The sequence below is a fragment of the Empidonax traillii genome, unplaced genomic scaffold (assembly GCF_003031625.1).
Source record: "Empidonax traillii isolate 1590-97213 ecotype Southwest subspecies unplaced genomic scaffold, ASM303162v1 scaffold266:size720578, whole genome shotgun sequence".
NCBI lineage: Eukaryota > Metazoa > Chordata > Aves > Passeriformes > Tyrannidae > Empidonax > Empidonax traillii.
Genome location: NW_020955459.1, coordinates 576927 through 720774, shown reverse-complemented (window position 1 = coordinate 720774; position 143848 = coordinate 576927). Strand labels below are relative to the sequence as shown.

At 39.3% G+C, this 143848-nt stretch overlaps 4 protein-coding genes and 1 long non-coding RNA gene across 10 annotated transcripts in view; 2 read left to right on the top strand and 3 right to left on the bottom strand.

Moving 5' to 3' along the window:
* Positions 1 to 73626: 73626 nt before the first annotated feature.
* On the bottom strand, positions 73627 to 85843 carry CRELD2 (cysteine rich with EGF like domains 2). Its single transcript, XM_027889570.1, has 10 exons — positions 85646 to 85843; positions 84611 to 84693; positions 83663 to 83773; positions 81071 to 81162; positions 79884 to 80060; positions 78596 to 78694; positions 76999 to 77076; positions 76098 to 76193; positions 75109 to 75249; positions 73627 to 74204 (listed from the first exon to the last, which is right to left on the bottom strand). Exons 1-10 carry the CDS (start codon positions 85826 to 85828, stop codon positions 74146 to 74148), a joined length of 1119 nt encoding a protein of 372 aa, XP_027745371.1. The 5' UTR covers positions 85829 to 85843; the 3' UTR covers positions 73627 to 74145.
* Positions 85844 to 86108: 265 nt separating this feature from the next.
* Positions 86109 to 101183, top strand: ALG12 (ALG12 alpha-1,6-mannosyltransferase). 3 transcript variants are annotated; one of them, XM_027889569.1, is made up of 10 exons: positions 86109 to 86127; positions 89789 to 89978; positions 90124 to 90256; positions 90783 to 90956; positions 92292 to 92486; positions 93952 to 94055; positions 94530 to 94753; positions 95500 to 95669; positions 95869 to 95944; positions 99844 to 101183. In XM_027889569.1, exons 2-10 carry the CDS (start codon positions 89814 to 89816, stop codon positions 100073 to 100075), a joined length of 1473 nt encoding a protein of 490 aa, XP_027745370.1. In that variant the 5' UTR covers positions 86109 to 86127; positions 89789 to 89813; the 3' UTR covers positions 100076 to 101183. The 3 variants fall into 3 exon arrangements, with proteins under 3 accessions (XP_027745370.1, XP_027745368.1, XP_027745369.1); XM_027889567.1 differs by lacking the exon at positions 86109 to 86127 and adding an exon at positions 86269 to 86329; XM_027889568.1 differs by lacking the exon at positions 86109 to 86127 and adding an exon at positions 86780 to 86975.
* LOC114060233 lies at positions 96951 to 104566 on the bottom strand. The gene is made up of 3 exons (XR_003571850.1): positions 104556 to 104566; positions 101430 to 101437; positions 96951 to 97215 (listed from the first exon to the last, which is right to left on the bottom strand). It is a non-coding gene; the product is annotated as an uncharacterized LOC114060233 (long non-coding RNA).
* Positions 104567 to 107200: 2634 nt separating this feature from the next.
* On the bottom strand, positions 107201 to 130357 carry ZBED4 (zinc finger BED-type containing 4). Of its 3 annotated transcripts, none has more exons than XM_027889564.1 (3): positions 130212 to 130357; positions 123466 to 123545; positions 107201 to 112503 (listed from the first exon to the last, which is right to left on the bottom strand). In XM_027889564.1, the coding sequence occupies exon 3, from the start codon at positions 112099 to 112101 to the stop codon at positions 108583 to 108585; it is 3519 nt and encodes a 1172-aa protein (XP_027745365.1). In that variant the 5' UTR covers positions 112102 to 112503; positions 123466 to 123545; positions 130212 to 130357; the 3' UTR covers positions 107201 to 108582. The 3 variants fall into 3 exon arrangements, with proteins under 3 accessions (XP_027745365.1, XP_027745366.1, XP_027745367.1); XM_027889565.1 differs by lacking the exon at positions 130212 to 130357 and adding an exon at positions 124777 to 124795; XM_027889566.1 differs by lacking the exon at positions 123466 to 123545.
* A 10194-nt stretch (positions 130358 to 140551) lies between these two features.
* Positions 140552 to 143848, top strand: part of BRD1 (bromodomain containing 1) — a 57696-nt gene continuing 54399 nt past the window's right edge. Inside the window, exon 1 of one of the 2 annotated variants that reach the window (XM_027889559.1) lies at positions 140552 to 140889. The gene's annotated coding sequence lies outside the window, so the exon portion shown is untranslated. Of the gene's footprint in view, positions 140890 to 141736; positions 141755 to 143848 lie in introns of those variants that run through there. The other variant, XM_027889560.1, reaches the window with a different exon arrangement.

Sequence of the window (143848 nt, the reverse complement as noted above, 5' to 3'; positions counted from 1 at the left end):
ATTCCTCAGTTATGTTATTAATATTTCATATTTTCACTATGCAAACCTTCTACACAAATAGTACTTGCTATATTGGAACCAACCACTCCAGTCTACTGGAGAAGAATATCAGTAGCTGTAACATTTTATAAGCTCCAAATCCATTATATAGTGGGAGATTATGAATTTATTATATATGTATAATGTCACTAATTCACAAAAACAAGCTAATGTGCATTACTGTGTGTTTACTGCCATGGGCCCCAGCGCATACGGATAGCTGCATCAATGTGCAAAAATAAACATTATGTCTTGAATTTTTTATGAAAATACAAAATTTTTCTTCAATGTGTTTTATGTCATAATATAGTCTTCAGTAATCTGTCTTTCTTACAGATTTTAGTCATTCAGTTGAAGCTTAGAAAGCCTCATTAAAGGTTGTAAACTAATGAATACACTCTTGAATAAGGCAAAACCAAACAAACACTGGCTTTCATAGCAGGTGTGAATATATTCAGAAGATAATTATGCTTGACACTGTCAGAATTTGACCTACTGGAGCCCCCAAAGCAATCATGTACATGGCTGCACAAAGGAATTCTGACATAATCTCATGAATATAACAGTTTAATAAATTATAACTTGTACAGTGAGCCACAGCACATGGGATTTAGCTGCCCTTGGTTATATATTTAGAGCAACTCAGGTTAAAAAATACAGCTCAGCTATGAAAAGACTCTTTATGTCTTACTCCTGTGAATCAAAAAAAAAAAAAAAAAATCTGATTTTCTCCGAACTAAAGGAAGAGCACACTATCAGGTAGGTTTATCTACCCTGAGCAAAGTACCTCCTAATCCATTTCAGCTGATACTACTGTAACCATATTAACTGCCGCAGTCACATTCTGAGAACAGGACTTCAAGCATGGATCTTCATTTAAGACATCTTCTCCATTAGCCTAGCAAGAAAAAAAAGAGATACCAAAACAACTTTTGCAAAGTCTTTGCTTTGTGCCCTGCAGTTATGATGTTAAGGCAGACTATAATTAGAGCACACAGGGACCAATGACTAATGCACATGATGGTATGGTGAATTAGCTGAATTGTTTTGATTATTTTTACTAGTAGACGGGAATACTAGACATTCTGATGTTATTCCTCAGACGGCAAATATTGGCACACCCTGCTCAAATACAACCACAGAAAGAAAATACAAAAGAAAAGAAAAACAAAACAAAACAAAAAACCACTGTAGAAGCCATATCTTCTACTAAAGTCTTTACAATTAATATGTTCACATGCAGTATGACCACACTTGCAACATACACAAATATTCATGCCTGCTCTGCAGTGACGCATTTATGTGTATAACCACTAAAAAAAAAAAAAAGACACCAGTGTTACACTTGCTATTACATTGGCTTTACTGCTCTCTCCCTTGCCTTTTGCATTTTTCCTGTCTGCAAGATCTTTTTGGTACCCTGGAATGATGGCTGAAGATAGTAGGAAACACCAAATATTTCTTATCATTATTCACTAAGACCTGAAAGAATAGCTTTGTCAGTGCCTTCACTCTTGCTTTCCTCTTCAAACCAAGCAGTATTTGCAGTACTAAAGACTCCATCATCAAACTGTCAGCTTCTTCCTGGTAAATACAAAGCTTCAGCAAATATTGTATAGTTGCAAAGAATATGGATATTTTGACTGATTAAGTGGGAGGAGAGGACAGGTGGTTTAGCAAATATTGTCCAAAATATGTGAACATGAGATAAAAAAACCTTATATTGTCCCAGCAAGATCAAGATGGATGCTGTGGATTTTCGAAGTGTGTCTGTATCTGAACACATTCTATTATTTTTTTACACAGCTGTATAAAATCTATCCTTTCCTGTAAGTTTTGGAGTTTGGTGAAATCCAGCTCAGTGCCAGGAGCCAGTTATAGGATCAATGCACCTTTGAAGTAGTGCCTAGGTTTGTGTTGACCTTTGATAAGAGGATAAATTTCACCCTGTGTCATTATTGCTACCCACAAACATAAAAGGGATGTGTTTGCTTTGCCTTAACATCTTTGATATTTACCCACTGCTTTGCTTGAGATATCAGGTATAAAGATGACCCTATCTTTCCTGACTATGCTGAAAAGGTAGACATATTTGTATTTAAAACAAGGTTCAAACCTAGGCTGGAGAGATAGTGGCAGCTCCTGCTGAACTTTTCCCTAGCATACTGCAAGAAGCCAGTAGAGGTGAGGTGATGCAATTTTACTGTAATAAGAGTACAAAACCCAGTCATGATCGTCAACCCAGAGGCCAAAATTTGGCCCAGGAGGGAAGGTCATGATACCACAGACAACAGATATTACCCAGTAACCGTGATACCCCACTAGAAGAGAGGAAAAGCTCAAAACAGCAGTTTTTCACCCTTACAAGAGCATGGGGTACAGTCGGTGAAGGTTAGCCCTGTCCAAGGTCAGCTCACTGAAGCAGGTGGCTGAATTTGTCCATGACTACTTTGGAATAGCACTACTTCTGACACTCACAGCGCATCCCTGGAGTTCTTGCCCTGCTGTGGCGAGCTTAGTTTCTAAGCTTGGGGAGTGGGCTACAGAACCAAACACACTTTAGGTACAAGCACTGCTGCTATCGAAAGGACAGCTGGTAGTACTTGTAGGCAGCTCCACTGCTCTCCAAAACAGGAAGGTGCCTTCTCTTAATCTTCTCAGCCCTGCCTCTTCTCATGTCTATAGCTGATCATAAGTCAAAGGACTTCTGAGGGATGCCCAGCTGGCTGACATGCTGCAGACAATGCAGGCTGCCAGCAGAAGCGGAGTGACCGAGGCCAGCTCTGCTTGTCAATAAAACAGGCCTTGACCCATCCTTTCAGGCTGGTATGTGTGAGGTTTTTACATGTGACTAAGAAACACACACACAGGGAGAGTGAAAAATTAAACTGATTTGGGGAAATTGGTTCAAATGGTGTTTATGTTTGGAATCCTTAAGAAGGTGGGTAGCCGGTGAGCAAGGTTCGAATTCCCAGTGTCACACACATACACAGAAATCATGACATTCTTCTTAAACCTGGAGTCTTTTTTAACAGAAAATAAAATACAGGAACATAAAGGTACAACTATACATCTTTCATAATAGGGTTCCTTAAATATAGTTGCTGCTAAATATACTTTGCTTAAAAAGAGTTGCTGGGAAAACAAGACTTTTGTTATGAACAAAGAATCATATCTGTTAATTTATCAGTCCTCGATTTCCAAAAATAGAGGCTGTGTCCCCAGGAGCTCCTCTGTCAAAGGGGTCCCTCAGAATCTGGAAGACTGCCCAGTTACAGTTTAAAGAAACTTACAAGGATGACTGACTACAGACAGAAGTCTCTGACAGCATCAGGAAAAGAGAAAGAAAGACTGCAAGAGGGTGATTGTGTGTGGGATAGCACTTTGCTTTCTCATATTAGTGAAGTGAGGACAATTTTCTTGTTCTTAATTTTTGCAGTGAGGTCCTTTTTGCTTTCCTTTCTTTCTTCTTTTCTTCTACTTCTGTCTCTCTTTTGCTATGTGCAGACCCTGTATTAACATGAAGAACTTACATTTATTCTTATGGATGCTTTTTAGATTTACATATGGTAATAAAAAGAGCCCCTTAACTTAAAATTCTGGTTTTGGAAGAATGGAGAGAAAATACTTTGCAATATTGCTGTTAGCCCTGGGCTGAAGCAGGGAAGTGGTAAATGTCTTCTTCCCCTGGGAACTAAAAGGAGCTTTCAGAGAGTTGTTGCCTTGGAAATTCCACCCAGAGCAGAATTATCATAGAATGGTTTAGATTGGAAAAGACTTCTAGTATCACCACATCCTAGCCATTAACCCAGTTCTCTCAAGTCCACCACTAAACCATGTCCCTAAGTGTTTCAAAGATCTATACATCTTTTAAACACCTCCAGGAATGGTGTTACCAACACTTCTCTGGGTAGCCTCTTCCAATGCTTGACCATCCTTTCAGTGAAGAAATTTTTCCTAATATCCATCTAAAAGTACACTGGTGCAACTTGAGGCCATTTTCTCTCATCCTTTCACTTACTATCTGCTAGAAAAATTCAAGACCCAACTCTCCACAAGCTCCTTTCAGGTAGTTGGAGAGAGTGATAAGGTCCCACCCAAACCTCCTTTTCTCCAGGCTGAAAAACCCTGGCTCCCTTAGCTGCTCCTTATCAGACTATACAGAGGGGTCTGTGCTCCAGACCCCTCACCAGATCCACTGCCATTCTCTGGACACAATCCAGCACCTCAATGCCTTTCTTACAGTGAGGGGCCCAAAGCTGAACACAGGGTTTGAGGTGTGACCTCAGCAGTGCTGAGTACAGGGGCACAATCGCTGCCCTGGTCGTGCTGGCCACACTATTTTTTACCAAAGAGTACACCCCTCCAAGTCATTAGCAGCCTTTTCTCTAGGAGAATTTTTTTGAAAACAGTGTCAAACGCTTCACTACAATGCAGGTAGACCCTCATCCACTTCAGCAGCTCACCTTGTCATGGGAGTACCTCCTTCCAGTACCTAAACAGGGCTTACAAGAAGGCTGGAGAAGGACTTTTTCACAAGGGCGTGTAGTGACAGGACAAGGGGAATGGCCTTAAACTGAAGGAGGATAGCTTTAGACTAGATATTAGAAAGAAATTCTTTACTATAAGGTGCTGAGGCACTGGACCAGGTTGCCCAGAGAGGCTGTGGACTCCCCATCCCTGGCAGTGTTCAAGACCAGGCAAAACGGGGCTCTGGGTACCTGGTCTAGTGGAGGGTGTTCTTGCACAAGGAAGGGAGTTGGAACTGGATGATTTTTAAGGTCTCTTTCAACCCTAACCATTCTGCAATTTTATGAGATAGGAGATCAGGATCAGAAGATCAGATCAAGAGCTACCAACACTTCCAGACGTTAAGGACTTTTCCTAGCTCTCTTTCTAGATTCTGGGAGTTGTCCATAGAAGGAGACTGAACTGTCATGCCTGGAACAAGTATCATTTGCTCATGCAATCTCTTCCCATGCCCATCATAAGTATTGCAGTCCTTGAGCTGGCCCAGGAGAGTGCCCAAGTGATTCAGAAGCATCTGAGATTGATTGTGATCAAGCCCATTTGCTCTTTTTTATTGGTGACATCTCCTGCCTGACTCACACTCAGGTGTGGCTGAGCAAACCTTACTGTTTAATCCTTGTGGCTTCCAATCTGACCTTCTGCTTCAGCAGTATGGTTGTGAGTCAGAGACTGCCCAGGCATGCACTGGGAGCTATTTGTTCCAGGATGAGAGAAAACAGAGCAATCCAACTTGTGGCTTATAGCCAGGATCCCTTACCCTCCTAAGTTGTGTGGCATCACCCCTACAGGGAATGGTCTTTGGCCTGTGCTATCCTACAAATGGATCCTGGATATTATTCTAGGTTGTGTAATTATAACAAAACTCTTCCATGGGGCTGATTTCCTCCTAGTATCAACAGTTAAATTGTATGGATAATTGTAGTCTGGATCAAATCTGTGTTTTAGGTGGCATACTGATTTACTGGTAAATCATAGCCTAAATGTCCCTGTCCTTGCAGAAAAAGTTCATTTTCACCTAGATAGATCCCATAAATCCTGACAAAAGCATGTGAAAGATTGATCAGTTAAAGGGTTTATTTGATTTAGGACTGTTCCCAAGACTTTTCAAACAGTAAGGGGAAAATTAAGTAGAGCAATTAACAGACCAACCAGTAGATAAATGAATAAATACATATGTTCACACATTTCTCAAATAATAATAATGTCATAAAGCACAACACTCATTAGAAACATCTGAACTGTCTGCATGCAAAGAAAAACTGGTCTCTTCAGGTTTAGTAATAACATTATTAGTACTTATCTACATCTACAATGTTGATCTGTCATAGACATATGACACTAAAATTATTTCTAGAAAGGTATATTATATTATATGTAAAGAATTCTTTAGTATTTTCTCTTTCCTCTTAAATTTTGAATTGTTTACTCTCTAATTCTACTCTCCATCAAGTTCAAGAAACTGACAGGATTGTATATGTCCTTAAAGCAATGATGGTTTGAATTGTACCTCTGCAAATCTTCATTAGCAGCAGATCCAAATAACCTCAGATCAGTGTCAAGTTCCAAGCAATGTCATGGTGATGAGGAACCTCGCTGCCTCATAGGACAATCGGGAAGTGGTTGCACCCAGGTCCAGCCCCTGGTGGAATCGCACCATTTGCCTCCCCTGTCCACCTCTCAGCCTATTCTACCCAGACTACTTCATCTTTTGTAGGGCAATGAGCCCTCTGAGTAATATGTGAAGGAAATAGGCCATGTTATCCTTATGTGAGACAAAATACTTCTGACACACTTTGGATACACACTAGCTAAGGCACCTAACATGCTGTTTTTATGATATTGGCAAAACACATAATTAGAATGGTGCATGTCCATGTTTGACTGATTGATACTAATTTCCTTTACAAACAAAGCATTAAGAAAATCATTTAGTGGAGGAACTGGATTAAGTGTGTCATAATATTTAATGATATTACTTGTTTCAGTGTCTGAATTAATGACATCTCACCTTGCTGAAAAATGGATTTATGAATGATTTAGCTTCAGCTCAGTTCCTCTGTTTATCATCTTTCTCAACAGTGGGAAATATACTGTTCAAACAATTCCACAATAAGAAAAAAAAAATAAGATTGATGATGAGGGTTCCCAACATAATTGTCCTGAATGTTTTAATATTTTGACATCTTTGTTATTAAACCAAATTGCTTCATTTTCATTCAGTGACTGCCAGCAGAGTTGCAAATCCTGCAAATGTCAGTGAACAGCATGGACATGAAACTTCCACTTCTTTTTGATGTACAGTCACCTGCTTGGACAGATTAGCTGTACAGTGGGCATTGGTTGATTCAGCACCATGAAAACACAGCTGTGCTGCTTCTTTGACTGTCTTGAGTCTGGTGTTAGTATTGTGGTTTTCATACCACAACCTGACTGAATTAATAATTTGTCCAGAACTTTACCTGGCTTCATGAAGGAAAGGCAGACTTGAAATACTTTCCCAGAACTGGGAGTCCATAAGAAAACAATGTGCAGAGAACCAGTGACCTCCAGAATGAGTAAATACAGGTGTAGTTTTGTTCATTAATTTATTAACAGGAGTTGGTCTGGTGAGCTTTGTGGGTTCCTTCCAACTCAGGATATTCTATGATTCTATGATTGTGCTTTGTATGAGATTTAGTGGATTTGTGGCAAAGTGAGAGATGCTGGAAGCAAAACAAAGTGACAGTGTCGGTACCATGTTGCTCAGGGTGCATTAACTCAGGTGCAGAGTATAACAAGTGCACAGCCTTACCTGGAAACTGGTTCTGTAGTTAGTTCTAGAATAGAAAGCACTGGGAAATGTGGTCATGTAGAAAGGCACAGACATGACTCTTTATAGTCACAGCTTTACAGCGAGCAGGAACACGGGATCACCGACCAATTCAGTTTAGAAGGAACATCTGGAAGCCATTTGCTCCAAACACCTTCTCAAAGCAGGGCCTATTTTGAAGACATTTCAGGTTGCTTAGAGTCAGATATTGCACAGCACTAGTCAACAGTGGTGGTGTCTGGAATTTTCCATTTTCTACATGTCCAAAATTCTTTATATTGAATAAATTAGGAACACCACAGGATAATTTCTAGAAGTCCTAAACTCTGTCCTTCAGCTTTATCAGTGACAGACTACTTCATACTAAAATATAATGAACCCAAGTCTAACTTTTCTTATTCCCGAGGAAGTCAGTAACAGATTCAGTAAGTCAGCAGTACTTTCATAATATGTAATGGGTATATGTAAAAGGAAAATCAAAGCCAGATATTCTTTACAACAGCATTTTTATGGGAAGAAGACTTCTGCACCATGTTTTTTTCTCTCAGCCTTCTTCCCCAGGGCTCCACACAAAGTTCCCACTCTGTGTGGTTCTCCAAGCCAAGAGGGGTGGAAAGGAATCCACAGCAGTGTGTACTGATCTCCTTCCTAAATCAAGAAACTTTCCAATAACTTCATTGCTCTTGCTTCATTTTATCCATCTCTAACCTTGCAAAGCCTGGGGAACACTTTATGACCATATTGGCTCTCAGTGTATCTAGGGATAAGGTGTGCTGGTTCTCTCAGGATGCAGGTTTCTGTATTATAAAGGTGCCAATATTCAGGTTTTCTAATATGTGTGTTCTGTTTATGTAAACTACCTTTGCATAAACACTGTACAAAGTTATAACTGAATTCTGCTGGGTTTATGCAAAGTAGATATTAGGGAAAGATTACATCTCTAGTTTAAAGAAACTCATCTTGATACAATTAATCACAAAACAAATAAAACAGTTACTAAATTATATTTATGTGTAAGTATAGCTCACTTTGCAAAACAGCCTGGAGCTGGAAGAAGTCGTACAAGAGGAGCATGGAATGCTGCACAATGGAGCTTACCAGACATTAACTCCTTACAGTAACACAGCAAACTTGGTTGTTCTGTCCTTTTTGCAAAACAGAATGTAGAGAAATAGTCAGTTGCCTTTTTCTTAAGTCTTTAAATAGAGACAGATTTATGAGGTATGTAGATTCAATGCAGAGCAAAAGGCATCATGACAATGTGATCCAGCTCTCATACAATGAAAGCTCAATATAAAAGTAGATGATATGAAACTCAGGATTAATTAACAAGGAGAGAGCTTCAGAAAAAAAAATGTGGTAAAATACTAATAACTTTAATAGTGCAAACAATAAGGTAACTTAAGTTCAGTTTGAAGAGCTTCTGGTAAATCTATCCCAGGCAAAATTAAGATAAGGAAATCTGTTAAATATCAGTCTCTATGCATTTATGATGTTTTTTAGACATCCTTCAGAGTCTGTTTTCTCCTCTCTTTTTGTTGCCTCACAAGCTACAGAAGCCAGTAAAAACTCTAGCTTTCTTCTGGACAAGGGGTTTTCCAGATATTTGTTGAGGTTAAGAATCATTTTTTGCATGGATTTGGCCTAGAGAAAAGTGTTCAGAAGAGCAGAATTTAAATAAGTTAGAAGCCCCGAAGTAAAGATAATTAGAGGCTAAAGAAGTCTTGGGGTTTAAATACAGAGTTTGAAAAATCCAGGGAGAGACCTCAGTCACATCACAGCGTCTTTCTGTCTCCATTCTCCAGCTGTAAAATAGAGATAATTTTTCTCCTCTAACTCTCGAGGAGGTTATAGCATAAATTCATTAACATTTGCAAGGCATTCAGATGTTGTGTGAATATCTGAGAGCAAAATAGGAAACTGCTACTGGTGAATGAAGGCCTTATAAATTGTTATATAGATAAGTCTTGATCCCTTTTATATTTCCCATTGAAATTTGAACTTAATTCTGGAACAGAATGCAAGGATAGAAAATGGATTCTTTGGGAACTAAAGCTGAGGATCATTAATATCTCTAAGGGTGGGAAGGTCTAATAAGCTCTTAATATTTTCAGTCAGCTCCTATCCCTGTTCACATTCATATAACTTTTGCCTTTTCAGTTGCCCTTCTATTCCCATTATTTATTGTGTGTGGTAAGAGAATACTTCTATGTAATGTAATATTGTGTTATTTTAATGAGACTCTCTGCAATTTACTCCTGTTAATAATAAGGAAAGGTAAGCAATGAAATCTTGGCCTCTCTGAGATCAATGAGATTTTTCTGTTGGTCTCAGTAGAAGCAGAACTTCATAGAGGAATCAATACTGATACCTTAGAACCCTTGGCAGCTTTGATGTATCTTTGAGTGAAAGTGCATTGACTGTGCTGCAGATCCTAACAGGACAAGATGCTTTCAAAATCACTCATAAAAGGGTTTATTTTCTATCCAATAGAAATAATCGGTACCTGGGACAACAGTTCATTCAGCAGGAGAGTGAGCTTACACACATTTGTAGTCTGATTCCCTTAGTACTCAAGTCATAAATGAAGATAATTTTGAGATGACTTTTGGTCTCTCTCCTTTTATGGTTGAATGACTGTTCATAGACAAATAGTAGAGCATATTAGGTACAAAGAATATTATCTAACTGGAAGAAAACATCTCAGTGTAAGTTCTGCCTGTGGCTTATTAAATAACTCTTAAAAAAAAGTCTCATAGATTTTTCTATCTTGTCCAAAGTGCTGGTCTATAAAAGCATGTGACATTCCACATGATATAAACAAACTCTACCACAACAAATAAGTATTTGCATCAGATATTTACAAGGTCAATTAGCAAAAGAGAAGAGGTAGAACATCAAGTTAGTGAAACTATTTGAAAAGCAGTCAATAAAAGGCAGTAACAGCTTCCCTTTCATATTCTGCTTCCTTTTTTTTTTTTTTGCATCTATATCCAATAATATACATCAAGCAGTGACTTATAAACAAGTAAATAATTGTTTGACATGGGAAACTTTTTCAGATACAAGGAGCTAAATGTGTTGTCCACATCACAAAGGGCAAGCAGATTATTTTTCTGTACTCGATGGAGGTTCATTTCCCAAAGACTATTTCTTAGAAAAATGATTCAAAGGCATACATTCTTTAAACTTGTCAGAAATTAAATGTCTTCAATTTTCAGACACCTGTTGGCTTAATTTAGAAATAAATAGAAATCTCAGAGTTGTGACTGACACAAATTAAGGGGCAAAGTATATATATTTACATAAAAGACTTCACAAAATAAGAATGATATCAGGAATTTTCACAATTGCAAAAATACTAATTACATTCTCAGGAAAGAGATAGTGTTATAGTATATTTGCTGTTACAAATATGGTGCTCAGTTTCAGTATTGTAGGTACCTAGGGTCTTGACTGTCATTCCTTAGAAATGCTCCAGTTGAAGAACACATTGATCACCTTATTGAACTGTTCTCAGTATTTGCAGGATTTTTCCTGATTTCAATGTAAAACTAATTTATCAATATACATAAACGACAGCCTGGGTCCCTTTTATTTGCATCTAAACTTGTAAGCATATTGAGAGAACATGACCAGTTCAGTACAAGTAACTTTGTCAAATTTATGGTTTTTTGTTGACCAAAACTCCAATGAAAATATTATTTTGTTTTTGTTTTTTTTTTTTAATGGGTAGCATACCCCTTTGATTTCCTATTATTTAGACAAATTTAAGAGAATATAATTTCTCAACTTCTTTTTTTTTTTTTTTTTTAACATAAGTTCATCTCTAAGTTTCTAGTAGTTCTGGGGGCCTGATTTGCCAACACTGATGCTTATGAAATGAACGACATCCCATCAATAAAAATATACGAAGAAAATTCAAGGAATACCAAAGAAGATTTTTAATTTATCATTAGAGAGGAGTAGGTGTAGGATTTGCCCCTGCTGATGAAGCCCTGAAATCCCAACTCCATTTTGACTGATTGCCAGTGATTAAGTTTTAAGACAATCATGGCAAAACCTAAACTCAAGTATGACATTCAAATCAGAGCACAGAGTTCTGGACCTATGAATGCCTAGATGTGTTTTGGTCTGGGCACCAAACAGTTGCTCATGTTCTCTAATAACACTGTAACACTGTTATACTGTAACACTGTGTAAAACACAGTCACTTTCGTTTTGTGTACCAAAAATCTGTTGGTACCTTACCCATCATTTTAGGAGTTGTGTTGTAAAGCATTCAGTGTTTATTAACCACTCTGCTCTGCTGAGTGTTGTCATTACCCCACCCTTATATCCTTCACCTTTGATTTATTTAATAGGCTTTGAAAAGAAGATAACTGAGATTGCTAGGATGAAAATATAACAACTCATAAAGAGGCATCAAGAACACATGCACTAGAAGGTTTTTTTAAAGTGTCCAATATTTTGTGAATTCATAAGCAATTCCAGAATGGTGGCCCATCCTAAGAAGGACTGGAAGAGGCACCAGGGCACCCCAAGATTCAATTCCACCTTGTAAAGTGAGATACCAATCAAAACCTTATGGTAGTATGCAGATCATATCTTAAACTGTGTTTAAAAATGCAAATCAGCATTTTAATTATCATCCTCAGCTGCTGAGAAGTCAACCTCTCTCCCAGCTCTTCGATCAGCCTAAGGATCTTGCTCCTGTCTCTGTCCTCCCCATAGCATACCCTGCCCTCTCTATTAAACTTGTGTGCCTTTCATGACTTGCTATCCATGACACCTTTCAGGATCACCCTCCCTGGATAGCAGAGGGGGCTTGTAGTGCCAGTAAGCACAGCTGAGACCTGAACTGCTCCGTGTCCTTCTTGCTAAAGCTAGGTTACCTATCAGCTGAGAGACACTAGAGGTGAAAATACCTTCTCTAAGTTTCCTGAGAACTTCTCTGTCATCATTTTACAGGTGAGAGTCATCAGGAAAAACATACTGGCAGTAGTTAAAGCAGGAAACAACTTCTGTCTCTCCCTCTCTCTCCTGTCCCTACAGAGAGTTGATTTTTCTTTGGTGAACACACAAGCCAACAAGGCGTTCTGATATGCTCCAGCTAAAGCTATAATCTTGGTGAGCCAAGGAATAGATCTGGAGAGTACAAGAAAGCTTGGTACAGCCATACACTCATGCAGATGAAGCCATCTGTAGAAACTGTTCATATCTACAGCATGTGCTGGGCAGGAGGGGAGAGCTGTGAGAAGTATAGAAAGATATTGACAGCAGCCTTATAATTTTTATTTTTAATGGAGAAGAGTTTGGGCCATCCCTAACTGCAGGAACAGCAGAAGGAAGGGATTAGCAAGGGTATAAAGTCTGTCAACACAAAATAGAGTTAATCCTGAAAAGGAAGGGTGAATTTCTGCTTCCATCCTCAAATTCACTGACATTCCAGCTCTCTGTGGCAGACCTTGTCTGGGAGACACTGGGACACCTTAGCATTCTTTACAGCACATAGTTTAAGGCCAGTGAAGGATTCATTTGTTTCAGCTAGCATTTGCAAAGGACTGTGAAGAGGCAACTGAGACACTTGTCAATGAAGGAGCACTTAGAGATATGGTGCAATGGGGAGGTGGTTACTTGTAATTCTTAAAAACCATTTAGACAGATAGGAGCAGAGTGTGTTCAGAGCTAGAAAACAAGCATTTTTGATTGCACTGCAATAAAATGAAATACACAAATGCCCAGTGCAGGTCCTGTTTTGCTTCCTCTTTGGTCAGCTGAAGCCATTCATCACTAGACAATTCAGCAATTTTGTCTTGCGACACTGAGGCACCTCGTTGACCTATTTAACATTACAAAATAAACGTAAACTGTATCTCTAGGAAATCATACCATTTGCTATTGACAAAGATCAAAGCATGACTTCTGGGTCACATGTGAGAACCTCTAAACGAAACCTTAAACCAATTAAGAAGAGCATGAGTAAGCTGCTACTGCACTGTTTGAAATGAGTAAATAAGAGCAACTTCTTGTTGCTATTTCATAATGGTTTTAATAAGCAATCATTTGAAAAATAAGATTTTACATTAAAAAGGCAAGAGAACCATGTTTCATTAAGAGTATTACTTTATGTACAAGAAACACCACCAAATAGATCAAAGATACGGCTCTTTATTGATTAGTCCTCAGTGTGTGTTTAATCAGCAAGTGGCCTATTCCAGGTGAACTGAGGATAGTAAATTAACACAGATATTCATCTATTCTTGGAAATATCATGTTGTAGGAGATTAGGAGGTTCTCTACCTCAAGTGCAGTGCTTTTAAGTGAATTCACGTGACTATTGTCTAAATTATCAACAAACATTCTGGTTAAAAACCAGTGAACAAGCAAATAAAAACTTTTTGCATTATATTATTATACTCTTAAGCTTGATAGTCACCTTAGTCTTTTCTTAGAGTCATTGTCTTTAGCTGATGAAACCAAAATTAATTTCAGTTGAACTTATTAGAGGGGATTGTAAAAGTTCAAAGAGAAAAAAGCAGTGGAAAATCAGTCTGAGTCCCTTTTAAAAAGCTTTACTCTTAACAAGGTGTTTTCCATGTTCATGTATTTTGAAGACAAGTCCAGCCTCTATTTTGAAAGGCAACAGAGTAATGTTCTCCCAGGTTTCATCAATCTGTGTTACAATCCTGATACCAGAAAGTGACTTTGACTTCTCTGGCCATCAGCAAGCCAGTGCACTGTGCAGTCTCTATGTCTGTAAGAGACCTATGGCTCAAAACAGAGATAGGTACTCTCACACAAAGAACAGAAAGCTCACTCTCTGCATGACAGAATACCTGGGACTTTTGTTCCAGGAATCAGCCTTCCCTTGCTACATGGCATCAGCCCAAGGGCAGGGGGCAATACGGTCAAGGCCAGACTGGCACAGCACCCTGACCCATGTACACTGCAGATCTGTAGATGCTTGGCTGTCCCTTTATGTTTGCTAAGCTTCTACTCACCATCCTGCATGTAATAAGTCTGGACTTGATGAGGTTCACACCTACTTTCATATCATTAGTCAAGCTGTAACAGGTGCTCTTGTGATGGTAAAGGAGATCATGGATGGGACAATCACCCTTTCTCCCATAGACGTAAAAAAATGCAATTTTCTATGAGTTCAAGGGCAGGGGCCCTACACCCCCAACCCATTTTGCCTGCTCTTAGCCATCCTGCATGCTCTCAGCTGGTGCAGTCTCACAATTAAACTGGATTTATACCATGTCTTTGCTGTCAGATGAATACTGCTTATATTGTGACTGCATGTAGTTGCAACTGGAGGTTTTTTTTCCAAACCTCAGAGAGGATTTTCCTTTTCTAATCTTTCTTCCTAGGCTAGAGGGGGGTGGGTGTTTCCATGTAAAGGAGGTCAAAATGTAATCTTTATTTCAGAATTTGTTTGGTACTTCTGAGACAAGAGTATTTTTAAGTTCCCTAGGAAGTTTCAATCTTTAGGACACACATTACTTCTACTGCTACAGCAATCTGCTCACCAGCTAGTCCCTGGAGGATATTGCAACAACTGCTTAAATAAGAAACACCACCCAAACTGTCCAACACCTCCTGGCTTTGTACACAACTTAATCAAGACAGTGTGGGCTAATTTTTCTACTGTGATAGGAATATCTATACAAGCTCCCAGCACAAGAACTGATATCACTCCTACCCTTGCCACAGTAACACTAGGGAAGGGTATCTGAATGTTTCATAGCCTGACAAATCTCTGCAAAGGTGGGTGGTATTATGCCTGTTCTGCCCTTCAGATGCTAAGATAGAGATTGCGTGGACTGACTGTAGGACAGAAAATCTGAAACAGAGCAGGGATTCAACATCCTAGGCTTGTGTTTGTGTTTTGGAGGGGATTTTTTTCTTGCATGGCCAGATACTAACATGGAATATCACACTTGAGACACAAAAAAACCCAAAAAGTGATGATAAAAACATCCTATAACAACATCCTCATACCTTTATTGGCAAAACCATTTCTCAGGGGAACAGCACTACTTGGCTGTTACTCAGAGAAGAAAATCAAAGGGATGGTCATACAGATCCTGCTGTATTGAAGGGTTTTCAGGAAGTACTAAATGTAATGTAATCAGTTCTAGAGCAGTGTTGTGGCTCAGGGCATAAGAAGATGAGAACCAGAAACCTTGAAAAGCCAACCCTTCAACTGACATTAAATAGCCAGTTGAATTTGCATCAGTCAAGGTGACAGGACTATTAATAATACAGGTAGCATTTCATTTGGAAATCAAAAGAACTGTGGATGTATGACAAGCAAAATACCTGTAAATCCTTTTTGAATAGAGGAGGGAGCTGTGTTTTGTCTCATATATCAAGATCTTAGTTGCTGTGGCAATGTTCCTTGTATAATTTGTCTACGTAAATGAAACTCAGTCCCTGCTGTCTCAAGTCACAGAGGATTATAGAATAATGAAAACCAAAAGTAAACCAAAGGAACTCAGTCAACTGAACCCTTACAATGAAAATTATAAGTAAAAGTTACACAAAAATTTACACAAACAGATTTACTATTTTTATTGTGTTAATTTCACTAAGGGAAATAAACTTTGGAAATACTTTACAACTGGAAAACAATGGCAATGATGTTAAAACAATCACAAGCAGCTCTGTCTGTCTTCTGCACCTGCCTCTGGTGCTTCGAGTAGATGTCTTAGAGAAGAAACACGGAGGTGCTGACTAACAGCTGATGGAGATGGTGGCTGGGGATGGTGATGAACAAAGGCTGGGGTGGAGTACTATAAGATTATTATGCAGATTTGAGGTCAGATCATGGACTAATCTAACAGTAATTAATTGCACCTAGTAATTTTATTTCTTATAAAACTACAAGGCAGTTGAAATCCATCTCTGCTTGGTACTCTGGAAAGAGCAAAACAGAGACTTTCAAAGTTTACTAAATAGCACTACACCACGGCCAATGTTTTAACTGGCTTTATCACCACATGCAAACTGTTGCACAAACAGATTGAGCTAGTGCATAATAAAGCAACAAGTCTGGACAGAGTGTAGCTGCCACCCTGCAGTAAACAGGTCTGGTCTAATAATCAAATATTATGAAGCCCTGGGAACAGTTTTTGGAAGACACAACATTGCACTTTTTCCAAGTGGCTGAAGCTCTTGGCTGTGGCATGGCACTAATTCAGGGCCCTCAGGGAAATCCATCTGCTTCCCAAAGCTTGTCTTTCTAGTGAAAGAGGAGCCAAAAAAAGCAGCAGCAAGTGGACAAATGTCAGGATTGTGTAATCAACCACCTTATTTTTTTTTTCCCTCTTGAGCAAAGAACTAGAGAAATTAATATAATGTATGGAAGCTATGAGAGAACATCTTATTTCTCTTGATAGAGGGCATGGATTTAACTGTGTCTTCCTAATGTAGAATTTCACAGGTTGTATCTAACCATAGAGCTATGTTGACAATGACTGAATCTTTAAAAGAAAAGTGCTCATAGGGCTTACCCAGAGTGTCTGTGGTACACTGATCTGAATTTGCTATTAATCATTATGTCTCCACCTAATTACCTACCTTTCTTACTAATTGTATCTAGGAGGCCAGTAAATACAAAGTAGAAAAGCTTGTATCTGTTTATCTTATATTTGCACCTGACAAGTAGTTTAAACATGGACTCCTCCCATGGTTGAGCTGACACAGCATAACATTCTTTGTTTGCCCCAGGAACTGGATCAAATTAGTTCCCTTCAGACTGTTATCTGTGCTTTTCCCATCTTGGAATGCAAAACTCCCCTGGTGTCCCTCGATGCTGGTGGCTCACACAGATTTCTCAAGAGGAGCTGTACACACAGGTAGTGCTTGAATCCATATCTGAGCAGTTGTCAGCTGTTTCCAGGTAGACTTCAGACTGTTGATTTTTGGTCTGCAACCAAAACTTAGAGGGAACTTCAGCTGCCCCACAGAGAATAGAGAAGAGGAAGCAGAAAAAGTTAGGCATTCCTTCTCTCCTCCCCAGTCATCTAAATTGGAGTATGTAGTATGGAAGAGACTCCTGGAGCCCTGTATAACCCAAATTCTGATCAATGGAGGAAATTAGTATGCTACAACATCTCACTGAGAACATCAGGGGTAGTGACAATGGATCCAACAAGGGCAAGAGACATCTATCTAGCAGAACTGCCTTCATATTTGATTATAAAACCGACCTCATACCCCCAGGTCCAACGAAGACTAGGTGGTTTGGCTGCTTATTGAGGAGGAAGGTGGGTGGCATTGCTGAACTTGCTGTACGGAGCCTTTTCTCATCTATTTTTTGAGGTAGTTGGAGGAAGTATGAGCTAAAGGCAAAAGACTGGGAGAAAATATTTGTTGAAAACATTTTGTATAAGCTTACAACATTTTTTAAAATTTATGTGACAAGCAAGCAGAAACTTACATAAGTGCTAAAGCTGCATTATCAAAATGTTAATAGGTAAATATTATAATAAAAATGCTATGAAAGGAAGAATCACCTCTGTATTTTTAACACAGAAGAAATGTTAATAATGATCCCTGCTTCAACCCACTGCCAACAGGCTTCAGGGCTCAAAGCTACTCATAACTCTGAACTCCACTACTCATCTCATTTGTCCTTGCTTCCAGACTGCCAGAGTGCAGGTCAGTTCATGGTCAACAGCACTGGAGGCAGCAACAAATCCAAAAGAATCATAAATGACACCTGATTGTCATCCATCACTGACAACAGATTATCAGCCAACACAAATATGTGCTGTGACTTCCGTATCAAGTGGTTTGTAAACAACTGTGTATTACAGACAGGATTTCAAGAGAGCTAAGTGTTGCCCTATCCAGAAAGAAAAGCTGACCAAAGCTGAAATGAATTTATGAAAATAGAGTGCTCATAACATACGAAGAGTAGGATTATTAGGCCATCTATGGAAGGACCTGGATCTCACAGAAGGATTTAGGACTAAGTTCCTACAGAGAAGAGATATTTAAGGAAACAGCTAAGATTAAATTGATACATGTCATTGTGTGGAAGAGTGTCTGGTTTAAAACTGGGATTTATTAGGCACATTTGTTGTGTCAAACAAATTCAGAAACACAAAGTTTCAGTCTCTTAAACTGGTTGTCCTGTAAAGAATTTTCATATGGCACAATAATACTGCAGAGCACTCAGAATTCATGTCATTCCTGACTTTAAGGTTAATCTCTCAGTTATTCAGTCCAAACAATGCTATTTTAATTTCTACAAACAGAGAATAAGGGAAGGGCTGTTCTTTGAATAAGGACAGGGAGGCAGCTGTCTCACTGTGTGCCTCTTCTCTACCATCAGGTCCTAAAAAATAATACCCCCCAAATTAGTAACCCTAACATCCCCCTCACACCATACTACTCTCAGCCCTTTCTGTCTCAGGTCTCAAATCTTCCAGTCCTTTCTGCCTAAAAACTCCTCCAAACACTTTCTGTGTTGAGGGTCCCCTCCCACGTTGTCCCTTTCCAAGGTGTATGCTTTTACAAAGCACCTTCCGCCCATACCAAATTGACTCATTTTCCTCTCTATCTCTCCTTGCTCAGATTTACTTCATCTCTGACAACTATTTTTCCCATATCTTTCACTAACCCAATCCCACTGTTCCTCCAGAACAGGTTCTTGAAATCCCCAAATGTACTAACTAGAGAAATGAGGCCTTCCTAATCCTTTTTGAACACCAACCCTCCTTTCTGTCTGCCTCCATTCTTTTCCAAACCCTTTATTAAACATTTCCCCAGACCTTAAGTTCCCCTTCTGTTCCCAGTTCCCATTTCCTCTCCTGCAGCCCATGTGCTCCACACCCTTAGCTCAGTATTCCCAGCCCAGTTCCCACCTCTTAAGTGGTGCTGTTCATTTATAATCCATTTATTACCCCCCAGTTGACCGCCAAGAGACAGTGCTATCTTCTCATTAACCTTTGTCTCTGGCAGAGCCCTTTCCTTCCTTGGGTCCTCTTTGGAAAAATTCTTTGGAGATCTTGGGCGCACACTTGGAGCTGACTGGTATTGGCTGCATCAGACATAAGGGAAAATTCTAGCAGCTTCTCACAGAAGCAACTTCTGTAGCCACACTGATACCAAAAACTTGCCAGGCAAACCCAACACAAAGGTATTTATCCAAGAAGTATGAGCTTTAAGTTTCCTTTTCCTCTTCAGCCAGTGGGAATTTCAACCCATTTCTCCTCCTGTTTTCATATTAAGTGGTCACTGGATAAAGTGAACATTCCTGAGAATGGTAATGAGAATCAAGAAATCTTTCTCCTCCTTGTGATGTTTATCATAGACCCTAATTTTCAGGATTGAGCCCTCTATTGTGGCCTCTCTTTTATCTTACTGGTTTTCTTTTTTCCTGCAATGTATTCCAAATTCAACTTGAGAAGATGTGACAAAATCAGAAAAACCTGCATCTGAAGAATTCTGATGCTCAATCAAAAAATAAAAGACTGAGCTTTCTCTGACCAACCAAAGAAGGCTTATAGACAAAATTTCACAATTTTTGCAAATATAAGAAAAGCTATTGCATCATATTATGAAGAATTTTGAAAATTTTGGTTCCTTTAAAAAATATTCATAACTATGTCTTTCAAGCAGCACACTGCTCTTCATGCTTGCTATGAATGTTCTGAGAATATATTTTAACTTATAGAGACACTTAAGGGAAAATTTCTGTTTTTGAAACCTGATCAAGTATTGAACCAGCTGCTGAATTTCTCATACCTGAGCAATTTGAGATAGGCTGCAGAGAACTGAATTCTCATAATAGTAATGTCAAACATCAAACAAAGAGGCCCCTGGTTAGTTTAGGTATATATATTGGGTTAGCTGCAGTTGAGCAAGGGACTTGGGGATCATAATTATACTCAGCTACACCCAGGTTTCTCCAGAACTTCCTCAGTCCTGAGTTCTTTTGCAGATCTGACCTTGTTTTGATTTTTAATCTCTTACAGATCATTCTCAGAAACACATGATCTTGAAGTGTTTTCTGCATTTGTCCTCCATACTTGGATAGAAGACAGTGGTTCAGTGACCTCAGAAGGCTTTATGGGAGGGACTGTGAGATGTTGTCCCCATAATTTACTAATTCCTGATGAATATTGATGCTGCCTCCACCAAAAACAAGAAACTAATGATGACACAAGAAAAAACTCTCCGGCTGAGGGAGAAAAGCAGACTCCCCCTACCACAACACTTTTCCAGAGTGCAGAGAGAATATTCATGGAATATTCTGCTTTGGAAGGGACCCACAAAGATCATCAAGTCCAGCTCCTAAGTGAATGGACATATACAGATTGAACCCACAACCCCCAGCGTTATTTGCACCATGCTCTAACCAACTGAGCCAACCCACTCCTCTCCAGTCATTGGGCTGACTCCATCCATTATCCTCTGTGAGGGGAGCACATGAGGACAGTACAAATTCTTCTCCATGTGCCCAGGGTGCTGGGATTCCCTCATCTCCTCAGGCTGAGACCTGTAGCCTCTCTATGCAAAACTATTCCAAGTGGGATGTGGTTTTGACAGCTGGACTGATAACTGTCCGTTGGGAAGTGACTGGTATGTCAAAGTTGTCATGCAAAGGGTTACAAAGACCCTTCAGATAACCATTGTCATTGATTTCTGTATTTACATTTCCTCCAGTTTACACGATATTTTAACTGTGAAATATCACGTAATTGCTTACTTCCTAGTGGAAAAAACTTTTATTTTTCTAATTTTTATTCCATGTGCTAGAATGTCTTTATTACACTCTTTTCTTACACCCTCAAACCTTGCAATAGTAATTTAAAAGTTGAGTTACTGAAAATAATGGACTAAATTCATTCCAACCATCACATTCACATTATGAAACTTACCTCTGGGGCAGATTTGGCTCTCCTATCTAAAGTTTTACACTGGTAGTTGCAAAACAGAGCTTTTAGAGAATCCCCCCACACTGTCTAGCAAACTTCTGAAATAAAACTGTAAATCTTTAAAAAATCTACTTTGCCTAAATTGTAATTTTCAATGAGGTAATTGTTTTTAAAACCAAAACCAACAATGTGAATAAAAAAAACATTACGCTGGGATATATCACTGGAGTTTCCATTTCTTAATCTGCTTAAAACCTAAAGAAAACTATTAAATAGAACCTCCTCAGTAATCATCTCAGCAACAATTATCACTCACTACTGCATTACTTTCCAAAATAAACAAATTAATAAGGAAATATCTGTCAGAGCCATGATGAGCTGCAAAGAACTTTTCCATTTGTTGTCTCCCCAGCCAGCATTCTGGTACTTTTCTAATGAAAGTTAAATTAAATGTTCTATAAATCTCTGCAAAGGGTTTGCTTTTATTTCAATATAAGAAAGATATCTATAGCAGTAGAATAGGCCCTCTTTGCAGTGACCACTTCAGACAACACTCAAGTACTCACCTTTTGCTTCTGATTCGGGCAACGCTGGCCCAGAGGTGCCCTGAGACCCCTGCTGCCTAGCTAATTCCATGTAAGTGATAGTCTGACTAAAGGGCTTGTTGCAAAGATGTTCCATGACTCATCAATAGCTTCTACTTAAATTGCAGTCCTATCCAGAAAGGTCTTTCCTCTCGCTGCCATTCATCTGGGTTGAGCTGAGCTCTGGGGTCAGAGGAACCAGTGGGTGATCAACACTTAGTGGGTGAGCAAATTTGGTCACTTCAAATCATGCCTGTGCTTTGCCAGACAGAAGATTCAAAGACTACTAACAGAACTGAAAAATTAAAGCTGTATTATCTAGCAGCCATCTATTCACTACGTGGCAATCAAAGACCTGCCCTGGTTTACCTATTGGTTATTTGCATTGACCAATGCACTGTGAGGCTTATGCGGTGCCAAGAGCTCTGCTGTTAATTAAAATTTTCCCTGTATCAATTCTGGAAAATGGACTCCAATTTTGTGTTAGTGGCAGCCAGAAACCAGGCTAGCAGCATGCCAAAATAGGAGGCAGCAGTAGGAAAGCTGTAGACAGGTATTATTGTGAACTGAGTATGTTGCTGCTACGTGCAAAGCATGACCACACACGCAAAATGCTGATTCCATCCAAACTCATAAAGCCTGACTTTAAGCTGATTTAGCTCCCTCTTTCTGCTCCTTGTTGAGTCATCACAAGGCTTTCTTGTCCAGGATTAGACCTAATCCTTCTGTGACATCACCCTTTACACTGACTAATGTATGAAGTGAGGCCTGGACATCAGTCACAATAGCTCCCACAGATTTGTAAGTCACAGTGTGTATAACACTACTCTTTCCTGCCTGTGTTATAAAGTATCAGAATTTTGTTTACCTTTTCTAATTTCTGCACAACATCTTGATGTAATTTGTTCTGCTTTGGTATTTTTTCAAGCAATATGTCGCACAGCCCAACATTTGTAAAAATCATGACAATTTGTATTTTCTACAAAATAATTGTATTATAACCGCTAAGCTTAAAAAAACACAGAAGTTCTTTTCACATAATATGGTGAGGTTCATCTACCCTAATTCTGATGTGTAGAAGTCTATCAGTTGATGAAGAGGCCCTACTTCATGTTACCTTTCTTCCTCTCTTCATGCTTCCATTGGTCATTTTCTCATTTTACACCTGTATGTTTTATGTGATTATTTCCATTTCTCCATAAATCCTCTTGCTTCAGGATTCTTTCATTCATCTGTTTTGACTTCAGCATACATTTCCTTCTTTCTCTCCCTTTGGTCACTTTCCTCCTCCATTTTCCTCTTCTCCTTTGATTTACCTGCTCCCTTACTATGCCTCTTTGTCAGACTCCCATCTGCTACTTCTTGTCTTTCATTTCTCTTTCTCTCCTAGAATCTCCTTCCCCTTTTCTTCTTTGCCCGTTCCCATCTGCTCTTCTGTTTTCCTCTCTAATGTGTTCTCACTCTCACTGCTCTCGTGCCCTCATTCCAACCTGAGTCCCTAGGTTCTTACTCCCTATGTCTCTTACCATTTCTAGCTGTTCTTGCTCTACCATTTGGATTTGTTTGGGGGTTTCGATGGCTTCTTTTCTTCTTCTTTCCTTCCCATTCTATAAATGATTGGCCAGTGTTACAGGTTTTACTAATTCTTTGTCAGCCCAAAGAATAAAAATACCTGTCCTCTAAACTGCAGCCACTCAAAACCCCTGAAGGACATCTTGAATGGTGTCATAGCTCTTTGGCTTCACTAGGCCATCCCCAAAATAAAATTTTGAGTTTAGGTAGAAGGATGGTCTTTCCTTGTTTCTGGTTTTCAGGTCAGAAGGTACCTTCCTGTGTAATCTCCCACCTGTACACCCAGGTTTTCTTTGGAAGGAGTGCTTATTGTGCTCCAAATGGTGCTTCAGTCTGGACAATAGGCTAGGACTACATCCATTCAGCAGATCACATGGACCCAGCACAGAGGAAGCTAGGCTGAGGGAAAGGAGACCTCAGACCTGTAGACCTCAGGTAAGTTATGCTTTGATTTTCTCTGAGACAGATAGTAAATTTTGCTTGTTTCCCAACGTACTCTCTATGTACTGGGCAGTGTATGGACACAGGAGACATCACAGTTCTTGTTTGAAGGTATTCAAGTGTTAAAAAGTCAGTTACCTGAAGAATAGGGAAGGGAGAAGCAAGAGCTTATATACTATAGGCTATATATTACTATAGGTTATATGTGTCTAGAACTGAGCAGTTTTCCCTTTTGAATGTGTCAAACAAGTTAAGAAGCAACTCTGTCAATCATGGAGAGACTGGAAGGTTGCAAAACCTAAAAGTCTAGAGAAAAATTTGCTTTGCATTCAGGCTACTGTAGAAAACAATGCAGTAATAGAGGGATTTTGGCTCTTAGGACCACTCTGCACTCTCTTCCTCCATTTGGAAGCTCTAACTGCTCTACCCATTCTACAGAGTCAGTCTTCTATCAGTGAGGAAAATATTCTTGATTTTCTTTGCTGCAACCTTCATGTGAAAAAGAGCAGAGTCTCACTCCCAGCAATCATTAGGAGCTGATGCTTGTCCTTGCTTTCAGTGTTCTCAGGCAGCAATAAGAACTGAACTTCTGTCTTAAGTTCTATCCAGAAACAATAAGACGTAGGTAGACATAGATCCTTAGATATATTTAGGTTCCTAAATCCCATCTATTTTGGCATGAATGTCACATGAATTGGAAAGGGCCCAGTCTGCCCAATTTTTAACAATCCCAGATCCACTAGAGTCAAAGAGTAAATAGACGTAGACAAGTAATTCCACTACAGTGATGTGAAAAGGAGGGTTAAAAGAATAAGGCTGAAGTCTGAGATGTAAAATGTTCCAGTCACTGGGGCAGGATCAATTAAACTTGCCCAGGGTAAAACCAATGAAAGAAGAATTGCTGTGCAAAGAAAGAATCAAAGAGGAATCTCAGGCTAGAAAAGATAGGTAAGTGACATTGCAAAACTTACTCCTTTCATATTACATAAAAAGACAAGATAGCATAAGAAGGGGACAAACAGAAGAAAGTGCCAAGCTATAGATCCTGCACTAGCAGACAGCAAGAAGACTTTCTTCTGAAGACAGACTTCTATCTTCTACCCTGTCAGTTCTTGGCACAGAGACAGTAAGCACAAGGGATCTACAACACCCAGGGTTGATGAGATTCCAGATGGAGACAGCAGCCTGAGGAGTGATCTGTGGATTGTTTAAATGACACAAGATTTCTTAACTGAAAGATCTCAGAACCCCGTCAACACAGTATGACCACTTTGAACAACAAAAATTCTCAAAACTTATCAGGCAACTGGCATCTATGAACATGTAGACAGGTCTAAAGAGGCAGAGCAGTTCCCAACAGCAACCAGCAAACTCGGGAGAAAAGTAGCCAAGAAAGCTTGGAACCAAAGAGTTGGTTCCTGTATTACTTCCAAGTATCTTGAGTGGATGCTTGTTCTGCAACCTTGAATCACAGCTTAGATGCTCTTCCAGGCAGACAGAATCACTTTTTCGAACAGGAGAATGAGCACGTTCCTTTTGCTACTGCCTCTTCACTCAAATTATCCCTCAGCCTGCTGGCACCACTCAGCCTACTGCAGCCCAGGTCCTGCTTTTCTCCGAGAACACACAGTTGGGTCATTATCAGCTATTACCTATAAAGATGCCCAAGTCTTTTCCTGCCAAGCTGCTTTCGAGTTAGTCATCTCCAAGTCTGTGCTATATTTGGGGTTGTTTCTTCACAGAATCAAAGAATATTCAGTTGGAAAATTTTGGATGATTTTCACGGGAGTCATGTCTTAATTCAGAGATCATACCAGAGGCTTTGTGACTGCTATTGTCTTAAACTGCCTTAACTTGAGAACAAGCTTAAACTTTTGCAAGGTACCTTAAACCAGTCTGAAAACAGAGTTGCAAGGAAAAATTGCGCCAAACTGTGTTGATTTTATTATTGAAATTTTACTGGATTTTGTCTGAATTTCTAATGTAAATGCATTTAGCAGTGCTCAGCAAATTCATTTTTGCAGTACTTCAAAACAAGCCCTGATCTATGCCTAGGCCTCCCAAGTATGGTGCTAATACAACTCATCAAAAATTAACAATACTGAAGCAAATTCATTTGGAGTTACATTCCTTTAAATCACTTTTAAGTCTACTGCTATTCCTCAGCATGTCTCCCCTAAAGAGTTATGTTGGACTTTCACTCAGTTAACTCAGCATCCCCCGAAGTGAGTAAGCCTCCAGATGGTCTCTTCTTTGAGGCAGCTAAGATATTTTTACTGGGAGGGGGATGCAATTTCTTCCAGACTGCATCTGTGAGACATTTAGGAAGTTATATTGGTGCTCACAAAATAACGATGCCTGTCCTGAAAAATCATCCTGCTCTTTTATGACAGTCTGTTTTAATTGGCTGCCTACCTAGTGTATCTGTCTTCTCAGCCTACACTTTTGCCTGAGCTGGGCTGAGATGTCAAAAATGGAAGAAGAAAATTAATTATTTAAACCTTCATTTAAAAACCCACCCAATTCTCTTGTCTTTACACTGATTTTACATTAGCTCATGAAGTTTACATTTTATATTAATACAATTTATGAAGTCACTTTTTTAATGATGGCACTGTGAGATGCCAAACAGGCATTAGGAGGTTTTTCAAACTTAAAGATGGGTCGTCATTGTGGTATTTGGATTTAGCACTAAGTCTGCTTGGACCTTGGTATATCCGAATTTACGGCAAAGCTAATCTTGCATCATGAAGTTTGGATCTGAGTCAGAATTCTTAGTGTCTACTGAAACTGCAAACTCAGTAACTATGTAAAAGTATTGCTCATGGTTTTCTGCAGAGTCTTCTGCATCAAGCTGTCAACAATTTTTCTTGTACTTGAAAACAGCATTCAATATGCTTCCATCCTTTATTTTATTTTGTTTTATTGAGATTGACAGAATTGTTAAAAAGTCCTAAAATCCACTCCAACAGCCTTTGGCATATTTTAAAACACTATATGAATACAATGTAATACAATTTCCTACAAAAGAGTTAAACTTCCACTGGTATTTATGAATGTCAGATAAACTCTTGAAAATGTATGTGTAAAACTCAAGTAATTCTTTTTGGGCTTCTGCCAAAAATTCAAAATCAATTTTTGTTACATTAACTCAAATCACAAAACTATTGTTTGAATAATTTAAAATAAGTTTTGGGTTGTATATTTCAAAATGTGAACTGTTTCAGTTGTGATTGACAACAGAGAACCAAGAAGCAGAAAAGCTTTTAACAAGTTGCCAGTTAAATAATATTCTTTTCAAAAATATCTAACTTTACCAGTCAATCCAACCTTCATTTCAGAGCAATATCACTTTAGTATCATCTTGGTACTAATGGAAAGAATCACAAATGGTGTCTTAAATATTCTGGTTCATAATTTTGAATGTTTGTCAACCTCCATTACAGTCACAGTGATTTACACTGAAACTTACACTAAATTTACACTAGGTAATATTTCTGCATCCCTATTTCTGTGTTCTTTCATTTTTCTTTTTTTTTCACCTTTATTCAGCTGTTCACTTTTCCATGTACTCAGGTTTCTTACCCTTGCTCACAGACACTTTAAAAGCATTTACTGTTCTGTAAATGTTATTGTAGCTGCCTTCTGGTATATGAAGGAGATATACACATTTGTTAACACAGAGTATTTGGTTTCAAAGCAGAAGTTTCATCATCAGTGTGAATAGTAGTACACTGATTTCTTTCGCCTTTATAGTTGTAATAATCCCATGATTGTTAATACGAGAATCATGGGGACTATGTTGAACATATACCTCCTTGTTGAAAATATACTTGCTTGCTGGCTCCCTTGGCTAATCCCAAGACAGAAAGACATGAAAAGGTTGAGTTTTCCTAGAGATGCTATTGAATCTCATTTTTCAGTTGCATAGCTTTTTCTCCCACACTGCAATTTTCCTAGGTAATAATATCATCCTTGCTTTGAAAAGGAGAGAAATTTTAATGTGTGAGAGCCTAGAAAAGACAATTCTTTTTGAAAGCTAAAATTTGCTCATGTAAGAACTTCACTTATCAGATTTTCTGTGCCCTTTGCCGCAGCATACTATTATTAAACTTTACCAATGAGTATGAAAAACATGACACATTAACCAAACAGTTATATAAACAGTACAGATGCTTCTGGTGAAAGAACTGGTCAGAGATATCCACTCTCAAGCCCTGTTAAAATATGCTGAAGTGAGGGTTTTAGTGTTCCTATCACTGATATAAAACTCTTCTTGCCATGTGGCTTGTGATTGTAGTTTTTGCCATAGTTTTCTGGGTGGATAATTGCTAAATGATGATCCTTACATGATGGCAGCAGGACCCAGTCCTCTCAGAGTCTGTGAGACAGGGAAGATCTACCAAACTCTGAGCCTCAGAGGCTATTCTGAGTACCTACCATATTACTTAAGATAGATGCAGGTGGAATTTAATTGTCTCTATCTCAGTAATATCCACGACTAAAGGAGGCAAATGTCACAAATCCCTATCCAACATAAAGCTTTCTCACACCAAACATATAATTGAAATGCAGCACTGGATTCAGTGAAAAGTAGCTTCTAATACTGCAGACAGTAAGTTAGAGAAACATCTTCCACTGGAGAAGTGGAAATACAAACCATCACAAACAACTCAGCTGCAGTTGTACAGTGTAGTTACTAAAGTCTTCGACTCCCTTGTCTTACATTATAATTAATGGAGTGCTACAAAAATTGTTACTGTGCTTTCTCTCCTACCCATGTGTAGAAAGGTATGCATCTCCAGAACAATTTTGTGTGTATTTCTAGAAAAGGTGAACAAAAATCTAGATTTAGACATAGCCCCCCTCCTCAGCATATGCTGTTGGTTAGTGCTGAGTAGCAGTGCACTCAGTATATTAGTAGGTTTGGAACTCTCTCCACAGCAGTTAAATACCTAACAGTGAGTTAAGGTATCTAGTCAGGAGGCCAAGCACTTAATTGTGAGTGAGACACTTTAGTTCCTTTTGCTTATCTGGACTAATGAATTTGTGGATGTTCTTTAGGGACATAAAGAATTAGGATGCTCACAGGGATCACTGGGAACTCAGCATTCCCACAAGCCAGACCAGTTACCAGAGCGAACATCTTTCCTCACTAATGTAGAATTACTGTTCATTTGTTTCAAATAATTACCCTCTCCTGCCCTTCCGCACAGTTTGCATTATTCCATCTAATTTTACACTGCTTCTCCAGGAGGCATGTGATCCACTCTTGCAGCCATGCAACTGAAAGGTAGAGTTGTGACTCCAGGCATGGATGATAAACCAAAGGGCAGGTAATTTGAGATCAGGTTTTTTTAATCAGGAGATCTGGAGCAGCAGTGCATCTGTCTTTAGTCAGAAATGGTTTGGCACTGCTCTCTGAAATCTGGCTAGATTCCCACAGGTCTATAGCCAGCAATTTGTCATGAGCAAGTCCCTTGAGATTTGTCTTTTCATGGAAATTTGCAAAACTACGTCCTAACTAGTCCCTCTCCCACAGCTGATCTTTGGATGTAATACCAAGCATCATTGCTGTGTCCTGGAGAGAGAGGACATGGCCCGTACACAAAATATCAATGACTATCCTCTCATGGACTGAAGTGACAGACTCTAAATTCTGGGTTTGTGTACTTATGGGCAGGAATTGGTGGAATTCTCTTCATGTCCCTCTTTCACCTTCACCCAACCAGTAAGGGATACTGATATGTTTGTCAGAATTTCATTTGGGAAATGAAATATCCATGTGTTCTTGCAACAGGGTTTTTGAAGAACCACATCATTCATATGGGTGCAGGCTACATGAAACACGTTTCTGAGACATGCATAGAAAGTGAGAACTCTGAGGTCAGTATGAGAGGGAAAATATGAAAGAGGGTGGATAACCTACTTTGCCTGGGATAAACCCTTTATGATGCAGGTCCCTTGGGATGGGATCAGTGGATACATCAGCTTACATGCTCTAAGGCACCCAGAGAGTACTCCAGAGGTTGCCTTCGGCAGACACTACGGTAAAGAATTTGTGCCTAGTGGACCACTGGAAACATTGGGACAGGACAGACCAAAGGAAGATTTCTTGGTCAACAAGCAAATAACCCCAGGATTACTGTGTGAAGAGAATCTATATTGCATATATGCCCCATCTTGTGAGTGGAAAGGAGGCCTCTTCTGCAAAATTTTCCTATGCTGACTTCACCAGTAAGACAAAGTGGCAAGTGGCAGTGCAATTACTTGGTGGAGAGGATATTATTTCTTCTATCCTATTCAGTTCTCATAAAAAGAAGATAGTGAGCCTATTGGTTCACATTTTCACTGTTTAACACCCCTAGATGGTGGGAAAACACATTCATTAGAGGAGATACCAAGAAACAACTTAAAACAAACCAATCTTAAAATATCTTGCATCACTACCACAAGGATATACTTCACAAAAACACGGATGATTTTAGTGTAAGTACCAAGCAAAATTTATGTCTATTACCTTATCTTATAAAAATAATAAAAGAAATTCTGACTAAAAATATGTCAATAGTTTCAGAATAAAAACATCTTCAATATATCTTTGTAAAGGTCCAGTCTTCCTGGAGGTTCACCTGAAAATTTCAAGGCTCTCAAAATTCCACTATAACAAACAAATGTATTAAAAAAAAAAAAAAAAAGACACCAGGGATCTTTTTTTCCCAAAGAAACCATTACTTCCAGTTAGATTTCTTATTTTACAAACTGAAAGATAAACTAAACCATGGTCATTCGAGGTTATTGGATTGAAAAATTACATTTTCTTGGAAGTACTTCCAAATGAAACAACACAAGATATGAGGCTCTTTCCTTGCTACTTCCAACAAGTACTCAAAACAGCGACACAGTAGCAAAGGAGAGGAAACTTCTTCCAACTTGCTTGTTCAAGGGGTTGTTCTGTATTGATTCCATCCCCAGCGTGATTTGGATGCATCTCAGGGCAGTTTAACCCATGCTGAATGGCCAGTGCACCCCACCATGTTTCCCACGGAAACTGCCCCAAATCAGGCAGACAAATCTTCGTCTGCCCACAAGACGATGTAGCCAAATGGCAACGTGCAGTCACAAAAAATCCCATTAGATGCTGATGGCAGCTTCTGGGATCCTCTGTGTTGCCAGAAGAGCAGAGAGGGCTCCAAACAGCGCTGTCTGCAGATTTTATAGCAGCAGTTGTGGAAAGCAAAACTCCAAAATTAACTTCATATAATTAAAGGTCTTTTTCTCTCTCTGTCATTTACTTCACAAATCTTCTGGAATGTGGCACCACCCAAGTACTAGTCCTACATCACTATCAAGCTGAGAGCTTGAGTAAACATGAAAAAAAATCAGAGATAAGCTCATTTTGACTTGTGAAAGCCAGAAGTGAACTGGGATCTAACAAGGGCTAAGTGTGGCATGTCCTGTGATAAGGAAGAGCTTGTTCTGGGAAGGGCCTTGGTTTCAGTTTGCTAATTTCCTTTCTCTAGACCATTGGCAATAACAAGGGTGTAAAAGGCCTTTTCCATTGGAAAATGTCTTATGTATCCACTGATTCAGGCGCTCACAGGGTGTGGATGGGACTTTGCTGTCAGTGCTAGCCAACACCATATCAGTGTTTCAATGCTTTCTGCCATTCTATATCCTGCATTGCCAGGTAAAGCAACTCATCATCTCAACCCATATTGCCACCAGGGGATATAGAAAAAATACTAAAAAGAAATGAAGTTGAAAGAGAGCTGGATGAATCTCCAAATACACTGAGATCACTAATGCCAGCCATTCTAAGCTGATGTCTACATCAGCTGCATTCTTAGTGGCCAAATTCTGGTTTGATTTACACTTATGTGGATCCAGATAAACTCTGTGAAAGTGAACAGAGGTCCTGTGGATCTGTATCTCAGGAATGCAGAAACAGAAGATAGCCCTTTGTTTAAATTCACCGTGGTTTCAAGAGTACAAATGAGTAGGGAAGACTCTTTTTTAGGCTTAGGAACTCAATGAAAAAAGTAATCCAGAAAAGCAAAGGTTTCTTAGGACTCTTACATAGCAACCAAAAACACAAATAGGGTACTACCAGATTATAACTCTTTGAGTAGCACTCCTGAGAGAAGGAATTAAAATAGAAAATAATCAAACTCTAATAGAGCAAAAGGAAAATCAGAATCATCTAGTTTCCATTCTGCATAATAGGTTTTCTTGATATTTATTTCCACTTGGAAACAAGTTGTGCTTTTGACTTTATAACACATAAAAAATACATAAAACTCATTTGTGCGAGAGCCAGGGTTTCTCCAGATTCTTCATGGTAACAAGCATGATGAACTGAGAGCTACCCACTGGAAGTGACACTTTACATCATAAAATTCATAAAGTATCACTTTTTTTCTATATACAACACAGTACCAGCTTTCACTGCTTGTTTCATCATATTTTTAGTGAGACAGAAGACCAAACAACAGAATGCCAAGCTTGGTACAGTTTTCAAGGACAGAAGAATGGGGGGAATGGAGGTCATTGCTACTGGAAAAGAACAACCTACTTCACAGAGGCAAGAGAGAAGAGGGAGAACTTGAAACCAGCAGCTTCATCCCTGGCTCCTACAGGGCACACAGTGATGCTGCCTGTGAATTGTCAGTGACTGGAAGTCCCCACTGGTGTCAGGATGTGAAGAGGGAGGTGTCACCATTTTTCCAGAACCACAAAATGAGCAAGTTAAATCCAGACTAGTGAAGAGGTTCTCTACAGCAGAAGAAGGAAAGCAACTACAGGGTTTCAGAAGGGTCTGCTTTGTTGGTGAATTCAAGCTGTGAGAGCACAATCCTCAGACATATTCCAATTCCATGGCTTACCTAGTCACAAAAAGGTCTCAAAACCCCTGACTGTTAGACAGAGCTGACAGATCTTAGCTGTCCTGCACAAACCAGCCAGATGCTGTATGTTTAGTTATGTCAGGCAGAACAGGGTATCCGTGGGCTAGGAAAAATTTTGCAGTGTTTTCCTCTAACCCACTTGCCTTGGTTTCTGAGGATTGAAGCAGCTTACCATGAACAGAACCAAGGATACAACCATAAGAATTTGATGTTCACAGCACAGTTTCATCTCCAATTCTCTTTCTGCTGCCAAAATTTAGACATAACCAGCTCTGGAGCAGTCATGTCCCCACAGCCTAGCTCTCTGCCCCTACATGGCAGAGTGGTCCCATCCCTGAGGCCGCAGAAGGAGAACAGTTCCAGGATCACTTTATTCCCAGAAACAAGTCCAGGCACTGTTTGAGAGAGTCCTAGATGGGCCAGTCAAACACACAGAATGCTACAGACCGGACTAATAGATACTTTGGACAGTCACAGGACAGCCCTCCCAGCCCTCGCTGCAGCCATGATCCTTTCATTGGTATTCTCATGGTCCTCCAGAAGGCCAAAAAAGCAGGAGAGACTGCAGGACTCAGCAGTAACTGCACTGACTTGGGCTTACCCTCTGCTATCTCCCATGGGCAGCTCCTCCTCCATCTTACTGCTGCAGTGCAGACCAGACTGCCCCACAAAAGTTCTGCATTACCATGCTCAAAGGACCTTTGTCTGCCAATGTAAATTACTTTCCATAAAACAGTCCTAGTTAAAATATTTAAGATGTATATGAAAGATAGACAAAAACAAATTCCTGTTCTGGAAGATCCAGTGAGGGAGTAAGTTTCCAGACAAAATGGGGCAAATTTACTAAAGATACCCTTCAAAACATGCTGTCCTAAAAACAACAATGCAGTCACAACACAAGCCTCTACCCAATCTTATGGGAGAATGGCCAAATGACCCTGTAAAGTCTGCTTCTGGAGACAGGAGATGTTCAAATTTGAAACACTGTACAGACTTTTGACAGATTGCTAAAGAGTTTTGAAAAAAATTAGTTTAAATTCCACTAAGAAAAAGACACACATCTATTTATTGAGCCCTCTTACCAATTTTCTTGTTTAATTCATTCAGGGCTCAGCAGGGATGCTACCCAATTCCCTTAGTATTGCCAGCAGTCTCAGGATTTCGTTATCACTAGGGAATGCCAAGACTTCCTGGGTATCTGTAATATTTGAAACAGAGCTTGGGTTATAGACATTTGTTTATATAGTGCTTTCACTCCAAACTCCCAAAACACTGACCACCGCAGAAATCCCTGCTCTGGTAGTAACACAAATCCCATCATCAGTCCCTGGATTATCAAAATTTCTAGTTAGGCAGCAGCAGTTCTTAATACAGCAGCTCCCTATTACAGTCTGAGACAAGACAAGAATAATAACATATCTAACTAAATTACATGCAAATGTCAGCTAGGCAAAACATAGTTACCCACAAGGAATTTGGACAGAGCCCTCGCGTTAACACCCTAGCACCTGGTCAAACTGCCAAAGTACTTCTGAAGGTTAAGAGTGGCCAAGAACTTGGTTTTACAGTTCTTCCAAAAGCTCATAATGTTTGCAATAACTAATGGATTATATAATAATTACTGCTTTAGCAACATGTTGTAGGTCTACATATTGTGATTTTTTTTTTAATGGTGCCTGCTTTAAAATGGTCTGTCATTCACTACTGTTGTTTTTTTTTTCCAAATTTGAGTGGGTCATGTCCATTTAAAGTCTTGCAGGCACCTTTTTTTCCATGTCTTGTGCAGATCAGAAACATTTCTTCAGGAGTTGGTCATTCTGACAATAAAATCAAGACAGAGAGATCAGGCAGTTTTTCAGAGAGGAGCTCCCAGATTTTAAGGAAATGTAGATTTTGCACTCTGGTCTGCAAAAGTTCACTGCAATTCAAAGACAGTTTGTGTGACCTGATCATAGCAGATTTTGGCAAGTCACTCATTTCTCTCTGTCTCTCTTTATCTGTGTGTGTGTATGTGTGTTTGTGTGTGTGGTGGTGTTGTTAGGCAAGTACAGGTGAAAAAAAAATGTGAGCAGCAGAATTTATTATATTGTGTTAAACATGAGGGGAGAGTAATTATAAAGCTTTAATACAAGACTGACACCATCTGGCTAGTACAGAGTTTGCAGGACTTACAACATTTGTGTGAAATACTGCCTTTCTACTCGGAAAACTATAATATTTTCACTTCCAAATGGCGATTCCCAGTGAACAGTCAGCACTGCCTGTGCACCCTATAGAAGCTGCAAAAGCTGACGACTCCTCAGGAGCAGACATCCTCCTTCTTTCATTGCTTTCAGGGCAGGTACATCTATTTTTTCACCACATCAAGCTGACATTTAGCATAAGCAGTTTCTAGTAAAGACTGTGATTTGTTTTTTTTTTTTTAATATCAGCAGGGTGAACCTCTAGCTTTTGTATCATCTTCTCAGGAACATGCAAGCAAATAAGGTCAGAGGCAAGAGTGTTCTTTGAGAAACTGTTAATATTTCTCCCAGTAAATCCCCCAAGGCTTAAGCCAATGCACTTTAACAATGTACTGAAGTTTATGAAATTACTCGCGTTCTTAAACTGAAATGACTCAATAAGCACCTCCAAACAACAGCTTGAACAACAAATTTAACTAAATGCAACCTATTATTTACCCAGCTTGTGTACTTGGATTCACAATCTATGAATTTCATTTCCTCGGTCAGGAAAGAAAAATAAGATAATGATCAAAATTACACTGTAGTGGAATCCTGGATGACAAGAAATAACTTCTCACTTCTCTAAATGCTTTTCCCCAGATACTTGCAGCTGACTTATTTGCATTTATTTGGAGAAGAATTGCTCCTTCTTTGCACTTTCCCAGAAAGGAGTAACGCTGACTGCTTTCTCAAGCTCACTGAGTCAGAATGAGTCAGACCACAAGGACGGGAGAGGGTCCCTGGCACAGAACTTCCGCAGAGGGTTTGAGGAAGAAGAGAGGTTCAAGCCACACATGGAGCTACCTTCATAGAGCTATTGCCAGAATGCCATAGCTGTAGCACCTTCCCCCACTCAGATCAGAGAGGGGGAAATTGAATTAAGTCCTTGCTGACTGAGGTAAACCTTTGAATTTTTGAGAAAGGAGTAGGATTATGTAATAAAAAAGAGTATGACACAAAGAAATCATCATTACAATTATACAGAGAACACTTCAAAGATATTACAAGCAGATGGAGAAATAGAATTTTTAAAAGTATGTTTCCTTAATAAGAACTCCATCTGGGATTTACTTGGCAGTTTTTTCTAGTTTCCATAGAAAACTGTTTGCATATCTTGAAATAATATAGATTATTACCATGTGTCCACAAAATTTACTAAAGGAGTGATCGAATTCTACCCAGAAAAGGAATTTTCATTCTTCACATACTGTGTTAAGTTCAAATTTGTGTGTTCAAATCAAAAAGAGATTAATTTTTTTTCCTTCCTTGCAATCCTGAAAACCACATATAAGGGTAAATAAATAAGAAAGAATTAGAAATCTCAAATATACTTCCCTTCCTAATAAATGGTCCAGTTTCCCAAATACGTTTTGGAAAGCTCCCATCCCCAGAACTACAAACCAGAGCTTTGTGGATATCCATTGGTTTGGTTGCCAAAAAAAAGATCAAATAATTGGTTGCCAAAAAAATGATCAAATAATAAAATAAAAACTACTTTGACCTGAAATGAACTTTTCTTTTTTCATTTCCTTGGAAGAAAAGAGACAAGACAGTGCAAATTGTTTCCAAAAAATAAATCACAATCAAAAGATGCTAGCATAGGGTCTTTGTTGCTGAAAAATAAGGTAATTAGTTTTAACCAGATTACCAGATTAAATACAAATGCTTCTCTCAGTGTTTGCTGTCCTGTGTCATGTCCTTAAAAAACTTCAGTGTTTATGGCCATGTCCCATTGTTAACATTCCATCAGCTCTGAGGTAGAGTGAAATGTTGCTGTAGGGAATTGTTATTCTGCACCTTGCTGGAGAGCGCTAGACTGGGCTAGGCTGGGCTGGACTCTTCTTGGGAAGCACCTCTTTTCTGTATGGCAGTTTCTTGTTGCATTTATGTACAGTTTTCTAGCTTATATATCAAAATGGACTAGTGACAATTTATTAAAAATTCATACAAGCATTTCTATGAGTTCACACTCTGTTCTTATCACAGATGGACCCAAATCGCAAAATCTGGATCCTGAATTAAATATTCTTTTGCTTTGGTATGTCAGATGCAAGGTCTTGCCTTCACTAAGGAAAAAAAAGGGAAAAGGAAAAAAAAGGAGGGAAGAAAAAGCAAAAGGTGTATTCTCATTTTGAATTAGTTAACTAAAGGCTGGATCCTAGCAAAGACAAAGAAACTCATTTTTATTTGACTTCTCTACAGTCATCAGCTCAATATTTAACTTATCTGAAGCCCATAAACTTCTCTGTCTTCAATGGAGCATTGTTGTGCACCAATTGCTCAGAGTTACAGGTACCTATTTTCTTTGGTGAGGAAAATACCCAAGTCCCTGAGCAAGGCCTACTTCCAACCTGAAAAAAAAAAAACAAAACTAAAATATTAATGCACTGGATGTTAAGACACTTATAATTTGGTTGTGCTGCTAGCACAGTGCACACTGCCAGAGGCAACACCAAAGCGGAATCCCAAGAAGACAGATATCACTCACATCTCCTGTACCAGGGGGAGAACAAAGGAATTCTGTGGAAGACATTAAGATTTTACTCCTCGGTATGCAGTGATAGAAAAGCATTTTGTTTTGCCTATGTTGGTTAGTGACCAGGACCACTAGTAACAGCATTTCTCACACTGTTATTTTTGGCTGGTCTGTGTATTATGACATAAGGAAGGGAAAATGAGGACCAGTCAAAATATAGCATAAATTAGATGATTATGATGAAAGTACTTAAATTCTGACATGCACTACAGTTTTTCTGTTCACAGTAATGCTTGGAGCAAGATGAACACGTTCTGCAGTGCTGCCAGATCCCATAATATCACCCAGGACCAGTAAAGAGAAGAGCTGCTCTCTCTGAAGATTTCTACAATCGCATCCTTCCACAGAAGATTTAATGTTCAGTAGTTTGTCAGGAAGAAATATGTTTTAAACCAGACTTGAAAATAAAAAAGATGATTATGATACAATTGTGCAGAAAGACAACAGCACAGATGACTTCACAAAGAGGAGTCTCAGAGAACTCAAAACAAACAAACAAAAAAATGAAGTTTTTTTGTCTGTGTTACACCCAGATTCCTCAGTTGGACTGTATTGGTTTATCTTCGGTCATATCAAAAGATCCTTCTGTCAAGTTCTGAACCCTGCAAAGGATAAAATACATAATGTCATGTACAGTTAAAATTCAGTGGTTCACAAATACTGCAATGAAGGCCAAAATGTTTGGATTGCAATGTCAGCTTTATGATAGCTCTTTGTAGCACCAAAGCTATCCATTTCCATTTCATAAGCATTTCCTATTTGTTATGCTTTTTGTATGTCTTTTGAAGTCCAGAAAACCTTTCAGCACAGCATGCTGTATTACCAGACAATTTTTCCTTTAGAGTTTTCTTTGGATATTTCCTGGAAGATTGTCATCATGAAATTTGTACTGTTCCATGATTCATGCTTTTTTCCTTCTGCCCAGTAGATACATACTAATATACTACAATATATGTTCTCAGTATCACCAAGCAGAAACACAAAATCTATTAACTGCTTACTAAGTTCACCATATGAGATCATTTAAATTGTGTTTAAGTGACTCCACTCCTACAAATTCATTTAAAGCCCAAAGAGCCAGCATACATCCAAAAGCAATTAGAAGGAAGCCAAAGACCTACAGGAGATCGATAGAAAATTTTAAATTTATAGTCTTTGAATCTAAACTGCTGACAAAGAATGGAAGCTCAAAAAAAAAAAAAAAAAAAAAAAAACAGTTTATGGCTTTTCTAAGTAAACATCCCAGATATTTTTTATCACACAATAAAGCTTTTTTTATATATGAAATCTTTGCTGTTTTACAGTTGTATCTGTCAATGGAAATGTAATCTTTTATACACCAACACATTAAAGTTCTCAAAAGAAACAAAAGCAAAGGAATGCACTATAGCAATCACTTTTTAAAAACAGTTGACTAAATATTGAACATTTCATATTGAGTACCATGAGGATAGACTTTATGCCAGGACATCTTCTTTTCTTGCTTTTATTTTTAAGCAGTGACTAACTATAGAAGCAGCACCGCATTTATGCTACCATAATTAATGTGTTGACAGCTTTTCCATTATAAATTTCTGTTTTCAGGGATTTATAACTCTTCTGTGGAAGACTGTTCCAGGCAAAAAAAAACCTTTTTGAAGTGCAAAGATCAAAGATAGCATTAAACTTCATGTTTAAAAGAAAACTGTACCTTTTTTCTTCAGCACAGCATGCCAAAAGTTCAAAACAGCAGTGAAAGGATAAATGGATCTGGTCTGCTTTACTTTGGCTTCACACTGGAAGAAGTGATAGACTTTATATGTTTAATAGTAGACATTCATATCGGAAGAACATTAAACTGATTTTGAAGCAGCATGGAGGCTGGCAATCACTATCACAATTTAAATAATTTCAGTTCCCTGCAAGAAAAAAAGAGTCTCCTAAGAGTTTCAGAAATAACTATTTTAATTTAAATTTGGGGATAAACATTGATTTCGTAAGACCTGTGCTTTTGTCCCCAGCAGATTGTACACAACAAAAATTCAGTTTTGTAAAGGGAATGTTTGGGAAATAGGGGTAAGTAAAGTGAAGGTTTATTTAAATGTTGAGAAGAATGATAAATCAAGAAAATAATAAATCAAGCAGAAAAATAAAAAATATTAAGATTACCTAAAGTATATCAACTAAATATTGTTAAACAGAACAAAACAACCCTTCTAAAGCACTCCTATGTGTTTATATATCCATTGAAGTATGTTTTTTGCAAGGCTAAATACAAGGATATCTTTAAAAATAAAAACAGACAGGAATGAATTCCAGAGAGATAAACTATCAAAAAGAGATCTATAGCCTTAAAGAAGCATTGTTTAATGTTACTTAATCACTAATATTTTTACAAACTGTTTCTTTTTTGTTTTTAAATACGTGCAGTAGCTTTGATGTTACAGGATATATAAAAAATACTAGGTTATAAATCATTAGACCTGACAACATTTTTTGACTTAGCATATATGTTTTATTTGTGTGATGGAATTTTTTGCAGTCTGTCTGTAATTATATTAAGATTTTTTTTTCCTGTAGTTTATTTGAATTCATTCACCACTTCTCAACATATGGCATATTTAGGATGTGATATAACTAAAGACTTGTGTGAAACCACACTAGTGCTTCCATTTTATAGCTGAATAAGGAATCTACACCCTCTGGGTGAGCATTTAAATCCCCTTTGGTTAAATATCACCCTCAATATAAAGTTGCAAGAGCCTGGGAGAGAGTTTCATTAATGGTTTTGTGGAATGATGCTCATCACATTTTTGTCCTTTTAATTTTAAGGCAGAGAACTCAGCATTCTCCAAGTTAACTTCAGATGGCTTTAATCTGTTGATCGGAAAATGCCAGTACTGTGGCAGGTGAGGCAGGGTCCCTGCACAGCCCTGTGCATACCAGATGAGCGGTGCCCAACAGGTCCAGACACGATTGCCAAGCCCACCGGCCCAGCACTGTAGTGGCAGGTCCATGCCACAGAGGCAGCTCCTGTCCAGAAGTGGCTTTGTGTGACAGGGAATGACAGTTACTAAGTCATGAACTTCATCTGTCTCTGCAGCGATTCTCTGGGAGATGCATTAGAGTTAATTGAGTTCTCCCTAGGTGTCCTATTCTAGGGCTCACCCTGCAAAAGTTAGACTGGTTTGTGCAAGAGGGTAGACACTAGCAGGCAGGTCAGTGTTACATTCCTTTTCTTCTGTTCGACTGTGCTTCATTCTGCTGTATTAACAGGAGCCCAGTCTGCTGCACACAGCACACGTTATGGATTTCCTCCCCCACTGAGAGAGAAGAAAAAGCTCCAAGAACACCTCTATGGAGGTGAAAATGATGCTGCTTGGAGGATATATCTCAGGCAGGTTTCAGGAGACAGTCCTAGTGATGGAATTCCTCCAGGCCATTGTCAGTGGGCTTTGTGGAAGCAGCTTGCACATCAGTCTTCAGTTTCTGTGAGTACAAACTGTTTCTCTTGTTCTAGACTGTCTTACTTTAGATCACATCAATTATATATTTGGCTATTGTTAGTATTTATTTCTAACAAGTGATGAGTCAGCAGTGGCCTGGCAGCCAGGAGGGCCAACTGTATCCTGGAGAGCATCAGGCAAAGCGTCAACAGCGACTGAGGGAGAGGATTGTCCCACTCTGCTCTGCACTGGTGTTGTCTCACCTTGAATATTGTGTGCAGTTTTGGACACCACAATACAGGAACGATATTGAGCTATCAGAGAGTGTCCAAAGAAGGGCAACGAAGATGGTGAAGGGCTTTGAGAAGTCATAAGAGGAATGGCTGGGGTTACTTGGTCTTTTCAGTCTGGAAGAGACTGAGAGGAGACCTCATCACAGTCTGCAACTTCCTTGTGAGGGAAATAGGAGGGGCAGACTGATCTCTTCTCTGTGGTGACCAGTGACGGGAATCAAGGGAATGGCCTGAAGTTGTGTCAGGGGAGGTTTAGGTTGAATAATAGAAAAAGTTTCTTCACCCAGTGGGTGGCTGGGCGCTGGAACAGGCTCCCCAGGGAAGCGGTCACAGCACCAAGGCTGACAGAGTTCAACAAGCATTTGAATGATACTTTCAGACACATGGTGTGACTCTTGGGGATGGTCTTGTGCACAGCTACCGGTTGGATTTGATGATCCTTGTGGGTCCCTTCCAACTCAACATATCCTGTGATTCTGTGATCTCTTCCAAATAAATAAATAAATAAATATTATAATAATAATATCTAAAAAAAGGCACAAACTCTAGGAGATCCTTGGGGGGAAAAATCCATATTTTATTTTGGCTGTTTCCTTATCAATCTCTAGTTGATGAATCCATGAAATATACAAAAATTCTGCATCTCAGCTATACTTTATAAGCACAAAAGAGATCCCATCCTCCAAATGCATACAAGACACCCTACCATATCATTTCCCTATCACAGACACATCCACTTTTTGGGAATCAGAAGTGCCCAGAAAAAATCTAAAGCATTCACTTGATTGATAACAATAATGAGTATATAAAGATTTTTGTAACTTCCCTTGTTCTATAGCAAAGTTTAGATTGCCTAGTCTGTACTCTCACACATTATAGGCCATTACATTTTATCAACTCATCCTTCTCAGATGTTAAAATTTCTAAATTTAAGACTCTGAAAGAAATGTTCAAAGGCCCTGAGTTGAGCTAGGCTGTTTATCAAATAGTCGTCTACTCTTCCCTTATCCCAAAGGTTTCTGCTCCTGTAGTCAGGCAAAGGGATAATTGTTTCAGCCTGCACCGTTGCTTCACCTTTAAACAAGGAGGGAGGTGGGAATGAATACACAGCTCTAGACACACTAGATCCAAATTAGAGCTCATCTCTTAAACACTTAGGTCAAAATACTCTGAAGTGTATCAGTGATTCTGTTTACAGTAGGGGAAGTCAAACACTTATCAGTGTCCAAGGGACTTTATATGGTACAATACTGCAATTATTTCTATTGCTAACCTTACTTATGCTCTGTAGTTTGTGTATATACAATAGTGACTTCAAATACAAGTTTAATGATAAATAGCAGACTCTTTTATCCCAGGAGTCAGGCTATTCTCACATAACACCATGAAAGGCAGTAGGAGAACTTCCATCAAGAATAATTTTTTGGCTCTCCATTGATTTTGACACCTAAAACACCTGTAGCTTTTTTAGTGTGGCATATGTAAGTCATCTTCAGCAGAAAGGGGTCATAAAAGATTGCAGAAAGTCCTCTACTGGTATGTCCCTTTCCACAATTGGATTAGTCCTGTCTCTGCTGCCTGTCTTCTTTCAGCTGCCTGACTTTTGACAGGTGATGTTTTCATAGAATCACAGGATATGTTGAGTTGGAAGGGACCCACAAGGATCATGGAGTCCAATCCTTAGCCATGCACAAGACCATCCCCGAGAGTCACACCATGTGTCTGAAAGTATCATTCAAATGCTTGTTGAACTCTGTCAGGCTTGGTGCTGTGACCACTTCCTGTTTCAGTGCCCAACCACCTTTTGGTTGAAAAACTTTTTCTATTATTCAACCTAAATCTCCCCTGATATAACTTAGGCCATTCCCTTGATTCCTGTCACTCGTCACCACAGGTGTGTGTCTCACCTCTTCGCCTCACGAGGAAGTTGTAGACTGTGATGAGGTCTCTTCTCAATCTCCTCCAGGTTGAAAGGTGTCAAATGGAAGGTAATATGCCTTGGTAGACCTAATTTTTTCTAATTTCCTATGGAAACTTTTCTTCAACGGGTACTCATTGAAGAATCCTGCCATAACTTACACTGGGATCAGGCATCCTGAAATCAGTGACCTGTCAACCCTCTCCAGCACAACAGACTACTTGTGTAAAGCCATGAGGTGCCCAAGTCAGTTAATTCAGCTGTACTGCTGCAGCACACATGTCAACATGGTAATCACTGTCTAATACTGAGTTCCATGCATGAACTGGAGACCCAGATACTTTGGGGTTTGTCCATGGTTGGGTGTCAATGCCATCATCTCTTTGCCTCATCTTGGACTGTTTCTTGAAGAAAGTACTGGATGAAAAACCACCAGGAAGACAGTTACTTCTGTGAGAAGGCTGAGTCCTGTAACTTCCTGATGTGGGAGCAACACGTTAATGAAGTTTTATGCTACTTTTTGTTTTATTTCAGGAAACATGTTTACATTAATGCAAATGAAGATTTGTCCCCACTGATTAACACTGTCTTATTTTTGTTGAATGACCTCACAATTAAACTATGATTTCTGCTGGCTTGGTAGAAAGACAAAAGATGAAGCAAAGTTCCCATGAAAGACATCTAGATTACCTCTGTGCACACAGATTACAGTAATTTAACTGAAATGTTTTGAATCTACTTATTTAAATTCATGAAATTTCCATATCTCTTAAGAAATGTGTTTGAATGGATGTATATTAGTCTTAGGCACTGGGACAGACTGATAAGTTTTTACAAAAGGGAGTGAGTCTCAGATTATCTAAATGAATTTACAAATTGAGAAACTATTTTCACACTGGGACTGAGACTGAAAAATATTGTCTTTTTCTGTCATAGCGGTATTGACTGAAATGATTACAGTCATGTATCCTTGATTACTGCAGAGAAAACAAACAGCTTCTATGTTTACAGTGTCAAAGAGGAGAAATATGGTGAGGCCTTTACTAAAAGATTGCTCATAAATTACTGCACCACTTTCTCATAAATCCAGAACTGTTTCTCTTATCAACCCAAGATTATTTTTTGCATTATGTCAGGGATTAACTCAAGCACTTCAAAAGCAAAAACTGGGAGAGGAGGGAAATGTCTGGAAAAGTAAATCTGGTTCATTCCTGCAGATCTTCTGGAATGTCAACTATTATTACAGTTGTATTTAGTAATGTGTATCTCATATGTCCCACTGTACTACACTGTAAATGGAAGATGTGATCCCTGACCCCCCAAGTTTCTATCTGCTTTTAGGTTTTGGAGCACAGGGAGCACGTAAGAAGAGGCCAAAGTTGAGAGGCTAAAAATCTAGAATAACATGCCACACCTTAGTTTGATCATAACGAAGAACATCAAAAAATTAGGCTTGGATTTTTCCTAACTAAAAATGTAATTGCCATTTTTAACTCATCTGTAAGACCAGGTGAATTAACAGGCTCAAATAAAGCCCTTGCTCTCACCTATTTCAGAAGGGTTAAGCATTGCAAACACTTGCAGTCTAAAAGACAACTTCTTAGTTTGGTCCAGAAGCTGTAGCATACATTGATATCAACTTAAAGAATATTATAATGGTAAGGAAGAAAACATTTAAGAAGTGCAAATCTGGAAGGTCCGTCCTTTATGGTTACTGATCTGTGTGTCTTTACACCCTTGCTGCATAGCCACCTATGGCAGCAGCTTGTTTGATGGCAGGAGATATTGCAGGTTGTGATGAATTGCTTATTACTGTCAGTTGAGGAAGAAATGGGAGAGATGAGTTTTATAATATGAAACTGGGAGAGTTTCAGCCCAGCACTGTGATGGCAGGCTTGTTTAAGCCCAGAGATAATAGTTATCTAGGACATCCATAAGCAGGTTCAAGTCCATGCTTAATATTTAAATCCCTCACATCCAGGGTATTTCTCCCTAGATGTAAAGTCATGACACTCTCCTAATCACTTCAGTGTTGTTAAGTATTTACAAACTCTGAGGAGAGACAAGAAGTGTCTTACATGCACACCGAGTGTCTCACCCATCAGGTCATAGGATTAATCACAGAGGCATGGGAACGTGCACATCTGCACATGTGAACACAGGCACACTTGCAAGTGTTTAGGGATGTCACAGCTGCACACCATCAGGAGTGGGTGCCCGGCTTGGATGCCACTTCAGACATCCACAGAGCCTGTCATAACAAGGCAGTGGGCAAGCTGGGACCCCATTAAGCATGATATGTGGGTTCATCATTCTCCCATGATAGTGGCATGCTCATAGACCATCTACATTTATTTATTTATTTATTTTGTCAGCATTGTTCACATTGCTCATGGAGGTCCTAAATCATCCTAAATGAAACATTTGAATAAAAATACTGAGAACTCTCAGTGTGCAGTTCCACTCACCATTCTTTTCTAAGCTTTGCATCCAGCCTTCACAGTACAGATGCGTGCAGTCTGGTGTGTTATAACTTGCTTTTATTTTCAAATAGTGCATTTGTCAACATTTCAGAGCCATCCAACCTCCATCAGGACATAACGACAGCTGATCACAGGTTTTAAATAGCTGCCTGATATTTGGAAATACAGCTTTTTAAATGTCCGTGATTAACTCTGTGATTCATTCAAAGCTGAAAGCAGGAAAGCAGTGACTCTCCTCTGATGCACCGTGGTTATGAAGAAAAGCTATTTTTAAAAATCTCTGACTAACCAAACTGTAAAGCAGGGAGAACAGCTAGCATGTTAATGAGCGACCACTACACACGAAGGTCAGGTATAAACACACAGCCTTGGAGACGTCCTTCATCACTGCTCACCATAAGCTAAGGCTGCATTTTCTATAAAACCTCCAAAGAGCACTGGCAACAAAACAAAACAAAGACCAGCAAATCTCTCTTTCTTGTCCATCTTTTGGCCCCTACTAGAGGTAAGTGGAGATGTGCAGACTTGCAGCAGCAGGATCTGAGGCCAGAAAAGCACCCAAATATGCTGGAAATATATCAGGACACAGCACACAGCTGTTGTGTAGATGATCCTCAAAGGCAAGTAAGCACAAGTAGTGTAGTGCTGACTGTGTAGCCTCGAACCCAGGCTAGAGGTAGAGTTAGTTCAGTTCCAGAGCAGTGTTCACAGCAATATACTGTTTCTGTGACCAAGTCAACATCTGCATCTAGTGGGGCTTTAGACAAATATCTCACTTGGAGCTAGTTTAGGGTTCTCCTGAGAGTGTATGATATCACAAAATTTTGTCTTGCTTCAGTGGTGGTAGGTTAAAGCTCAAGATTCAGAAATTGGATGCTGACTTTGTTATGTCTAACTTATTGCTTCAGTTACTCACTGTTCCCTTCTGAATCTACTGGAATCTCCCTCACTGGAGATATTAAAGAACTGTCTGGACGCAGTCCAGCACATCCTGTACTATTCCCTGAACCAAGGGAAGACCATCCATTTATAATATTTGCCAGAATGTTTTTGGATTGTTTGCCTCCCAGAGAAGGACACTAGCCATTTGATTCACTGACTGATTTCACAGATTCCACTTTCTTAACAGATCCCATGGAATAGAAGATTAGCACCATGAGCATGGTTTGGTAAGGAAACAATTAATCTTAAACATCACCTGCCTTGATTGCTGAAACCTCTTCAAGTCTTTCCAAGATTATAATCTATTTTGAAGGACTTCTGAAAATGCTAAAATGTGGACAGGTCCAAGGAAAATCCTTGTATCTGGAAATGAAAATTCCCTCTAGTTTATGCATCCCTATGGTGTACTCAGCTCTACAGGATGAAGACCCCTTGTGTGATGCCCACCTACCATTGCTGCCCCCAGTACGGCCAGTTCCCTGCACCACCTGGGCGCAGGCGCAAAGCTTCTTGCATGATTTCAGAGTGGCTGGGAGGTGCAGAGACAAACAGAAGTTGAGTCAACAGCCTTGGTAGGGAGGTCCTCAAGGCAGAGAAACCCCTGGAAGGCTCCAGAGCTGGGGTAGCAGCCTTATGGCCAGGTCCTTCCCTTTTTGCATCACCCAAAATGGAGGGGAGAGAGCAGAAGCACTACCATTAAATGAGTCAGCCTGGAAGACATGCAGCTCTTTATTAAATTGCTGTATACACTGAATAAAAGAAAAATTAAGTGTCTCTTCAAACATCTACAAAGGTCACTGTTCTCATTTTTCACTTAAAGAAACAGTTCTCCACTGTGCTGTTCCTCATGTTGGCACAGCCCACTTTCTCTGCAAACACCCTGCATGACACAGCTCCTTCTTGGCTCTAATTTCCAATTTGTCCAGTGCCACCACCAGCAGCAGCAGCAACAGTTCCGTCTTCCAGCATTCCCAGCACCTGCTTTCATTTTGTAACCTATTGACCTCATTCCACTTATGTCTTAACAGTCCATCCTCCTTAACCCGTGGGAAGGGACTACTGGCAATAATTTAGCACCAAACTCCAGCACTGACAGAGAGAAACAACTAGCAGTCATGGTGACTATCAATTAACATCATTCCATTCTGCACTTTGCCATGACTGCCTCGCACAATATAAGACCCTTGCCATTTTGTGTTGAATTTACCCCATATTAGATCACTGGATCAAGCACACAAAACCAGTGTGGAAGCAGGAAGCAGAAACAAGGTTTTCTCCTCACCAAGGATGTAGTACCTTGTAGGTGAATAGTATCCCACAGATTTAGATACGTTTTTGTTTTGTGTGCTCCTATCAGTTTCACATTTTGCCTGTAGAGTAGATGACCATTACCACAGGCTTGTCTGTAGACTCTCAAGGAGTGCAGTTATCCTGGTAAAGACAATCTGAATATCATCAGGATGAGAGGAATATTAAGCCAGATCTTCCTCTTTTTGATTAACATCTGTAGTCTTGCAGTACTGTATACTTCAGTTGTGGTTCGGAAAATACTGCTTTTTTCTGTGCTGAACTCAGTACTGTGTGATAGACTGGTCCACTTTGCTCCCAAATCGGCTTAGATCTCAGACAGATACTAGAAAGCTCTGCTAGCTATGACAGCCAGTGCCTCGAGGCACAAATCACAGAGCTTTGACCACCTCTGCAAGTGAGGGTGGTTGTGCAGAGCACAGCACTGTCACCTGGAGGCACTCAGAAACACTGAGCAACCTAGCTCGAGTCCAGCAGTTCTTGTAGTTTGTGTGGATGAACTGGCACTGCTTACTATTAGCCAAAACCAATGCCTCATGAGCAGATCTATGCAGCTGCACAGCTATACCTGTCTGTGGGACTGCTTGTGGTGTCAGACAGATGTATTCTCTCCTGAATACCTCTTTTCACTGCAGCAGGAAGGGTGAAGGAGCACAGCACAGAGGCCTGAGCTACAGCAGCCTGTGTGCTGGAACAAACTCAGGAACAAGTTCAGACGGTCAAGTTCAGTGCAGTGGTCTTTGTAATGCAATACTTTGAACTTACTCTTGGTTCTCTGTCTGCGTGCTCTCCTCAGAGGCATTCACTCCTTAGCAGGGATGGTAGGAGAAAAAATATTGAGTATTGTGAAGTTGGCAGATGTTTGGATAACAGGGGTATGCAGCTACCTAGATGCATTGTTAGAAACTATAAAACACACTGTTGATTTCTTACAAAATACTGTTTTCTTATTACTTTGCCTATATAGGTACACAGTTATATAGGGGTTAACCTCCCTGCATTTAGCAATAGGCTAAAGCTTTCTTTTCTACTTTCTGTCCCAAGGTAAAATATTTTTGAAGATGCTTCAGTAAATTGTTCCATCCATTCCAAAGTTCTGTCAAGGAAAATATTACATTTTTCTCTCCATTTTACAAAATTAGAGGTGTAGTTTTACCATGACAATAAATCAGGAACATTTGAGAGAAACAGACAGACTGCCTCCTACAAAACATGCCACACAAAATAAAAATATATACCCTATACTTTGTAGCTAGAAATATGGTTTTTTTAGTTAAAGGTTTAACTCCATACAAGCAATAACATCAGTTATTATAGAATAAATGACCTAAATTAAAATGGTAACATCAAACTATGAGGCATTCTCAAATAAGCTAAAACTAGTGTGAAATATTCTTCCATCTGTGCATCTGGTTGAGTGAGCCAGTAATGAGCTTTGTTAAAGTGTGGCTGCATTCAGGTGACAGGTCTGCTCCACTGAGGCTGGGTGACTGCTTTTGTATACAAATGGGAACTGTCCCCAGAAATCAGCTGCTGTACAGAAACAGTATTTAGTTGGCTGACAGTATCCTGAAAAAACCAAAGGCAGTAAAAGGATGAGTGATAAAGGCAGAAGAATACTCACATGTGAAAGGATTTGAGTTATTAATGTTCAAATCACAGAAGATTGCAAAATATTCTGAGTTGGAAGTGACCCACATGGATCATCAAGTCCAACTCTTAAGTGAATGGCCCATACAGAGACAGAACATACTCCTGCCCAAAGCTTTCATCATTAATGATCCATGTGGGTCACTTGATGGAGTGCCCCTGGTGGTGCAGTGGCTAAACCGCAGCGCTGTCAATGCAGAGACCCGGGTTCGATTCCTGGTCGGGGCCCCTCCCCGGGCAGATGGAGCTCATTAGCCCTGTAAGGCAATCCATCTACGTCCTGAGGACCTTGCTGCCACCGTCCAAGCTCGCTTGGCCCCGGCAGATGAACCTCAGGATTAAAGGGTGGGCTCAGTTCCGCGCACACTGTGTCTCACCTAAAAAATCCAATGCGCAGGCTGGAAGGTGGAAAGACCTTCCCCGGTTCTTCGTTCGTGAAGACTGGCCATTACTAATGATGAAAGTGTGATATTGATAGTTATTAGTACAAGCATATCAATGGACATTTGCAAAGCTGAAGTTTTTTCTTTATTTGATATCACCAAATTTTTAGGAGTGGGATTTATTTTTGGATTAAGACAACTGGGTTTTGGTGTTGAAAGTGTTTAAAGTATTCAAGGAATACATGTAAATGTCTTGTGCTACTTAAAAGAATTTAGGTACTCTAAGCCATTGGAGTTAGCACAGGGCTTGTATATAACGCTGAATTTGCAAAATATTTGATGTTTTTTGAACAGCAGGTGGGATGTCTCACAAGCATTTAAATTTACACAGGATCTACATTTAGATAACTGAATCCAGATGCACATGAATCTGCTCTAGAATGATATAAAATTGAACTACAACAGCTTAGATTTAAACAGCTAACTTTTTGAGCAACTGGTGTAAGATGAACTTTGTTTCTACTATATTTGTTTGCATAATGGACATGTGTCCTCCAAATTTTTTATCACTTTACCCTCATGATTTTTGCTACCTGTGATCTCCTGTTTCCAAATGGCCAGGCAGAGTATGAGACCACAGCCCTTAGATTCACAAGCGTTAAGCATACACACCCCATATCTATCTTGAACATGAATAGAAGGTGCATGACCAAGTCTCCAGATAGCTTTAGTCAGATCAGCCACTACACTTTAAAAAATTCACAGCAATGTTATCTTGGCTCTGGGCTAGGCACATGCTTTCCCCAGCTGCTGGCCTTCCTCCTACTCAGCGACCGCTCTGCAAGTGTGCAAGATCAGGCTGACCAGTGGCAGCTGGCATTTACGTACAGAGCATAAGGGAGACTGCTGGTAGGATTTAAAATACATGTTTTACAGCATGCCAGTGCAAGGCAGGAGCCAATTTTATGAGATTTGGCTGATATGATATGTCTATCCTCGATGCTCTAGGGAACGAGAAAATAAACATCGCCAAATATGCAAATTTAAATCATTCTATTTCATACACATTTTACCAGTATGACAGCATGCCTGATATTTATGTCCTCAGCTAACCTCTAGCTAGGTAATTTCTCATTCCCCAGCCCAGCCCTTTTTGATTATCAGATACAAACTATGGATTTTGCAATTTACCTAGAAAATTATTAAGTCGGGCATTGTTTATACATGTCTGCACAACTCACTGCAGGTAATTTGGAGAGAAATGGTAAGCAAGAGAGGCCTTGTATTTTCACAGTGATATCATTTATCTGCAATATTGCTCATGAATTATCTAAGGAATAAAATTTGTGTTGAATTTTTCCTTTCTTGAACTCTATAACTCTTGCACTATGAAATGTATATACAGGAGTACTTATATGCACTGATTTTTTAATACACTTTCAAACTTTCAATGTGCTAAAAATTTTGCCGTAAACAAATTCACAGACTCCTACATTTTTCGCTACTGTATGACCCCTGTAATACTGTTAAGTGAAGCCTTTCATACTATTATCTAAACTAAAGGGAACATTTACGGAAGCATATTTCTATGGAATTTTCCAGCAAAAACATCTTTTCCAAAGGGTCTGAAATCCACTTCACACAGAGATGCTTTAGGAGCTTGGTACTTAACTATCATATGAGAGAGGGATGTTGTGTGACAGCTGAGGTCATGAAGCAGCTTACAAGCAGCATTCAAAAGCGTGTATGAACAAATCCAAACTAACTGTATGAACATGAGCACTCTCCATTTACTTGTAAAGCCTGACTATGAAAGAGTTCATTGTATCTGTGTGTGTACGTGTGTGTGTGCAGATACAAACGCTGGCGGTTGGCCTTTCACAGCAGACTGAAGTCAAACAGCAAGTGAAAATGAGGACATGAAAAACAACCTGCTGTGCAGCCACCTTAGTTCTTTCTTGTATTCTTTTTTTTTTTTTTAACTGAATGAGATCAACTAGGCCAAACAAACAAGAAACCAACCTTAAAAATTATTCACAGTCCAAGACAAACATATAACGAAGCAGTAGAGAAAACATATTTATCACATAGATAAATAAGATGAAAAAAGAGAAATGGTACATGTTGCTTAGCGTGGACATGAATAGGATGGGGTAGGATGTGCATAGCACAGGCTGTAAAGCACTTATTCACCTGTTCAAAGCCAGGGGTTGAAACTTTTCTACCATATCCTGGTTACTCAGAAGTTGTTTTGTAGTGTGGTTGGTATAAGGTTAAAGTCACCATGACACCTGATGATGCCTCTGAAGCTTTGTCAGGAAAGAGAAAAAGGTAATATTTGGGACTCCCTGGAAGTGCAAAAAGTAGCATATTTCCAGATGGATTCAGGACTCCAGGATGTGGTCCACATGACCGTGGAGTTTTCGTTCCCCTTTTACCCGGGGTGATTCACTTCAATCACCATCACTGCTTAAAACATCGTCACCCTGGGTGACCACAGAAAGCCATAAAAGCCCTATTTCTCACTGTGGTTGAATCACAGTGCTTGCTTCCTGCCTCCTGACATTTCCTTATATAAACTGGAGCTCAGGGGTTTCCCTCTCCTATTGCTTTTAAAAGAGCTGTTTCTAGGCTGTCCTCACTTTTCCCTTCCTGTATGCACTGCTGCCTATAATGACTCTGCAGTTTTAACCAACAATTCCCTGTCTTTTCTTTTGTTTTGTTTTATTTTTTTTTGTTAGGGAGAGGGATTTCCAGCAGATTTTCTTATATTATCTGGTTTCCAAGAAGCTACTTAATAATCTTGCAGATTTCTCCGGTGCCTTTGGTTCTCTAAATATAGCTTGGAGTAGAAATGCGCAAACCAGAGAGAATTAGAGCCCTTGCTTATGGATCCTTACCCAGCTGAGAGGCTCCTACATATCAGCCAGCTCCCAGCCAAGAATCTCCAACCTGGTACCACTGTACGCTGTAAGGTCCCATAGTTAAGCCAGACCCTTTGAAAGCTTCACAGTCAGACACCTCATTCATCACATGGATCAAACTCAGCTGGAGCTCAGAGGAAGAAGTGTTCAGGTTGATTTTTACAAACAAATCTCCAGCATGATCTGAGAGCAGGGCAGGTGTTCTTGGAGCCTGGACCTTGGCTTTGCTGCTCAGCCAAGATTTTGAGAGTCAACTGGCCCATGCTCAGGTAGTTATATACTTTATAGCCATCAGCTTGCCCATCTCACAAATGCTTGAAAAACAAAAGACAAAGGTGACAAGTTTTAGAACAGGATGGAAGGTTTACCCAAATTGACTGAAGTAGGTGAAACATTCCTAATTGACTCCACTGACCTTTAAGCTGGACTATCCTCAAAACTTTTCAAGGCATTTTAAGAGCTTTAGGAAGCTTTAGGGGACAATATATCAAGAAAGTGCAGTAAAGCAAGCTGGAGAATTTGGGAAGGTAAGAAGACTTCTGACATTTTTGGAGCTTGTGCCAGGGACTTGGCATAGTAATCAGCTGTAATAGGGAATACCAAAAAAGGAGAAGATACTATTAATTATCCTGAAAAGAAATAAAAAAGGTATTAATATTGTTACTACTATGTCTCTGAGCTCAAAGGCCTTCTCTTAGCCCCAGGGAAGCGAAGGATTTATTTCATCAACATGGGTTTACTTGTAAGCTGTCACATGTCTCTGCAATAAACTTACAGAACATGAAAACAATGGTGGACATGAACCAGGTGTCTCAGCTCTATCCAGAGTCCAGGCTTACTTTATCCGCTGTTTCTGAGTAAATATCATAACTGTATGAGGGAATGCTATATCCCAGATATATCCAGATAATGAATGCGTATTTTAAGCTTTCTCCTTTGCACAAAAACCTAAATAGTAATTGCTTTAACACTTAAAGAAGTATCACTGAATGGGCTTTTTGTGTAGCCAACTGTGCATATGCTTCTGTCTTGGCATTATGGAATGGGGGTTGGGAATGTTCATGCAACAAACATTTGCCTGGCCAGACTTCATGTCGTTTGCAGGTTTCCTTCTGAACACTGCTCGAGCACTGGCAGTTCTCTAGAAACAAACGTCCAGAGGGGCCTGGAGGAGGTCTGGGGGCCACCCTGGCCCTCCTGCTGTATGTTTAGATGTTGGTGGGAAGGCAGCAGCCTTCCTCCCCATCCAGCTCCTCACCACGGAGCCGGGGCCAGAAACCCTGTCCCTGCCCTCCATTGTCCAACTGGGTGAAAGGGAAAGCTCCAAGCACCACCTGCTTCTGGCTCTGCCGGACTTATCACAGACACAGGCCAGACCTGGCAACGAAACATTAAACAAACATGTATTAGCAACAAAAAGCCCCTGCTCCTGAGCCCCTAAATTCCGCTCCTCCGGCACACTGCACAGAGCCGCAGTTCCCTCTAGTGGCTGTCGGACTCCCTGGAGACTTGTCCAGCAGATTGCAAAGACCAAAGGTCGGGTCCACACAGGTGAATGTGACAAAATGAAATTCTGTACAGCCATAGGTAAAGATAGGCATCTGCAAGAAATCTTGCAAGAAATCTTGCAAGAAATCTTCAGTTATGAATGTAAATGATTTTGGCCTGAAGGATGGTTTTTTTAGGATCCATCTCACAGTGTTTCATATATTCATACACGTGCATCTTATACTTACACCTACATATCCACTTCTTAGTGCTGTTTACTCTGTGTTGGTTTTTAAATCAGCAGCTACTAGATAGCTTTTCTGTCTTGCTGTTTGTAGACAGACACAAGCCAGAAAGAGTTCAGAACAGATAAACATTGCATTCCCAGACCTCTTTCACTTTGCAAAGGGAAGTCAAAAAGCTCCCCAATAACAGGATGTAGGTTTCTCCAATGGAAAACACCCAGGGAACTCCCTGGACCTCCCAATAAACCCCAGTAGTTTTCTAGCCAAAATCTAAAAATGATCCAATGAGCAAGTGACACCTTTATTAAGGGAAAGGGCAATGGGAGTGCCTCGATGTGGCCCACATGGCGTATTTTAAGCATGCATTTGTGCATGATAAAAAAGCCATGCCAGGGAAACTCATCAACCTAGATTTCTATCACTTCCCTGGATGCCACAGGTCCCAGATACGCAGCCACTGAAATGCCTGAGGATGACACATCACAGCAAGCTTTCTGGTAGAGTTCTCAGTGAATGCTTTTCAGGCAAAAACACATAAAAGAAACAAGGGCACATAAACACTAGCTTTTCCTCTAGTTGAGAAAATACAAGAAACAGAAAGAAATTTACCTGGGAAATAAAAGTAAAAAATTAGATTTGTTCCTGTGTAGTGATTTTGTGTCAAAATAAGCACTTTAGAAGGTGGATGGCACCCATCAGTTTGAAAAATGCATCACTGCTTTCTGTTTCTGTTTGCTTACAACACAAATAGGTTTTGTGCCTTTCTTAGGAGGTTGCTGCATTTCACATTGTGAGTTACATACTTTTAATAGCACCTTCTAAGACATCTTTTGCAGAATTCTCTTGTTCGTAAATGTGATCCACTGCTTGCATGTAGAGTATTCTATACCAAAAATAGCCCACAGCTACTACCCATATTCTGAGTGTATCATACAAAAGAAGCATAAAAGAAGAGGCAGTCAGAAATAGAAATTGTGGGCAAAGTAAGAAGGATTATTGTAATTCAGACTCCTGCAAATGCATTGACATTTTCTTTCCTTACAGGATTTCATCTTATTTTTAGCAAGATTCATATCTTATTTAGTACTCACCGGTTGAATGGGATAGAGACAGGTGAGAAAAAATGTTTTTCCAAAATGGCTGTAAGCTTTCCAAGAAAAAAAATCTCTTTTGGAACTGAAATAAACTGAAATAAACCCTCACACTTTTAATAAGACCAATGTGAGAGGTTTTAATATAAAATATAACCCCTTAAATTTATAGAAGAGAGTCAGAGATTTTCATGAGGTCTAAAAGAAACAGGATATTTTGCCAGTTTGTACCACAAAAAGTGGTACATATGGATGAATGGTGAAGGTGAGGAGAGTGGTTATATGGGGAAGAGAGTTTTTAGTGGTCACCACTTCTCACTCATTTTTGCTAGGGCTCCCTGCCCTGTGAGGCCTCAGTCTTGTCCTTTCCACATTCCTGCCTCCGAAGTTTGCTCCTTTTTTTGCTCCTGAGCGGGTCCCACTCCCCCTCATAGAAGCCTGTCCAGTAAGGAGTTAAGCTACCCTTGCACTGGCCTGCTCAAGAAGCCTGGCTCCCCTCTCATTCACATTACTCCTCCCTACTCACAGGTCGCGATCCTAGGAGTTCAGATTTCTAATTTCTTCTCCAGACTCCTCAGCCAGTTGCAATACCCAGGCCCTGGGCACCTCAATCCCTTCTTTGTGTGTTCTTGTCTAGCCCATCTCAAAGCTCCACCTGTTACCAAGTCTTTGTTGGCTCTGCCATCTCTGTTCTCTCCCTGTCCAGCCTCTTTCACAGCCCTTGCACTTTCACAGTCCTGGTCCACAGTTTCTTTGCTTCCTTCACAATCCATCAATGTCTATACTATCCATTATTTCCTTTCTTACTGTACAGTCCCAGGTAATGCAGTGAATGAATCCAGTCATCATAGCAAACCTTTTTCCAAGTTTTTAAGTCCCAAGGAAAGCCAGGGGAAGAACGTCAAAGCAAAATCTCTAAGAGATCCAGTAAAAGACCTTGTTTAGCCTTTAGAGTTTTATTGAGAAAGAGCTTTATATGTCTCAGAGGAGCATGCCAGAGAAACCCCTAGGAACACGAATCACTTCTCTCTGCTGTCCTGGAGTAGAATTGTGGAAGAATGAGTCATTTTGCAGATCAAAAGGTCTGGGAATTGCTCTTGTTTACAAGAGACCTGGATTCCAGATCTAAGCTGAAAACACACTGATTAGACAGGAGATCAAAGTTAGAACATCAAATACATCTGACCCAGATGTAACATGGCCACAAGGGCCTTTATGGTTTTGTCATGTTATGCCAAGCCATATTTCCATTTAAAAACAAACAATACCTTATCTGAACAGAATGGGACATCAGAAACAAATGCAAGTTTCACCGTTTTGCTTAATAATATGTAGTTTCATTTCTTTATCCAGGTGCTTGAATGCATAACATCTGTTGCTTTCATCCCTAATTCCCAAATGATTCACTGCCAAGCCATTAAGGATGGAAGTTTTACAGATGCCTTGTGCTCCAAGTTCAAGTATATGACATTTCACTACTGTTGCTGAATTGCTTTGTTCCCCCAGGGAAACCTGAACAGAACTGCAAAGAGACAGCAAACAAACACACCCTGTGTAGCTGAGTTGGCTATGTTCACTCTGTAGTCACCTGAATGTTACAGGAGGACTGAAGGGAAACCATCTCTGGGGAATCAAATTACAAATTCATTCCATCATCTAGTACAAGAAGCTCCTACACCTCTACTTCAGGACAGTGCCACAGTAATGAAGCAGGCTGGGTAACAGTGGTTTTCAAGTAGACATTAAAAGCAGATTCTGTAACATTAATATATTTAACTATGCATGCTACAGTGTTGACAATATAATGTCAATCAAAGGATGTCAAAAGGAAAGATCAAGAAGTGCAAATGTGTACAATTTTTTAATAATACAATTAAGTTATCTGAACTGCTAATTAGGATTTTTAATGATCAAGTAGCAGCTATTGTACAGTAAACCATTATATATGTAATGTATGTAGCATACAGTCTTCTCAGAGGTAATTTTTCCAGCGTCTGAAGGTCTCACCCCATAAACTGATACAACTTTGCTGAAGTTTTGCCAGGTATGGATCTGGCCAATTCCAATGAAAAAGTTTTATTTGTTTTACTTAATTAATTCCATTAAGTTAATTAAAATCACAAAATATAAACAGTCTAAGTAATGAGATCTTGATATTTGGAGCAAGATATCTTGATATCAGGGCAAGAATCAGTTGCAGATCTAGGGACAACCGAATAGAGACACCTAATGTAATGAGGCAAAGACTGTGCATGTTGTGAAACATTAGAACCTCACATTTATGAAGAGAAGCAATTGAATCATCTTGCTAAAGGCAGCAGCAATAATGACAGCTACCTATTAAACACCTGAAAATGTTCTTTATAGTGTTTTAAAGGATGCAAGGAAAGTAAAGTTCCAAAAAATGTCAGTATGGGTCAGCAACAGAGGAGACCACACAGAATGAATGCATCATCTGCTGGCCAGAGGCACAAATTACTCAGTGAGTATACAGATGAAATCAGCATGAACTGATGGGGTACTCACAGGGTAAAACACTGTTTAACAGTATTGAGTTTGTACCTAAGCAGGAAACCACAAGAAAGGGAAGTTTTTGTAATGGTCATTACCTCCTCAGCTGGAGTGAGAATAAAATGTATTTTGTGCTCTTTAGTGAGAACTCGTGATCATTTTCATCATTAGATTCCAAACTAAACACAACTCTATTAATATAAAGCCTGGAAAGAATTCTAAAACCTAACAAAATTCTACAGTGCAGATAATCTCATGCCAGGTTGTGGTAGGCGAGCAGGCTGAAGCCAAAGAAAGATAGTGAACACAAGTGCTTGGATTTAAAGTGAAAAAGAGGGGGATATGCCATTTCCTGCTAAACACATTCTGTGCAATTCTGTTTGCTGAGATTCATCTGCCTGACTTGCTGCATTCAATGCTCTGTGCTTTATGCACTGTGGAACTCCATTTTTTTAGGGAGGAAGTGGAAACAGGTGGTTTCAGTTACTTTTGTGGGTTATATTTGATGAATTGCTATATTCTGCAAGAATGAAATTATTTTTTGGATGCTTTAATTTCTGTTAGGCTTTTTTTTTAATGAACACTCAGAAAGTACTGAGTGACAAGAACACAGCATTTTTCCAGTGTAGGTTAACTTCTCTGAAGTCTAAGAGAATTAAGAATCTGCTTTTCTCCTGTTATTCCATGAATTTCTTGTCTCACTGAGCAAGCACACCATACTATCGTTTTGCCTAGTTGTAAGCCCAGGAAAGGAACATCTCCTCAGAAAAAAGTAATTTCCTTCTCTGATTGGGTATAAGCAATGAGTCTCTAGCACTTCACAGCTGTTTTTTATTATTTTTATTATATTAAATCTACCCTATAAAACAGCTTTGTTATACAGAGGTCTATTTATGACTGAAGATGCTCATACGGGCAGTGGGTGGGGGTCATTTATGGTGTTTGACTGACTCATCAGGAGCCATGGGTTAAGGAATAGGCAGACTTTCCACAGTGGGAGCATATGGAAAATAACAATGTACTTCCCCATCACCTTCAGCTCAACTAGAGGTCAAATCGGCTCCTACAGGAGTTTTTAACAGCACATAGGTTATTTCCAACTTAAAAGGGTGAGATCTACTCCTAAGAGTTACGTTTCTAATTAAGCAACAAATTTCTCCTGCTGCTATGCTGTATTAATCCACTTTGGTAGTTTCTATGCCAAGGGAATCCCTGCCTGCCCTGATCGGTAAATCAACACACACTTACCCCAGAGCTAAGTGTAACCCAGAAAATAGAACTGTCTAAAGCTTCTGAATACAAAGCTTTTGGTTTTGAATGAGGTCCACAAACATACAGGTGAAGATTTGTCAAATTCAGCTGCTGTGTGCACAGACAAAGCTGACTTGAGGTCTCCATGCTCCTGTTCTGAAGGGAGCCCACAGCAAGCGTGCAGATGGGTCACTATCAAATGAAATATGACAACAGTACCTGAAAAGTCTTTTGGAGAGACTTGATAGAGGAGCAGATAATTCCTAACTAGCCCTAAAAGCTATCAGTGTTGGACACCACAAATTTTGCTTACAGAAAGCTGAGCAAAGAAAATTCAGGCTTTCTTTTGGAAGACTTGGAAGATATTAAGCAGGTGTTATTAAAAATACCAAATAATTTAATGCAACATGCAGGTCTGATCCTGATTGGTACCTAAGGCATTTTGATGTCTTATCATAAACTGTCCCCTGTAATTACTTTTTTGTTGTTATTTTTTGATAAACTATAAAATTGGTCCAGAAAGCAGACTCTCACAAAAAATTATTACCATTGATAATTGAATAGAAAATTATTTAATTAATAACAATGGAAAATTAGGTTGAGATATACAATGTACTGAATTGATAGACATACATCTTATATTGAAGAGGAGCTTCACACTGGAGAAATGGCATGCTATATATTAGTAACATAGCATAACACTAAAACTACTATACAACTGATGGGATTTGGGATTAATTATCATTGCTATGTCCCATAAAACTTCTGTAAGCATAAATTCTTATCAGTGTGATAGATTAGGTGTTATGAAATATGTCTCCCTGTTGACTAAGGGGTATTCAGACTGTCAGAACTATTTCCAGTTAAAAAAGGACACAGTTTTCCTTGGTGAAACTGCAATGCAGATCTGTCTTGAAAAATATACACTGATTCTGAAGTCTTAGTGCTTTTGCATTCAAGCCTTATTTGTACCCTTAGTGCGTGATAACCTGCATTCAAATGGCACAGTACTTTACAGCCAGACTTGATTTCCATCATTGCATAACCATTACAATGACATTTCTGCTAATTCTAAGTCAAATTAAGCCTCCCTGCAGGACAAAAGACTATAAATTTCTAAAACAGGAGGGACCGACCTTGTCTGCTGAGTGATATTTACTCTGTTTTCTCAGCTTCACTGGGGATGTAATAGTCTGACTTTGCACTAAGTCTCCTGACACATCAAAACCAAGAAATCCTCATTAAGATAGCAGCATTTTTTTTTCACCATCGGGGAATAGCCTTTGTGTTCAGAAATATTATCTACATTTTACTTGGGCAACTGTTTCATAAATATTTTTATTTGCACTTTTACTCAGTAGACAACCAGGCTTTGTTTTAAAGTATACAAACACATTGCCAGCCCTGCTCAGAACTGCTTAACTCTTGTAGAGAAAGTCTGCAATCATAACAAAAAGCTCCAAATATCTGTGTGAAGCACCTAATGTGGACTGGCACCGTACCAAGGGATTTTCAGCCACCCCAGTCCAGCCCTTTGGAGGAGACCTTTTAAGGCATTCAGTACCTGCAGGCCCAGAGATGCAGCTACCAGTATCATCCAAATTACTGCTACCAGTCACACTCAATCCTTATTTGCAAGAACTTCCCACATGAGTTTGACTTATGAAAATACTTTGCTTTTTTTTCTTATCTGCTATATGAAGATACTATTTTCTATTCATTAACTGATATTTATTCCTCTGTTTAACTCCTATTCTTGCATTTCTTTGGGGTTTGAGATCTCTCTTTCTGAGAGAACCGCAAAAAAAAAAAAAAGTTTTCTCTGTCATTCTATTCTCTAATTCACTAATTCAAGTACTCAGAGAAAATCTATTTCTCTTTCTTCTATTTCGAGCTTTTGTTCGTTTCTGAAAGCTCATTCACTCCAATACTGAGGAGTCCCCAATGACTAGGGTATTTTCCTTGCAACAGACTCTAAAATATTGGCAGAAAGGTTTCTGGTTTTAGTAATTAATTTTCAGTGCCCTAAGATCTCAGCCATGGTCTAGTTAAAAACTGTGGACAAATGTCCCACTGACCACAGCAATGGTCACACCTGACTTGCAGTGATACCCCAAAATGACAGGATTGGCATGGTTTGGGCTAGTTACATGCTGACTAGTTCTACGCCTTTGATGGTGTTGAATTGCTGTGGATCATCCTGTTTTTTACTGGTAAGGAAAAGCATCCAATAAGTCTCTTTAGATGGCAACAGAAGTGAGGTAAGAGGAGACCTAATGTGGAAAAAAAGTAAGCAGCAAGCAAAGGCCTTTGGACAGCTGTGGTCTGAGGAAGGAGGTAGGCTGCAGATAAAAGCAAGGAGGGAGTGGAGAGGAATATGACAGGTGAGGAAGGGAGGGGCAGAGAAAGGAATTAGCCAGAAAAAATGATCCTCAGCTTCACTTAATCAGTATCATCAGTCATCTCCAAAACCCATTCAGTGTTGGAAAGCATTCTACAACTTCCCTCCTGTCAGTCTGCATGCACAACTTTATTATTTAGTTAAATGTCTGTATTTAACTTTGAAGCTGGAAAAGCAACTTAAGCTGCATTTGCAACTGGAAAAGAATAATAATTTCTTTTTTTGTTTTTTTTTCTTCATTTACAAGTACCAATTCTGAAAATCAGTTTCTACTTCAAACAATAGTCACTGTGTCTAAGAGCTTTTATGCTGGAAAATATGTGACTCCTGCTAGCAGAAACAAGCATTCTACAAAATCATTCATCCCTTGTCACTGCGAGATTCATCACTTGCTATGAAAGAATGAAAGGATAAAGAAGTTTCATGAAATTTAGCGTGTCTTGACACATCCTCATAAGAAAAGTTGGCTTTGTGAAGAAAGAGCTTTTTGTCCTGCTGTTAATGCCATCCCCTAACAAGCTTTGTCTTTATTAGAATTGGTACTTTTTAGGCAAAAAAAGGGAAAAAAAAATTCCATTTGCAGGAAATGGAAGAGAATGGAAATGGAAAGAGAAGAGACTGAGGACAACATGTTGCATTTTATAATTTTCTCTGTACATCTATTTTGCTATTGTTGTTGGAATACAACAGTGATGACTGCCTGAACAACAGGCTGTGTAAATTCCAGTTATGAACATACGACCAGACCTTGTATAATCAAAAGCAACTTTTTCTCACTGCCTGTATTTTGCTTGAGTTCTTGTCAAAAATGGAGCTGTGTAATTCACATTAATTATCAGGTTTGTTTGAACTGGTATGAGATATGCTCCACAGTCCAAAGCCTGTAGTTATTTCATCATTTTAGACACTTCATATCGGAGTATTTTAAGTGGTTCTCCCACTTCTGTGGTGATATAAATTTCACAGAAGCACTAAAAAGCACAAAATCACTATGATCCCTGTGTTCACTAGAGGTTCACTACGATGCCACTGGGTTCATCCAAAGCCCAGGCTGCCACAGGCCAGTCAAGTTCTCCAGAGCAAATCAGGAAACCAGAAGGAGGCTTTGAATAGCAGTGACTATGGGTGGCCACTAAGCCCACTAAATTTCCTTGTTAAGGAAATTGTCCTTTTTGTCCCTGAGTCTGGCCTCCAAATTCAATTGGAGGTATGTTAAGAGAGAGAGATGCTTTCCTATATCATACTGGGATAACACTATCTAAGCCAGCCTGTCAAGTACAGGCCTGCCCAAAGGATAAAGCTCAATGGAGCAAATGATCAAAAAATCACACAGGCAATTTACAGCAAGGCTAGATCTAGAACTAGAACTTAGAAATCACATCCCTGCTTGTGCTTGACCAGACTGTCTTTTGCCATGGATTTGTTTATGAACATCCTACACTTTCCAAAAAGTACCTCAAAGGTGGCCCTGGACAAACTCCAAGCAATCTTTGTTATAATCATGCAACTGACTGATGCCATGCCTTGGTGTGCTGCCATTATATACATCCCCATTCATCAGTTATCCCTCCTTGCTGACAGGTGTAACTCAAAAAGCTTTGAAGATATTTTCCACAGCTCTTCCTGTGGAAAAACCAAGGCAAAATGTCAGCATGCTACTGAAATGACTTCTGTGGCAAGGGCCTGCTCGTTCCATTTCACTGGCATTGCCTTCACCACATATTCAGGATTATTCTAGTTTTCAGAAGATTCTGTGTTTTGCTCCACATGTCATCACACCTATTTTTTTCCTATAGTCCTATTGTTTTCAAAAAAAAAACTATAGAGATGAAGCTCACCTGCAGTTTGGATACTTTTGTAAAAATCTTCTGCCTATTCATAGAGGATTGTAGGATTAGAAGCAGTAACATTTGCGATGACAAAACTCACAGTGACTGTTTCCCACAAATTCTTATTTTAACAAATCCCCATCATCTCCTCCTTCAACCTGCTACTAGGAATTGTAAGGTTTTACATCTTTCCTGGAACCTTAAATACAGTTGCCAAGCTTAGTTTGCAGAATTATGACCTTTTTTCCTCGTTCTTTTTATTTGCAAACACAAGGACCCAGAAAAAATTTATTGCCTGTCTGTTCTTCCACTGGCAAATTCAAAAGACCACAATCCCATGATAAAATCCCTGTCCACTCCAGAGAACAGTGAAACTTTTGTCACAGGATGAGTATTTCCTGGAACCATTTTTAAGTTCAGAAATAAACAAATTTTCCATGTAAGTTTATTCAGCTCCTATTCAAAGAACATTAACTCATGTAGTTGCTTCTTTTCAGCACTGTGCTTCTAACTCATGTAAACACTGTGTTCTTACTTCACATTGAGGGAAGTCCAAATATTATTACAATACAGAATGCAAGCCAGTAGGGAGCACGTACCTCTGCTGGTGATGAATTCCCTGGTAAATATCAGACTATTTTCAGAGTAATAGCAGATAATTCTTCAGAAGTACTCCATATTCTTGTGTATAGAACTCTATGAAAACTAGTAGGTTTTTAAATTGATGTTAACAGACACGTAAGTTCACAGGATTTGAAACACATGCTCTGATACAGCTAAATTCAACAACCATGGATGTTTCCCATGAAAGTGTGAGATGTAGAACAGGGGTCAGCATCTTGTGTGATAGACTACTTTTTTTTTTTTTTCCCCTCAACTAGGGGCTAAGTGCACTGGAAGAAGCTTAGTGGCAGCGAGAAAATACCGCACCTGAAGGAATAATGCACATGATACTTTCTCCTCTTTGTCAGGCAGGGCTGTTTGAGCCCTGAACTCAGAAAGAGTCAGGAGAGCCACCAAATGGCTTGTGAGAACTCAGTACTCCCTGCTCTTTATAAGTGAGTGACCCTCCCCCACTTTTGGCACTTAACACAGTATATTGTTGACCTTTGCCATAGATGGAAACATTTCAGCACATGCGGACCTCTCTCTCTTCAGTAGTGCAATGTACTGCTTGAACCCTCCAGCCACTCCCAAACCCTTTCACATGTGTATTAAAATTTAATTGCATCAATCACAGATTAAGATTATTCATAACCTTAAAATGAAACAAGTAGCAGAAGACTAACCTCACCGTTCTTCCGGTAGCAAGAATGCTGTCTGGTCTATACATATTCCAGCACCTAATTCCCTCTTTGCTAATATCTTACTTTCTATAAGTATCAAATCATAAAAAATGAAAGGAGAAGTACACTAGACTGTGACTTTCGCAAAAGCATATATTTTTACTGCTCCAGTACATTTCCACAAGGTTTTGGGAAGAAATAGGTGGAATTTAATTGACTATAGTGTCAAGTCAAGGGTCTTGTACACAGCACTGCTATACTGCCCCTCATGCATCATCAGTTTTCATTAACTCATCTGGTCCAGGTGGTGCCAGGTTGTAAATTGATCATAAAAGTAGTTCCATTAGTCTCAGTGCTCTAACAATCCTGGGAGCTCCAGATGTGGCAGGAAGAATTCTGAAGAGGTTCCAGGTGTTTCTGGTCACCTCATTGCTCTGCTTGTGATCTGCAGAAAACATACAGCTGTAGGCAGGAGGAACAACTGGTGATACAGCTGACTGGCCACAGGAAAGAGTGAAAAACAGTGAAGGAGAAAGTTGTGCTTTAAATAATCTCTATTTGTACCTATGAGTAATGACGTAAATATATATAGTTTTTAGAAAAAGATGAGAGCGTTTAACATAAGTCATACTTCTAATGAGGTTTATATCACCCTGTCAAGTATAGTGAAATGTGCATTTGTGCTTTGTACTTTGACTATCATATCACACGAGAGATATGTAAGCTATGTATTTTGCTTCTCAAAGTATTATTTTTCAAAGAAAAGATAAAACTCTGTTCCTCTGTTATTTGCTGTAAAGGTTAGGAATCTGTGATCTAATTTTGTAGTATTATTTGTAGTAACTTTGTGTACAAATCTGTAATCCACAAGTCAGCAAACTTTTAGTATTTATATGTGTATAATAGAGTATTCGCTCTACTAAATTTGTTCTATTAAAGGTAGCAGAACTGTTGTTTTGAATAAAAATTGAGTGTAAATATAAGAATTAATAGAAAATTTGGATCTAGACAAGTGAAGGAATGGAACTTATGAAACTCAGAAAGCACAAACCCAAATTGCTGCACTTTGGAAGGAAGGTCCCCTTGCAGTGGTACTGGCTGGAAACTGATAGCTGGAGAGCAACTTTGTGGAGAAAGCCCTGAAGGTCTGGTGGGCAGCGAGATGAATGCAATACAGCAGCACCCTTGCAGCAGAGAGGGTCAGAAGCCTCCTGGAATTCATTAGTGGGAGCAGAGCCAGCAGATCAAGGATTCACAGCAATGCACGGCAAGAGAGCAAGAGAAAACAGGTGTAAGTTTGAATAAGATGGGTCTAGCCTGAATACACAGAAGAACAATTTGACTGTGAGGACAGCTGCCAAAAGAGGATGTGCAGTCTCCATTCTTACTGGTTTTTAGGAGTGGGTAAGGCAGATACTCAGATCTCACAGTGACCCTGCTTCAGCAGATGAGAAATATCCTGGAGTGCCTTCAAAACGGAATTTCTCCATTTCTAAGATTATATTATACTGAGAAAATCTCGGTTTGTGCTTTTGGAAAGAAAGCAGTATAGGTTTATTCATAAAGTATATGAACCTATTCAACACCTTTACTTAAGTGCAATGAGGCTCATACAATTAAGAACTCACATTTCCAGCCCCTTCCCTCAGTACCATAATGCTCTTTGAAGCAGTAACCTCCTGAAGCATCCAATGTAACTTACTCTTGGAAGCTTAAGAGCACCCTCTGCTGGCTTAACACAAAGGTTGTGAAAATCTACAGCATAACATACTGAAACAGCACCACAGAGAAAAACTCCTTTCCCAGAGCAGCACAGCTGTGCATCCCTGCATGGGGCAAACAGCTGTGCCGTAACATTTATCACCTACAAAGGGAATGCCAGAAGCAACAACGCACCACCCGGGCCACAGAGCTCTCTTTCCCAAACAACTGGAATTCCAGAGCTGTCATCCCATTAAGGATGCCTGTCTTGTCAAATAGCCTGTCAAACACCATCTGTGCAAGAGCTTTAACATTAACCAAAACTTATTCTGAGGACAATCCGTTTGTTTTGAACATGAACAGTGTGCAACAAATTGATAACAGAATCATGTCCTAAAAGACAGAACAGCTTGTGTCTTAATGACTCATCTTTTCTCCCCTGCAAGCTCATGGGAAGAGTTTATCCAGCTTCCACAGCTCACAATGCAATCAAATATCTTGCAAAAGCTGATATCAGGTAGGAAGAACTTATTTTAATCACTGAATATATTAAAATGTATAATGAAAAAAACCCCAAAGTTATGAAGTCTTTCAATTGAAAAGTGTTTATCCATACTATGGCACAAAAGTCTCTCTCTCTACATATCAACTTATGAAAGTATTTCCTTAAAACATAAGCATTTAGATGTATAGATGAGTACATGTAAAAATGGAGTAGAGACAATTCTTTATTCCCTAACCTGAGAAGCTGCTGCTTCAGTACAGGTTCTTGGACAAAATTACTAAAAGAGCTCCAAGAGACCACTGATGGTGACTACTATACCAGCAGACACCTTTCTGGTGTCTGCTCCATGCACCTGGTGACTTCCCACATTCCCTCTTTTCCCCTCTCTGTGATGTATGATCTTTCTATTTGCCAATGCTGAGCAGCCACAGCTAAACTTGCTGTTGCTCGATAAAGAAATGATAATAACTTTCTTAAAGTAAGTTACAGTGTATCACTGAGGGATACACTCATACAACAAAAATTCTGAATTTCCCGAGAGCAAGTTATCTTAGCACTGAAACTACGTTTCACTGTTGTCAAGAGTTATGGTTAGACATTTTCTTTACGTAACTTTCTTTTCATATGAAAATGTCAGCTGTTGTTACACTTTTCTAAATGGTAGTTTCTGGCCTTCTTTGCTTCAGTGCTTGACAACATGGCTCTCCAGAAACTAAAAAATTTGAAAGTGAACTAAAAAATCTGCCTATTTTTTATGTTAAAGGTCAAAGAAGAGTCTCAGTTCCCTGAACCTGTTCCTCTTCCACCTTTTGCAAAGCAAAGATCTTATATAGGACTACATTTTGTTTCTGTGCATTACCTCAAACAAACGAGGCATGATCATAGCTGCATGTGGGAGAGCTCTTGTTTATTATCCTAGTCATTATAAAGGGTTACTGTCAAATGAGTACCTGATAATATATTATGATAGATAAAATAATAGGGAATTACAGAAAAGACATTATCTCAGCAATTTTGTAATTAGACACCGCATTTCTAAGTGGCACAGAGAGAATATTTCCACACTGGTAAGAGAAGAAGAAGATGACCCATAAAGTCTCACTCATTACAATACTGTTTAATTTATTCAAGCATCCCTGTTTTTGGGTAGCCATTTTTATCTAGGAAGAAAAAAAAAAAACACAAATAAAACCTCCCAATAAGTAGGACACCCTATTTCTTAAATTTTGCATTCCTTCTTCCTCCTCGTTATTTAAAAAAAAAAAAAAAAAAGCAAACTTTTTTTTTTAATGTAAGAAATATTAAAGAAAAACAGTGTTTGTTTTTTCATCGGAAGTAACTTATTACAGATACACAGAATGGGCAAGAATAAAACGATCTGGACCACACTCCTAGAAGACATTGAAAAAATCAATGTGAAGCAGAACTAATTTTACTAAAGGTGCCTCTTCTTTTTTCCTCAAGAAGATAAATTTGCTTAGCCCAGGTATGGTATCTATCAAAGAGAGAACAGGAAGTACAGAAATATTTATAAAGTTATTGTATACATAATCTACCAAAAATTATACACTATGTGGACATCACAGATTTGCAAAAAAAGAAGCACCACCACTAAAGCATCCATAATCTCTCAAATATCCTTAGAAATACTGACATAGTAGCCCCAACATGTATTTAAATAATAGATAATTGTCCCAACAAGTTTAACATTCATCTTACAGCTAGTATGAAATCCAGCTGTATTCTTTTTTTTTTTCTTCCCTCCTGGACTTACTGTGCACTGTGAATATGGAAGAATTTAACAAGAGAAGTGGGTTTCTCCTAGCTGCACAACTTTCCAGGTACTAGTCATGCACTTTCTGCACTGGTAGATGTGAATCCCACGTACCAAATGCTGTGATGCAAACTCAGGGACATGTGAGGACTAGGCCATGACTCTAATAAAAACAAATCAAAAAGATGACTCTCAGTCCCAAGGAGCCTACAGTCACCCTACTGACCACGGCTAAACTAGAAGGGTTGAATTCAACAAAAAAGCAACATTAATAGAGACAATATTTTTACCTCATCAGCAGACCAAGTAGTGTAACCAAAGACTTGCCTTCAAAGCAACAGCAGGATCATAACTTTTTATGTTAGAATCATAGAATTAACTGGGTTGGAAGAGACCTCTGAGATCATCAAGTCCAACCCTTGATCCAACCCCACTGTGATTACTAGATCATGGCACTCAGTGCCACATCCAGAAGAGTAGGCCTGGGCCAGTTCAGGGATCAGCATAGGAGGAAAGCTAAGGCAGACAGTCCTAAACAGAAGGGTTCAGGGGAGTTGGCTGATTTCAGTGATCGCCTTCTCCAATCCTGATGTGTGGGAAATCAAGCAAAGGTGGCAGGAAGCTGGCAAGAACGAACAATGAGCTCCTGACTAAACTCAAGACACAAAAAGGAACACGCAAGGTGGAGAGCGGCAAGTGACCCTGGAGAAATACAGAGCTGCTGTCTCAGCATGAAGGAATGGAGTCAAGAAAGCCAAAGCTCACTTGGAGAACTAGCAAGGGATTTGATGAGTATCGAGGGCTGCTATAGGCATGTCTGCAGCAAATGAAACCATGAAATTAGACAAGGTGTGAAGTTGCTGAAAAGGATGAGAACTCAATTTTGACCCAAGGAAGAAAATAAAAAAAAAGCACTGACAGTTATTTTCAATAACCTCAGAAAGTTCCTTTCAGAATAGAAAAAATACAACCTTAGAAAATAACCCATGGCAGTCTGATAGATACAGGGAAGGGAGGGGTATCTGGAGCTCAGCTAGGATCATTAGGGAGAACTGTTATTTATATTATTGCTGCATATGATCCAGGACTACATGGGGTTCGTTGGTTGGTTTGGATTTTGGTGCAGGTTTTTTCTTCATTTTTTTCTCCCCACACATTCTTTTCAGTTAGTCACTTGTTAAGGCAAACTTGAATTATTTGTGTGCCTAACTTTGTGCTGTATTAAGAATGGTCTGAAAGCAATCTGAAGGGCACGGGGGACTCTGTTTGTCAGGGAGAATTGTCTTAACATATGTACATAGTGCTGCATATAACAGCATATGCTCAAAATGTGATTTGGTGATTTTCACAATTCTTGATGCTTTTTCAACTTGCAAATGTCATTTTTTGCCTTTTGTACTGACAACTGCCTAAACAGTACCTCTCCCACACATATTAGGATGATGTATGATTAGTCCTCATCATCCATAAAAGGAAAAAGGGTTGTGTTTGTACAGTACATCTCATATATTTTACAGTTACCTATATCCTGATCTTGTCTATAACCCCTGGACTTTGACATCTTTCTTGAGGCAGAAGATGGTGATTTGAACACTTTCAGGTGATCTCTGACTTTCTGCATTATTTAAATAATTAAGGTATTCTGCAAAACAGACTTCATTTACCCTATTTATGAATAGATGGTATTATACTTTGCAGACAACTCAGTTCTATTATAGACATGCTGGGAATTCACATCAAAGAAAAAACTATTTATGTTGCAATGTTCAGATGAAAACATTTCAGCACATACTTTGATTTCTAACTTTAAACACTGCAGGAAAATTGTTCTATACATGCTGCATACTTCAGACTGCTTTCCTGGCCTTGTTTAGAGCCTTACTTGAAATATGCAGGTCTCTAGGTTTGCTTGCTACTGGCAAGTGTTCCTGGACCTTCTTTGGATTGCAGTTATGACATACAAGACAATCTTGTCCTTTAAAGGGCAAGATAATACTGAATAGTGTATTTCCCATTCTTGACCTAAGACTACTACCCCAAAGTAGTAGCAAAACAATCTAGCAAAAGAGATGCCACTTTCAGTTTCATACCACACAGCATGAAGTTACCAAAATAAATAATAGATGTGAATCTAGAAGTTCAAGGTTCACCTTGGTATTTATGACAAAACTACCTAACCAGCACTTCACCAACATATTGGTGAAGTATTTACCAACACAGTTATATAGTTTGACGAGACACATAATTTCAAGTACATCTCGTACAACATAACCAGATGTCCTTACAAATGCAATGAAAAATCTAATGGGAACAGCTCATTTTTTTAGCACTGAGCTGTTAATATATACAGTAGAATGCATTGATAGCCTGGACCGGGTCGATTAACAGAAAGCACTTAAACTTCACTGTCAGTTTCTGCTAATCAGCTTAAATCCTTCTTCTCCACCCTCTTCATTCTGATTACAAAGGGCAAAACCCAAGAGAATTGAGTTCAATCCCCACTTTATTCAAGGTGAGGAGGGGGGGGAAAGTTCAGTTAAAACAGTTTTTAGCTCCAACCTCTAGAACAGAGCAGTAATTACAGTCTGAAGTAATGAAAGAAGGATTCAGAACAAGAGAACTTACTCTTTAGAACCTCAGCATCAAGACAGCATAAGGTAGTAGCATAGTACTAAATATTTATCACATATATAATTTCTTCAGAGAAAGCTCTAACTATTTGAATTCTCCTTTTTGGACCCCAAAATAACTTAATGCAGAGCAACAAGTGCCTCTAATTGGTGGGCAGGGGAGGACTGAGGAAAGACTATTATCAACTCCTAATATCCAGCTAGCACATCTGTATGTTTTGTAGGAAACAACACTCTGATAGTTCTACTCCAGTAATGGAAAACTGAAAAGATTTTTCTCCACAACAGTTTGGTTCTATCAGACTACTCTCATTACTTTTGCAGGTCGGCTAGGAAGAATTTCTCCTCTCTATCACCAGCGAAAAAAACAAATTCTTCAAGTTTTTGGTTTTCATCACTTCATCTCAGAGGTGAGCTTAACTAGGACAATTCAGTTAGGGCTTTTTGTCCAAAGCTTTGGGGGGTGGGAAGCAAATACTTTCACAACGTAGTTAAGAATCTCATCAGGTATCCCCAAGAGTCCCAAATAACTTGAAAGGAACTTAGGAAGAATTATTTCAGGCTTGAAACATTAATAGAAGAGTTGAGACTGGAGAGACAATTCCCTGAAGTATGAGTTGATGGTAGTTTCTAAACACAACTGACATTTCATGTTACTATTAAGAACCATTCCTATGACCACCTGCAACACCTGAGAGTTAAATGTGAATGACTGAGTAACAAAGACAAGCTACATTACAGCAAGATCCTTAAAGGCTAATACTGTTGTAACTAGCTACACCTGTACAAAAAAAAAAAATCCTAAAGATCCTTGAGCTGTATTCCCTGCGTTCTCCAAACTGTCTACTTATTCCTCCTTTTAATTTAGCATTTATTAAATACAATACCTACCCTACAACTTGCAACACATGTGGCCCATAGGCCCAGGTCTGGTAATTACAGCTGAGAAAGCTGTGAAGATTTCATTCTCAGACTAGTAAGTAAAGAAATATTTAGATACAACAGCTGAAGGAAACTGACTTAAAGAAAGGTGTCACAGAGACTTTAATACAACCAGGTATTTAGACTAACGTACACAGTATCAGCTTAGACAGCTTTTAACGTAAGAATCCAACAGAACCCTTTTCTATACAATATTCACAAACTGAACTGTGACTTAGTCTGAAGAAAGAAGTCTTCAGAAGAATAGAGATGTCTGGCCTTCACCACTCAACAGGTTAATCCTATTTATAGCCTTTTTATTTCCCCTTACCTCAGGGTACTGTTTATAATGTCTTCATAGACAAACCTAAGCTATGCTCTATTTAGCTGTATTCTACAAGCCCTCTTTATACTCCCTGTATCCACCACTACAATGTATTCTAAGCTTTACTCACTTCACCAGAGTTTTAAACACTGTACCTGGATGGTCCTTACCTTATTTACAGCTGTGAGAGTCCTAGAGAACATACCCATTTTAGCTCTTTTACTTTTCTTTAAGCTTAGAGACAACACACAGGAAATTCTGTTTATGCTATGCTTATAACTTTTCCCACTGAAATGGCACAAGAGGCAAGATGATAAATTGATTGTAGTACGCTTGGTCTGCAGGACAGGAAGCTATTATACACAACAGTAGACTGTACTGAAAGCCATGTATTCATCAATTTTAAAGAGTATTCACATAACAACTGCGAGCCACTGAGTGCAGGTGTTAGCCAAACCTGCTCCTCATCACTGCATAAACTAGTTTATATAGTTAATGCAACTTCTGGCAGAAAGTCTTGCCTACCTGCCTTTGAAAAGCAAAGTTTGATATGATTCTTCTTTTAGAGGAGTGTGTATGAGAGGAGGATGTTGTTGGGTTTTACTTTTTTTTTTTTTTTTCTCATATACATTCAAACTGAGTGCTGAAATTCAGTGCTGAACTGAAATACAGTTTACAAGTTTCTGGGGTTTTGTTTTTTGAGGGTTATTTGGTTTTGTTTAGTGTTGGTATTCTTTTTTTTCACTGATTTAAAAGAAAAATAGACATGACAACACACAGCAAGGTATTAACATGTTAAAAATTTTAAGGCACATTCCAACAAAATAAACTTTTATTGAATGCAATATTAGGCATTCTATTTGTTTAAGGGAACACTGCTTCCCCCCCAAAGAAATTCCCTTTGATAGTTTCCAAAAGCTGTATTTCAGTTACAGAAATATTTCTCATGATTAGAAACATCAAACTTAAGTCTAAATTTTCCTTGAATTACGAAGTGCAACTCAATTCTTCCAAAAGATAACAGTTTTCAGTAGGCACTAGAACAAGAAGCCTGTAAATTGTTTACATTTGCTGGGTACAATGTTGTATTCATTCAAATTTCATACTAACCCATCTAAGTGTTGTTCTTGAAGAATTATATAAAAAGGGAGATTTCAGAATAAAGAAATGCAGCTTAAAGAGCAGGTTATCACCATTTTTAAAAAAAATCTTAATGGTAACCTGCATATTTAATACCATTTCCACAGTATGTCAGCTAGCAGAGGCTTAGTCCAATAATTTAAAACTTTAGATAGGAATGTCTTTTGGTTCTGAACAAAGATCATAAGTCATCATGTCCAGTATGTGAAGGCTCAGTTTTTTCACTCTCTGCTTCCTCTCCTGTGAAAATAAATATCACAGTTAGAATACAAATCTACTATTAATTATACCATATGATTTTTGACATTCGAATCTTTTTAAGAGAAACCCAAAACATGTTTTATCAAGACCAGAGAAGGAATTATAAGCCATACAGAAGAGCTACTTGCACCATCCTCCTAGTATAAGCATAGTACAACTGCTCCATTCAGATGTTAAAACAGCCTTTAAAAAAGGAGAGTGTTTTTATTATACTGGGAAAAGTATTATCTAAGAAAAAAAAAACTAAGCCCATTTGTCAACTTTTCATTTTACTTTTAGTCTCGTAAAATGTCAGGCCACATTAAAAACACAATAACTGATATTCTGAGTATCTGCATTGGAGAAGCACATAACTGATTTTAAAGGACTAATAACAGTACTGAGAGTATAAGGTATGAACTGAGCAGCCTTGAGTAGCAATACAACACAGATCTTTACAGCTTATTAGTACAAGAGCCATAAGCAGTCTTGGGGATGGAATGAGCGGACAGAATGACCAAACAAGCCAAGAAACACAAAGAAAATAAAGGTATGAAATTCAGCGTCTCTCATCTACTCTTCTACAACCGTTATTGCAAAATAATTCCAGTTTTCACTTTCACATTGTAAAAGAAGCCTAGATGGAGTAATGAAACATTTATGAATGTAATGGTGCCCATAATGTCTCAACAGATTCTAGAAAAAAATTACACTTGAATTTCTTGACTGAAGGTATAGTTTATGTCAAGCTAAACAGTTCCATACTATGGAGAGACCATAGCTGTAGGATGATGAGAAATTATACAGAGGAGGTTACAAGCAACTAGACCCTTAGACTAAAATAGAACTCCAAGCTGTCAATGTGGTGTATTTTTAAAAAAATTGTCACTGAAAAGCTACTTGCCTGGTTTTACAGTTTGAACACATGTGCCATCCTTATCTTCAAATCCTTCTGAACATACACACTTGTAACTACCTGATGTATTAACACAGTCTTGATTCTCTTTCGTGCAGACCTTTTCAGGAAGGTTACATTCATCTATATCTAGAGATAGAATAGGGAAAGAAGGGTCCACTGCTGTTATTTTGTTATAAAATGTACTCAATCTCAGTCATATAAACAAAATTCTATTCAAATACAAAAAAAACTTAGGAGCAGAATGCTGCTGCAACAGATTTAACTTAAGCTGATTCTTCATGCTTTACACTGTGTTTCAAAGTTATTCAGATAGTACTGGGGTTTTTTATGTTTTGCAGGTCCCTGTGTGGGGAAATGTACTAAGCAATTACATTTGTCACAATTAAGCAATTCCTCTTAATCTACTGAACATTTTCCTCACAGTCATTTTCTATTTATGCCATCAAAGTATAGCTAAAGGGAACAGAGCCTGTAAATACTACATCACAGTTAATAGCTTCTTAGGATTATGCGTATGTTCTGCTCTTCCCCCCAGAGAAAGTCTAATATCATGTTGTAATTCACTATGAATGAACATCATTTGAACTTCGACATTAATGGATTAACAGAAAGGCAGCAGAATCCACACTGCATTCCAGCCTTTCTGTTACAAAATGAATAGAGACACACACACCTGATGAAGTGGCAGATGACTGAAAAGAGACTCATGTGGCTGTTTCCCAAACATGCTATATAGTACTTTTTGTTCCTTTGTACGGGTGGTTAATTTTAAGCCTTGTCAAGCATATTATCTCAGTAATATACAGAAAGTTATTACAAATATCTTTGCAGCCAATACCAGAACAAATGGGTTCATTCTGACAGGCTTGGAAATAGAAGCACACAAACATGAACATACTTATCTGCTCCTCAGCATGGCTACCCAAGAGAGTGAGCTAACCAATGGTCTACCATGTACTGCTAAATCCACCAACCTGTACACTTTTCATCTTCCTTCACATATCCAGATGCACAGGTCTTACATTTGTCAGAACCTTCTCCCGTGCAACCTACACAGCTGGCATCACATCCTAAAGATAAAGTATTTTATGAATAAAAAAAAATTATGTATCTGAGGTTTAAAATACCACTCTTAAAGCCAGACAGCTTACCCATATAAGGAATACTAGAATGGTCTGGGCTGGAAGTTGACCTTAAAGATCATCTCGTTCTAATCCCCCTGCCATGGGAAGGAACACCTTTCACTAGACCAGGTTACTCAGAGCTCCATCCAACCTGTCCTTGAACACTTCCAGGGATGCAGCATTCACAGTTTCTCTGGCTCAGTTCCCCACTACCCTCACAGTAAAGTAGTTCTTCCTATATCTAATCTAAACCTGCTCTCCTTCAGTTTGAAGCCATTCCCCCTTCTTCTGTCCACTACATGCCTTTGTAAAAAAGTCCCTCTCCATCTTTATTGTAGGCCTCTTTAAGTACTGAAAGGTTGCTATAAGGTCTCCCTGGAGCCTGCTCTTCTCCAGGCTGAACTATCCCAGCTCTCTCAGTCTGTCTTCATAGAAGAGGTGCTCCAGCCCCTTGATCAAAGTCTTCATGGTCTCCTCTGGACTCACTGAAGTAGGTCCATGCCTTCCTTATGTTGGGGGCCCCAGAGCTGGATGCAGTACTCACAGTGGGGGTCTCACAAGAGCAGAGTAGGAATAAACAGAAATCTCTTGCTTTCCTCATACAATAGGTCTAAAGCCTCATCCTCCCCTGCCCACTCAGAACCAGACCACACTGTACCAAAAGCCTGGCACCATGCTCTTTTTTAGAATTACCTCTACCATTAGATTAGGATTCTAGACAGTAAAATACAACAGAAGATTACAAAGAAACCTTTGCACGAGAAAGATCCATCTGTGTTCAAACAATACTGGTGATCTTTGCAAGGAGAAGTAGCACACTCATCTAAATCTGAAAGATAAAAAGTGACAAGTTACCTAAGACTTTGAGATCAGATGTGCAACAGGTTAGACACAGAAGCTGCATGGTAACATATACTGTTTTGTTCAATGTAAAACTGAATTTAAAAAAAAAAAAAAAAATCAAAACTGATCCTTAGAAGATATTTTGTGATGACACTGATGTATTAGAAATTCAAGAGCTGAAATTAAAAGAACTCCCATAACACCTGCAATCCTTGTAATTTTCAAATCAGTTGTTTTCAAGTCATTCTTTATGCTTTTTATGCAAATATAAACAAGCAGATACACTACTGTTCTGGAATACTCTCCTCTACTCCTACATTACCAAGCTATTTTAAGCATTAGAAAACTTATACAAATGCACACATATACACCTCTTAGTTTATTATATAAAACAAATTGGAGCAAACCAGGTTATGGTTAGGACTGGCCAAGTGAAACCTTCTATCTGGAAAATTAAAATATGCTAGTCTTGTGATTTCGAAGAAAGGGCACAACAGTATTTAATTAAAAAAATTCAGACAAAGGAAGGCTATTTCAGACCCCTTGCTGTCACTCTCATCCTGTTGCTGCTACTGATCCTATCATTCCTACTGATTACTCAATTGAGTTATACTTGATTAGTGGCGATGATTATTTGGAATAAAACAGCTGTACAGAAGACAATACTAAAGCACCTTAAAAACGCTCTTGGAGTGTTTCAATAGTTGCCTAAGCAGGCATTGCAGGAACAGTAATTCCAAGCCCAGGTCTCACCGACACTCTGAAGAGGAAGCAGTGTTCATACAGTTTCTAAAATACTGTTTCCAGGCTTTATGCTAAGGATCTTTATGGATCAAATTCAACCAGTTACATAGAATGTGTTACTCTCCTCTAGCGCACTCCTGCATTGGGAGCATTAGTATTTGCTTTTTTTCCTGAAATGTTTCATACTTATCTCCTTACAAACCAAGTTAAATGCTAAGGTAGAAATAGGTAAGAGATTAATGGAAATACTGAGCTTGATGTCTCCTGATCTTTCTCTCCAATAATATGAAAAGTTAGCATGCATATCTTTTAGTGAAATGTTTGAGCTCCACTAGGGTTGAGCATTTATGACAGACAAAGCTATGTGAAGGCAGTTGTGCAATTACTACAAAGTATGTAGGTAAGTTTACAGGAATCTTCCAGTTGTTTACAAAATAGCTTAAATCAAGACCAGGGCACTGTTTAGCATTTAAATAAACACCAGGAAAACCCATGCCTGAAATGAAAGGGTATTCTACCAAACTAAAAAGATCTACAGTGAATAGTATCATAAAGACAAACAATATCACCGGGCAATCAATGGTGAGAAAATACTGCTTTCCTGCAACATGGAAAAAGTTAGGAAGAGAGAGATTACCAAAATTGTAGAAATCTAAACTGAGTGCTTCCATAAAATGCAATAAAACTCAAAGCGATGTCATCTAATGTCACCAGCCATTGTTACCACAAAACCTGTTTGAAGTCCGCCAAGCATTACTCACCCACACAAGCTCCACCTTCGTCTTTAATCCAGCCTTCTTTACAGTCTTGGCAGTCCTTGTTACTTGAACCAGTACAAGTTTTACAGGCAGCGTGGCAGGCTGAGAGTAGAGAAAATTACAACGTGAGCTTTGTTGAGAGATTACAAGACAAATTTGGGCACACAAACTCTCAAACAAAAATTTCTTTAGGATTCACTGGAAGCTACTATATTTTAGGAGCCTGAAACTCCCATTCACATCTCCATAAAGTCAAAATTTATTTTACAAACATGCAGCTCTATCCTACCAAAACAACCGCAAAAACCTCAAATACCCTCAAAAGCTCCTGGAAGCCAAACCTGGCAATTACAGTCATCTGCACACTGAGAAGAGCACCATTCTATTGACCAGAAGTGGCAGGTCCAACTTCCAAAATATTTGGGAAGAGAAGATCAAGTAAGTAAACTTTGCTCAGCCCCTCGGGGATGGGACATAATAGTTTAAACATCAGACTCTGCAGTTCTACCTAATGAATCCTCACACTACTTCATTTGCAAGCAGGTGTGAGCAATGTGTGAAGTGATATCACTCTGAAGAGATTCAGAAGGAAATAAACTAGAAATCCAGCTCCATATGCATATTATACACATATATTACATGCATATATAACACACCATATATAACATATGTATGTTATATATAACAATATAAAAGAAATCATACAGTAGAATTACTACACATCCAGATTAAAGAGAAAACAATATAGACTGTTGAGAAACAATTTATTAGACCCCAGGATCAGGAGGTAGGTTGTTGCAGAATCTCATAAGGGTGTAAAAACAGTTCAAAATCTGACCAATTGCAAAAGTTTACTCCTGTGACCTCACTTTGTTTTAAAATTAATCTTAGACATACCTAACTGGAATCTAAGTAGTCCACACTACAGATCAGCTGTTTCCATGCCCATTTATTCCAGTTAAGCTTATTTGAGACATGAAGAAAGCCTAGCTTTCAAAGTAGTTCAGGATGCAATAATTTCAGCTAAAGACTTTACAAGTATGAAGCAGAGGGAGAAAGACACATATGAGTTCTGCTTCTTAAACTAAAGCAGAAAAAAACCCTAAACTCAAAGGCAGTCTGGAAGTGTAACTTAGCAAAACCTTAGAATTACACCAAAGTGATTGACACGTCATCTATGCTTAAAGCTGTATTTTGTTTCTGCCTTTGTTAGTTTAAACTGCTTCTAGTTTTCTTTACAAAAACTGAAGAAGTAACACAAAGATATAAGTGTGTGTTAAGACTCCATTACCTGTACAAACAGAATGCGTCTCATTTCTCAAGGTACTGAAGTAACCACTGGAACAGTCCAAACAAAATTCTCCTGTGTACTCCTTGTTACAGCTACATGAGCCGTCTCCACCTCGGGTACCATCACCATCACAGTGGCCATTTCCATGGCAAGGTCTTTCTGATCCACCACGACAAGCTAAAAAGGATCAAAAATATTTTAAAATGACATGTTAAAGGAAATAACATCCTATTCTCAGACACAAGCCCCTGTGAAGAGAGAAGTCCCTCTCTCTTCAGATAGAGTAAAATAAAATGAAAATTAATAAAAAAGAGTCACATTAAACCAGGATATGATTTCAAAAGTATTTTTCTACCCTTGAGAATAACCAAAAGGTTTGCAACAAGGGAATGTTCAGTAATATACTCAAGAGAAACTCAAAACAATTTCCTGAAAAGTTCACTTATCAATTTAATTTTGGGTAAAGATCATGGCTTAGAACTTTTGTTTTCCTAGCTTCCTGGATAAAGCTGGAATCTTTCCTTTTTCTGAATCTCTGAGAAGCCTGATATCCCAATTGTAAATACCTACCAGAAATCATTTAGATCAATACAGGGAATGGGCACTTAATTTTTAACAATACCTAAGAGGCCAAAGTTGATCAACGTACAAGGTTTAGAGATTTATTCATAAGACAAGCTTCAAAGGCCAAAATATCTCTTTTATCACTTTTGCAAAGACCTTACTTTCATCTCCCACCTACTTTTACCGAATTTCTCTCATTGCCTTTTTAACTGATTCTCAGATGCAAATTTCTTAATTTAATTCCCCAACAGTGTTTTAGCTGTTTTACTCTTGAAACTGAACAAGGATTCTTGTTTATGAAGCTTCCGAAAGGCCACTTAAACAACAGACTTGATGCCACAGAAAGCCTTTAAGGAAGGGTCAGGTGTGGATGTGAGCATCAGATCAGATGTATTCTGCACATTTTGGTGCCCTTGGTAGCTTTGTACATTACTTCATCCCCAGAAGACTTTTATTCAGGCAGGATACTCACAATTATCAGGCAGCAGGTAGGTACACGCTATACAGCAGCCAGTTCCTCATGAAAAATATCATACTTCATGTATTTATCCATGTCAAGAAAGACTAAAGCTAACAGGTAAAAAGAACATATCTGCTACTGAATTTTTCAGAAGAAAAATTACCAAGGCAATCAGGTCCGTAAGTTCCTGCAGGGCAGCAAACTTCTATTGTTTCAATGCAAAACCACTTAAACAAATCAGGATACTTCTTCTTTCTGTATATGAAAGACATTAATGTATAAGTAAAAAAGAACAAAGCCAACTCCCACAACTCACCCAGCACAACAAAGGAGAGAAATCTATTCCACAAGACAGATTAGAAACCTACTTCTTCTGAAGATGATCCTATTTCAGGAACCAATTTCTAGAAGAAGTCCTTCAACTTGAACCTGTTAAGCTACAATACTATTAACAAACTCTACTCAAATTTTATAATTTATATTTAAGAAAAATGTGAAATAGGAGCAACAAATAAAATCAATTCATCTTCATACATACACAACTTTTTAACACCTTACTTTTAGGGAAGGTTTATATACAGTTTAGAGTGTCTTATTTTTGTCTTCCTCTTAAAGATAAATGTTGTGTCTTTATCTCAACTATACAGAAGATAACCCAGGACAGACATTAACATTGCTCAAAGTATTGGCAACTTGACAATAGGGTTAAAATTTCTCCTCTTTTTTAGCATTAATAGAATAATATTTTAGAAGGATTCTTTTTTTAACATTAAGAAGTTAGTTATGTGCTACTTGAGAACTAGCATACTCCCCCAGCAAACAATGAAATCACTTGATATAATTTGGCAAGCAATTATGAGGATGACTACAGCTCTGAATGACAGTTCACAGATTTCAGTACTGTTGATGCTGAAGTCTCAAAAACTTTTTAAGAAAAGACATAGATACAAGAGTATTCAGCAACTCTCAAGGCATGTATAGCTTATCTTTCTAAGCTGTTACATCTGACCATATCAACTCTAAGTCTCAGACCCTGAAAAGTAAATTTACTGAATGCCATATAATATCTCAGGTTAGAAGGAATCCATAAGGATCATCAAGTCCAACTCCCTGTTCCTTGCAGGACCATAAGACAAAGTGTGTCCTCCAGATGATTCCTGAACTCTAACAGGCTTGGTGCTGTGGGGAACCTGCTCCAGTGATCGACCACCCTTTATATAACAACTTGGGAAAGAAAGACCTAAGGCATTTATGGACAAAGAAACCGTCTTTTGGAAACTACGACAGAAACAGAATGATATTAGCAGGTTAAAGAGCAAAACAAAACAATAAATTGCACTCAAAAGGCCTACTAAATACATAAACTTGCCAAAACCCAATGTATTTTATGAATGGTTTTGTTTATTTTAGGAAGTCTACTTTGTCAAGGTTTCTAGTTTAAGACCTGTTTCTTTCAGTTCTGCAGATTTAAGCCACATTCATGACTCTGGGTTGCATAGCTTATGTTTCTGGAAGGCATGTTCTATGAGGACCACCTAAGGACTCTGTGCTTGTCTAGGAGGCAGAGGGAGTGACATCATTGCTCTCTGCAGCTTACTGAGGGGAAGTAGAGAAGGAGGTGCTCTTATCTCTTGTACCTAGTGACAGGACACATGTGAATTGTTCACAGTTGCACCAGGGGAGGTTTAGACTGGATAGTAGGAAGCATTTCTAACCAAGAGAGTGGTCAAACAATGGAATAGGTTTCCTAGAGAGGTGGTTGATGCCCCAAGCCTGTCAGTGTTAGAGGTGTTTGGATAATGTCCTTAATAACATGCTTTAACTTTTGGTCAGCCCTGAAGTTAGATTAGGTTAGGCACTTAGACTAGGTGATCACTGCAGATTCCTTCCAACTGAAATATTCTATTCTGTGATCTGCTATTTAATTCTATTTCTTTCAACTGACATGTTAACGTATACAAAATCCTGTATAGTTAGGTAAAAGGATAAAGCAGTCTTTAGGAAGAAAGCCTTCTCCAGTTATGAAATCTTATAATGGCAGTTCATCCTATTGAATTTTATCTAATTGGGAATGCTGATGGTCTAAATTAGTGAAAAAAATACTTGGAAGAAACATGATTTGGAAATAAAAAAAACCCACAAGTATTAAGAATCTAAATGCTACACTGCCATCCTTGCACTAATTGTATTTTAGACTAGTATATGAAAAGCTTATAAGATATTTCTGTTATAACAGAAATCACTGGTTAGCTTAAAAGGTAGATAGAAAAGTCAGTTGCTACTCTACTATCCTCAAGAGATCCAACTTCTACACTGATTAGCATCAACTATTCTTTTGATGCAGGGAGAACAAAACAGTTTCAGGAAAAAAAAGCAAACAAACAAAAACCACACAAGAACTAGAGTGTCCTTTGCAGTTTTATGACAAAGGGAAACAAATAAGGGACTAAACCTCACAGTTTTCCAGTGTTTGTTTGCCTCAACATCCCACTGGCAAATGAGTATGCACAGAGTATGAGAAGTGAGACTGGACGTTTTGGTGCAACACTGCTGGAACTGAAAATCAAAAAGAACATAGCGTAGCAGCACATGATACTAAAAGTCACCTGAACCCAGCTGTACCCAACGCCAACTCTTCATAGATAATGAAGAATTACCCATACTGCTATTGTTCAGGCACAAGATTAAATGTTAGTAGTTTATCCTCTTCAATAGCTTATTCACACAGAGATCTCTACCAAAAAATTATACGTACAATTTGAACCACCATTTCTCTATATGTTCTTCATGTTCTTCTACCATGTTGTTGCATTCGAAGTTACTACTGTCACACAGGTTCTCTGTGATTTCTACAAGACGAATTTCACTACAAGCAGAGAAGGAAAACCATAAATTTAATTTAAACATGCAACACAATTCAAGACATGACAGAGCGGCCAGATTTCAGCCCAGAATATTTCATCTGTTTATGGTGTGTTCTGATTTAGTTCCAAAACACAGCAAATATCAGAATAAAGAATGTTACTTCAAACAAAAAAGAAAATAGAAGAATGACCACGAGACCCTCGTGGCTTACTTGCATTTATTATGCCTGCAGATTGTAGTTTTGATAGATTTTTAGCTTCCCAGAAAACTGGAGTGCAGTACTCTTCTCTTATATTCAACAATAAATTTCATGTATTGTTAATATTTGATAGAAGCCCATGAAGCTCATAGTAACATCTCAATGCTCCAACTAAGATAAGAAATGAATTTGAAATTTAGGAGAAAGACATCAGATTACTTTTCTTCATAATCAAACATATATATAAATATACCTATATATAAAAGAGGATAGTAAGCTGTTTTCTCTTTGGCACTGAAATAGTGACAACTCTAGAGGGGAGATACTGCTTTAATTCTAAAACAAGTATTGTAGTACTCTGCACCTTTTATGATTACCAATAAACTAGTGACCATTACTTAGGATCATGTTTTTAAGACTTTAATGTGTAAATAGAAATAAAGGCATAAATAAGGGATTTTAATCTTTACTGTAATCTTTACATTAAAATGTAATGTAACAGTTTAGTAATTAAGAATTTAAGGCTTGATCAAGCAAAACTTTAGTTCAATATTTAAGTTCCAGACAAACACTTGTACAGTGAAATTACATACAGTGGACACAAAATGTAGCTGAATGAGAAGTACTGAGACAACTTACCTGGACTCATACTTTGACAGTGTCTTCTCTTCCCAAGCAGTGTTTCCACCACCAAAGTTCTTTTTAGCTGTATCTGCTAAACCCTACAAATAAAAAGTACCAAAACCAATGTAAGGTTTGTTTCTAACAAAAACTAAGGGCAATAATAGGTGCCTATATAAAAATTGTGAAAAGCAACACGCAGAAACTTCAGCAAAGCTCTGAAGCCACTGATCAAATTGCTAAGTAAAAGAAACAGCCAGTGACAGGATAAGAACTGAGAAAGTGTATGTTACAACATGATTTAATTTTCCTAATGCATAAATAAGGCCTTGATACAGTTTTGATTTACAAAAAACCCCATACACGTATGAAACTTTATACCCTTCTCCTTTAAGTTCCCACAAACTTTATTCTAATCAGCTGAACAGAATCTCTACTTCATCCAGCTTTGATAACGACCTAGTCTGCACCGTGTTGTAACTGCAGCGCCCAGAGGTTCAACAGGGCGATCAAACAACTGTCCCCAGTCCATATCCAGTGCCATCAAACCACACCTCGCAGAAACCTCCGCAGCTGAAGTGACCCACCGAGCCCGCAGCACCCGAGAGGCGCGTACCGAGAGCATCAAGCACCTGTCACCAGGCGCAGCAGCCCTTCGTCGCCAACGCCGAACGTCCCGTGTCACAGGCGGGGCTGCTGCAGGTGGCAACAGGTGGGTAATGGTGTTTTCCACCAGCATTCCCCGCAAAGCCGGGCACACTCCACCCGAGCACGGCCAGCAACAAAACACTTCGGGCTGCAGAGCTGGAGGAGCTCTGCCACCCGCCCGCTTCAGCACCGCGACAGCGGCCGGAGCGGGACCCGCCGCGGCCCCATCAGTCGCCCAGGCACTGCCAGGGACGCGGCCCCGGCGGAGGTGCTCCCGGAGCGCAGCCCTGGGCGCAGAGCCGGCCCGGCCGGGGACCGGCGCTGCCCTTCGGCGTGGGGCCTCCGCAAGCCCCCTGTCCCACGGCGGGGCGGCCCGCCCACCCCCTGCTCGGCCCCGCCGCCCACCTGGTTGAACCTGTCCACGATGCCTCGGCAGGTGGAGCACGCCAGGCGCCGCCGCTCCCCGGCGCCGCGGGCGGCGGGCGGCAGCAGCAGAAGCAGCAGTAGGAGGGCGGCGCAGAGCAGCGCGGCTGAGGCGGCGCGGGTCGGGCGAGCGGGCCCCGGGCGGGCGGCGGGGCCGGGCCCCATGGCGAGGGCGCGTTAGCCCGGCACGCGCAGAGGGGCGGCCCCACCGAGCCCCCTCAGCACCGCCGCGCGAGCCCCATTCAGATTTCCGCGTCAGCCGCACGCGCGCCGCGCCCGCGGGCGTTCGTTGGTGGAGACGGCGGGAGCCGAGGAACGTGGTCCAATCAGCGCCCGCCACGCTCCAGGCCAATGGGAGCGCCCCGCGTGCCAGGAGAGCCGAGCGGGGGGCGCGGCCGAGCCGTGTGAGGGAGCCGCGGCCACCGAGCCTGGTGCAGCTCCGCCGCCATCGTGAGAACGGGCAGGCGCGGGCTCTGCAGGGGCCTCGGACCCACCCGCCATTTGTGTTCGGCAACTACCGCCTCCGAGACCTTCCGCTGCCGGGGGCGCGCCCTGCCCTCACCTAACATGGCCGGCCCGGGAGCAGGTCATGTGCTCGGGGGGCGGGCCCCGCCGCTCGCGCGCTGCCGGCGCTCTGCGCGAGGTGGCCACGCGGGCGCGCGCGTGGTGAGTGCGGGCCGTGCTGGGCCGCGGGCGCTGCCCGGGAATGCGGAGCGGGGGAAGGAGGGAGGGAGGGAGGGAATGACCGACCGACCGACCAAACGGGCGCGGTGTGTCACCGTCACAGCCGGGCTGCAGTCGGCATGAAGGCGTTCCCGCGAGTCCCACCGGGCGCTGCCAGGCTGCCGCCCCAGCTCTCCGCCTCTCGGGCGCGGGAGCTGCGGCGGGAGGGAGGGAGCGGGGCCGGGCAGCGCGGGGCAGCCTCCTCCTGAGGGGTGTGCGCGGTGCCTGCCCCTGCAGCGGGGAGCCGGGCCGGCCTCGGGGGGGTGCGCCGGTGCCGCGGAGTTAGCGGGCGGTGTTTGGTGTCGCCCCCCGCGCTGAGCGGGCCGTGTGTGGGGTGTTCTCTGCGGGGGCCGGGGCGCCCCAGTGGCGGTGGGGGCGCGGGGAGGGCCCTCGGGTTGGGTTTGGGTACTTTTCAGTCCGGAGCGTTCTGTGTGTTTCTTCCGTGGTCCGAACAGTGAGTGACATTTTTCCACAGCTTCATCGCACCTTTGTGTCTGGTGCCGTCCCACACTTCGTTTCTTGCCTTAACTTTCTCTTCTCTTTTTGTCTTAATTATTTTATTTTTTTTAGACAATCCTCGAACTTATGAGTGTGTAAAACAATGGTAATTGTGCATTTTTTTCTGAGAAAAGATGAAAAAGCAATCCCAGCAACTACATGGTTTAAATCTGACCTATTGAGAAGTTAACTTCAGAGCAAAGTTGTAAGAGTTATTAAAGCATAGGAAAGAAAAAAATGAGAATTTAAGATGGTACAACATAGGCTTTGCCAAAGCTAGATCAAGCCAAAGAGGGAGAACCTTATAGTGGGATGCGCTTTGTGCTTTTGCTTAGATGTCTCTGTAGACAGATTTAACACGCAGTTTGGCTGCCAAACTCTGTCCTATTTATAGTGAAGAATGTCTGAAAAACATAAATGAGCTAAATATGGTAGGTTTTTCATGAGAAGAGTAAAAAGTCCATTTGAACTAATGACACCTTCACTGAAAAAGTGTAGAACAGCAATGAACCGTTGTTGATGAAAGTACTTCAGCCTTTTGTTTTGTTTTAAGTAAAAATGCCAATTTTTTTTCTCCCAGTTTATTCCCAAGAAGAGATGAATTCTTTGTGTTGAAGAATTTCTGCTTTCCTGTGATTCATTCATGATATAGGCATCTGGGGGAAGTCAGTGTGGGTGCATTTTAGAGGCTTGAGGAACGTTCCTCTGAAGTTGTTAGGCTGTTAACAGTGGAGAAAACTTACATGTATTTGCTTACAATTATTCCTCTAAACTTCATTTTAAAAAGACTTATTAAGTAAAATCTGTTTCTGTGGTTTTGACATTAGGAAAACCCAAAACTAATTGCAAGTATTTTGCCTTTATATCAAAGATTTATTTTGATCATCAGATTTGATATCTACCTGTCTTGATAAATTCTGCTTGAATTTTGAGGCTTGTCAGCATCAATTTTCAGCAGAGCAAGTTATCTTGAGTCTTGACAAGACAACTGAATTTATTAGGCTTTATCTCACAAACCTGGATGTTGTCTTCATGCTTTGTTTTTTTATCATCTAGCATGTTTTCCTTCAGGGAATCTCAGTATTTGTAATGCTTGTAATTATCTTCAAGATGTACTGGCATGCTTACTTTCTTCAGGCATACAAAAGGATTGGGGTCAACAAGATAAAAAAAAGCTTTGTGATTAACTGCATGTGGGATGTGTAGCTTCACTTTCATTCTGATTTAGGAAGTTAGGGACTGATTATTCAGGTGGTTATCAGCTAAAGATACCAGGAGCTGTATTGTAGAGTGCTCAGAGGATAACGAGTGTAGTATTTATAGGTGAAGGTAAAAGCTCTTATGAAACTGATGTAGTTAAGAAGAAAAAATAGAGCTTTTTGGCACTTGCGTTGTTTTACAAAGATTTTTTGGGTCCTGAAATATCTAAAATGTTAAGAAGCTGTGAATTGGGAGTGAGGAATACCTACCTTGCTGGTGAATGTCTGTATGCTGCTCCACCTGACACATAAGCTACTCAAATGCCCATGTTGCTTTGTGCAGTGGTGGATTGATCCTCCAGTGTCCATTATTCTCCTTGGTAAGTTTGGCCAGAAACATAAGATGCCTCTGCATTTATTGGAAGAGTTGACCAATATTGCCTTTTAGAGTTTGTGCAAGATTGCCTTGTGCAGAGGCTTAATTCCTGATGTCAGTCTTTTACCTCCTTTACTACTGCAGTGGAAAAAGAATTCTGTTGTTGCATAACCCATATTTAACCATTTTTTTATGGAAGTAATATTAGGCACAGGTTTAAAAGACTTATTCCCACTTTCTAGGTTGTTGTTTTGTTTAGGCTCTTAACAATGGAAAACAAGGCAAAAATTGTAAGGACTTAATACAGAACTCTCTGAGCCCAGGCTTAGAGCTTCAATAACAGTCTGTAGAAGAGGCTGTCATGAGCAAAAGAGATGCAGTCAGTGAGATATATAAAATAATATGCAGATACATGCAATTTACAGGGAGAACACAAATTTTAGGCTTTATTTGTGTTAATTTTGAATATAAGGAACACAAACACACTTGTATTTATTTTTACTAATGAGCAGCACAAACATCAGTTAAGAAAAAAGGTAGCTCTAGTAGGCAGCTGCTAAGTCATCCTAGAAAATCTGCCAACTATCTTACATCTGTCTGATGGACATATTTAGACCAAAACACAGGAGAAAACATTTCTAACCAAAACCCCAATTGTACCTTAAAAGTGCTATTTTTGAAGTTTTGTTTCTGTGAGAACACAGCAAGAGTAACAATAACCAAAATTATTAAATTATAAACTCAAAAAGGGAAGCTTAAATTAAAGAACATGAAATAGATCTGCTCTGGCATCACCTGGGCACATGATTTTATCATAATGATAAAATACAACGTAACTGCTACCATAAGAATGGCTCAGCAGTGTTGTGAAATAAAGCACTAGGGAGAGGGGGCCTTCATTTCTGGGTAGAAGTGTGAAGGATGGGGTTCAGACTGTCTGATACCACAGTGACACATGGTGTAGGTGCCAGAGGGGATTCGTCCTTCGCTTGCTGAGTCCAGACCTTGCTGCTGGGAAACTCAGAAGATCAAAGTACTCTGTTCAGAGAAATTCCTCATCCTTGTGGTTCCTCTCCCACTGATTTTGGAGTCCTGGACAAACGAGAGAGCATGTTCTTAAATTCATGTGTAAATCCAGTGTGCGATTAAAGTGAGAATAAATAACAAAGTTGTCTCTCTCACAGTGTGCAGACATAATTGAGGTGACGCTTTGTTTAAACTGTTTCACTACTGGAGTACATTTTCCCTGCATTATCAGTCTCTTTGGTTCTGGACTTCATGCCATGTTAATAATGTGTTTTCTTTTTATTTTCTTTTCAATAATAATAGAATATTTGTGAAGTTCAAGCCCAAGATGGCTCAGAAGAGGAGCTCAAGTGGGCGGTCATTTCCATTGCTGCTGCTGCTTATTGTTGTGGCTTTTGTTCATTTAACTGTCTGTCCTTTCACAAAAGTGGAGGAAAGCTTTAACCTACAAGCTATCCATGACGTGGTGTACCACCAGCTGGACTTGGATAAGGTAAATTGAAAAGTATGTCTTCATTTTTGGACACTGTTAAAGATGGCAATTCCCTGTACTATGAATAGGATAAATGCAGTATGAATATAATTTATTTTCCTTTGTTTCTGATTTGCTTATCTTACATAGATTTTCCTTTTTGCAGTATGACCATCACGAATTTCCAGGAGTTGTCCCAAGAACGTTCCTTGGACCAATTTTTATTGCTGCCCTTTCCAGCCCAGCTATATATGTACTTTCTGTGCTAAAAATGTCCAAGTTTTACTCCCAGCTGATAGGTAAGAGAACTTCAGAACAGAGATATTTTTACTGCTGCACTAATGGGTGACATTGTTGTTACATTCAGTGTTTGGATCAGTCGTTAAAATATGACATTCTTTTTTTTAATGAGGGATTTTGCCAACTGTAGGTACTTGGGGCCAGCATGGCCATTCCACTTCCTCTTTTGGGAAAAATCTGTGTTAAAAAATGTCAGATAGTGTAGAAAAAGCGAGTGCCTCAAGTGTCTTCATAGAATACACTCCCGTGTGTTCTGAAACGTTCTTGTATGCTTCAGAAAATATCGTTTAACTTGGTCATAGAAGCATTGACCTTTGTGCAGAAGGACCAGACCAGTTAAAGATGGATTAGAATAGATAAACTAATGAGGTTTTGTTTGTTTTTTTGTTTCTTTGAAGATGGTTATATTGTGATATCTTCAGTATTATTCTTCAAAACTTTTTTGCATTAAATTATATAACATGGCTGTTCATCACTGATCTGTCTGATACTACTCTTTAATTCTCATTTTTATTCTTCTAATAGTCCGAGGAAGCTTGGGGCTCAGTGTGATTTACACGTTATGGAAGCTGCAGAAAGAAGTTAGAAAACAGTTTGGAGCAACTACAGCGTCAATATTCTGTCTCATCACTGTTACTCAGTTTCATTTGATGTTTTACTGTACACGAACCCTCCCTAATGTGTTTGCACTTCCTTTTGGTAAGTATTTCATGGGAATAATAATTTTTTAACATACAAAACTTCTTCCAAAGGCGTCATAGTTAAAGCACAGAAAAATTATGGTCAGAATAAATAATGCATGTGCTTGATTAAATTGTGTGATAGCAAAACTAGAAAACTTTAGTTGAGATTTCTTCCTTTATTTTAATCATGCTTACAATGACTGTTGAATCGAGTTTTATTGAATCTGAGTGTATGTGGGTTGTGTCAGATGGCTTTGAGTAGCTAGAGGTTTGAGTACACATATCTAATGCATAAAGCATAGAGCTGTTGAAAAGGCAGTAGGTACACCTGCAGTTCAGAAAACCTGTGAACTTTGTGTACACAGGAAATGGCTTTCTCATGAGACTGTGGAACAAACTTACTGCAACATCTCTGCCTTCCAGAGGTATCTACCAATGCAGCAGTTTCTACACTAAAAGTAAAGAGAAGAAAAAATCAAAGTCAAACCCCTTCTCTACACATACAGTTTTCCCCCAGAGATGATGACAAGGAAGATTAACCACATGTGACATATATTAGCTGAGTCACTAAATGTTTCAGTACAAGTTGTTCAGCTAATAAAATCATGAGGTTGACAAAAGAACTGTATGGATCAGAATTAGGAAACAAAAGCAGATGAATTGTCTGATAAACACTGTGTAGTAATAAACATCTCGGATAATTTCTGCAGGTATTGCAAAAATACAAGTTGTTTCATGGTTTTGTGCTGTCAGTATTTCACACATTTTCCTTAAGGTTGTGACCACTTTACTATGCAGTGATATAAAACGTGAATAAGTAGAGACACCTTCATGTGTAGAGATATGGTGTGTCTCCAGCTAATCACTGAAATGAATTTGTAGCTATTTCTCCCTGAGCGATAGTCTGTAGTCTCATTTTCTTATTTGAAATCAATTGCTGTTATCATGAAAATAGAATATACTTAACCAAGAGAATAAACTGCTGAACTGGTATCAAGCAATACTAATTATGAATCATACTTTGGAAGGCTTTTAGTACTCCCTTAAGGTTTGTTTTTCTTTTTTCCCCCCTCAAAAGCTATTAAATGCGCTGTCTAGAAAAAGTTCCCATGTGATCCTTCCGTGGTTGTACTTTTCCTAATTAAGCACCAACATCATAAAGCTGTGCATTATTCCAAATTACCTTCCTCTAGCAGAGGAAAAATTTCTGGACTAGAAATGGTATGAAGACTGAGAGAGGATTGGTGGGAAGTTAGAAGAAGAAGAAGATAGTTTTGAGAATAGTGTTGTCCTTTAGAAAAAGAATAATTCCGCGTGTCGGGCGATGTGTGTTATTTATTTTTTTTTGCAGTGCTCCTGGCATTGACATTTTGGATACAGCAAAAGCAAAGGCCATTCATTTGGTTCTCAGCTTTGGCAATTATAGTCTTCAGATCAGAGCTCTGCATATTCTTAGGCCTCATGCTCCTGGTGACTTTATTAACTAAAAGAATCTCCATTTTCAAGGTGCTTTCCCATGCTGTTCCTGCTGGAATTTTTTGGCTGGGTAAGTGTTTGCTTGGAAAAAACAAATGACAATAAATTCAGGAGAAGTCTGGAGTTTTGACTGATTTCTCTGGTAAATGTCCTGTAAGGTTGGTGGTTTTTTCTGTGTGTGGTATTTTGTTTGTTGGGTTTGTTTGTTTGTTTGTTTTTGTTTGTTTTTTTGTTTCATTTTGTTTGGTTTTGGTTTTTGTTGTTTGTTTTTTGAGGGGGGATGTGTTAGTTTGGTGGTTTGTTTGGGGAATTTTGGTTGGTTGGTTGGTTTTGTTTGGTTGGTTTTTTTTGTTTGGTTTGGTGATGGGTTTTTTTTATTAGTTTGATTCCATTTGCTACTAATATGACAAGACTTTTTTTTTGGAAGTTTTTATGTGAGGAAGTAGGTATGCATGGAGCAGAGAAAGGACCTCTGCCATTAGATGCTTACAGTATAATATCCTGATCTTAGAGGCTTAGATGTGCAAGTTGACTTCAGTATGATTAGTATCTGGCTGTAGCTACTTGTGCATGTTATCAGTTGTAGTATCTATTGCCATGGTGATAAGCTGAATCCCAGGATAAAATGCAACCATGTGACAGAGACACCAAGCAAGAGGGTTGTGGGGAGAGCTACAGTTCAACTGTGTTCCTTTATTACATTAATTTTAACAGCTTAAGTGATCTCCATGCTAGAGAGGTTGAAAAATCCCATTGTCTCTACCCATCCATGGAAGATCCATGCATATGCACATACTCTGAGCTTTTCTGCCAACCTCTCTAATTAAAAATGCTGTTGTCAGATATGTGATGATCTCTGGCAGTGTGCTGTCCTTTACACAGTGTTGACAATACAAACACTAAATGACTATGCCATGTACATTTGGAGGCACCTCATGACGTAAGAGTTTGGAAATCCAATGAGAATTAGTCACTGACGCTCCCATTTCCTATCTGAGCAAAATCCTTAAACACCAGAGTGGAGATGTGGAGTAGAAGAGATGGAGCTGATGGTTTTGCTGCTCTCCCTTTTTACCTTTCATCCCTTATCCTCCTCCTGCTTCCCACCAAATAAACAGTAGCAAACTTCTAGAGATTGCTTTTATAACCTAACATTTTTACAATAAAAAATTATTTAGTACTGTTGGAAGTTAACTTGAGCTTCTTACCATTCATGGCATTTAATGCTCTAAACATTTGTTTTAAAACAAACTTCAGTTAAACCATTGCTTTTCACACATGGGGTTGGAGTAGGGTGAATCCCAATTGGATTAATATCTAACATGTTTCTTTTAAGACTTCTATTAAGAAGTGCCTCCTTTCCCTGCATTTCCTCTGACAGACATATTCAAACTCCTCTGTGGTTTTGGGTGAGGCTTACAATCCATCTTTCAGTTTATATTGATCTCATCAGTAAATGTGCTGTTTGGATATGTTAGTTTGGTTTTTTCCTAGTTTTTAATTCATGCAGATTTGTGTTTCTTTAATTCTTTTAGGGCTAACAGTTGCTGTGGATTCTCTATTTTGGAGGCAGCTTGTATGGCCTGAGGGGAAAGTGCTCTGGTATAACACAGTTTTAAACAAAAGTTCCAACTGGGGAGTATCCTTTGAAACATTCGTGGAAAAATAATACTACCAGCCAAAGCAAAGACTTGATGTAACTTACTCCTGAGACTCAGGGTGCTAAATTCTACTGTTCCTCTAGTGTTTCATTATTTAAAATCTGTGACAAAATGTCTGTCTCTTAGATCTTTCTGGAAATTTTAACTTACCTCTTCTGACTGTTCCTCCTTGCCTCTTTGTGTTCTACCTATGTAAACCCAGGTTTCTTCCCCTTGGTTTTTCATGTTGCCTGTCACTAGTGCCATTTGATGTGCCTCTGTTGGGTGATGTGAATTATGTTAAGCGACTGCTTTTAGTTCTCTAAAGATAAGGCAGGAAACCAAAGGCCTGGAAAATTGTGTGTATAAAAAGTATACTGCTTATTTGCAAAATTTGCATGTGCTACTGTAAAGAATAGTTACTTTACTTGTTAACAGTGAAAACATCCTTAACTCTCCTTTTCACCTTGAAGACCTCTCCCTTCTTGTGGTATTTCTATTCAGCCCTGCCTCGTGCTTTGGGATGCAGCATTGTATTTGTACCTTTAGGTGTAACAGAAAAGAGAACTCGGATTTTACTTTTGCCAGCACTGGGCTTTATTTTCTTGTATTCGTTTCTCCCACACAAAGAGCTGCGTTTTATCATATATACCTTTCCTGTCTTTAACATAGTGGCTGCTAAAATGTGCTCACGAATGTAAGTTCAAAATTCTGTTTGTTTGGTTTGGGTTTTTTTTTTCCTCTGAAAATGCAAAAGAAAAGAATAATTATTATTACTGTTTTTAATGCACTTTTTCCCATCTTGGACTGTGGATCACCTTGAGAAATTCATATGCTCTAGAAAGGAGGTTGAGATCTGTGTCAGATCTGGAGCGAACCACAGAGAGAAGTGGAAACATAGAAAAGTTAAATGTTTTGACAGGACCATTTGGCAAGTCTGGAACAGAGTTGAGAATAGAGCCCTGATTTTACTTTTATGTTGTTACAATTCAGTTTTCTTTATCCACCAGAAAAAAAAGACACATTCCAGTGTACTCCTGTGCTGTTAACTTACCTCAGGAGATAGTTTAATACACAGGTGAGGCTCATAAAACAAGGAGTTAAATAGTTTTAGTTGGGTGTATTGAGTAAACAAATTGAAGTTAAACTCTGAACTTCTTTGACAGGCAATACATTCGTAGCTAAAGGTTTTAAATGCAGAAATACTTAGTTTTATTGATGAGCTTGTTTTAATTTTATTAATGAGAATATTCTAATTTAAATGTCACTAGAAGTTAAATCTTTTAGAAATTGATAATCAATGCATGCCATACACGATTAATAAAATTTGCATTAATCTTTATTATCTAGCAAAGGAGTTTCCTTAACCATAGCTCTGTTATGGTAGTCAATGACCAGTATGAAAGAAAACAAGTTTATTCTTGTTTTTTCCTTCCTCAACAGTGTGAATAACTACCGGAGATCCTGGCTCTACAAACTTGGATCTTTCTTTGTTATAATGCATCTTCTAGTTAATGCTGCTTATTCAGGAACATCTTTATATGTTTCACATTTCAATTATCCTGGAGGAGTGGCAATTCAGAAGTTGCATGAGTTGGTACCTTCAACAGCAGGTATGTAAAGATGTCTTGAGGGATATTCACCTAATTTTAATTTTAGGGTTTTTTGCTAGTATATCTTTTCATGTCTTGTATACTACTTCTTCACACTAGCTACATGCATCTTTCTTGTTACTAATTTTTTAATTTATTATTAATCAGAGTGTTCTTAAAAGAATTTTGAAACTGTATTCTGTTTTCTTTATTTATGTAGATGTCTCTGTTCATATTGATGTGGCTGCAGCACAAACGGGAGTTTCTCGATTTCTAGAAATCAATTCTGATTGGAGGTATGTTATGAAGTATTTTAAGCTGAAGGAAGGAGTCTGCTTTTTCCTTTTTTATATGTGTGCAGAGACAAGCCTTACAAACACAGTTTCTGATACAGTGTATTTATTAAGCCAGGTCATGAACAATGTGAATCTTTAGAGAATTATGGTGTCTGCAGTGCTACCATTTCAGAAATGGAGAATGGCAGTGGTTTGGGGTTTTTTTTTTGTTTGGTTCTGATTTGCCTAAATAGCTTAGAATCTTTCAAATGACAAGAGGAAATGGCCTCAAGTTGTCCAGGGGAGGTTTAAATGACATACTAGGAAAAATTTCTTCATGGAAAGCGTTACCAAGCATTGGAACAGGCTGTCTAGGAAAGTGGTGGAATCACCATTCCTGCAAGTGAATATGACACCTGGTTTAATGGTGAACATTGTGGTGGTGCTAAGTTGATGGTTGAACTGGATGATCACAGAGGTCTTTTCCAACCTTAACAACTCTATGATTCCACAGACATCAGAAACAGTACAAAAAGTTATTGGCTTATAAAACACCAATATATTTAATGCAGAACAGTTTTATATAATTGTGGGGTATCTTCTTATTTTGTTTGTCTTTGAATGATGTGAGGCTAATGTACATATTAATGTTGAAAGTCTATGTGGAACATCCTTCACATAGATGGCATTGAAGCTGCTGTTGTGGACACATTCATTAGCTCTCAGAGAAGGCTGTTGAGTGCTTTGTTACTATGACCAGCAGTGATAGACAGTTTTAAAAATCAGAATATTGGAATGGATAGTATGAGACATTGTGGGATGGCATCATTTGCTATTCAGGATACAAACCAAAAAAAGTAGGCATCTTTCTGATTCTTAGGCCTACCTCTTCTGCTGAAGTCTTCAGGTTTCTAATTTAATATGTCATCTTAATGAAAATGACTCACTAGAAAGTGACACAGAGCCTCCCTTCACACTGCACAAAGCAAAAGCAATACAAGGAAATTTTGTCTTAAGAAGTACTCTGAACATGGAGTTCTTTTTACCCAGTTACAGTATTCAGGGTCAGATGAACATAATTTAATTATTGGTATGTTTAGAGATAAAAGAACTTTGCAAATAATGCAGAAGAAGGGAGAAGTATGCTGGGAGAATTACAAAAATCATCAATCTTGCTGTGCTTTATTTTATTTTCAGGCTCTCTCATGATGGTACAGACAGTTTAAAGCCTCCACAGTTACCCATCTCCTGTTTATTTCAACTTGGTTTTTTGTATGTTCGATATAGAGAGACTTAAGCCACAAATCAGGAGACATTAAACTGAGTACAAGGGATAGAACGTGCATGATAGCTAAAATGTTCCCATCTTTGTTTTTTGACTATACTTAAATATATGCACTACTCTGAATACAACACTACTATACAAATAGAACTTCATTTGAATGAGCTTTTTGAGGTGGTGAGTTTTGGTTTGTTTTGGGCTTGTAAGGCATACTGTAGTGAGATTGGAAGGTGAATGAATAATATCCGTCACTGATAGATGTTTCATAGTGTTGCAGCTACAGAGCAGTTTGTCTCTCACTTTTATGTCTACTCAGCAAAACAAAACCTTAAGGAAGGGCTGATTCATCATGAAGTTTCACATTAAAAAAATTAGGCACAATCCACAACTGAGCATCACACATGGGACTATCACATTGTCTAACAGCACAGTACTGCAAAGTTTAGTGGTACCAACTGTCCATTTTATCCAAGGAAGTGACAGCCTTCAGATGGGTGAAAACTAATTTACCATCTTCATAGACAGTGTATATCAGGCAAAAACAGATTTGTGGATGGGGTGGCTGGGAAGGCTGATGAGTCATCAGGATAACTGCAATCCATAAATAAAAGTGTCTTAAAGGTAACAGCTTTCACTGGCATGCTCAGATTAGATCTGTTTGCCTCAAGAAAAATGCAAGTGATTGACGATTTTTCTTCAAAGGTTGATTGAAAGAAGCTTGCTACAGCTTCTTACACAGGACAGGTGTTACAATCTTCTCTTCAATTAGTGTAGTCTCTTTGAACCAGGAATAAATACGCTGTGTAAGCTTAAAGTATTTAAAAATAATAAAATTCAGAAATGCTTGCAGCCAGATGAAAGGCCCTTATTTGCTGATGAAGAAAATGCAAAATTAGTAGGTGGTAAAGTTGCTGCAAAGTATGCCATTCCTTCTGCCCATTTGGACATGTGTATCATCCTAAAGGAGTATTGTGATAGTTTTGGAAATAGCAGGTGAAATCAGCATGAGATTGTTTTAGAAGAAGAAAGCACCTATTCCTTGTGCAAAGTCTAATTCTGCATTACGTGGTGTATTTATTGACACTTGGATTCTGTCAGCCTGAGGTCTTTTCTGAATTGCCAAAATTTCAGTTAACAATCCACACAAACCCTCTAGTTTGCTATGAAGTTCTTTCTTTGAATGTCTTAAATGTTAGTGACTGCTATGTCAGGGGGCATTATAAAAATATCAATTGAGTTTGTTTTTTTTTTTTTTTGGAGAATTCAGACAGATGAGAGGCCCAGACCTGCAAAGACTCATGTTGGCAAAGATGCAGGCTGGATTTAATCCTAGGTGCATTTAAGGGTATGTAGGGTTGGGATTGCACTGCTTCCCTGCCAGTGTCCATGTCTGCAAGGAAAGCCACCGTCTTGAGTAAGATGCTTGTGAAACGTGTGGGAGAAGTCAGGTACCAAAGAAGAGGAATGACAAATGCTGATAGAAAACAGTTAATAGAACAGAGCAACAGAAAGGCTGAAGAATGGGGCACTGCTCTTCACTTGGGTTACAGAGCTTAACAGTGGTGTGTGGAGTGTTTTGGGGTTTACTCATTTTTCTCCTTTGAAATTGTTGAAGACTTGATCAGGCTGCCATATCCAGTATGAGTATCCTGACCCTTGGGCTATAAATTGTACCTGAACCCTCCTTCAGTGAATGAATAACTAACTATTGTGAATTTGAAGTGTCCTCATGAGACAGTGAGGGAGATGTATCTCAGGTTCTAGAAGATTAGAGAGGTTGATACAGCTTTGACAGATAATAATCTTCAGTTTTGGGCTTAGATCAGATGGAGAGTGACTGAAGCTAGATCTTTCATTCACATCCCTGCCAAATGGCTAAGTCACTTTTCTCATCCTGTAAACTCTCTAAATAGCTAGATTGAAGATAAGTCCTTTTATGAAATAAGTGTAAGTGTACCTGTTAAATAGTTTTGGAGCTCGCTAGTTACTTTATTTTTTAAATATATATAATTTATATATATTTTGGTACTTAAACAAGTTTATAAAAGCTGACTCAAAGTGACCTGCCCAAATAGGTAGTAGATCAGAAAGCTGAACTCAGAAATAACAAGTGTCAAGGTAATACTTTAATTGTCAGGCTGTTCTTTCTTTCCTACAGAGTTCAAGGAGGTCTTCTTGCTGGTATTCTAATGTATGACTACCAGAAGGGAAAGGATTCTGCTAAAGTACCTCATAATGTATTTTTTTTAAATTATTAAAAAACCCTGCAAACAAAAAAATCCAAACTTATCCAAACTGCAATTCTGGTAAAGTCAACCTTAAAAATTAATCCAGTTTCCTGCAGTCTTAGGGTTTAATGTCCTTTCTCCACAGAACTCGAATAGGGGACTAGTAAAAAACTTTTCAGGTATCCTGATTTATATCACTATAGCAGCAGAAAGATTTGCATGGAATGATTGAGTCCCTAATCTCTTCAAAAATACTATTTCCTCCTTTAGTACTAATTATTTAATCAAGAAATATAACTAAGAATGTTACAGTTCCTTTTGTGTTTTGAATGCTACATGCCCCTGTGATAATGGAGTTGTTTAATAGGTAAGGCGAGAAACAAAAATAAAACCTTCTTTATTCTTTACAGGTATGACAAAAGGGAAGATGTTAAACCAGGAGACCAGTTGATGTTTTCTTACACACATATACTGATGGAAACAAACCCTCTTCAAATATCACATTACAAGACAACCCACAGGCCACTGGCAAATATACCTGGCATCAGTAAAATTGGGTTGAACCTTACTGCACTACCTCCTTTTACTTTAAACTTGAAACCAAAATTGGTACTGTTGGAAAAACTTCCTCTATCATCTTGACTGTGAATTTTAAGTGGGTCTTTTGATGTGATTTTGCTGATGACTGAACTGTATACGACAGCAGCAAGTTGTCATTCCAGCACTGCAACTCAGCTTCTGTGGAAAGGCACCGAAAATCTTTGTACTAATTGGTATTTAGCTCTGTCTTGTTTCTTACATAAATATTACAGTGCATTCTTAGTCAGTATATACTCGGTATACTGAGTTGTATTGTTAAATATGTTTGAGAGAGTTACCTCCAAGTTTAGTGGTATTAAGTAAAAACTTTCTACTTGGTTTGGGTAGCTGTCTGTTTTACAGCACAGGTATGTCCTAATTGTCCTGTTTAAAATACATAATGGAACAGGTTTGTGCTATGGCAATAATTTGATCTGTAATCTATTTCTGTGTGCAAAGATGTATTACTTAATGTATCTGCAGGATTGTAATTCCCTCAGCTGTCAGAGTGCCTGTGTGAAACCTAATGATGTTATCAACATAGAAAAGCCATATTCATTGTTAGCTTCATCATAATACCTAATAATGCCCTATAGGCTACCAAACTAATTAAAGTGAAAGATTCACTTAAAAAGCAGTTGGACCTCTTGACAAATACTGTCTCATAACAGATTTGAGTATTAAGGATGATTATCTTCCAGCAGATCGTGAAAAAGCAGCAACTTTGATTTCGTAGGAAAATGGATTTTTAAAATAAGGTTTCCCCTCTTCTGCTGTAATGATACTATCTTAATTTGCAGTCCAAAAATTTACCTATGAAAATATTCACTTGAGTACACTTTAAGATAGGTGCTGTTTTCCTTTTTTTACTAAGTAAATCCCTTTGGAAAGGAGTACTCAAATGTGCCATGTGCTTCATTCTGTAAACTAGAATAAGATTGCATGCTCTGTAGTCTCTTCTTTGTTAGATATTTTTTTTGAGGATGTCTGCCTAGGTTGCTAAATGGAACAAGGAAAAAAAGAATTCTGGTTAGGCCAGTTGTATTATGACAAGACCTCTATTAGTGTAAAATAACAGAATTGCTGAAATTATCATGGGAAGAAAACTGTTCCCTGCTGAATGAAAACTTGAGTAAAACACAATTACGGAATAAAGTGGTTTGATGGGGTTTTTGATGGTTTTTTGTTTCCTTTGTTAGTTGGTTGGTTTTGGGGTTTTTTTGACTCTTAAAGTGTGCTTGATTCAAGAACTACCTCTACCTGTGTGTATATTTCAGCTTTGGGGACCATGTTTTCTTTTTATCCTCTAGATTATGTATCAAAGGAACTGATCTGGCAGGGTGGAGCCTGCTCTCCCGTGGGTGGCTACTACTGTTGCCCAGGTTTCCTCAGCCTGAGCAAATCTGGCAAAAGCAACCTGCAGAACTTGTTGGTCCAGTCTCTCCCTGCTCTTGAAATTGAAATCACTCAAGTATTATCTATTTGACTTGTCTTTGAAAGAAAACTTAGCTTCCTCCAGAACCAGTTTCAACATCAAACAATTCCCATGAGATAGAGGGAAATTCATGTGCAAATAGCTAGAAATTTAGAACCACACAGAGGAAAACTTTTGACTAAGGATGTAGGTAGGCCTGTATTTTAAGGCTAATAATTGACTTTATGTAATTCCCCCACGCTGTAATCCACAACTCAAGAACCTAAACTAAAATTTATCCTGCCCAGGTGTATACAAATGTCTGCACTGCTGCAGTTAGGTCTATGGTTATTCCAGGTTTCCAAGTCTCTGGTTGTCGGAATCCTCTGCAGGAACTTGTCTTCTGTTAACTACAGAGAAAACCTAGGGCTGCTATGCTTGCAACATAGGCACCTCAAGCTAATGCTCGAAGTGGCACAGAGTGTGTGGAGATGAGACATCTGAAGAGTTTCATCTTGCTGAATGTCAGGCACACACACTGGCTTGGGTCTTTCCACAGACTTTTATTCAGATGTCAAGGTGCTACCTGTTGGACTTATACCAGTGATGGTGTTCAGCTGTGGTGCTAATTTGTACTATTGTTCACCACTGATGGAAGTAGAAGGGATCAGCTCAAATTGGCCTCTTTAGTTTATTTGTTTGGGGTAGAGAAAGGTAAAATACATACAAGAAGATAGGAAAGAGATACTGGATTGGATTGCAATCCAGTTGCAATCAAAAAGTTCTGAACCAAGTCTGAAGTTTATTTGGGTCCTGTTACATCTTGTTCTACATATGTGGTTATTGCAAGTGCTTAGTTTGAAAATCTACAACTTTAGGTTTGTAGACAAAGAGCTAGATTGTGCCCCTTGGAGTGCATACAGCACTGTACTACCCATGGCTGTATGACCTCTGCGACAGCATGTATCAGGAGGTTTAGGATGGATATTAGGAAAAGCTTTTGCACCCAAACACTGGTTGAGCACTGGAACAGTGCTTCACCCCAGGGAAGTGGTCACAGCACCAAGCCTGACAGGGTTCAAGAAGTGTTTGTATTATACTCTCAGGCACATGGTGTGTCTCTTGGGGAGGGTCCTGGGCAGGGCCAGGAGTGGGACTCAATGATCCCTGTAGATCCCTTCCAACTCAGGATATATGATTCTATGGGTAACCACCTCCAACTCAGGCCATGAATATTATAGTAGACCACACTCAGAATAAGAAGGGGAACGGAAAAATGAGGATGAAGATTACTGCAGTTTTTCCCTAAAGCCTGCTTTTAAAAAAAAAAAGCAAGCCTTGGAAACTAAAAGGCATCTCTCTCTTAAATGAATCTTCTCACCTCCAAGCCTTGGATTGCCTTTAGCTTCACAAGAACCATAGAGCTTATTTTTTCCTTTAATATAGACTAATATTCAGTGTACTTCCATCTAAGAAAAAAGTGTGTTTAAGTTTCCTTAGACATAAGAGGGCATTAATGAAGTCCCTCAGTCATTCTGCAAACGTGAAGTGGGTTATTACACGTTCTGCATTTGGAGGGGGGAAACCTCTACTTAGAGAATGAATGGTGCAGGTTGGAGGGAGAATCTGAACAGCTGGTGGAATTCTTGAAGGGACTTTAGAGCAATAAATTTCTCATGACTATTCAAGATCTTAAAATACCTTTTGACTGGACTGATTAGAAACAATCCCACCATAAAGTACAGTTTTTCTTATCAAAAGCAGGAATAAGGTGAGTGTATTTAAATAAATGAAGGTTGAATTAACCTGAATAAAGCAAAGACAGATAGTACAGTTACCCTGAAATGCTGCTGTAGAATGAGATTTATTTTAAGATGTCTTTAGTTAAAACTTCCCAAACGTCAAATGGTGTGTAGCATCATGCACTGCCTTTTGAAGTTTGACTTCTTACAAGCAATGCTTGTTCCTGAAAAAGTCTTAAAAGTTTATTTGGACAAAAACACATCACCATGTCATTTCATGCAGAGATGGAGAATAATTACTGTCTTACAGTCTGAGACACCCTCTGTGTTAAAAGTTAACTAATTCTGAAAAGAGTTTGTGGAACTCACCGATGCAGGACATTTCTGCCATGATGAAAATAAAAGCTGCTTCAAAACAAGATTAAACTGATCACTTTTGCATCAAGAACCAAAGATCAAGGAACAATTTCCAGTTCACAAAGTCTCTAATAAAGTGTTCAGAGCTGGGAAAAAAATAACAGATTGCATTTACCTTATACTTCCCTTAAGTACTTGCTATGGGTCTTCTCAAGAGTGGATTTGGGGTGAAGAGACATGGACAATGATTGTATTGGATCTGACATAAAACACATTTATCTGCTAACACTGAGAAAAACCAGAACATGTCTCAGGTTCTTCCCTTTGCCATCCATCAGAACGCAATCTCAGTGCAATCAATTGGTGCAACACATTCTGAAACACCGATCCCATTCCTTTTTCTTACTCCTGGCCATTTCACGTGTCCCCTTGGGGAGACAGGTTTGACATTCAGGAGAACAAAAGATTGGAGATTATGCTGCTTCTCCTGCATTTACAGTTGTTCTATGACCATTCCTATCTTCCTGAATACTTTTAGTTCTTCCCATAATGGTAAGGAGGTTGAAAACTGATAGCATTGGTTTGCTGTATCTCAATTTCAATGCAAGGTTTCCCTTGCATCTGACAGCACTTTTTCATATACAGAAATTCCAGAAATTATACAGAAGTCTAATGGTGCTTTCCTTTCTTGACTACCTGTGCTCATTCTTAAATATTCCCCTTCTATCATCGCCCCCAAAAGAGCTTTCCTTGTAACTTAGTATTCAAAGGCTCTTTTTTGTACAAGTGACTTCATTTTGCCAGAAAAGAAGAAAACCACAAGCTGAGTTTACCACCAATGTAAGCAAGACTGTTTGGCCACATCTCAGCAACCTGGTTACATAATCAGTCTCAACTATGCTAAGACTAATGCTCCGAGGCTGTGTTACGGACAGTGATACATGAAATGTATCACTACCTGCTTAATGTGCAAGACTTAAGATTAGAAGGGTTTTTGCAAAAATTCCTAAAGTTAAAAGATGAGGAAAACCTCTGAAGGTGTTCTTCATTTTCTGTTTAAATATGTATGATTTCTAAATATAATTGATACATGCAACTACTTATTTTAGATCAGATCTTGAGATAAAAAATGAGCAACAACTACTTTTGGCCGCTCATTTCAGACCTTTGTTTATGATAGAAAGGGTGGCCAGTGTTTCCTCTGAAATTCTACATGTTATTGTCATGGGTAGGTTTTCACCAATTCTGCTTTATTTCAGCTGCAGCTGCCCTTGGTTCTGTACCAAGGCTTCATTTGTGTCGATTTGTGCACAGAATAAGGTAAAAATGCTGTCTCAAATGGAGTCCACATTTTCCTTTAAAACTGTCAACTTCAGAATCTGGAAAAAGGAATTTCTTAATAGATTTAACTTAAAAAAAAAAAAAAAAAGTTGGGAAAGCTTAGGCATCGATCTAGCCCTTAGAACCTAAGTTGGGGACATGGCTGTAGTTACTATTTCTGGCTGGCCTAGTAATTTGATGAATCAAAGCACTTTTGGGTCAGCTTTGCAAGGTTACCAAGAAGGTAAAGAATCACTCTTGTTGCTAAGAATGAAGCAAAAGATGAATATATTTGTGAAAGAATAAAATGCTTACTTTATAAAATCTAAAAAATCTGTAACTAGAGAGTATTATTTGTTAATTGTATACTATATATTTTTCCCATGTTTGGCGATACTTAAAATGAAAATTTAGTATGGTCAGCTCTGAATAGTGGCAGGAAAAAAAGCTACTGTAAGGGAGAGATCTCAACAGTAGTAAACATTGAGCTTGTCATCTTATCTACATTTAATCAATTACATCCTTATGCTGGTATCGAAACTGCTCTATGTTGAGATTCCAGTTCTTTATAAACTCAAGCTATTTTTGGGGAGCAATGAGAAGCTGTGAGTATTCCTTGTAAAAGTTCACTGGCCAAATTCAGCAAACACGTTTCCTTCACTTGGACTTGGTGGGTAGGGAAAGAGGCCAAATATAAAGATGCAAATGTGGAGGAAGCATTATCACAGGTTTCTGGAGCATAATATAGATCTCAATAGATACTTTCCATTATATACCCTGCACAAGACTTGAGGTCCTTGAAAAGGCTGTTACAGATTTCTACTGTTTGCCTTTCCTACCTTTATTACTACAAAGTATTTCTTGCTGTATTGTTACACCTGCCTATTCTTAAAAGAAGTAAAAGCGATGTAAAAGTAGCAGGAGTTCCTATCCATTACAAAAATAAAGTAAACCCAACACAAAACCCACCCTCTCAGTAACTTACCTCACTGCTTCAATGACAGCTTTCAGCCCTTCTCTTGAAGTCATTCTTTTCTCACAGGCAGCAGTGCCTGAAGTGAAGAGGGAGATGCTCCCATAACTCCTTCAGAAGGATCAGGGCTTACAACTGAAACCAACAACCTTGTGTTCTCAGTTTCTCCTATTTTTATTTAATATTTAAATTTTAAGGCATTTTGTGCTTGTGTATTATCTTCCAAAAAATTCTAACATAAACCTATAATTGATTCTTAATTCAAGCTGACACTGAAACAGTGCAGTCTTAAGAACAAAGCCCTTCAGAAAAACAAACGAAATCAAACCAAGGAAAAAAAAAAGAAAAAGAAAATTGCAGGTACAAATAAAGTGGACTGATAAAATTTTACTTTTAAAAATAGTGACTAGTTCTTGTGCTCTCAGGAAAAGTTTTGACAAAAAGCATGACTATACAGTTAATTATCCTATGACTATACAATTAATATAAATAAGATGCAAATTTGGGGCTACAAAATGCAATCACTACAACTTTCCACACAGGGAATTAGAGAGGAGCTACAGCAAAGACTGCCTTCAGAGGAGCCAAGATGCTTGCTTCCAGAGAACTGTAATTTTCAGGTAAGCTTGTTCACTATTAGCACTCCTGGTATGATGTGACTCCACAATGCTTTAAGCCATAGGCTTTATTTACATTCAAGCCTTGAGTGAAAACTGTATCACCTGTTTAAAAAGAAAAAAATTTTTCTTCATGCTCTACTTCCCTCTCCACTGGTTCGGAGAGATTAAAAATCTCCTTCACAAGGGTCAAGGTTATATTCACAGTTAAAATGTAGGGAAAAAACTGAGATAATAATTAACTAGTAACCATTCAAATTCACCTACTTCCAGCTATATATAAACAGGAACAAATTGTTTTATTACTGCAGAAAAAATATGCTATTCTCATTCAACCCTAGAAAAACAAAGAAATGCGCACTGTTGATAGAAGTAAAATTTGTCTTTTAAAATACTGGAGGCAAAATGCAGTATTAGTTTTTTCCCAAGTACACTATATAGTAATTTACTTAAATAGTACAGGTGTAAACATAACTGATGGAATAACAATTGAAATACCTGAAACCATAAAATGTTTTAGAGAAACAGCACGTGGAAACCAAAGCCACCTGGGAAATAATTCAACACTTTTTCCTGAGATTAAAACAGCTTTTGTGAAATGAAAAAAACCAGAATCCAGGCTCAAGTCCAAAGAGCTAAACGGAAAACCCATCTTTTCACATGCCATGTTCTGTGGTATATTTATGATTACAACTGTATGAAATTTCATTTAATGGTTGCCTTAAATCCATCTGAAAAATAAAAGGCAGTGTTGACTACCACTGGAAAATTGCAAATAAAATGTTTAATTTCAGAAACTGAGTTCACCATTTATAAATACACTAAAACATAGTAAATGCAAAATTAGATTAGGCATAGGTACAGTATTTTAACAAAGCTACAACTTTTCTAAAAGGTCATAGGCAAATGATGACTTGTTTCCCAAAAAGTATTCAATGAAAACTGAAATGAAAAGATGAATCTTTCTAGAGTTAAACCATGGAGAATGTTCCTTTCAAATTAAAATGCTGGCTATTTTTTTTCATCTTATTTGAAATTTTAAGGGCTCTATATCCCATTTGCCTGATGGACACCAACAGTTAAGAATCAACCCTACTACATAAAGTTCTAAGCAGTGCACCATTTCCATAAGGCTATTACTGAAGACCAGAAGACCAGTTATTTCTGTACTAGGAGCTTTAAGAAAGGGCTGTTCTACACAATTGAAATTACCTTAGGAGTAAGGGCTCAGTTTTTACAAAAGGGACCTTATAGTTTCGATGCACTAAAGATTAGGAAAGTCTTCAGAATGACATTAGAGTCGTCATGGTAAGTTTCTCGCCTTTTTGTACATGGCATTAAATAACAAGCATTAATTCACAAACTTTGATAAGACTTCCAAAGAGCTTTTATAAATACCCAGAATATTTCTGTAGTTCAGTTCAAAATGTAAAACCTGAACAGGAGAACCCAGAATGGGGAGTTTTATTACCGATTGCTGTATAACTGACATTCCATATCATCTTAAATTTAAGATTTATTTTCAGATATTAAGTCAACAGTCTCCTGTAAACACATCTTTCTCAATAACTCTTCTTAATCCTGTAAGTACTTTAGGGCTTGCAGTTAAAAACACTGCATGATAAAAAGACAGCTTGAACCCCATCTTTCATGTACAGCTTTCTCTTGACAACTACAAAACCTGTTTTCTTGCAATTAAAGCAATGTTCAACTAAAATACAGTACCTGGTTTATAGTTTTTACATAATAATTGAATAAAAAACTACAGAATAGAACTGTTTACATCTTTTTTTTTTTTTTTTTCTTTTTTTTCCCCTCCATTCTATTAAAACAAATGACTGAGCTTTTTTAAAGTTCATTTACAATTATGGATTAAAACCTACATAATTTTGTATAATTTGACGAGACAGGCTATCCCTAGTGTGAACTTTTAAAAAACATATATACAATATCTGGCCTGAAGTACTATGAATAAGGCACATGTAGACATTTTGAAAGCTGAAAAAAATGAACCTAAAATTTGGAATTATAGTCACTGATTAGATGTCATACATGGCCCCTACTGGAGCAATTTAAAAATCCAAGTTACAGATAGTTAATATCCAGTGAGCAACAATAGATTTAATCTATCAGTTTGTTCATTAGTTTCAATACTGGAAGTATATTAAAGGAAGATTCACTTTCAAAAAGATAAGCTTCTCAAAGTGTTCAGTCATTAACCTTGACTGACTAAAGTTGTTGCTTTCATTGGATGTATTAAACAATCTCTCTGAAGGAACAATGCTTGGTGGGCAACCCAAGAACCTGACCGCCAATTTTGACAGTACTGGCCAAGATGACTTTTTAAAGTTCCAGTAAGTTAGAGGATCACAGTTATGCTCAAGCACTTCTTCCTCCAAGTAAGAAAGCACCATTTCCTCTGGTAACTTTGCTCTCTCTTTCAGGTCTTTTGTTTTCTTCATGTCACCCATGAGTGACCAAAGATTATCTTCCCCATAGGGATTTGTAGATGGTGAACCTATATCACATCCATTGGAAACAGGTTTATCATCATCTGAGGTAGAACTCATTATTTCCAGCTCCCTGATTAAGTCTTGTTTATATTGTTCAGCCTCCTCTTCTGTAAATAAGGATGTTTTATACCGGGGATCCAGAAGCGTAGCAAAAATGTACCTTGGATCATGAAGCGTGGAGGACAATCTACTCACCATAGCTTCTTTCAAAGATTTCAGCATAGTATCTATGCCCATAGTTTCCTCAAACAGCATTTCTATTTTTCTGTTAAGTATATGAATCATTGGAATCACTTGACTTAGAGTAGACATGTGTGTACTCATCTCCCTACTTGCAGCTTCGAAAGGTTTGAGAGCGTGACACACCGACTGCATGACTTCCCACTGATCACAGCTTATTAGCTCCCGAAAGCTGCACTCTATTGACATTTCATCGATGGCTCTTTTCTGTTCAATAAGACGTTCAAGCATATGAAACGATGTATTCCACTTGGATGGAACATCTTGTATTAGCTGATGCTGAGGCAACTCATACTCTTTTTGCAACTCAGCTAACTTCTCTTTTGCTTTTGCTGACCGATGGACACGTTCACAGATCTTTCTTGCAATACTAAGCAAATTCTGAACCATTCTCTGGCTTTTAATAGCCTCATTTACAATTACATTAACCGTGTGACTAAAACATTGTACACTTGAATGATCACCTTCATTTAAAGTTTTCTCTATACTCTGATTATCGGTAACAGTAATCCCAATCTGAAGTCCAATGGAAGTAATCCATGTTTCCCACCAGTACTCAAGCTGTTTTTGAATACTGATTCCATTGTAGTCGCAGTCAATCTGCGATACATTTAATAGTGCTGAACAATGGTAATCCTCACACTGTGGTCGAAATGAAGACTCAAATGTTACCCAGTGAGCGGTCAGGGTTAGATATTCTCGTGTTTGGTTGCTCATCCATATTCCAGACGTAAAATGGATCACTCCACTTTCAGCTTCTTTAAGATGTGAAATAATTATTTGTTTTACATTATCATACATATCTGGAATTGCTGTCCTAGAAAAGTAAGATGGAGAAGGTAAAGAATATTGAGGTTGCAAATATTCAAGCAGCCTGTTAAAGCCAATGTTGTCTACAAAAGAATATGGCTGAAGGTCAAGTGCAATCATTTCAGCTACAAGACTTGTGATTTTTTTGGCAACTGGGTGAGAGTCACAAAACTTGTCATTGGTTTCATCAAAATTTGAAGATCCTAGTATTTCTGTGCGCAGTGGCATGTGATTATCCGTAGATGAGGATAATACTGTCTCTGGAACATCAGTTTTCAATACATTGTTATGAAACCGCTGCAAATGTCTTAGAAGGCAACTTGTGCCTAAGTTTGTTGGCTTTTTCCCCCTACTTATTATACGTCCACAGTGTGTACATATTACTTTTGTTGAATCTGCAGAACAAATTGAAAAGTGATTCCACAGTTTTGAGGTCTTCTTACTATTAACAGGAAATATAATTTGATTATCATGTGTAACCATTGTAGGTAAGTCAGTCAACTTTGAGGACGAACATTCTGCAGAAGCCAAAGTGGCGTAAGGAGAATTTGCCAAACTCACATCAAGAAAGCTCTTTTGGTTTCCAATTACATCAGGATGGCGTCTATACAGATGTCTCATTAAGCAGCTTGTGCCAACATCTCCTTTCTTACCACGACTTATCATGCAACTGCAGTATCTACATACTGCTTTTAGACTGTCTGCAGGTGACAGTGAAAAGTGGTGCCAAACTTCTGATTTAAGCCTTTTCATAATCCTTTTGTTTTGCTGAAACACAGCAGTAGGTTCAAATATTAGTGGACCTAATCCCTCACACTGTTTTTCAGGAGATGAAACAAAGGAGACTTCACCTATATCGTCAGAAGATGACAGCATTGAGTCTTCTACTAGAGTATCTCCAGAAGTCAGATTAGTATGGATCTCCTCGGAGATTCTGTCTGGAGAAGAAGAAACAGAAGTTGGTTCTTTCATTAGTTTTCCAGGAGAAGATGACACAGAATTCAGATCGCTATCTGATGGTAGTAAAGAAGGCAACAGAGTTGGAGGTGTGGTGTAGAGAGGTGGTATGCTGGTACCACCCCCATTCTCTTGCAGGACAATGGAACGATGGGCTCTCCACATGTGTCTTATTAAACAACTTGTTCCCAGGTCTTTCCCATTTTTCCCTCTACTGAATTCATTCATGCAGTGGATACAAACAGCTTTAGAATTATCTAAAGGTGACAAATAGAAATGTTTCCAGACAGCAGATCTCCTTCTAGAACCTGATGCACTCTTTGGAATTACAACTGTTTTTTCTGCTACATTCTCAACAGTGTCGTCGTACTGGTTGTTGGGTAGCTGTGGAGATGAGCTGACCATGATTTCCTCTTTGCTGCACTTTTCAGAAACTGAGAGATCTGATATTTCTTCAGGAGAAACAATAGAAACAGATTCCTCAATTATTCGATCTGGAGATGGTATTTTAGAAGCCATTTTCTTTACCAGTTTTATGGGGGATAACATAGAACTCAGATCTCCAACATCCGCAGATTGAGGTGGCAGCAATAATGTAGATGAAGAAAACGAGGATATACCTGGCATAGTTCCATTTTCTTGAATTAGTACAGTGGGATGGGCTCTCCTCACATGTCTCATGAGACAACTTGTACTGAGGTCCTTTTCGTTTTTACCCCTGCTAAATTCTTTCATACAGTACATACATATTGCTTTAGTGCTATCTCTAGGAGATATAAAAAAATGGTTCCAAGCAGGTGACTTTTTTCTGGAGCTTATGTTTCTGCTAGAAAGGAGACTTTGTGTCACAGCTTCCATTGCTACATCATACAGAGTATTACTATACTGAGAAAAAAGAGATCCATAATCATCTTCATTTTCTGTGGACAAATATTTGCCAGGGTTGTTGTTAATGAAGTTCTTTTCTTTGTCGTCCTGTTCATCGCTGCTGTCTGTGTGTTTGAAATCATCTTGTTCTGTTTTTATATCCGTTCTTTCTAGAGTACAGTTAATGCTGTCTTCCTCTTGCTCTACTTTTAAGTTATTGATTTTACCCAATACAAAATTATCATCCATTCCGGGGGACTCTGCTTTACTCATGTCCATGGATGACAAATTCTTCTTGCCAAGACTTCATTTATTAATAAATATAGATAATTTAAGAGATTATTTAAAATTTGATTAAAATTATGTATCTTGTATACTGAACGCACAAACACAAATGTGTGCATGTGTTAAAATAACCTCTGGTTTATGAATCCGTGTTGCGCATAAGCAAATATAATTAGTCATAAAAATGCAATTAAAAATTATAGAATTAATTAATGGAATCTCTTTTTTTTCCCCAGGATCAGGACATTTCATGTCATAGATGAATGTTCTCAAAGACAGCTACTGTTAAATGCTTCATGTTGTAGACATGATCCTAAAAAATGAACATTCTGTTTTCTTGTTGAAGGAAGCCATTCTGATCATCTTGATTGGGCAACTGCGATTCTTTTGCAGCATCTAGAAATAAAAAAAACGAAGACAAAGTTGATTAACACTTCAGTTACTTTAAGTGACTACAGTAAAGGAACTGAAAACAGGCACTAAATATTCTGTAGGTTTTGGGTTTTAGTTCTTTGAGATAAAAACAATTCAGTGTACTATTAGAAAAAAAAAGGAAAAAAAAAGGAAAAGCCCCAATATTTATTCAAGTTCTAGTTCACTTTTGACAAAGTCTAGAGTCCAAGCATTGCTTTTGTATTTGCTTGAACATACCTATGCCTCATCCGACATCATAATTCAACCACTGCACATGCACATATATACTAAAAACATATACTACATAGGTGTCTATATCTGCAGATATATATAAAGACAATCAGGCATTTAATCATCTTAGCACAGAAACATGTACTTAAACTCAGATGTTACATTACACTCCTGTACAGGTCAGCCCTTCATTATTGACAGCAGTGTTATTAAAACAAACAAACAAACAAGAAACCTCTGTTTAAGGGTGTCCAGCATTGCCACACTATGCTCTCTTCCTCTGGCCATAGTTTCAAGTGGTTGTATTCATGCCATAAAACTCCCAGACAAAAAAATACTATAGAAACAAGCTACTTTTAGAGTTTCATGATTAAAAACTGAAATGTTTGATTTAGGGTAACTGGGCTGCATAAATGCCATAGACACTGAGGTTTTCCAAAAGCACAACACCACCACTCAGAAGCAAAGGCACACACAATTGCATACTCTGGTGCCTAGTGCAGCACTGCCAGCTCAAGTTCCTTGTGTACCCAAAGGTTATAATAGAAACCCCCTTTACAGAAAGATAGCTAATTTCACTTGAGAGTAAAGATTGTTGCCCACCAACTCCAGTACAAAGAGTAGGTTTCTGAAGTATAGTTGCATATAACCCACAGGGCCCTAAGAGGCTACACAACCAGAATGCCCCACTAGTCCCTCACAAACACAAACCTGACTGCATTCTCAGTCACTTTTTTTTCCCACTATTGTTTTATCAGAATTCTAAATTTTCCCAAACCCTTTCTCATTTATTTTTCTGTGTCATTAATATAGTTATTGGTGCCGTCATTCCAAATAACAAACATTTTTGGCCACACAGGTGATGCGACACTATGTACTCCAATTTGTGCAAACTGAAGTTTATGGAACTCTTTCTCCTAGGTGAAGGCAAAACACAAATTTGAATTAGTTATTTTAAAAACTTCCCAAAACTTTCATTTGTTACTAAAACACAAGAATTGGAGTGATTTATGGGGTGTCCTGCACAGGGACAGGAGTTGGACTCGATGACCCTGATGTGTCCCTTCCAACTCAGAATATTCTATGGTTTTATGGTTTCAGGGGACAAAAGGTGGAAATAGTCATAGCTACAAAACACATTAAAAAGTCTGTGCTATTCACACAGACATTTCCTCCCTGTATCAAGATCAGTGTCATATTAACTTTGTAACTGATTTCAATTAATTTTCTCCAAGGTCTGCTTACAAATCAGAAACACTTTTTTCCATGGATTTCAGATTTATGGAAAGCCCAGAGTGAAAATTTTCTTTCTTTTCCAGTGCAGAGGAAGGGGCAGGGAAAAGGAGGGGTAATCATCTTACTGCAGCTGTTTTAAGAAAAGAGAGATGGAACAGTCAGAGCGTGCTAAGAGGTAGGGAGCAACTCTGCTTTTCTTTTTGTGCAAGTTTTAGTCTTTGTGCACTGCCTTTCTCTCTCCTTCTAAGGACGAAAAAATTGTTTTCACGTACCAAAAGATATGAAGACCATCAGTTTGAATGAGAAGCATGAAGACCATCAGTTTGAATGAGAAGCATGAAGACCATCAGTTTGAATGAAGGGAAAGACTTGAAGAAGAAAAGCTTCAGATTTCGAGAAGAAATTTAATACACTACACAAGACTTTCCATAGGCTTGTGAAATCACATCTAAGAACAATTCTGGCATCCAGAGACTAAATTTACTTGACTCAGTATAACACTGAATGAAACACAAGCTAGTGATCACATACAGAAGCACTTGGATCTGGGACAAGAGAGAGAGTGTAAGATAGTCAACTATTTGTAACAGGAATCAATCTAAGAGGATTTTTTGTTTCATCTTTGATCTAATCTGTGAATTTGGAGCTTGTACTCCAAACAGGGAAAGCAAGAAAACATAGTAAGCTGTTATGACTTAGGATCACAGAATAGAAAGGCTCACAAGCAAGTGACTCTATGCAGGGCTTACAGAACATAAATTATGCATGGCAGTGCCAAGTTACAGTAAGCACATTACAGATTCCTAGCTAGATTCACACAAAACATATGCATACATCCTCTGGTATCAGGTTCTGACAAACCTGTTCACAATTTCTTTGCCTCAAAACAGGTAATCACATCTCTAGCCTTTGATTCCTGTAATTTCTGAACTATGCAAAACCAGTTCTGGGCTTTAAACATAAAAATCTGCAGAGATGCTTCAATTGTTTCTGTCCTGATAAGTAGTTACTGCTTAACACAGTGAAGTGTAAGGTAGCTGTGATGGGAAGATTTGGAAACTTGATAAAAAAGACCAGTTGCAAACTTTATAACCACACTGAACTAGACTGACATTCATTAAGATCACAAACTGCCAGTGGTTAAGTTCTTAATCGTTATCAGCCATTATCACTACGTATTCAAACACTTAGGCCCTAATCATCTTATCCTAAATTAGCTTTGAGTACACAACACCACTGAGCCCATCCCATGTAGTTTAATACTGATAGCTGTGGTCCTGATGGTCTTACTTGCTGAAGCTGAGGTGAAGAGGTAAGGGAGCTATTTGGACTCTGAAGCATGAACTGTGGTGGTAGACTACTTTGTTCTCTATTTCTCCTTGCTGTTTCTGAGTGGTTTTAATGCTCATAATCTCCTCCACCAAAAAAAAAAAAAATTAAAAAAAAAAAAAAAAAAATGTGGAAAGCAATTTCATCTGCTCCTGACCTTATTATTTTTGTTTCTTTAGGACCAAAAAATTTCTTTAGGACCAGAACAAGGGGAAATGTATGTAGGATAGAAAAACGTGTGAGTCAACAATTCAAGTAGTAAAATCTCAAACAAAATCCAAGGATACAGGATAAGCAAGAAAGATTCCTGGTGGAACAAGTCAGGCTCCTTTTAGTGGGCCAAGTGACAGCGCAAGGCATAATGCTTACAAACAAACACAGGAGGGTTCATCAGAATATGAGGAAAAAATTCTTTCTTTGAGGATAACAGGGTACTAGAAGCAGTTGACCAGAGGGTGTGGATTCTCCTCTGGAGATGTTCAAAACCAACCTGGACAAAGATTCTGTACAACCTGCTATAGGTGAACGTGCTTTAGCAAGAGGGGTAGGACTAGATGATCTCCAGAGGTCCCTTCCACCCCCCACCATTCTGTGACCCTGTGTTATGATGTTACTACATCATACTGTAAAATCAAGTTAAGCTCCTTCCCTTCAAACACCCCTGTGGGTTCAACCCAAATTTTCTTTAGAAGACAGTCACCAGAATGCTCAGGGTTAGAAAGATAGAATGTTTTTCATCTCTTCCCATGACAGCTATATGCACGAGTCACTCTATTTTAATAAGAAACAAAAAAGGATGGAGTGTTATAAAATTTTATAGATACCTTGAACAACATATGAATTTGGTTATGACCACCTTTACATAGCTTGTTTACCCTTGGACCCAAGCTACTCAAAATTAAGGACTACTGCTAAATAAATAGGACATTCAAGGAGAGGAAAAATGTTTTCAAAGTTACAAAAGGCTACAGGCAGTCAGCTGAAAATTAAAGTGGTTTTTGCCTTTGAAATCACCACAATGAGATACAGAATCACCTCGAAAAAAAAATTGTTTTCAAAGAAAATAAAGGGAACTAGAAAACAGTTATCTATTCAAATGCACTACTCTGGACTACTAGCTCCTGAGAGGCTGCTGTGGTAAGAAGCCTGCAGAAACGTTTTACAGGATTTTCCACTCAAAATGGGATTACTGGAAGTGCATGGTGGTTGACAAGAAATATCAGGAGAATGCCACTGCCACAGCAGACTGCCATGACCGGAAGAAATCACTGCTGAAGGAAGGAGGTAAAAAGAGAAACACTGGTGTCTCAGAATTGCAGAGACATACATTAACACACAGAGAAGTATGAAAAGCATGCAAGAACACTGAACCATGAGCAGATTATTTGTTTGTAAAGCACATCGTGGCCTGTAAGCTTTAAACAATTTTAGATTGTAGGTTGCGTAGTCAGGCGATAATCATGATTACAATCACAGAAACTTGGTGCAAAGGTATAGAGAAATGGTACGGAGAAAGTAGTTAAAAAGCTTTACATTATTATAGAAGTGCATGCAGTGTAAATACACAGACCCACAACTGAAAAATGCAAGAGCAGTTTATTCAAGAAAGATGCAAAATGTGGAGACAGTGAAAGCAAAACCATTTGCTAATTTGAAAAAAGAAAAAATTAAAAGTAGTACAGATTTTGAGCACTAAATGTATATAAAAGATCATTAAAAATAATTTGCACAATCAGATAACCGTTTTAGAATAAATAGTGCTAATCTTGTTTATTTTTGGAAATGTATAGGCATCACTAAGAACAGCACGTAAAAAGAAAAACCCTAAGAGCAAGCAATACAAGCAATAAGGAGCAGATATTTTGAGAAATTGTTATTTGCCTGAACTGCAATGGTAAGTATTATGCTTATTATGGAATATTTATGAAAACAAAATAAACACACAAAACACAAATAAAGAAACCTCCAAAAATGCAGAAAACGCACATTAAACCCCTTAACAAATAAGCAGAACATGTTTTGATAAATGTATAGCCCAGAAGAACCTTACTGCTTCTGCAAGTTACAAATCCCTTAAAGAAGGAAAACTGAAATTTCCTATGACAAAATGTCCAAACTAGCTCACCCATAAAAAAAACTACAGAAGTTTGCAAGATACTGAGCAGTTAAAATGTAGAAGAGACTGCAAAATTAGCATGTTAGTACACTTTGAACAAGGTGGGTCCTACTCTTAAGTCTCACTGAAGCTCACAGGAATTGGCACAGATGCACAAGTATGAACTAGGGGATGCAACAGTGTGATCGGGAATAGAGCATAGTCAGGCATGAAAGAAGAAACAAGTTGTTCTGGACTTCATGGAAGGTATAATTTGTAGACAACTGCTGGGAGAGAAAAAAAAAGAGAATAGAGATGCCACCTTTATTATTCCATTACTTTTCCAGTCATGTGAAAGGCAGATCTTATGATAACCAATAACCATTGTGGTTTTACAAAGGTTTTCTCTCCAAACTGAAATACCCTCTTCTCATGTCCACAACCCCAAACACTCCACCTGGACACAAATGAATAAAGTCTGAAAACAGCATCACCCATACTGTACATTGCTCCTTGTTGACATGAATAGTCTTCTGTGAGCTCCCAGGTGTGCTCCTGCTACTTGTCAGGACACGACACAGAGACCTCCGATTTATTCAAGTATAAAGATATTTCATGCCTCTTCATGCTGCTGAAAAACTCAAGGCTTGGTGCAAGCCAAGGCCTAAATCAGTCATTGCAGGTAGAGAAAAAACAAGGTGTAGAGAGCTGAGTATTACAGTCACAACTATCATCAGACTCGATGTACTCAACCCTAATTACAAATGCAGAAATTTAGCTGGAGCGGAGACTGAAAAGTTAAAAAGACTACCCACTAAATGTAGATATTCCTCTCTTGCTTTCTGTCCCCCAAAACATCAAATAATTTTCCTGGTAACACAGACTATTTTAAGTAGTAAGAGATCTGCTAGGGCCAAGTTATACTTTTTTGGTTTAGTGGACTCTTCTCTGTGTTCTCTATTTTCCATACTACCTCTAAATTAATAATAATGCAGGAAGGCAACAGCTCAGAAGTGGAAGTTTTTTTAGTCATAGACTATTGTTGAAGCAACAGCGTTAAAATCTAACCAGCACATAGAAAACATCGAACATTGTACAAACTCAAACTCCTCAAACTTAAACCCTTACTGTTGAAAGACGTTATATAACATCTGTTTTCTTCTCTTCCTGCTCTAAGCATCAAAAAGTCAATGGGATGCTGTTTACTAATCATTTTACTAATACTGAAATCTCAGGAAATATTCAAGAACTAAAAACTTCACGTTCATATCAATATTTCCATCTCAAACTCTAAATCGCTTTTTGTATCAAAGAAAGTATGCATGGCAGCTCCCTCTGCACACAATGGTAGTGACTTACTCCGTTGTGTGAAAGGTTGAAAATAATTTGTGACAGTGGCAAAACTGAAGAGAAACGATATGATTTCCAGCTCAACATCATTTTAAAAATACTTTTGAACAAAGTGGAAATGAAGATGTAATTTTTTTTAAGTAATATCTTTTAAAAGAGGATCCAGTTCTTAATTCAGTTCTTACACTAGTATATCCTCAACCATAAAACTTCTTAAAAGGATTGAGATAATTTTTTAAAAATGTTATACATTTCATATTAATTAGATTTAAGGTGTGATATAAATAAGGATGTTAGCATGCACATTATTTACGTCTGGCTGATGTTTAATTCTGACATCCCTGTTTTGTGCCCAACTGGATTTGCTAAACATGCTCAAGTCCCCAAATGTTTCATCAGGCCCCAGTGATACAGGCTGACTGCTCAATAAAGCAGGTGTCTGACACCGGGCTGGGAGTCTACGCTCAAGCTTATTTCTGGAGAAATCAGTCTTTGTAATTTATTTGCCAATTTATTAAGCATATATCTATTTGAAGCATCATCCTCCACCACCTAGGTTTAAGAAGCACTGTTAAACACCCTAAAGCCCATAGCACCAAAATCCCCTTTCCATGTGATTTTAAACAGCATTTATCTTAGAAGTAGAATAAAGATGTAAAGCTAAAGCAACAGTCACCTCAGCCAAAACAATTTCACTCTCAAGTTTTATGGAAAAAAATAAAGAAATATCACTGTGTTGCACTACCACCATACATATTATTATGTATCGCCAGAAATAGTAGCACTATTCACACCTACAACCACCTGGTAAGCCTTTAATTGTTGCTATTTTTTTTTCCTTAGTGCACTAAAAATACCATCAGATCTTAAATGGGGCTATATTCCTTCACATGTCCTTTGACAATTTCCCATAGCACTACACTGTAATGAAGGAGGAACAAACAAAAGCAGGTTGTACACATGCTAGTATCCATCTCAGCCTCTACTAAGAGATTACTCATAAAAAACAGATCTATCCCAATAAGTAAATTATGTCAACATTGGTCTAGGACGTCTCTTAAATGTTGAATTGTTCTTTCTTGTCATCATCTGGTATGCAATACTTGCAAGATCTGTTTCTAAGCTATTGTTCACACCTACCAAATATCAGACCTATCTGTCCTTTCTTAAAATGCCAATGTTTTAAGCAGTAATTCCATTACAACTTAGCAGGATTTTCCCCAAGTCTTACAAATCAGTTCAGTGTTACTTCAAATGAAAGCTACAGCAAATTATATTATTGTGATACTTCTATAATTTACAAATTTTGGTAGATATCACATGCTAATAAGATGAGGCAATTCTTGTTACAAGAAATAGGGTGGATTTCTTAAGAAAAAAAGTAGTGTTTGGTTTTTTTTTTTTACACAGCTGAGGCATGTATTGTCTGGCTTATTGCATTTTAAATGCAGGACATCAAAACTGCTTTAGTGTCTCATGCTGTACAATTTGAGGCTGAGGGAAGATGAAAGAAGGTTGAGGTAACACAACACAAGGGTAAAATGAAGAAGATAAAAACAAGAACTGAGTAGGAAAGATGCATCAGTATTATCACAGAAAAGGAAAAAAACACACAACAAAAACCCCACAGTAACAACATGTAAGCTTGCAAAGAATGAAAGACAAAAGACTGCTAGAGAATAGCAGCCTGCTTTCAGAAAAGAATCAGAAAATGCAAAGCAAAGCTCATCAAACAATTCTTTTCCCCAAGTGATCAATTCTCTGCACAGCCCATTAGACTCTACTCTTCCTCCTCCCGTGCAGCCCACAGTTGACAAAGCAAGTGGGAGGGGATTAGGACAGGAGTTTTTTTCTGGAGTAGTCCACCTTCCTAGCTTGCAAGATACTAAAAACCATATATTTTTGTGGGGTTTATTTTTTTTGAAATGTCTATCTTTAAACTCAGTAAAAGTGAAACCTCAAGAACTCTAAGGATGATTTCAAACAGCAAGGAATGAGATACCTGTAAAAGAGAAAACTGAGGGTTACAAAGCAGAATAGGTAGGATGATGAAGAATGAAAAAGCAGTTAGGAGAGGCACACCATGTCTTGTGTACAGTAAGTCTTCTTGGAACTCCTGCTGAAAACATCTCTGTAAGTGTGAAAAAAACCCTCACAGAGTGTAAACTGAGTCCTTCAGAGAATGTATTATTATATTATCACCTGGACAAAACCATCATCAGTCCCAGGGATGGGCTGAGGGGCAAAACCACGACAACCTGTTTGAACTATAATTTTTCTAAGATAAATAAAAAAATTGACCTTTATCAGCAGAACTGGTAGGAATATCATATATTAATATCTATTTTCATACTAACCAGATCAAGTCTGAAGAGGTCTGTTTTAAAAACACATTCATAGCTATTCATCAACCCGATTCTGCGTTCATATTGATGCCAGTTAGTTACAAGTCCTCAGACAGTTTCAGCTGTGCTATGGAGAAGTTTTCCATGATTTACATATATCATATTCGTGTATCTGTAACATGACATAGTACTGTGCTTGTATTGAGTGTTTGTATCCTGCAATGCCTCTGTACTTAAAGGCAGGTTAGAAAGAAAATGCTCTTCATTGTCCCTGAAAATACAAAAAATATTTCAAGAGTATAAACAGTAGTTTAAATGCTTCATTGGGACTTTTTACAGCTAAGCTTAATCATTCTTTTATCATTTATTTCAAGTCAGAAGACACCTGGTATGGAGAAGAAACAGATTTCTTTGGAGAATCTTTTACAATTGAGGGTATCTTCTTTCTTCCTCATGTAAAAAATTGAAGAAATGTGTGTATATTTTTCTCTTTACTAAATATAATAAAGCAAAATTCACAACCTTACTATCCAAAATAATTTTTATAGTTCAGAAACATTCGGTTTCACCACCTTGCCAATGAGCACAAGAACTGCAACAAAAAGAATCAGGTAGCTTTAAAACCAAGCTGCCATACCACACGCAGGCATAATCCATCATGCCCAAAAAAGGGATGAACTTTTTATGCCACTTTTAAGTATTTTTTTATCATTCTGTATGTTCTAAGTAAACTGTACATTTCTCAGTAGCATTTGACATTTTCACCTGATATCCCAGGTTTAAAACCCATGAGCACAACACTGTCCCTCTCAAAACAAACATTCCAGCTCACAGAACTGGGGAGAGAGAGAGAAATGAATGTGTTCACTTGTCAACCAGCCTGTCCCCCAGCCTCCATGAAAAGGTGTACTTTTCCTCTTAACCTCTGAGGGATTTATTCTCTTTGCTTTCTATAAGGCAAGGTGAGACTTGGCCAAGACCCAGCTGACAGGACAACCAAGCCAAAGGAAGCCAACATTGTTTCCATCAGCACCACACTGAGCAACAACAGGAAGGACAAAGAGACTCTCCTGCCCCTGGCAAACAAATAGCTCCTTCTCCCAAAAGAAATGGCTTATAAAAGGACCATCCCATTGCCATAATTTGAACAAATAAGGTTTTGCTCAAGGTGCTAATGAAAAATACAAGAATTTTAATTAAGAACAAAGCTTCCTGTAGTACCTATTCTAACCATTGCAGTTCATGAGCTTTAATTCATGTAATGAAACCTGTTTTTTAAATAAGTTTTAGAGAATAGAATTACATGGGTATCCTATTCAGACCAGGATCCACAACACTTTCAGTACAAGAACAGGTGAAGAAAAGGATAAACCTTGCTGTTCCCATTTGCTTGATTTCTATTATTATACATAATTATTTTAATAAACCTAATATTTTGACAGATATATAAAAGGCAAATAAATAAAAACATCTAGAGAAAAGAGAGGGATGGGGAGTCTTCCTGTTCTTTAAGACCATCATTGTATTTCCTTTCATAAATGGATTATGGTCTCCCCACAGCACAGTAAAGACACAGAACACAACTCAAATCACTAGAAAAAGAACAGAACCCCAATTCCTGCTGTTTTGCAGTATCAAAAGCAAAGATGCTGCTGATAGCATGGTCTGCACACTGCTTGGCTCCCTGAAAGCTGACCCACTCTTCCTACTATTTCAGCAGCTATTAAGGCAAGTCACAGCAAGTGACAACCTCTCATGTAATGAGTTTTACACTGTTGCCTTCTGATTGGTTTTTTTTTTTACATGTAAATGCTGATCTGCATATGAACATTTTCCTTCTACTACATCTCTTCGGGAATCTCAGGCTTCCAAAAAATCTGTACTCAACAGCTCAAAATGAATACATAAAGTTTTATTATTTTAAGACAAAAACCCTAGAAAAAAATTTTAAAACTATCTTTATCAGTGAAGACAGGAAAATCTGATTAAAATGCATGAAATTTGAGAATAGGATGAATGTAGCATGTAAGTTTCCTGCCCATTTTTAAACTGTATACTTCAGGGTAAGGATGTATATATGCCAGCTGATACCACAGAGTAAAAGGTGCCCCATAAAGCATAAAATCGTTACTATTTCTGTTACACCGTAAAGATATCCAGGCTTCCAAACTTAATTTTTAAGGCTTGGGCACTCATACAAACCTCCTGCTAAATTATAAAGCTCCACACAAGTCAATGCAAAGGCATACAACTATTCACTACTTTTATCCATTGTTTTACTCTAAATAAATAAAAACAATGATACAAGACCCAAGATAAACAAGCTGCCCACTAGTTTATTGAGCAAAACAAACTTACACATCTGTTCCACTGCATGCAGGCGGCTTCATTTGAGGTTACAGACTTGCTACTCAAACTTAATGATGAGATGATTGTATCTAAGGAAAAAAAGAAAGTAATTACTGTTAATGTTTTCTTTAAACATGTTAGCTGTCACAGTGGCAAGTCATGGGATGTTTCAAGTTTCTCTTTAGGTGAGAGCTCCAGGAGTTAGTTACATGACTGGCTCTTGCCTTTCTTCAAATCCCTAGCCCTTATAACTGAAAAATTAGACATTTTCACCTCTACAGCTCCAGAGCAAAAAAAGAAAAAAAAACACCAAAAACAAAAACTCCCTCCCACATGATTACTAAAAAAATTTTAAAGTCAAATTTTTATACTTATCTTGGCACTGCTCCATTTTTTTATGCCTATGCTTAATGAAACGGAGTCCACACTACATGCAAGACTTCAAAGAAGCTTGCCAACACCTTTCAATGCACTACAGGATTCACCCGGCATCTTGTTACACCTCCTCTTCATGAGCTGAACGTATTGCTTACACACTGCACCTACCATGTGTATTAATCAACATGCAATAGTATATGATCAACAAAAGATTATCATTCCCCATGAGAAATGAGCAATTGCAACTGGAGCATATTAGGTCACATATTTTGACTTAGCAACAAAACAGACTGAAACAGTCTATCATAGGACACATTTTCAGAGTTTTGCAGTTTCAGTCCCACTGACCATTACACACACGAGTGCCATTGTGCAGAGGTCCCAGCTCTTATGCTGCCCCAGTACACTGAAGAAACCCAACATAGCCAACTAAGAAATCTTTTTGCCATCTCAGAAAATCCAGAAAGTAAGCTCTGACTCCAAATCCAAATGCAGAAAGAGCTGGACTCTGAAATGCCTAATGGTCAGGATGCCACTTTGTCCTCTTTTCTAAACTTCATATGGGTCAAGCATCAACAGGAGTTAAATCTGCAAAGCACTCTCCCCACCAGTCAGTGATTACTGCTCTTAATCAGACTGTGAGATGTTTAATGATATATATGTATATACACAGGCATATCTACACTTACAAAGGAGAACACCTTTCAGAGGGCAGAGTCCTGATAGATGGCTTACTGTGCATTATGAAACGAATATGTAAGTTCTTTGACTAACATTTCTACTTAAAAATACCCCTATAGTGCCTCTTAAGCAAATGAAACATCTCTAGAGCTGTGCTGCTGCTTAATTTGACTGTTGAGACGCTTCAGCTATCCCTATTACAGCAACATTTAAATAATGTATACAGAGAAGAAGGTGTCAGGCAAGCAGACAGAGACCCACCCGCTCAACACAGGGTGCTCAGGAGAGCAGTTTGGGAACTCTCCCCAGATGTGGATTAAGTTCCTCAGGCAAAGCAGGGAAGTCAACCTGGCTCTCCCACATTCCTTGCAAGTGCCCTAGCCATCAGACTACAGGCAAGAAACAAGTAGAAATATGCATCTTTATGCTCCCTGATGTCTTTAAAAAACAACACCAAAACTCCTCACCGCTTTCATTCCCATTTTTCTATTCTTTGATTTGTTCAAGATGACTATAGTTTCAAGCTAGGCCAAGGATTTCACTAAATTCAAATTAATGTTTGTGTTTTTTTGATTGTTTATTTTAGTGAGAAGAATAACAAAGAAAAAGTCATTTTAGTTGGATCTCAGCTTATTTTCTTTAGAGACAAACACTGATTCAGAAAACAGTATACAGAATTGCAGCAACAGGTAAGCAGCATAATGATTGACAAGCTATTTAAATGAACCTATTTGGGGCAAAACTGGCACAAATTCTTTGATCATTGTCACATGAGAGAAATACATGAGTAACTTTAAATCCCTTTTATGGTACAGTTTGTAAAGTATTGCAAAGAAGTACTGCTAAATATGTCCAGCTGTTAAACCAAGACTATTTTCAGTCATCATTTTCAAGCTATTGACTACTGAAATCCAGAACTGACTTTTGTATTGAATGTAGAGAAAATCTGAGCACTCGGGGCAAAAATTACTCTAACATCAAAGGAAAAATATATCTGTATGACACTAGTGAAGGCAAACTAACAGACATGACTCAAAAAAAAATAGAATCCAACAAACTTTCAGGCAGCTGTAACAATGGACTAGTAATCCTCTAAATCTTCAGAGAGGGATCATCCAACTCTACAGCAGAGGAAGGGAAAGAGGTGAGAGATGGAAGGGACACAAGTGTGCAGTAATCGCTAAAGAGAGCACACAGGTTGGAAGTATATATAAATATAATAGTAATAATAGTATTTCTTATGTCAACATCCACTGAAAACCACCCTTAAAGAGATTATAGAAAAGACTGATACTTCACTTTTCAGTATAAAAAAATTCACTATTTATTCTGAATTATCTTGCATAATAATAAAGGCCTTAAAAATCAAGATGTCTCCCTGTTGTCGCTTTAACAGCCTATCATATTGTGAACTATCTCATCACAAAAAAACCCAAAACAAAACCACAACAATACTACCATGGTTAAACTATGTATCACACTAATTTAGGAGGGAAGTGCTTCACTTCAGTGGAGAAAAAAAAAAAACATGGCAAAAAAGCCCACAGTAAAAGCTTTAGTTGTTCCTGCTTCTTGACATATGAGCTTTAAACTCTGGACTTCACTTGAAAACTACCTTTAGACCACAGGAAATACTCAGTGTTTTCACTGATTGATTGAAATTGAACAATTCCATAGTTGTGAAGTGACCAATACTGAAGTTGCCAGTAGCAAATGCAAAATAAACAGCCAAAAATGTGCGGAAAACAACACACATCTTCTACATGAGAATGCTCTCTTTGGGAAGTCTGTTTTGAAAGTGTACACTACAACAGATAACATTATGTAAATTACATTAATTTACACCAATACTACTAAAATACCTAGACTGTCCCTACTTTGGGAAAATATGTCAGTCATGAAGATTAGTTAAACACTTTGCTCTATATTTTGCAAAATTCCCCACTAAACTATCTACAATACTGTTTCTTATATAAGCCTAAGCCAATATATTTGTATCATCATGCTATTTGAATAAAGCTGATTATTTTAACTGTACATTAGTGGCAACCCCATAGCACAACATGCTCACTTTGAAGATAAGGACTCATAGAAATTATAAGCAAGCTGCAAAAAAACAGGATTTACAAAATCTCCTCTATACAGAGTCTTCACTGCAAGAGGTGGTAAAAAAAGCAAGCTGTTGGGAGATAAAACGTGCATTCTTTAACTCAAACTTTCTCAGAGCAAAAAAAAAAAATTCTAAGAATTTAATGCATTTAGGGTTCTAAAAACTAGAAGAAAACAAATTCCAAGAAAAAGGGAGAAGAAAAAAGAAAGACCCAACAGGTTCAAAGGATGCTTCCCTCTCTAATACCTTGTTTTTAAAAATATCTGACAGGTGGATATTCTACTTCAGTGGATGGACAATTCCAAACAAAAGTGCAGAGTTCTGTATCTTCAAAGACTCTGTTTAAGTCTTAGTGATGTGTGTGCTATGTCTTCTGAAGTAGACCCCTCTGCACTAACCCCCTTTGACACTGGCTGTTCTGCAAAAACAATTCTTTCTCAGGACATTTACTGTCTTGGTTTAAAATGAGCCTCAGTAGATGGAAACATCAGAGAGAGGGTGTAGAAGACAAGGTAACAAAGACAGCAAACATTACTCTAAGCTCATCACCTGTCTAGCCTTTTGCTGCTCTATACTTTGCCTTTCACATTATCACAAAGGATGCTGTACCTGTCACAGTTTGGCTTTATACAGATGTCAAAAGTGAGTGGTTTGGTTGTTTAAAGAAACATCATCAAAGGCACTGGCAAAAACAGGGTTTAATATCAATATATGAAAATACAACTTTACAAGGTTTGATGGCAAGGCTCACTCTACTACTTACTACGCAGACTAAAGCACACAAAGGAAGATCAAATAAGAAGTAATTTGGAATGATTTACACAAAAGCTGGGAATGCAAATGAGGGTAAGAGTGCAAAGGATATGCATGCAAAGATAAGCATGAAAAAGGGTTTAGCGGCACTTACTCATTGAGTACTTTAACATTCACAAAGCAATTTGATAAATGTCATTACAATTATAACAATGATTTATGTACAGATTTGAAATAGTTACATTCATACTATAATCAATTCATACACAGGTAAAACAATGTATACACCTATTTCTATGTCTGTAAAGGTACCTATCAAAAAGTCCCCTCAAGTTCAGAGAAATATTTCAAATCCCTTTGTGTTTCCTCATAGGCAAGGGCTGCACCCTGAGAAACATGGTGATGGAGGGGAGGGAGAGACAATTCTTTAAGTATCAGACTTGAGGATTTGTGAGCTCTGAGAGGTGTCCCACCAGAGGGAGGTGCTGGCACAGCCCACTGGGGTCCAGTAGAGTACAGAGGGCCTCACTTGGGAGGGCTGTTTGTAGGGTCACAAGATGATTGACTTTGGTCATCAGTAAGTTTCCATCCTGGCCATAAACCAAGTCAGTAACTACTGGCCTTTTTTTTCCCCAAAGTGCAGTAACAATGGTACCGTTCCACTTGGGCTACCATTCAGGTAAATGGTTTACCAAGGCTACAAAGGATAATTGCTTATCCTTTGTTTCCCACCTTTACCATGCCAGAGCTCCTGGTATGATCAGGGAGTGCCTCACGGCCCAGCTGGTACAGTCAAGGGACGCTTCACCACTCAGCCGGTTCGGACAGGGTTTATCAGGAGCTTCCAAGAAGGCAGAGCAGTCACGAGGATGGGGGGGTGGTACACCACCAGAAGTAAAAGAGTCATTGTTATTCAAAAGTACATACGTTTAGAAAACTTTTCTTTGAAATGCTTAGTTTAGATATTTTGTTTTACTTTCATTTTACTTATTCTCAATCAATTCTCACTTTTGACTGCTCTGGAGAACTTCTATGGAGTAAATTCCTCAATATCTGTGAAAGTTGGAAGGTACTTCCAACATTAAGTATCAAAGTAGATAGATATCCAACTGTATGAAAACTGTCACCACCTTGCCTGTTGGTCTTCTACTTAGCAAACAGCACTCAAGTTTCCAATAGTCCACAAAAGAATTTATGCTGCTTTTAATATAAATGAAAAGATGCAAGATTTTTCTGCTGCAAAACCAATTTCCATAGTAAATAATAACTAGAATGCCCCTACCCAGTATTATACAAATACAGGCTTCCTAGGAGCAGTGTGGTATCTTGGGGATAGTTGATAAAGTCTTCCAGACTTCACTCCCCCAGTATGTGCTCCAGGAACATCCTCCCAAGGGTGCACATCTATGCTTTAAGTGAAACACTGCGTTACTGGAGATAACCCTTAGAAGAAAAGAGCTGTGTTCACCCTCTTGAAAAGCAAAACACATGCAGAGTGGGCCTTACAGACAACACCACCTAAAGCAGGTCTGTGAGGTACCTTCATATTATGGGGGCTTGAAATGCTTTCTCTGCTTGGCATTGCAGTTGTAGCATGACAGCTCAGGCTAAATCACTGAAATCTCTGAAAGATACCCCTCAGAAACAAGACACAACTGCTTCTAACACGTAAGCACCAGACAGAAAGAGCTCTACACTGCAAAGTCAAACCCTACTAAACTTAGCAATGATAAGTAAAATGACCATTAATGCAATAATAAGTGTTTTTACACTTTCAGTAGGCTGTATGTGCAGCAAACAACTTTAAGTGTATCGGACACCTTCTGGAATCCAGCAAGCATTCTAACGCAGCCAGTCTAACATAAGCAGCTCTCTCTGAATAGGTCCAAGAGTTAGAGAAGACATTTATAAGCAAAATTACCACGTCCCAAATAGACAACGAGAGCAGCAGTACATGAAAGCTAAATCTTGCACTTTTCCCAGGCACCTCTCTTGAGCGACTTTGCCCAAGAGTGACAGGACTGGAGCCTCTCCGCTCGCACGCAGAGACGCGGTGTTTACGCGGCGGCCGAAGCCCTGGCGGGCACCTGCCCACCTCGTGTCCCATGTTCTCGGGGGGAGACGCTTTTTGGGATTTCCCGGGATTTCCGAGGCTTTCCGGCGCCCGACCAGGGAGCCTGTGCCCGAGCGGCCCTCGGCGGCCGGGCAGGGCCAGTCCGCACGGAGCGGGGGGCGGTGGGTCGCCCGCTCCGGGTTGCCAGGCCATCTTGGATCGGGGAGGCAGCGGCCACATGGTCCCCACTCCCTCCGCGGGCCCGGCTCCCGCGGCCCCGCCAGAGGGGCCCGGGGACGAAGCCCCGGCGGGTTCCGCCGGCCCGGCCCGACCCGCACACAAAGCCGGGCGGGCTCCGGGCTCAGGGCGCGGCCGGCGCCAGGGCGGGCACCACTGTCGGGCAGAGGGCGATGGAGCCCCTGGGGCGGCCCGGCCAGCACCGAGTCCTCGAGTCCCCGGGTACGGGCGACCTCCGCCTGCCGGACCGGCCGGACCCCCCACGGGGCCCCGCAGACAATGGAACCGGCACCGCGGGCCTGGTCCCCGGCTCCCTTCGCCGCCCCACGCCCCCCGCCCGGCCTGGCGGCGCTGTCCCGCGGGCGCTCCCGGCCGGGACGCGGCGCCGGGCCCGGGGCGCGGGGCCGCAGCCGCGCAAGGCACCGAGGCCGCCGAGGCCAAACGCGGTGGCGGGAGCGGGGGGAGCTGCGGGGCCGGGACAGCAGCGACCGGACCGGACCGCCCCGCCCAGCGCCCTCCCGTTGCCCGAACGATGCCACTCACCTCCCCGGGCAGCCGCCGCGGGGGAAGCCGAAGGTGGCCGCTGCCGCCGCCCGGCCGGGCCCGAAGGAGTTAAGAGGAAGGGCCGGGCGGGCCCGTCCCATTCATTACCCGGGCTTTGTCTCGGCCGCCGCCGCGCTCGGCAGCTGCCCCGGCTCGGCCGCCGCGGGGCGCGCGGCGCAGGCGCGGAGGGCGGTGCCACGCACGGCGCGCGACATGTCAGCGCGCCGCGGCCGCAAAATGGCCGCCCCGGGCCGCATAGCCCAGGGCAGGCCGAAAGAGTTCCCTTTGCGCTGCCGCCCGCCGCCGTACCGGGGCGGCCGAGGGCGGTGATCGCGGCGCCTCTGAGGGTGGCGGGCCGGAGTCGGGGCGGTTCTTGCGGTGCTTCAGGCCTGGGAGGGTCTCCGCGGCATCTGCCTGGCCGGCTGTGCCTTCCCTGGGAGGCCGCGGGCGGGCGCCTCGAAGTCCCCCTGGGCCGGGTGCGGAGAGGCCTTGCTGGGCATCGCTCCCCTGGAGCGGGCACGGGCCCGCTGCTCCGAGCGCAGCCCTCTCCTTGCCATGAGCTCACCCTCCATTACGCGTGTGTACATTTATAGAGACACGCCGTGATGTGTCCTCGTGGTTTAGTGCACAGCGTGTTTGTTTCTGGGCACTGTTTTGCTGTGTTTGGTCTGCCTCGGGAGGGGCCCTCGCGTGCCTCGAGTCCCACCCGCGCGGCCGTCCTAGGGAAGGATGTTCAGGGGTGGTGGGAATGCACTGCGGCGGTTCAGGGAAGCAGTGACCAGCTACATGCTTGAGGTCTTGCTCTGAATAAAGCTCCTTCAGTTTTGGTGTTCACTTGTAGGTTGGTGGTTGTCTTCTCCAGCTGAGAAATGTTAGTCAAGGTTGTCGATGATCTAAATGATCCAAGCTTTTCAAGTGGAGTGAGGGCGACGAAGGGTGATGTCTTAGGTTCTTTTGATGTGTGTCTTTTCTACAGAGAGTTGAGGAAGGTGTGATCTGGTATGAATTTGACATTTGTTGTCAAATTCCCAGTGGCAGTCATAGATTTCTGCTGCTTTGATTTAGGTGTCGTTCTGTATCATAACTCACTTCTTATCCTTGGGAGTGAAAACAAGACATAACATTAACAGTTCTGGTTTGGAAATACTGTTAAAATTTACATTAAGACAATATTTAGATAAGTAGTGCTTAAGGAAGTACTTGTTTTTTGATCTAAGTTGTTCTCATCAGTTGGTTGATACTTTTTTTTTAAATTTCAACAGATTTAGTTAAAAATATTTTGGTTGGATATATGGCAGAATATGAAAAAATCAGTTGATATTGAGTCAGTTGAAATCAGCTGATTTGAAATAGTGGAGCTCTTGAACATTTTTCCATAGTATTTGAATGTCAGTACTTAAGTACTGGTGTGGTTTCCTAAATGGATGGTCCAAGCCAATATGAAGTAAATGATCTGTTATGGCTAATACTTCCCTTGGAAATCTTAAGTCAAGTTCTTTTTTAATTCATACACTACCTAAATTCCCAAGAAAATAGTTGTTACACTGTGTGCTGGCAGTCCTTCTTTGTTCCTTATTACAACTTTTTAATTTACAGTTTCTTTTTATTGATACAGTTGAACTGTATCACTATATGTGTGTGTGTATATATATATATATATATATACGCAATACTGTACATATAGTATATATATCAGCTACTCTAGATGACTGAGGCCAAAGTGATTTGAGGTGAAGCTCCTTGGACTTGCTCAGTTTCCACTGTTACAAAGTACACTTATATCAATACAACGACTTAAAAATTAATTTGATCTTGGCCAGATCTGCCTGCTAGACTAAGTAATAAAGATGTGAGAGCTTAGATCAGAAAACTCTGTAACCAGACTGTTGACAGGAAATTATGGTAATTGTTTAACACCTAATAATAATAACAATAATAACAATATCAATAAAAAACAGCAGCAACAACAGCAATAATAATAGATATCACCTCATAAAGCATCTTTTAGAGAACTACGTAATTGCATCGATTATATTGAATTTTATTTGGATTGGCTTAGTTACACTTATCATAGAAATCCTGATTATATTAGAGTGTCTAGTTCTGTTAATTGTCCTTTTTAATAGAGTTTTTAACTCTTTAACCCTTTTTTAAAGCGTTTTGCAAGTTGTGGTTGAAAATTTTAGAGTAATTTAAAAAAAGACTGGAAATGAATTTTGTGCTTTCCCACTGCGTGTTACTCTGTATGTTACTCTTTCTGTATGCACCTCTCCGTACCTCTTCATCTTTTCATACATCCTATTCTGAAAATTTCCTTAAAGGTTAGGGAAAGCTGAGATTAGTGAAAGTTGATTATTTCTTTAAATTATCTGTATATGGCTTGAGAACCAATCAGTGATTCACTCTATAATCTGCAGATGTATATCATAGATTGAGTGAAATAGCTGGAATTTCTTTCCATTTTACAAAAATACACCAGAAACTCAAGAAATTAGGTCTTAAAAATCTGAGCAAAGCTGGGGCCAGAAAGTCTTTTCCCAAGCAACCAAGTAATATGAAGAATAAAACAAAGAGAGGATGATGATCTGGTGACAGGCAGAGTAAGTAACTAATTCCTAGAGAAGGCTCCAGACTGCCAGCTTGTGGTGACCGTAGTAGCAGTGGAGTAGCAATAGCCTGAAGATACAGATTTTCCATAAAGCTTGAAGTCTGAGGGGTAAGTATTTGAAAAAACGTAGTCATTTAGAAAGATGCATTATTAGGAAAATCTCTGGAAGGCATCCTCATGGGAAGAACCCAAAACTTCTATAATTTAACTTCAGAAGATTATGTTTTTTCTCTCTTTTCACTGATCTATGCCTTTACAAACTTGTTATCTGTTTCAGATACTGTGAATAAATATTTGCATGTTTAACTGACCCTGACATATATTAAAAGTGATCTGATACTAAATGAATATTAAAAAGTGATTTCTTACTCCAGTCCATGCAAACTGCAAGTACTGGGCTCCCCATTATGTTTTGTAGAATAGCAAAAAGGGAGCCCATGCTGCCAAATAAACTGTTTGGGTTTTCTGGAAAATAGGTCTTACAGGTTCAGAGAAGGAAAAGTCTCCATAGTAACTGTAAGTAACCAGTTTCCAAAACTGGGGTGCAGCTTGAACTTGGAAGGCTCCTGGGAAAAGCTATAACAAGAGCCTAAAATGAGTTGGAAACTAAATTAGGTTCTTGTAGTCTATCCTACTGTGACATAACTTAAAATATGCCTTAAATGTACCTATTTCTCTGTCAATATTATGTTATTAGCCAATTGTAGATGTTCAATGCTGCAGACAGAGCTTTTGCAGTGTTATGTGGTCCCAGGGTCTTTCCAGTCATTTGGCTGTTCATCTTAATCTTTTTTTTATTTCTTCCTTCCATTTCTTTCTTGATAGTAAATGTAACACTGATAGTGAAGGGACAAATTGATGTAGTTCTTTCTGAGTTTGTATACCTTTGGAAACATTAAATATTTTAATGGCATACTGATAATACCAGTGTTGTAAGTAGCAACCATTTTGATGCCACTACCAAATTTTAGCAAAATTAAGCAATTAATAGTTATCTCTAAACCTGCTCTGATAAGCTTCTTTTCCTTACTGAATCACTCAAACCTTTGGCTTCACCTCTAGTAACTTTTGCATTAGTGATGCATTTTCCAGATGAAGTCATGAAGACAAACTGTATCAAGAAATAATAGTTCTTAAACCAAGCACAAAGAATTGCTTCCTTTTGTATGCACTGAGGTAATACATTTAATAAAATTATCTCTTTTCCTCCTTGTATAGACTCCAGCCTCTTCCAGGAACCTATCTAGGCAATGTCAACCTAACGATCAAAACCTTAAAATAGAGGTCAGAAGTACTAAATTTGGATGTCCAATTTAGTATCACAAGGGTACAATTTCTAAGAACACTAAACATAGGAAAGTACTTATATATTTAGCATACATACCCATTTACATCAGTGGGCACTTGTCTCTGCTGATCAGATCCAAGGTGTCAAGGTGGGTGCTCAGGAAATAAAAAATGACCAATTACACAGTAGTTGTGAGCAAGCATTCAGTGCCAAAACCACGGTACCCTCATGCATTTATTTTAATTACCTCACTTGTAGCCAACACAGCTGTCTAATATCTTTATCATCCTCAGTTTATAGCACATCAGAGTTGTATGTCAGTGAGTTGACTTGGAACTGAGCATATAATAGCATGTTCACAGGATGTATTCATATTTACCCTTTCTGTGGAGTTAGGATGGTGCTGGAAGGTCTTTCAGGAGTGCTCAATTGGAAATTCCTATTCTAGGACTTTTATTAGGTCTGTTGAGATTCTGTCATGTTATGAAACCATATTATGTATCAAAACGGATTTATATATGCATGAGTTTGGAATTTCTCTTTATTATCCAACATCAGGCACTTGCCAAGGTGGTAGAACATCTGAGACAAAGCAAAGTTGCACAGGGCTCATTACTGCTTTTTAAGTGATGCATACAAGTAGAGTTTCTCTGAAGGAAAGAGAGGATGTTACGAGCCTTGGTTGTTCGGGTTTTTTTGTGGGTGGTCATGTGTTGAATCTTGTTTCCAAGTTATTTTTCACTTTATTTTTCCTCCCCAGATTTTGGTGTCGCATTGCCTTGTAGTCCTTCTTCATGTAAATGAGGAGATAAGGTTTTAATTCTGAATAAGCCCATCTATTTTGGGATTTCTTCTGTGATAAATGACTAGGGATTCTGACAGCCGAGCTTCCTCCATTGCATACCGTCTTAATCATCTGCAAACCAGGTTTGTCCTCTAGAAGGAATGAGGAAGAGGTAATAAAATAATTAAGACTGGATTTGGGTCTCATTGCTGATTGAATTTTACTAAGGCTGAAGTATTAACTCATTGTAAATATTGGATGTTGTTTCTTAGAGATACATGTTTGTGAGTGACCTAGCTAGGAAAACAACTTCCCTCAGAGTTTATACTTCATCTCCTATTACACTGACAAGTTTTGATACTGACAGCAAAGGAATTGAGAATGGAGAAGTCACTCTAAGGGATTCAATAAATAAAAGAGACTTTATGTATTATTAAACTTTATGAAGGCAGTGAGCAACTTGTCTTTGCTTGGATGAATGCTGTGTAGAGGATCCTTCCCAGTGTAGAGGAAATGATCAGGAAGTAGTAAAGGGAGAAGGCAACTATGTATTTGCATTAATATTGTTTACATGGTTTATGCTGACTTAAGTAGTTACCTGAGTTTGGGATAAATGAAATGTCTTCTGAAATCTAAACCTGATCAGGAGAACAACCACAAGGAGAAATAGAAATAAAATAAATTAAATTTCTCAAAAATCATTGTGTATCAGATATATGTGTGGAACCCACTCTGTTTTCCCTTTGCTGTGGCTGCATTTGACAAAACTGTTCAGTTCGCATAGGTCCTTTTTTTTGTTAACTTCCTCAGCCTGTCTTGCAAAAAAGAGGTCAAAATCCAATGTAGATTGTTTGGCCACACTGTTTTGTAATTCTTTGCTATGCAAGTGTGATATTTTTAGAACTTTTTGCTTAGCAATTAGTGGTTTGCTTTTTGATTCCTACCCATTACCGCTGATGTTCTGTCTTTGCCCGTAACTTGGCTCAGTTAGTTATGCTGTGTGAATTGACAGACATTCCAATTCTAAACATGCAGCCGCTTTTGTAAGCTGAACTAATAACAGCTAATAACTAGGAAGGGGGAACTCCCAAATCCTGGATTTACTTCATTGCTGCTCCCTTGTGCTGGCACTTGTTTTCATCTGATCATGTGGGGAGGAACTTCTGAGAGCTAAACAGAAAATAGGTGACTTGTTTATGAAGGGTTGTTCTGATGGCAGTTATTCTGTGGCAGGAATAGCTTCCCACAAAGACCTTTGCAGGTGGAGTTACTATGCAAAACATAATAAAGGTGCCAAACATAAACACTAGGAATTGAATAATTAATGCCAAAGAGGCAATGACGGAAGAGAAGGAGAATGCTATTCCCTTGTTTATGGCTCTGTCTACTCTTCCATAAGCAGCAGCATTATTATATGTAAGAGTGCACATAACTGTTTCAAGGGTTTTTGCTTGATAGTCTCTAAAATAGTAGATGTGTTTGCTGTTAAGCAACCTACAGGTGAATAGATGGGCAAGCCTTGTGCTTGTGCTGCTGCATTTTGTAATTTGGGTGTTTTTTTGTTTTATATTGTTGAAGCATAGTTTACATATGTTTTCATGTGTATCCCAATAGTGAACTTTGTTTGGGTTCGTTTTGGTTTGTTTTTTTTTTTTTTTTTTTTTTTTTTTTTTTTTTTTTTTTTTTTTTTTTTTTTTTTTTTTTTTTTTTTTTTTTTTTTTTTAATCTTTGCAGTGTCCATAGGGGTGAGCTTGAGCCTCACCTTCCATCATATGACAGTTACGAGCACATATGGCAGAGAGTGTCTTCTAACTGCAAAATCTTAAAGGTACATGATGGTAAAGGATCCAAGCTAGATAGTGGATAAGTAATGCAGGAAATAGGTTTCCCTGTCAGTTGTGTATCTCAGCAAAGTGCTTGGCATATCTTTCTGTGTTCATACCTCTTCTTGCAGTAGGTGACTCCAAGCGGTAGTTCCAACAAATGGTTAAATGGAAATGGGGTAAGGGCCTTTGCATAGCAGCTCTACCACTTGAAGACCACTCTGTCAAATGATCTTCAAGTCTTATCTATAGATAACATTCCATAGGACTGCTTAGCAGATGCAGCTTAGAGAGACATTTCTTAGCAAGCACACTGATGTAGCCTGAGTTCTGGTGGAGCTCTGATAAAAGGGCTCTGTAACTTTATCAGTACCATAAAAGGCAATGACATAGCTTCCAGACTGTTTAAAACTTGTGTTTTGGTAAAGACCGTTTGTTTGGATCAACACAAATTGTTCCAGAGGGTCAGACTAGAGGGTCTCACCAATTTTATAAACAGAGAACCACCTTGACACTGAAAAAGGTGTGCAGGAAATGAAAGTTAGTGAGGCCTTAAGAAACAAAACATCTTTGATTCCTTAGTAGTTGGTGAACATAATGAACACCAATATCACTCCATCTTTACTCAATGTTTTGTCATAGTACAGCCAGAACTTTCAGATCAGCAGAGTGAAAATGAATATCCAGACAGTTCTTCCTAACTAGAGAACAACAAACACATTCACTTAACATGTAGGAGTCAAAAGGACCAATAATTTTCTTACGCATTTGAAGCAAAAAGTTTGTTTTTCATTCTGGAATTGTCATATGGGACTTTGACTATATCCCACTCAGTCTATTATGAAAAAGAAGTCAGTCTTTCTGCCAAGGTATCAGTGATAACTAGGAGATGGATCAGTGATAGGTGGATTTTTCTGTAAATGCAGTAGTTTGCAAGGGTCACCCAGAAGATTTGGAAGAATGCTGCACTACCTCACAGACTGGGGAAAAAAAAACAAACAAACAAACAAAAAAACACCAAACAAAAAAAACCCAGAACAGCTGAGGTTTTGTCAGCACAATGCTGTAATATGTCTTTTGATAGGGTTACAGCATCTTTTCCACAATGAAAGCTGCTCTGGCTTCTGTGAGGTTTGGGAACAACCTTTCTTTTGTGAACTTCCAAAGTCACGCCCATGAGTATTGTAGGGATGCCGCATACAATGATGAAGTAAGTGAGGTCTAAAAGCATTCCTGTGTAGGATGAAAGGACCACAGTAGTGTTATATCTCATGAGATGGAATTCTGAAGGGGAATATTAATCATGCATAGATAAGTTTGAAGGCGTAAATTGTACAGTGGGGAAACCAAACTTGAAATCTTATTAGTGATAGATTGGCTTGAGGCTCATATGGAAGCATCACATGCAAGGTTAGGCAGATTTGTCATTGTGATTGGATGCATGCCATGTCCAAAACCTTTGTTGAAATGCAAGGATTCTTACAGGTTCTAAAGAACGTATGGATTGGATTCTGATTCTTGCTTGTCCCTTCACCAGCGTGCTGTCTAGACCAGTACAGAGATACAGAGTTGCATCCAGGGAAGATCAGCCCCCACAAATATTTAGTGTTGCAACAAGTTTGAGTTTACTTTTTTTAATCTGTAAAACAAAGGTGATATTATGTAGGTGATACACTTTAGAAACATAAAAATGTGTCTCTTGCAGCTGAAGGACAAAGGAGGACTCTGAAGCAGATAAAAAGCAGTTGTGTTTGCTTACATGATCCTTCTTGCAGTAATTCTGTTGAGAATTTAGTAACTAGTGGAGGTGAAAGCTGGTAGGCAGAAGATCCTTCTGTGGAAGTTTCTCATGCAGAGTGAGTTAACAGTGGCAACTTGGTTAACCATTTGATGCTGCCAGGTAGAGGTGTGAACGTTTTGGTGGAGTGAGACTGAAGCCCCTTGCACAATGTTGAACTGGTGGTGAGGGGTCTGTTGCCTTCAAATTATGGATCAGATGGACAGTTATTTTTTGCTTGAAATTGGATTGTATCCTGGTAGAACTGTATTCTTTTGAGTAACCAAGTCTCACTTGTGAGGTGGAAAAGGCAAAGGTAACAGATCTTTGAGGTTATAGAGGCATATGCAGAGGACTGGTCAGATGCCCCAGACAATGCTACATATTGTTGTATTTTAAAATATATTGGCTAATGTACTAATTCTTAACATGGAGGGGATGAAGATTCTGCTCTGGTAGCCTGTCATAATGTCAGTGAGAAGTGATATGAAAGTTTAAGTCTTCTAATATGGAGCTACATGTTGAACCTGCCCAGATCTTTATACCGTTGCTCTGAAATACCATCTCAAGGAACAGCATGCGTTCTGTGTCCTAGCCTGGACGGTCCATAGAGAAAACTCTATGTACCTGCCTACTGAGAATAATTAAGAGGATCTAGAAGCATGAGTTTAAATTACACAAAATTGGTCAAATAGTGCAAATACCAAGAACACCACATTATCAAAAGGATGTCCAGGGACTATGAAATGCTTTAGTCCACCTAGCAGAAAAAAGAATCTGGAAAAGAGCCAAACTTACTGTGCTTCAGACATGTTGAGAGTATGGACACTATCAAGGTCTCTGCAGAAAACTTGTCTCCAGTTATAAAGCATTTGTACACAGCTGCACGGCAAATACACATGCAGATTATCACTTAAAAGATAAACTGACATATTTACTATAATAGTATTTATTATTAGCTTCTTGACAACATAATTTCTATTCATTTTTATACTCTGCATACTAACGTATATGATTTAGTATGCTGCTCCCTCTTAATACCTTTCTATCACTGGTCGAATTCCAGTGCAACAACACTAACATCAGCATTTCCTTAACAAAGTTACTTAAACTCTCTGGACCTTAATTCACTTTCTACGATGACAGGTGTATCTATTTCTGATTTCCTAGTCATAAATTTATTGTAGGACCAACTGCTTTTTGAGGTAAGCAAACATAGTAGGGCTAGAGAAAACATAAAAATTGTTGTTTTGAAGTGACTTCGCTTAGTGGATGGTTACTGATGGGCAAAGAGAATCACACCTACTCTCAACCACTTGCTTTTTACTATATGCAGGACTTGTGATCGGCACAGGCAAATGTTTGTCTCAGACTGGGCCTGCTAAAGTTGTTTTTTAAGAATGTGGGTGCAGCTGCCTCACAGAAATGTATTGCAGTAAAATCCTCTAGTTTTCAAATACGGCTGTAATGGCTGTCTAAAAATAATACCTAACAAAGGGTGTCCTTCACAGGGGGAGCCAGAAATAACCTGCTTTTGCTCTGTCAAAATGTAAGGCTATTATCATTTAATCTATAAGCAGCAGCCTGACATGAAGACCACGCAAGAGCTGACTTTCAAGCAAATTTTCTGTGTAAGTAAGCTCGAGCTTGGAGTTCCCCCAAAGCGATAATAAATACCACTCAAGTTTTAAGCCTCGGTTTTGTAACGAGCCGCGTTCCGCCCCCGTTCGTTCCCCGTTCTTCTCCTCCTCCCTCGTTCCCCCCGTGCCGGGGGCGTTCGGACGATCCGCCGGGGACGCGCGGCAGGCTCGGGCCCAGCCCGGCCCGACCGGCGTTGGGCGGGAGCGTGGCGGCCCCGGGGGCGGCTCGTTCCCACTCCGAGCCCCGAGCGCGGCCAGTGCCGGCCCCGGGCGGGGGGAGAGGCGGCGCTCAGGCCCCACCCCGTGGCGGCGGCAGCGGCGGGGCTGGGCGGTGCCTGGCGCCCTCACGTCCCTTCCCTCCCTCCTTCGCTCCCTCCCTCGCTCGCTCGCTCGCTCCCCGCCCGCCTCTCCTCCTCCCCCCCGTCGGCGCAGCGCTGTGGTGAAGCCGCATTGTTTGTGCCGCGGGGGGAGGGGAGCCGCTCAGCCCCGGGAGCCGAGCGCCGAGCCCGCAGCCGGACGGCGACCCGCGCCGCGCCTCACGAATGCGCCGCGCCCGGCGGCAGCAGCAGCCCCGCACCCAGCGCCGGGTGTCCGCCGCGGGCAGCGCGGCCCTCGCAGCGCCCGCTCGCCCGCCCGCGGCTGCCGGACGCGGGGCCAGGCGGCAGCACCGGCGGGACCTCCGCCATTAACCCGGCCGAGCGTCGGCCGCAGCGGCGGAGCGGGAGGTCTGTCAGCCGCGCCTCGGCGGCTCCCTCAGCGTGAGTGCGGCCAGGCGGGCGGCGGGGCCGGCGGGCGGGGGCTGCGGGGCCGGGAGCCGGCGGATCCCGCCGCGGCGGGACGGGAGAGCGGCGTGGGGGGAAGAGCGAGGCGGGTTGGGCACGGCAGCCCCGGGTGGGGAAGCGAAGGGCGGGCGGGCGGGCGGAGAGGCGAGCGGAGCCCGGCGGGCTGGGGGAGGGAGGGAGGAGGGCGCCGCTGGAGCTGTTTTGTCAGCCGCCATATTTGTGGGCCGAGTATTTTCGCGGCGGGGAGGGAGTGACTGTTGGGAAGGGCTGGAGATGATGGGCCCGGGCAGGAACCATCCTGCCGGGGGCCGGGAGGGGGGAGCGCCGCGCCGGCAGGAACCATCGGCGCGGAGGGGAGGGAGCGCTAGAGGCTCCCTGGGCGTGGGCAGGAAGTGTTGGCGCGGCACCGGTGGGGGCGGGCCTGGGGGCGTGGGCGCCGCGCGCGGGCTGCGGGATCCCGGGAAGGCTGCGGGATCCCGGGATGGCTGCGAGGTCTGGCGTCGACGTTCTCCATCCGCCGGCTCGAGGGAGAGCTGCTGCGGTCTCTCTCGGCCGTTCCCAGGTCGGCTCGCCGGGCTCCCTGAGCCTCGCTCTGTGCCGCACCCGGGGGGCATCGCTCGGGGGTCGCTCCTGCTGCGCGGCTGGAGCGATGGGTGGTGTCCACCCCCTATGAGAGTAAGCACGGTGTGCTTACCGTCCCTCATTGTCCGGGATTAAAGAGCATTCCTGTGTCTTTCTCTTTTTAATGGTCTGCATAAAAGTGCCCATTGAGAATGGAATTCCCTTTTCCATTGAGCAGGGGATCCAGGCACCAAAAGCACTTTATTTGAAGAGGAAGAAGGTAACTAGGACAGAGATTGGTAATCAAAAACTTTACGTTATCGTGCTTTTCATGTTAAGTTATCCTACACCTTGATAGTTTTTTTGTTTTGGCTTTTTGTTTGGTTGTTTTTTTTGCCTCACACTACATGAAATAGCTGTCTTCATGTACTTTTGTTGATGATTAGGGAAAATATCAAATAGTGACTTTATTCCGAAGAAGCTAATGGAGTTCTACGAGAGGAGGGCTATGGATAACTTGTGGTTTATATCCTGCAGTCTTTGAGTCGTTGTAAGAGGCAGAAAAGTGCTTACAGAAGTGCATTGATACTATATTGTTTGCAGTTAGTGTAGTATCTTTGTTAATGTTGAATGGAAACTTGTCTCAATTTGCCCTATTTCAAACTTAAATCCGTGGTCGTGATTTCTGTCGATCTACAGGATACTGGGAGTAGAGGGGAGGGAGAAAAATACCTGATAATTATCTCTGAAAAGCAAACCAGAAGCAGTCACAGCACCAAGCCTGACAAGAAGTGTTTGGACAATATTTTGAGGCACATGGTGTGAATCTTGGGGATGGTCCTGTGAAGGGCCAGGAGTTGGACTCGATGATCCTTGTGGGTCCCTTCCAACTCAGCATTTTCTGTGATTCTGTGAACTTGCTATGCAGAAATATAGTCTTCATCTGGAGTATTGCAAACGTTTGCAAACAGAATGATTTTGAAGAAACAAAACTCTGCCTTGGCTTCCGGAGCATTTAAGTTATTTACGCTAAATTTGCATAGAATTTGTCCAGAGAACTACCAGTTCCAATTCCATGTGCACTGCATTGTATTTGTAGGGTATCCATTGTGTGTTTAACTGAGGTTTAATTTGTTTCCTAAGTCGGCTGTATTTACTGTTGACTATTTGCAGAAAAGATGTTTAGGTGATAGCTCAATCATCTTTTATCATTCTGGGTCATACAGTTTCTTTGACTTGACAACAGCAGTCCTAAATATTTAAACAAGAGTGCTTGTGTTTTTGAGTATTTTCTTCCTGTTCTTACTGTCTGCTTGAAGCTGTGCTTCAGAATCTTGGGAACAGAGTGGGTTGGAAAGCTTGGAAACTGAGCATTAATATGTTTTTCTGTGGTACTGGGCTAAGATGAATAGCATGGACAAGTTACACATGTGTTTGATTTTTGAAGGCCACCTCTTGTCCCTTTCTCGGTATTGTTTTCAAAACAGTCTCTATTCTCAGGAGCCACTATGAGCAGATATGCAACCAGCTAAGATGTAGAAAGGGGCACTAAAAATATCAAAACAGACTTTCACATCTAGACAGAATTGAAATGCAATTATATGAGGTAAACATGATATAAACTATCTGTTTTTCTTGACTAGTGAGTAAAGACAGACATAATAAACAAAGTCATATAAAATGAATCCATTTTGATCTGTAGTAAGTTACTGTACATTGACACATCGATGTGTTTTAGATGAAGAATCCATCATTATTTGCTCACAGTAATAAACAGAAATCAGAGCTTTTGTATTACCTTTGAGTATATATGTATTACCTCTGAATTATAAAATCTGTGTGGAAACTGGGAACTAACTTTCAATGTCGATTAAATTACCAGTATGTTTTTGTTTTTAGTCACTGGACCTTCTGTGGCAGTATTAGTGGTTTAAACTTTTTTCAGCAATCAGTTAAGCAATCAGTATGATCGAATCCTATGTTATTTTACTGAATTTAATTATTAAATATTTCTTCTAAACTTTTTTGAAAAGGTGGAACCTTCATCTGTTGTTTATATAGAGCAGATCAGAGATCTGTCATGATTCAGCACTGACTGTTGCCTGTTTTTATGCTATAAAAACAGGTAAGAGTTAAGAATTATTTCTATCAAAGTCAGATCTATGAGCAGCACCATTTTTGATGAATAATAAAGCCAATTCAGATTGGGAAAGCAAGGTCAGTTTGTGAAAACAGATAGATCCTCTCAGGAACTAGTCTTAGGGTTAGCTGCTTAAATTGTTTAGTCTTCCTATAAAAGGAGTTCCCGTCAGCACTTTGAAGGTGGATCTTTAAGACTGGTAGACTAAGGAAAAGACAGACAACCTGGAGTAGT

Coding starts and splice junctions, on each gene's coding strand:
- CRELD2 (XM_027889570.1), bottom strand. CDS start 85,828: ATGGGGCCCGGCCCCGCCGCCCGCCCGGGGCCCGCTCGCCCGACCCGC. Junction 80,061..81,070: donor TTACGGACCTGATTGCCTTG/GTAATTTTTCTT, acceptor GATCCTTTTTAG/CTTGTCGTGGTGGATCAGAA. Junction 77,077..78,595: donor CGAAGGTGGAGCTTGTGTGG/GTGAGTAATGCT, acceptor TTTATCTTTCAG/ATTTAGATGAGTGTGCTACT.
- ALG12 (XM_027889569.1), top strand. CDS start 89,814: ATGGCTCAGAAGAGGAGCTCAAGTGGGCGGTCATTTCCATTGCTGCTG. Junction 90,257..90,782: donor GTTTTACTCCCAGCTGATAG/GTAAGAGAACTT, acceptor TTCTTCTAATAG/TCCGAGGAAGCTTGGGGCTC. Junction 95,945..99,843: donor GAAATCAATTCTGATTGGAG/GTATGTTATGAA, acceptor TATTCTTTACAG/GTATGACAAAAGGGAAGATG.
- ZBED4 (XM_027889564.1), bottom strand. CDS start 112,101: ATGGACATGAGTAAAGCAGAGTCCCCCGGAATGGATGATAATTTTGTA.